This window comes from Trachurus trachurus, assembly GCF_905171665.1.
Source record: "Trachurus trachurus genome assembly, chromosome: 13".
In the NCBI taxonomy this organism is placed as follows: Eukaryota; Metazoa; Chordata; class Actinopteri; order Carangiformes; family Carangidae; genus Trachurus; species Trachurus trachurus.
The window spans coordinates 34253434-34396222 of record NC_139892.1 but is presented as its reverse complement, the minus strand read 5'-3'; the positions used below and the strand labels follow the sequence as shown (position 1 = coordinate 34396222).

General features: G+C 40.9%; 6 protein-coding genes and 1 long non-coding RNA gene across 8 annotated transcripts; 3 read left to right on the top strand and 4 right to left on the bottom strand.

Annotated features, from left to right (window-relative positions):
* Window positions 1-20516: 20516 nt before the first annotated feature.
* Window positions 20517-27952, bottom strand: ankk1 (ankyrin repeat and kinase domain containing 1; the record flags this gene model as incomplete). The annotated part of the gene is made up of 9 exons (XM_083985757.1): window positions 27750-27952; window positions 26856-27138; window positions 26582-26733; window positions 26222-26271; window positions 25523-25678; window positions 24512-24612; window positions 23342-23375; window positions 22595-22835; window positions 20517-21564 (listed from the first exon to the last, which is right to left on the bottom strand). Exons 1-9 carry the CDS (start codon window positions 27932-27934, stop codon window positions 20517-20519), a joined length of 2250 nt encoding a protein of 749 aa, XP_083841883.1. The 5' UTR covers window positions 27935-27952.
* Window positions 27953-50054: 22102 nt separating this feature from the next.
* ttc12 (tetratricopeptide repeat domain 12) lies at window positions 50055-70426 on the bottom strand (the record flags this gene model as incomplete). Its single annotated transcript, XM_083985756.1, has 21 exons — window positions 70293-70426; window positions 69791-69945; window positions 69542-69563; window positions 68008-68085; window positions 67774-67895; window positions 67051-67110; window positions 66421-66492; window positions 66022-66082; window positions 65553-65741; window positions 61621-61690; window positions 60193-60281; window positions 59239-59407; window positions 58732-58827; window positions 57634-57697; window positions 57421-57555; window positions 57097-57189; window positions 56500-56568; window positions 54529-54630; window positions 52593-52692; window positions 52155-52383; window positions 50055-50124 (listed from the first exon to the last, which is right to left on the bottom strand). The coding sequence occupies exons 1-21, from the start codon at window positions 70342-70344 to the stop codon at window positions 50055-50057; spliced, it is 2097 nt and encodes a 698-aa protein (XP_083841882.1). The 5' UTR covers window positions 70345-70426.
* Window positions 70427-82437: 12011 nt separating this feature from the next.
* Window positions 82438-83260, top strand: LOC310995395. The gene is made up of 2 exons (XR_014595828.1): window positions 82438-82647; window positions 82807-83260. It is a non-coding gene; the product is annotated as an uncharacterized lncRNA (long non-coding RNA).
* A 209-nt stretch (window positions 83261-83469) lies between these two features.
* On the bottom strand, window positions 83470-120157 carry LOC310996130 (uncharacterized protein). 2 transcript variants are annotated; one of them, XM_083985468.1, is made up of 32 exons: window positions 120042-120157; window positions 119298-119477; window positions 118207-118324; window positions 118007-118102; window positions 117677-117890; window positions 117419-117581; window positions 115796-115984; window positions 115189-115363; window positions 114198-114337; window positions 113008-113184; window positions 112155-112285; window positions 111898-112055; window positions 110826-111053; window positions 110061-110399; window positions 109823-109971; window positions 108612-108870; window positions 107045-107215; window positions 106754-106911; window positions 106014-106154; window positions 105545-105689; window positions 105199-105350; window positions 103023-103148; window positions 101527-101704; window positions 99471-99542; window positions 98688-98795; window positions 98069-98140; window positions 97858-97974; window positions 97241-97392; window positions 96932-97018; window positions 84245-84391; window positions 83961-84131; window positions 83470-83759 (listed from the first exon to the last, which is right to left on the bottom strand). In XM_083985468.1, the coding sequence occupies exons 1-32, from the start codon at window positions 120144-120146 to the stop codon at window positions 83649-83651; spliced, it is 4929 nt and encodes a 1642-aa protein (XP_083841594.1). In that variant the 5' UTR covers window positions 120147-120157; the 3' UTR covers window positions 83470-83648. The 2 variants fall into 2 exon arrangements, with proteins under 2 accessions (XP_083841594.1, XP_083841595.1); XM_083985469.1 differs by having other exon boundaries at window positions 119938-120129.
* A 4013-nt stretch (window positions 120158-124170) lies between these two features.
* On the top strand, window positions 124171-125682 carry LOC310995633 (uncharacterized protein). The gene is made up of 3 exons (XM_083984737.1): window positions 124171-124238; window positions 124324-124417; window positions 124539-125682. Exons 1-3 carry the CDS (start codon window positions 124190-124192, stop codon window positions 125392-125394), a joined length of 999 nt encoding a protein of 332 aa, XP_083840863.1. The 5' UTR covers window positions 124171-124189; the 3' UTR covers window positions 125395-125682.
* Window positions 125683-125800: 118 nt separating this feature from the next.
* Window positions 125801-129085, bottom strand: LOC310995294 (zona pellucida-like domain-containing protein 1; the record flags this gene model as incomplete). Its single annotated transcript, XM_083984307.1, has 10 exons — window positions 125801-126209; window positions 126315-126338; window positions 126436-126550; window positions 126989-127160; window positions 127261-127344; window positions 127471-127568; window positions 127658-127730; window positions 127875-128065; window positions 128230-128456; window positions 128992-129085. 10 exons carry the CDS (start codon window positions 129083-129085, stop codon window positions 126052-126054), a joined length of 1236 nt encoding a protein of 411 aa, XP_083840433.1. The 3' UTR covers window positions 125801-126051.
* Window positions 129086-134907: 5822 nt separating this feature from the next.
* laynb (layilin b) lies at window positions 134908-141523 on the top strand. The gene is made up of 7 exons (XM_083985477.1): window positions 134908-135128; window positions 136353-136659; window positions 138283-138437; window positions 138945-138989; window positions 139524-139601; window positions 139733-139850; window positions 140173-141523. Exons 1-7 carry the CDS (start codon window positions 135056-135058, stop codon window positions 140483-140485), a joined length of 1089 nt encoding a protein of 362 aa, XP_083841603.1. The 5' UTR covers window positions 134908-135055; the 3' UTR covers window positions 140486-141523.
* The last annotated feature ends 1266 nt before the right edge of the window (window positions 141524-142789 follow it).

Below are 142789 nucleotides of genomic sequence, written 5' to 3'. Positions count from 1 at the left end.
CAAACTGCTTTTTATTGTGTGTGTACGTTATGTTTTGATGATGGAAAATTCTTCTGCAGATCTTATAGATACAGTATCAAGCCAGTGTTCATTGCAGTGTTAAAACTGATACGTGAGCTCTTAATCTTAAAACCTATCATTGATTGGAATGTGCATTGACAACAAGAGACAATTTATTTCCTGTATAATGTGGCAATGCCAATATCCACATGTTTGCAATTTTATAAATTGATAAATCATATATTATTATTCTCTCTATTATTATTGTTATCATTATTTGCTGTACATAGTTTTTACATTAACTGTGATTATATGCCTGCAATGGAAATGTGATGCATGCTACACTGCTCCTTTACTTGACTTCTCATGAAATATATGTTTGACAAAAAAATTACAAAAGACGTCCAATAAATGAAATTATGAGACACTGTCACTTGCCATATGAATATCAGTGTTTACAGTGTGCATACAGATACCCACACACACCCGTAAATGACTTGCCATTATTCAGCTGTCCCTCTCTCTTATTCACAGGATTGGTCTGCAAGTTGAATAATGTTGTTTACTTGGAGTAACTGTGAGGAAGGCTGCAGTGGATTTCTTCTGTGGCAAACTAATGACCGGTATGTAGACCCTGCAGCTTCCAGGTATATAATCATATGGATGTGTGCAATCCCTCCAAGAGACTCCCGACGGGGGTGGGGGGGGATTGCTAAGTCAAAACGAGGCAAACTTGGCAAAAGTGAAATATCAGTTCCACCAGTATCAGTATTGTTTTGGGGCGACAAAGCTTGAATGATTTTCAGTTCAACAATAAAGACGGAAATTAATAAAGGTGTGTCATTGTTTTGATGGTTATCGGCCACAATGGACTGTAGCTCAAGGAAAGTCACAAAACAGTTAACATCATCAGCATATTTAAATTTTGACAAGGAAGAAGTTGGAAATTGTCATGTGGAATATTTTTGGTGCAAAAGACGTAGGCTACACATCCCTCTGCTTCCCTATCACTTCATCCCAAACTAATACAGAACTAGAGACCCAAAGTGTTAAAAAAAATTGCATGTTAATTTGCATAATACCACTTTTAGTCTGGCTTTAAAGGGACAACGAGGAGTTTTGGAAAAGCGGAAAAGTGTTTTCACACTACATTTATGAGCCTCCACGCGCACCGTGAATTTCTTTGACCGGCGCAAGACAGACTCATGTTTTCATTCATCAAGAATTAAAGTCAGAGGTTCAAAGACGATCACATACCATCGTATAGTTCCGACCATAAACGGCGATTCGGCGGCGTTATTCTCATGACTCGCCGCAAAACCAAAAGTAAGGAAACGCTGGTCGGCTCGCCCAGCGTTTCCGCCACCACTAATAATAACAAAATAACGATAGAGATAAAACAATATATTTATCTAAAATGGGCCCATTAACAAGTGGTTCATCCACATTAATATGAGACTTTTTTATTGTCGCTGGAGAAATTCCTCGTTGTCCCTTTATGAGCTGCTCCTGTGAGACCTGTGCCAGTCAAATGTGTTTTAAGGGATCCCTGCACAGTGTTGAGTCTTTGGAAGACAGAATATTTGTGGGAACTTTGGGCGTTCCTGTTTGACTGGTCTAAATCAGACAGCCCGAAGGTGGCAGAATTAACTGTTTCACAGTAATTCATCACTTAAACTCTGGAAATGCAGTTTTGCTTCTTTTTTTGGGAGTGGAGTTGTTTTTGAGTCAAAAAGAAAAACAAGCTTAGTTGTAGGTTAGATGGATGTGAGAAAACAGTTTTCCCCTCTGTCACATCAACAGTGAGAGGAAAACTCTTAAATAAAACAGGTTAAACAGGTAGACAAATAGGTTGTACCCAAAGTAAGAGGAGAAGGTAAATTCCACTCTGCAAACTTGTACCTGTATGAAAACTGGAGTCAGTAGACGTAAGCAGGAGAAACAGATAGCCTGGCTCTATCCTAATTTGGAAAAAAGAAAACCAAAAATTGCACCTCTCAGCACCCTGTGTTAAACACATTTTATCTCATTTACTTAAGCTGTATTAAACCCAAGTGCAGCAGTATCATGGGGGTAATGAGCTGTGCTATTTAATGGCCAAGAAACAGGATATAGCATGTTAATTACAGAGCTGTAGATGTTGGCAGCAGGTGAGCAGGATTCTGTTCCTGTTGGGACAGAGCCAGGCCTCCTACCCCCATGTTTCCAGTCCCACCGTGAGGTGAAGCTAACCATCACCTGGCACCAGCCTTGCACTGAAATAATAACAGTAATAATAATTATTTTATTTGTACAGCACCTATCAAAACAGACTTACAAGGTGCTTAACATTAAGTTGTAACAGTTGGTGCAAATAAGACACAGAAATACAGAATAAAATACTAAAAGAATCACAAGAATAAGAATACAGAATCAGTTAAGAAAAGGTCAAATGATAAAAGTGAGTTTTAAGAAAAGACTAAAAAGAAGATACTGAGCTTTCCTGTCTGAGATCTCTAGGCAGTGCATTCCAGGGCTTCAGTCAGGCTCATTAGGAGTTGGCATGTTGCAGGTGCAGGAACCTGACCTGACCATTCAAGGCTTTAAAAACAAGCAGTAAAATCTTAAAATCAATTCTAAAAAGGATTGGTGTGATGTGGTCACTTCTCATAGCACCTGTTAAAAACCTGGCAGCAGCCTTTTGAATCACCTGTAGTCTTTGGATATTACACTTAAATGGATAGTTCACCCAAAATTGAAATTTCACTCATTATCTACTCCCCCTCATGTGGACTAAGGGCTGGGAGAAGTTTCAGAGTCCTCCGTGGTTTCTCTGAGTTACAGGGGGTCTCGGCGTAGCAGTGCATGTCTGTCCATATAACGGTTGCAAATGGATACCAACTGTCTTCGTAACAAAAAGACACACCAAAAAACATCCAAATACCTCCATGCTGCTCGTATGTAATGTCCGTCTTGTATCGAAGACCCGAAATGCGAAATTGTCCCGAAAAAAATTAAATAGGCCTAAGTATATATTTCAAGCTTGTTTGTAGCGGAAGCTCCTCTTCCCGGTTCGTCAAATTTGACGAACCGGGAAGAGGAGCTTCGAGAAGCTTCCGCTACAAAACAAGCTTGAAATATAGAAATTTCGCATTTCGGGCCTTCAATACAAGACGGACATTACATACGAGCAGCATGGAGGTATTTGGATGTTTTTTGGTGTGTCTTTTTGTTACGAAGACAGTTGGTATCCATTTGCAACCGTTATATGGACATGCACTGCTACGCCGAGACCCTCTGTGACTCAGAGAAGCCACGGAGGACTCTGAAACTTCTCCCAGCCCTTAGTCGACATGAGGGTGAGTAGATAATGAGTGAAATTTCAATTTTGGGTGAACTATCCCTTTAACTGATACCAGAATAAAGTGCATTCCAGTAGTCTAGTCCGGAAGTAATGAAGGCGTGGATGACCTTGTCTAAACCAGCAGGAGAGAGGAAGGAATTCATTTCTCAATTGAGAAAAGCAGGACTGCAGCACCTTGGTACCCTGAGCGTTTAAAGAGAGTTCAGAATCAAAAATGACACCCAGGTTATGGGCCTCTTTGTGGACATAAGGACAGCCAGACTAGAGGAGAAATTATTTATGCTGCTTGTGCTGGAGCCAGCTGGGGTGATAATAAGCAGTCTTCACTTTGAGTCATTTAGTTGCAGAACATTATCTGACATCCATTGTTTGATGACAAGACATGAAACATCAGTGGACCCAGGTTTTAAAAGCCGTGTTTCTACTACGTGGTACCGGCTCGACTCGACTCAGCTCTGGTACCAGGTAGTATTCTAGCAGAGCGTGTCCATTACAGGATAGTACTACCGCCTTTTGAGTAGCCGGCGGTCGTCATAGTGACAGCGCTTAATAAAGTAAAGTGAAATTTAATATAGACTTAATCTGTTCATTTTAAAACATTTATTTATTGAAATGTGGTGACATCTGCACATACAGAGGCAGCGCTGCTCTTCTGTCCTAAAGCTTCACTTTACAAACTAATGTGGCTGATACAGTTGTAGAAAACTAACATTTATCTGCCAGAAGGAATTACTGTATATCAGCCAGTGGTAAATCTCCAGACAGCTGCAGGTAACTTCATCAGATCACCTTCTCCCTTTTTTTTTTTTCCTTTTTTTTAAATTTTTTTTTATTTTACGTGCAGTAAACAAGACAAGACAAGACAGTGACAGTGATAGACAAACAAGATGACAAGAGACTCATTGCGTGTGTGTGTGTGTGTGTATATGGGTGGGTGCGTGAGTGTGTATGCGTGTGTATGCACGTGTCTATGCATGACATAAGATAGCATAACATGACATAACATAACATAACATGGCATGACTTAATAAAGCATAGAATAGCATAATATAAGGCAAAGATGATCATTCTAATTCAAGTTCTGTATAATTTGGTTAAATTCAGAAGATCACCTTCTCCCTGATCATCTCAGGAGACCGGCTGTTTAAAAAAAACAAAAAACAAAACAGGAGACTGCTGCCTCTGAGATGGCCCGCAGCCGCTGGTGACGACTCTCTGACCAATCAGCGGTCTGCAAGTGTTTACTAAAAAAATAGTACCGGGTAACACATTCCAGGTACTTTTACATAATTCAAATGCAAAAAGGTCGAGTCGAGTTGAGCCAGTACCACATAGTGGAAACGCGGCTATAGTTCATCGTTCGCGTATCATCCGCATAACAATGAAAAATGACGCCATACTTGTGGATGATTTTCCCGAGAGGAAGGAGATAGATTGTAAATAAAAGGAGTCCCAGAATGGAACCCATGTGGGACCCCGCAAATGAGAGGAGCACTGGAGGAGGAAGAGACACCAATCATTGCGTACTTATACTTCTCTGTAAGCCAATCAAGAGCCACATCAGTTATGCCAACAAAATTCTTCAGGCAGCTGATCATGATACCATGATGCACGGTTGGTATCGAAAGCTGAGCTGAGGTCAAGGGGAATTAAAATCGACTACTTGCCAGAGTCGGCTTTGAACAATAGGTCATTAGGGACCTTGACCAAAGCTGTCTTGCTGCTTTGTAAAGAGCAGAAGCCAGATTGGACGTTTTCAAAGAGCTGATTGTTGTTCATAAAAGAAATTAGTTGTGTAAATTTTTTTTTTCCTAAAATCTTAGATAAGAATGGAAGCTTTAAAATGGGTCTAAAATTACTCAAAACAGAAGGATCAAGGGCCAGCTTCTTTAAAAGTGAGTGGGCACTGGGCATACAGGAAGTGAGAGAATTAATATTAGCTAAAATGTCTGTAGTACCAAGCGCCTAAAATACAGATTTTAAAAACCAAGTGGGAAAGCAATCTGAGGAGCACGTGGAGAATTTAGAAAGTGAAACAGTGTGTTCCAGGGTTGGTGTCCAAGAGTCATCAAGAATCTCTCCGCACATTAGTATTGGACTGCTGCCGAATTACAGAACTTATTACAGAAGTAGTTAAGAAATTCTTCACATCTCTCTGGAGAAGGATCAACTGGCTGGTTAGGAGATATGTAGGCTAAGTGCTATTGATCTTCCCCTCAGACAAACCATTTTACATGAACTACACACACAGATTTGATTCATAATGGAGTTGCGATGAAGATTGTTTTTAGTCTGAAAGTCTGACCCTCAGGATTTACTCAGGCCTAGTCCACACGAGCCCGGGTATTTTTGAAACCGGAGTTTTGCTCCGCGTCCATACGAGTGGTGTAATAAAAACCCTCCGTACACATGCAACCGTGGAATCTGCTACCAAGTGACGCAATGCACGTGTGGAAGGCTGTTTTAACCAATCAAAATACAGTGGAAACCGCTTATGGATGAAAAGGCTTGGGACGGAATCATTTCTGCTGTTTAAATAATTCGTTATCAAGAAATCCGCTTATAGTGTTCATTTTTGGTCATTTTATGGATGAAAACATGCGCAAAAACAATTTAAAAACTACGTGTAGCCTATTTATTTTATTTTCGGCGGTGTCCCTTTGACGTGCACTGCTGCAGCAGCCTGCACATGCTGCTGCGCTGTGTCTTGACTCTTGTGCTGTGTGTTGTTGTGTGCTGTGTTGTTGTGCTGTGTGCATCACCTGGCTGCTGAGCCACATGACTGTCGGTGCGGCGCAACTCTTTATCACTGGCTGTTGTGTCAAAACATGGATGAATGAAACATATCCACTTTATATCGACCGAGGACGTCACGTAGGCTATACATTTTCGGCTTTTGGCTCGTTCCGTTCATCTCCGCATAGCCCCCCCCCGAAAAACTCTCAATCAAACAAGGTGGGGAATAAGAAACTGCGGCGCTACTGTAGTAGTTCTGTAATTTAAAAACACACCGGCAGCGGCCCAGCTGATCTGCTGATCTGTAGCGTCACTTGTTAGGCTACTGTAAATGATGCTGTGTGGAAAAGCAGCTGTGGTCTGTGATTGAGGGTGAGTTTGGAGCTGACAAGAGGATCGCCCTGACGACCGTGTCGTTATATTTTTCTCATCGAAAAACTATACAAATAGCATTTAGATGATGTAAAAAAAATAAAAGTGAAATAATAAAAATCCACTTGTCACCTCCATTTTTGCGAGCTCACGTCAACTTCTGCAAACCGCTGCAAACAACCTCTGCGGGCTGGCAGTGTTTACATCAGCACGTGTGCAGCTATGACGTAAACGAGAAAAACAATCACGGTTGCAGTGTCCACACGCACCCGGTGAAACCAACCCCGGCCGAAAACCCCACCCTGGACTCCGGTTTCAAAAAACCACGGTTTCAGGTTTCCAAAAGCACGGTTGCGTGTGGACAGGACATACAACCGGGAACATATGTTCACGGTTTCAAAAAACCCGGGCTCGTGTGGACTAGGCCTCAGTTGCATCTTTTTCTCCTCTGTACAATACAAGGAGCACACACGGTTATAAATTGCATCTCATAAGTTTCTAATCGCTCCTAATTTCCTCATTTCTTTGGGGTAAAACAACAGAATGATTCGGCAGGGTGTTTTCTCAGATTCACTGTGTCCCTTCAGGCCATGTCTGACTGATGAGAAGTACCTGATGACAAAGCATAATGAACTTGAGTTCTAGGACATTTGGATTGTACTCGCCCCCTGGCAAACACGATCAGAGAGAAGATGTAGAAGAAGACCCAAAGCAAACGAAAACGATCATTTCTGTTAATACAGCCAATTAAATCTTGTGCCTCATATTACAGTGTGAGGCATGTGTTTCTACTGTGAAGCGAGGAGGTAAGAAACTTAAATATTAATGTGTAAAGTGTAAGTAATGTGTAGTCTTTTCACAGGCGTATGGGCCTGTTTTACTGGCATAGATCCATATATGATCCGTGTGTGTATTTTCCCAGCTATATATGGATCTTCCATTGTCCTGTATGACACATGTATGTATGGTATTCCCATAATAAAATCCCTTGGGGGAATTTCCCCACGCCAACGTCTTGAACTAGCACCAATCATATCTGACATACTCCCTGTGTTGGCACTGTTCCTGCCTCCCTAATAGCTACTGAATCATTTTAATTAGCAGCTGTACACATTAACACGTGGTGAGTACTATTTATGAATTTTTCTAATTTTCTGGCTTATCAATCAATAAATTATGGTTTTGACAGGTCTTGCTATTTCTATCTGTTTTTAAATTCTTGATGTCTTGTTGTTGACTGTGTGAATTATTAATGCATAACTGTCACTGACGTGTATCTGAATTTAGTACCAGTGATGTATTTCACTGGAGATTTAACACCAGAATTGCATTTGAAACCATTAATAATTAAGAGCTTGATAGTGTAACACAGCGAATGCAAGAGTCATTATACACATTGTAAGTCACACTGACACACACAGGGATACAAGCATAGACTCTGCCAAGCATTTCAGTATATGTAGCTACTGTTACTGTATGTTCAGTGATTATTCTTTCAACACAGAAGAGCTTGAATTGTAATGCCGTCTTTTTGCCCTCATACTTTTTGTCAGTCTATAAACAGCTCTGGTTCTGATCCCTCTTTTCTTATAGTTGCTGCAGGGCATCACCATGTATCTGATTTAATTTCTGATTACATCAGGGGAAATATCTGAACGCTGGCCAGCCTGTCCCTGGTGTCACCCTCTCCGCAGCCCCCTGGGGCTCCAATTCAAGCAGCACTGATACACTCAAGCTTCATTTCACATTGGTGTCACCCACATCACAGCAGGTAGGCTACATATTCTAGACCAACATAGACCAACATGTCCATACATCCTGTCTAGTCTCTCCCGCCTGTCTCTGATTGCCACATCTGAAATGACACATGACAGACATGTTGATCTGTGATTTATGATGTTACACTATAATTGATTCTGTTGCAAAAAACAACAACATCACAGGCGATGTCAGCAACAAAGTAGGTAACTTTGGCTGTCAGTTGTGCATGGAGGGAGATACTGCAGCATGAAAGACAGTCTCTGAGGTCTCTGAGTCTGTCTTCTCCTCTTCCTCCTTCAGTCTGCAGTTGGTGTTTTCCTTCCTCATCTTCATACAGTCTCAGACTGGGCTGAGCTCAGTGACAGGCATGTCCAAAAATAGTCCTAGAGCTTGGCGAAGGAGTGTTTAGACAAAGGCTGGGGTTGTGTGTACTGCATGTTCAAGCAAGAAGAAGACTCTTAATTTACTGAATCATGATAGCTTTCCTGAATTATTAAAATCTTATTACAGCAAGACACTGAGTCCTTGAGTGTGATTACTGCTGGACCATCAGCCAGCAACATTTATTCTGTGCTCATGGCCCTCTGTGCTCCTATAGTGACAAAGTGGCAGAGTATAGCAATAAATTGCTAGTTATCCAAGTCAAAAAGCTGCCATGAATGCCCTGCCTCGGCATGAGACAAATGTAAATGAGGCTTCTTTATGTGTTACCCTTCAGGTTTCCTTCATCACATCAAGGTAAATTGTGCTTAAATTCTGGCAATTATTTTTGTTACTTTAAATTCCCCAATTTTCAAAATGTCATTCAGTGCAAATGTTTTGGAAAAACAGCACTAAGTGCTTACTCGCTTCATTGGTCGCAGTAAAATGTCATTCCAAATATTTAATAGGTTAGGTTTCCTTAGTTGAATTTAGACGGCTTTTTGGGGGCACATATTGTAGGCCTATTGAATTCTATTTTAATTAATAATAAATAAATAAATGCAGCTATGAAGTACTAAAAATATATATTTAAATATTAATGCATTTTGTTGGACATTTAGGGAGTAGGCGAAAAGTCTCCCAGATCGTGAATAAAAATCCAGCAAACTGTTTCCAGTCCCTCAGTTAGTCTGCAATTAATATGAAGGTCCACTGTTGCCAAAGCAAAGCGTGTCCATTCAGTAGTTAACCTTAGCTATAAGCCTACATATTACTGTAACAATAACAGACCAAATATCAACAATAAAGGCAACTTATTTAACCAGGGTCCCATCATGCAACATCTTACAACCCCTCAGGTCGTGCATGCAAAATGCTGATAGAGAACTGTGCTTTTATTTTGAAAGAGCGAATGTGGCGTGTTGTTGTCGTGTCCACTCCACACCGTACAGATGGTCCACATTCCGGAGCAGAAGGGGGCGGTAATCCACCTGTTGCTGAAAAACATGAAGAAGAAGAAGAAGAAGAAGAAGAAGAAGAAGAAGAAGAAGAAGAAGTTCACAGGTGATTAACGATTTCTGAAAATGGCGGCATAATTCAAGTCGGCTCTCTTGGTGACCAGTGGAAAGATTGTCTCAATTGTCTACTGAAACAAATCTACCTCCATTTAATATATTTATTCATTAATTTATGTGTTTTTAGTAGGCCTATTTACTGGTTCCACGTGTTTCAGTTGTACCAGCCTGGCCCAGTGGATAAATCCAAGACTAGCCTGGCGTCACCAAGATGGAGAACCAAAGACTCCAGAGAAGATCCATCTGGACTCGGGAGCAACAGGCTTTCCTTCTGAATGAGTGAGTAATTTGAAGGAAACATAACGTTACATGCATGGACTGGACATGTGTTGACCAAATGTTCTAGCAGTGTTTCACTGGCTGGCTACTTGACAGTTTTTTCCTGCAGTAGTATGGTACTGTAATGCCTATGGTTGTGGCTGGATTGTTTTGTTTTGTTTGGTTGGTTGTTGTGCAGCCTACACATAATCTGTCATGCTTGTAAACTGCAGTTTTCACAACACCTTGCTAACTTGTGGGCGGATTGTAAGAACACTTTGTTGTGGTCTGAGATGTTGAATAAAAGAGAAAGCAGTTATTTTTCAACTAGAGCACCTGTGAGCTTCTGACATTGAGTATGAGGTAAAGGCAGCCTCATTTATTAGCACCAGTAAAACACATCATCAGAAGTGGTTATTAGTGTTGGCGTGGAAACCTTTATGGATAATGGGATAAAATTACATTTTGTAGCATCTGTTGCCTTTATTAATGTGGCTCAGTATTAGCACTGTAACAGTATGAATTATTTAACACCACACTGTGTTGCCATTAGTGGCTCCCTCAGTTGTTCCTGCCCACACTGCTAAGGAGCTGAGATGGCATTAGAAGAAGGTCCCTTTGAAGCACAACCACCCCAGCTCTTATCATCACTCAGGCTCCGATGAGACACTCACAACACTCTGAGCAGCTCTTATCTTTATCGTGACCTTTTTCCAAATATGTATTTGTTGCAGTAGCTATTCAGCAGCTGAAGCACCCCTCCAGGATATCAACGTTTATTAAATCATGGCATTCATATGGATGTTGAATGAAATGTCTTTTGAAAGGATGAATATTCTGACCCTTATCGCAGCTCTTGACTGAGGGGCAATTACAACATTGCATTGCACAATCGTCCCACACATCTGCTTTCTCAACAATGTCCGTCAACTAATATAATTGCTGTCTGTCTCTTTTTTAAATAGTTAAAGCAGAAGTAAGTGATATATTTGTGTTAATATAAGTCTTAAATAGTTATATCTTCCGACAGCAATCACTTACATAGAGTGTTTGGACTGAAACACGGGTCTCTCAGTCCCTCTGCTCTGCTCTGAGCCGAAGAGAAAACATTTATCGTATCCTACAGTTTTTATCCAATGAGGAGAGAGAACGGCATGCAGGGCTGTGTGTGCAGCCAAGGGACGCCGTGAATGTGGCGACGTAGGGACGAGGACTGTTATGGTGCGTTCAAGGAAACTCGTATTTTTCCGACCGTGAAGTCGTACCAGTTTGATCTGGTACGAGTTCACCGGTCGGAAGTTACGAGTGGCCGTTATAGTGACTTTCACCGGTAAAACAGGTCGGAAAAACACGAGTGGGTTGCCTGGAACGCTACAAAGTCGTAAGTTGTGACTTGAAGCTGTAATTTACGATTTCAAAAGCCTGCCTGGAACGCAGCATTAGCGAAAACGACCGGACCACTTACTTCTGCTTTAAGGCTTACTTCAGCGAATCTCTAGTAAAAGTGTCAAACATGAGATACGAACAGATCTGATGAATAAATGCAAGAGGAAAATGCAATATTAATTAAAAGTCACGTGGTCCACATTTATTGCAACATTTAAATGAAGCTTGCTGCCCCAGTTAAGAAATATTTCTTCATGAATTTATACCTGCTGCACCGAGCATATTCCTGTTGTAAGGCGTACGATCCAAATGATTCATATTGTATCTGAAGCTGTTTGTCAAGACGAAGGGTAATTATGATGTACCTGTTGATCTAAGATAGACGGTTAATCTTCAGCAGAGGGGAATCAGTGCCAGTCATCATATAAAGTCGTCAGGGAGGAAGCGCTCCCTCTTCCCGCAGTAGTAGTAACAGGAAATCAGTTGCATGGTGAAAGCTCTTGTTTAATCTCTTGGTGTGCTTGGAGGCAGGAGACTGGATTAATTGGATGTGCTCCATGTCTTGTTTCTTCACCGATTCAGCAAACTGCACTTGAATCGCACACGACGTTGAGAGCAAATGACAGAAGTTCACTTCACTTCACAGTTCAGTGCAGTGCAGTGCGCTGGGCTTTTCAAGTCAACCGTTTCCACCTGGCTCTTCTCTGCTTTAGTGAAGGTCTGTGAAGATGGAGCCCGAGTCATTTGTAATCATTTACACCCCCCCAGGCAGAGTATCAATCTAAATCTTAACACAATCTATCAAATCAGAAGTGCGGCGTTGGTATTGGAGCAGTGGGAGATGTTGTTAATTGTGCTGGGAGTGAAAGTGAGAGATTGGAGAGCACTCTTGGTGCGGCTATCACATCCTCGATGAGATGATTCCTTCCTCTCTCTCCGTCTCCACTTTAGCTCTGTTTAATGTTATCCACTATCTGCTTCTGCACACCGCTCCCTCCAGTGCTTTCCTCTCTTCACTTCCCTCTACAATCACGGTCAGGAGAGGAAATAAGAGTGCTGCTGCACCTGACCCACACAAATAGAAAGACATCAGATTTTTTTTTTTTTGTCAGTTGGTTGCTTTAGGGTTCCGTGGTGTATTTACTCCGCACTATTATTATTATTTTTTTTTTATTATTAACCTTTACAGGTAAAATCTAATTGAGACCCAAGGTGTCATTTACAAGAGAGACCTATTAGATTAGGTAGACATTAACTACGGCTCCCGAGGTGCATTTTGGAAACAGACATGTAAAGGGCAGATTCAAATTTTGACCTCATGGTGGCGCCAGAATTAAAAAAGCAAGGGATCACAGATATAAGTATTTGTTCATAATCACAAAGTTGGATTAGTAAAACAAATACAGATGAATCAAAGAGAGTGTTTAAAGCGAAATATTTTGTCAGCAGAGTTTCAGAAAGCTAACTAATTTCCAAAAAGAAACAACAATAATCATTTTTTCGGGAGAAGAACATCCATTTCAATCAATCAATCAATCAAAATGTATTTGTATAGCGCTTTACAACAGCCAGACGGTACCCAAAGTGCTTCACATCAAAGCAGTAAAATAATACAAAAAAGCATTTGACTGCTCAATTAAGGTGAGTAAATGAAGGAGAAAAATAGAAAGATGAATTGCCAATATGTGATTGATCCTACTGTATATGAGTCTTTTTCAAAAGAGAAAAGCTACATAGTTACACCGAAGCCTAAGGCCTGTATCACATTATTTATTAATTATTAATACATTTTATTTCTACACAGTGCATAGAGTGGGTAATTAAAAGTTCCAGGCTTTTTCCAATAGCCCCGAAATACCAGTCTCACCTTAATCTACACATGAAAGTACTGATTAATTTTCTTGGCTAGATCCAGGCTTTAAAGCAGGTATGGAGGAGTGGGGCAGGGTTATTACCGATAACCTATTTTCAATTCATATTCTCTCCTCTGCTGCGTATATCAGGAGGATTTCAGTGATGCTTTTGAAAAGGATTTGGGCCAGTTTTATTGGAAAAAAAAATACACTCTAACATTTGGCTGTTAGGGGTCATAGATGAAAGATATGGTAAGGTAAAAGAGGAGGCTAGACTGTGTTCATTGATAAAATAACATGTCGTGTGCCATGATGAGGTGAGTGTTATTAAAAGTGAAGGTAACCAGTTTTATTCCTCATTCCTGAATAACTTAAAAACCATAAACGAGGCTTCATGTTCCTTCATGTTCGTCAAGACTTCCCACCTTACTGATGACTGCCAGCTGCTGACATTTTTACCTGAGAAACTAATGCCCCATGCTAAGTCAGCTCAGATCTGCTAACAGCATGTACTGTAGCCTAATGAGAGCAAACACATGCTGCAGCAGTCGGTGTTTCTATAAACCATAATTTAGGGGGAACCTTAATGGCTCACCCAGTCACCTGCGTACCATATAAAAAGGTTTAGTCCTGCCCACAGGGGCCTGGGTTCTCTCTCCATCCATCTAAATGCAGCCATAGGCATTAAAAGCCTGAAAAAGAGCAAAAAATTATCTTTGTTGCTAACATCAATGGATTTACAATGCACTTTCTGCTGTAAGTCGCTTCTAGTCTATTTCAATAAACATCAGATCATACAGAAAGTTATGATTAACATGTTTTTTATGTTTGCTTATTGCCCTGTGATGCTTTACGTTTGCTGTCTTCCCTGAAAACACGTTCAACCTGTATCATTATTACTGTAAACCTCTGCTTAAGCTTACTGTTGAGTCATGCTGTGCAATCACGTTTCTTTTAAATGCCGTTTCATCTCCTGCCGTGGTGCGAGTGTGCGCACGCTGTTTGACATGCCTGCATGCTAGTAGCCTACAGTATGCATGGAATTACGGTGAATAATTAAGTGAGGAGCCCATTGACAGTAACAGGGAGTGAAAAGCAGCAGCAGACTTTATACCAACGAGATGAGATGCACAGTTTTTTTAGGGAGGAAGTAACTCGTGATGAAAACAATTCTCATTCACCTGCAGTGTGTGGGTGAAATCTTTACTGAAGCCTGAAGGATAAGAGGTGAAGGCAGGAGGAAATGAAATAGATACATATCGGAGCAGCATTAAATCCATTGTCGTTTGCTCCTGCCGGCAGCTTGTCCAAGCAGCGAAGAGCTCGGACGCGGCAGCCGATGGACCCGCTCCACAGTGGCAATACATCTTTTTGTCATTAATCTTTGTAAACTACAGTAAAACTTTTTAAGGTTACCGGCCCAAAAGGTTGCTGAAATGTCGCACATGACTTTGTTTCTTTGTTTTTTTTTATTTGCTTGGTACAGTTGGTGCACAAAGCAATTTAGAGACAGACAATACAACTATATTAAATCAAGGCACGTGCCAAAGGGCTGCACAGCTCACACCAGCAAATCACAAACACACACCCTTTAAGGGTCGATTTTTAAAAGAAAATCTCATTCCAATGTGCTACTCCTGAGTTGAGGTACAGTAGCACATGTTGTAAATCTTGCATAATTAAATGGTTTCCGTGACTGTCTAACCTTTGACTTGGGGAAATTTTTAATTTTGACGTCTAATTGCTGTGACTATTATTATATAATTAATCTTCATTGAACCTTAGTCGTAATTGCCTCTAATGGAGCAACATACTATTCAACAAGTAGGGAAAAAGTGGCTTTACTGTTAATTACTGTAAGTGAATTATCTTTTGGTGCATTGCCTCATTACTGGAGGTAAAGAGCTATAGCACATGCATTTCAATAAGTTGTAGAGATGATATGTGTGTAATAGGAAACTGAATAACTCCTTTTTTTAAATTAATTTTCAGTGATATTTATTTTTCTTTTTTCCGGGGCGACGATTCAGAGTTCCCAAGACGAATAGAGACATTTTTAAGAAATCTTTTATTCCACAGGCCATACAAGCTCTGAATATGGCATGATTGTTAGGAATGCACGTACCTGTCGCTATGTTGTCTATGCCTATTTTGCACATCATTCTGGTTGTTCTTGATGTGTATGTTGTGGAGTGTCTTGATCTGTTTTTGTGCTTGTTGTCTTGGAGAGGCCGAAGGCAAATTTCCAATAAAGTCCTTAAAAAAAAAAAAAAAAATTACCCCCATCTAGCGGTGCGGTTGCATATCGGAACGTATTTTTGATGTTGCATTCACGTTAAATCGGGCAGAGGTAAGACAGACAACAGATGCTGCATGTAACAGGATAAACAAGTGTCTATGTAAAGAAGTGGTCCGCCTGCACTAGGCAAAACAATACAAGCGTGACAATATGTTGTCATGGTGATGTCGTATTGTTTACCTGACCCACGTTTTACCGTCTTTCTCGTCTAATATAATGACATCTGGTTGGTTTGCCAACGGCATCATTCAGGTGCAGCTAGACTGAACCATCAGTGCCTCCGTCCTTCCTCACACTACACAGTGGTGACAGTTTTAACAGGCGCTACCTCGAAAACTTTCTCCCCGAAATGAAAGCAATATTTGATTTTTGCTAATAAAAAGCCAAATAGGTTACATACTGGAGCTTTTTTGCCTTTTAACGGATAGCACACTTGAGAGAGAGAGAGACAGGAAATGGGGAGGGGGGGGATGACATGCAGGAAATGGCCGCTTGATGCAGGATTCAAACCTGCTGCTGCCTGCAGTGAGGACTCTAGCCTCAATACATGGGGCTTCTGCTCTACCAACTGAACTATACACCGCCCCTTCAGTGATATTTCTAATCTATTCATTCACTTTGCCTTGGAGTCAGAACACACATAACTAATGCATTATGTGAAAATGTGCAGGGGTGGTGCACAGGCCTCAACAAAGGCACTCTATTGGATATCCAAAAAACAGACATGATTACGTATCTGTGTTTTTTTTTGTTTTTTTTTTCCAAAAACAATTAAGACCACTCAGCATTATGACTGCATTTCTAGCCAAATAGTGATATTATTAGTGTGGAACAGGGATTCAATATTCATCATGCATTGCTTACAATTACAAAAGGCCAAAATAAGTGAATTAAGTGAAAGATAAAATGTACAGAAACAAAGGATGCATGAAATTAGCACATCAACCTTGTTTATATTACAAACCACAGCACATATGGCATGCACAGTCCTTCTCAGTGTGAGATACTGTGCATACTGTTACTGTGCCATATAGAGTATTCAAATATTATAAGGATGGGTATTGGGAGGGGTTTTGTTCTGTGCTGGGTAGATAGCAACGAGATCCACCATTAATCATTTCACAAGAATATGACAACACCAAGGAAATGGAGCTGAAAGGATAATAAGAATACACAAGGGAAAACAAGGCCATTCACTAACTTGGTGTAGTTGAATGGCTCTGCAAAGACATTCTGCGGTATAGGCGAGAATAGGTTATTATTTTGAAATTCTATAAAGTCAAAAACAGAAAATCATCTCTTTGTGTGATGTTTTTTTAAATTCTTGTTCCAAGCGTTTAGACTATAGGGTGGAATTTAACACTGTGCCTTCTCTCTGCCACCTGAACGATGGACTGTCAAGGTGACACAGACCAGTCACTTGCTCATCTGCAGGCAACAACCTTGGGGATGCAGAGAGACCAACGCGAGGTGTTTTTCCACTGTCGCACAGTGAGAGGTCACAGAGAGAGATGACATAATGTTTTCCATATCATCACTTCAGAAAGAACCATTCCCCAGGAGGATATGACGGATCACTCACTCAATCACTCGTATACCGTGGCAAGGACCAGAGATGCCGGCCTTTAGGATGCCTGCTTGGCACAGCTGAGGCGGCACACCTGGGTCAAAAGACACAGATGCATCAGTCACGATTGCAGCGGCTTAGCACCGCAGGGCACAGCTCAATGGTGAGTTTAACCCTGCCAGTTAAGAGGGGCTCTGCAGAGAGCGTGTAATGGCTCTCCACTGAGAAGCTAAATATACAGATAAGTAGCCAGATTACATCCTCATCATTAAGATGAAAGCTGTGAATGTCAGACAGACCTTCTCAACAGTGTTTCGGTGGCCTCGGAGGAGTAAAATAACATTTCAAATTCTTTATGCAAATCTGCCTGTAATCTTAAACTTTGGTAAACTGCTTAAAAAGTGTATAGGGGTTTAGGTAGTACTGTAAAGTGAGATGAGATTAAACAGCTCATCCAAAGCGGGCCCAAATGAGAATTGTGTAAGTAGTAGAAAATTATTATGTATGCAAATTGCTACTGATGAGTTTTACAACAAAGCCTTTAGAGCCTTTGAATGCAGCAACGCATTTTTAATTTTGTGTAGGTGGGAACGCACCGTGGTGGGCTGTATCCTATTGTCGTTTCGTACCAGCTCAGTCAAAGCAATTAGCAAAGTTTCTGTTCAATTCAGTTTAAAACAATGACACAAGTTGGTATTATTGCACAGCACAAAACATAAGCAAGAGCATAAGGTTGCGTGGCAACATAAAGAGTTTGATTAAGTTATTGTTCTACCTCTATGCTGCTTGAATGAATAAGTGCAGTTTGTATCAGGCAACAAAAAAACACATCAGTGCTTTATTTCCTCAGTTTGTGTGGTGTTTAAGGTTCCAGCAACATATATGACATTAACCTTTTCCTGCTTCTCTTCCTGTTAGGAAATAAAATTAGTTTAGGCGCCCGCAAACCCAATTACCAGCCAACAGACGGTGTTCAATGAGAATGTGTGAAATTGCTGGGGCAGCGTCATTGATTAAGGTAGGCCTGATTAGATGCTGTTGTAAGAGTAGGCTGTGTTAGAGTGTTAGAAGGACAAAAATGCCATTTAACTGGTCGCACAATGACACAGCTGTCTGGATTCCATAGATGTGTGTCATTCCCATCTGTTAAATTGTCATCGCAGTGTTTACTGCAAATAACAATCACACAAATGCTTCCAAATTTTAAGACGCAGAGTGCTTCATGAATTTCAAATTGATTCAATAACAAGAACATTTCCAACTTTAAATTATTCCACGTAACCTGAATCACACAGACCTCTCTAGAGAGCCTCTTTTCAAAATGTGAAGGGCTGAGTTTCGAAACTCTAGTGGATAGATTACAGTCGATGCAAGGTCAGCAGACACTTTGTCAGACTCCCTGATATAAACCATATGATATTATAAATCAGGACTTTGCTTATCTAAATCAACGACAGCCCAAGTGAGCGCAGCTTCCTGATCGCTGTCTGAAAATGATTCAAAAATAAATTACACAGAATCACAAAGGTATCACAGGAGAGAAATGCAGCCGAACTCTAAAACCAGACAGAATAAAAAAGTTGTTATCAGTCTGTTGGAATAAATAAAAAACTTCCTGTGGCTGCTTTTAATGGCTTCTTGGTGGCTTTTATTATGAAGTAGCTACACCATAGACAATATGAGTCATATGTCACACAGGTTAAAACGAGTAAGTCAGGTTTAAGATGAAGTTACAAGTTAATTATGTGGTGTGATCATTTCTTTCCCCTGAACATTAAGTTCCAACAAAGACAATAAGCAATGGCTAAAACACAAACAATGTTAACACAGAGAGACACATCTAAGAAGCTTAGAAAAAAAACAAACCCAGCAGTAAATATACTCAAGGTCAGTGGGGCAGCAGCTGTAATCATGTAAGCACTGTACATATTATTTTCTTTTCTTGAAAACAAAAATCTGAGAAAAACATCCATCATAACGTTGGAATTGATGCAGAGGCCTTCCGGCAATGTTTGGAGGTCACAGACAAACACAAAATGAGCTTCAAATAGGTAAAAATACAATTTCATACTGTGGCTTTTTGATGTATTGCAGCAGTTTGGGTTGGTCTTGCTGCATATTGTTAACTTATCCTGATCCTCCGTAGTCGGTGCTCCGCTCATGTTAATGATCAAGAAAACCTGTGATTTAATGCAGACTCTGTATAATAACAATATCATACTGTATTCAGGATTGTTGGTTGGAAAAACATGTGTTATAGGCTAATCAGATTTTGTGTGCATGTTTGGAAGATCGAAAGGCAGTATACAGGTGGTTCTCTATGAAATATAATACTGCTGGTCAGTAATAAAGGCAAAAAGCTCTGCCTCAGTCCAGCTTAACCCTGCTCGCTCATTGACAGTACTTTGATTCGGCTCAGCTCCCGCACCTTCCATCAAAACCGTTCTCTTATGGTTTCAGTCAACAATATTGTAGGTTAATACAGATCCTGAATCTGTACATTTGTTTCCAGTTTAATAAGGTGGCACTTCATGGTAAATGAGTGTGGCCCAAGCTGGATGGTGCCTCCCTGACTGATGATTAGCGTTACCTTGCTTTGCTGTAAAACATACACATGTTTATTGTAAAGAAAAGTTCAGTAGATGCTGATGAATGCTGATGATGCAGGAACAGTGATGTACGTACTTGCGCTGTTGTCAGTTTTTTAAAACATCATACCTTGATAAAGTTTGACAGGTTCATTCAAATGAATCGTAATGTGAGTTCTTATTAATACAACAGCAGGTCTTTTATATTTTCATTTCCATTGATGCAGCAGTGTTAATACCATTCACCATGAAAGCACAGGGGAGAATCTGTTTTGTCATTATAGTCTACTTCACCTGATTCTGACCCTCATGTGCTGACTCATGCATCCTCTGGGACTTTCCAGACTGCTGGCTATTATTTTCAGTATTACTGCCTGATGTGGCATCGGCTGCAGCTTGTATGGTACGTCTATTATAACTTTCGGCAAAGTAATCACCAGCAAAATCAGACTAAGGAGTTCACTTTTAAAAACGAAAATAACAATAGTCAATTCATAGTCAAATTTTAATCATACAATGATTTGACAAAAACCACAGCTAAGGGTTTTTTGCGAAGCAGTGTGGTCCAAAAATTTTCCGAGTGCTTTCAGGTTTTTGGAAGGTGGGGAGAGAAAATGTTTTCTAGACCGATGGAGTGGAACAAATACTCTTTTATGTGTTTGAATTGTATAGTATATAGTATACAGATCTATTTCTAAAAAGAAAAAAAAAGGTATTAAAAAGTCACAGTTCAAAATCTTGCCTAAAGCTGCTTAGTAAAAGCCCCACTCAGAAGGAGGATAATATTCCAGCTGTGTCATTGATGTTTTCATTGTGCCATAATCCTTCCATTCAAATTGCTAAGGCCGGAGTGACAGTCATGGTTGAGATTCCTTCTCCAGTAGTTGCACTATTTGCCATTTATCACACCTCTGAGCCACATTCAGAGCCGTGGATCCAGAGCAGTCCGACCGTGTCCTGTCTGCTCCATTCAGCAGCAGGGCCTTTACAATCGGCACACAGCCGTGGTGGGCGGCCAGGTGTAAAGGCGTCGCCTCCCCTGAGTTAACTGCATTGACATCTGCATGATGGGATATCAGTTGAAGGACACTTGGGAAGCACACGCTGTTGCAGGCCAGATGCAATGGAGTCCACCCTTCGCTGGCCTCTGTCACGTTTGGGTCGGCGTTAGCTGCCAGGAGCTTGGCCACCACCTCGTGCTCGCTCTGCTTGCAGGCCAGGTGGAGCGGGGTCCATCCATTCTCACCCGTAGCATTCACGCAAGCACCCAGACCGTGCAGCTGGACCACCGTGGTTTCGTGACCCCTCAGGGCGGCCAGGTGCATGGGAGTCCAGCCTTGGATGGTCTTGGAGTTTGGGTTGGCGCCTTTCGACAGAAGCTGCCTACATATGCCCGTGTGGCCCTTCAGAGCGGCCAGGTGAAGGGGAGTGTATCCTCTGCTGTCCGCGCCGTCGGTGCTCGCCCCACTCTTCACCAGCTGTCTCACGACTCTGTTGTGGCCTTCCTCGGATGATAAATGAAGAGCGGTGGAGAGAGAGCGGTCCGCGGCGTTGGGATCTGCTCCCTGGGAGAGGAGGAGCTTGGCGATGTTCAGATGTCCGTAGGCAGAGGCTAGGTGGAGCGCCGTCCTCCCTTGGGCCTCCTCGCATTCCCCGATTGCTTCCTCTGACAGCCGTGAAAGCAGCAGGCGCACGACCGTTTCGTGGCCGTTCTGGCAGGCCAGATGGAGGGGCATCCAGCCGGCTTTTTCCCGGGCATCCGCCACGGCTCCTTTGTCCAAAAGGAGACGAAGAGTTCTGTCATCTCCGTTCTGAGCGGCGAAATGTAACGCCGTCCACCGGTCCTCGTCCTCCTGGGTGGCAGCTGCACCGTGTTCCAGCAACAGAGAGACGATTTCATGAAACCTGAAGAAAAGATGTTTCATCCTTTATGTATCTTTGTTACTTTTAAAGGAATAGTTTGACATCTGGGGATAACATTAGTTAGCGTAGCTCTGCCTTTGCTCAATCTGCCTTTTCTTTTAAATCTGTCAAATCATGGAACAATCTTCCAACTAATCTGAAACTTTGTACAGACTTCAATGTTTTCTCCCGGGAAGCCAAACAATGGATCCTAAGATATCAGTCATGTCAGCATTAATCATGAGCCTAAATTATTTTTAACCTTGGCAAAGTGTGAAGTATTTTAATAACTGTATGTTTCTTTCTGATATGAAATAGGCCTATGTCCTGAGTGTTTGTGATGTGTGAGAGGGTGTATATGCATATGTGTATGGATGTTTAGAATGCTATGTAAATTGATAATTCTTACCTTTCTATTGTTTTTAATTACCTGCCCAGGGACTACGGATGGAAAGTGGCTAGTAAGCTAAATCCGGTACAAGGCATCTCTTCTCATCTCGAGACTAATGTTATTTTGTACATTGTCCCTGATACAAATAAACGTATTAAACTAAAACTAAACTAGATGATGGGGAAAATAATTAATGATACATAAATATAAAACTTGAGCTAAGTTGTTTTAGCTAGGAGTAGAGATAAACAGTGAATCTGGCTCTGACAAAAGATAATAAAATCTACATTCCCAGCTCCTTCAGAGGTCACTGATTTGTGGCTTTACTGGGCTTTCTACAATGTGATCAGTATTTTTTTGTAAAAGCAAAGACTCCAGTTTGTATTCAAAGCGAAGCTCACAATGTTCTGGGTTCAGCCTTGCAAACAAACTTGTTATCGTTCTTCTCATCTAACTCACTGCAAGAAGGCAAATAAGTGTTTTCCCAAGTCCCTATTTAATGACCTAAAAGATCTAATAACCTACTTAAACTTTAAAATAACTTCAGAGCTGGAGATATTATCAGAATAGCCAGACACTAACACAAATTGCTTTTCCCTGCGTCACTCTTAATACAGTTTTAACACAGTTGCCCATACAAACCTGTGCAGAACGGCAATGATAAGAGGCGTGTAACCTCTGGCGGTCGCACAGTTGACATCTGCACCCAGGCTCAGAACCTGCTCGACGCTCTCTGCGTCCCCACTGGCCACCGTGTAGTGAAGAAGGCTCTTTTCCCCAGAAAACTGTGTGTACACATGCTCTCTTTTCACAGACCGCTTGAAACTACCAAAGTCCTTTTTGTGCAGCAAAGAGAGAATGTCATTGGAGCCATGGGGGTTATCTGTGAGATCAAAGCAGAGGGGGGAAAAAACCCAAGAATGATTATGTTGTGTCCCAGGAACTTTTATTTTTATGATTTCTTTTGTTAAAGCTGAGTCTCCTTATTGTGCCTGAGCCTTGTGCCTGTGTAGCTACATAATGGTGATTTTCTAGAGCCTCTTGTACTCAGTCAATACCTGCTGTGGCTGTGAAATATTTACCTTGTGCAGTGGAGTTTGAAGTGTACATCTATTCTATTTTCAATGGGGCTTAGATATGAAAGGATCAATAAAATGAGGCATGACTCATCTTTTTGATAATGCAGTCAGCATTTAAGAGGAAAAAAGCATTGGAATGGCTGTATGAATGTTTCTTTTATTCTTTTCTGCAATGGAGCTTGACTGTGCTTTTCAATACTAAAGGTAATATTATAAATGTGACGGCACTGTAAATAGCACTTTTTAAATGTCAGCCCTCTAGGCTTCGCATTGAACATGATTCCCCATCCTGGTCTACCCATGTGTTTACCTGAGGGAAGGTCAGGCATCGCGGGCAAAGCAATCTAAAATGGAAAAGAAAGACAGAATATAGTTCAACAGTGGTTAGCTTTGGCATCAATCATCACAAGTGGCTAATAAGCACACTTACCACTCAATACTGGGAGCATAGGTGTTCAAGGGTACGAGCAAGTCAATAGTGAAATGCAGAATAATGCTAAGTCATTTATGTACTGTTATTTTATTAATCCACATTAAGATCTATTAACACCATAGAAAGGGCAACATACACTGACACTGGTGAACCTCCTGAATTTCTCTAGTCTCACCATTCATAGTGAAATGTTTCAACAATTACTGAATGGATTACCTCTGAGATGTGGTACAGATATCTCAAAAATATATAGTATTTCTGTCAATCTCAACTGTACTTTGTGTTTATGCTAGGAGAGCTGTTACCCAGCATTTTACCATTGCCAATGTGGGCATGTTGTTAATGTTAGCAGCAGTGTTAACAGACTGGATTGACAAATAGTAGCCACTACCCGAGACCGGGTCAAAACCAAAACCAAGAGGGGGGCTAGACAAGGTCCAAGACCAAGACCAAACCAATGCAAGACCATTTTCAAGACCATCCCTGTATTCAGTACCAGTAGTGATAATAATCATGTGGCCTGATATTTACATTATTCCTCAGCTAAAAACAAAAGATAATTTTATATAAAATCTATACCAAAGGCTATCATTGAAACAAAATTTGGACTGAACAGAAGAAAAAAGCACAGAACCTGCTGAAGTCTCCTCCCACTTTTGACACTGGTGCAACAAAGTTTTTCAGATAGTAGTTACACATATATTTTTGTTGAACAATATTAATTATCTTAAAGTGATTGAATTACATTAGATGAAGTGAGCAGCTGTGAAACTGCAGCTGTGGTCTTGAGAAAAAATCCAGAGTCCAGCTCAACCAAGACCGAGACAAGAATGAGTAAAAATGTAGTTGATTCCAAGACAAGAAATGTGGTCTCAAGACCGGTCTCAAGTGCCACAACACTAGTAGCCACATCAGAGCACGAGGTGTCCAAGATTTGCTACTAATGTCAGCTAGTGTTAACCCTCTGCTGCCCATCATGACAAAGGTGGAAGTACAGATGTTTTGTAGTAGATATCAAGCAGGACTAACTTTATGTAATGGAAGCACCTGAGTAGAATCCTTCGATCCCCCATCGTCGTCTTTGCAAGAGCTGATAGGTCCAGCGACATTCAGCACTTCACTCAGAGTCTCTGTTTTCATCAGGATATCTGCAAACAGAGCAACAGCAGAGGACTCGTCTCAATTTGCCTAATCAAACAAATCTAGTCTCAGACTTGCGACTCCAAATCCCATTGGAGTCTTTGTATAATACAGAGAATGTACTGTCATGCATGAGTTACAGGTAACATCATTTACAGATACAGAAATAATAGCAATATGTTTTTTGGAACATATTGAATAGGAAGAGTCGGAGTTTATGAATAAAAATAACACTCATTTATATGCATTAATAATTCTCCAGCAATAGCTGCGACTAAACAAAGGTGGTTTGTATGCTTTACACTCAACTTGATAATGGCATACAAAGCCACAGAGGACAACATGCTTGTTTTGTTGAGGAGAGCTGCTGCCTGCAACACGCCTGCTTCAAGAGAGAAATTGTGACATTCTCACTTAGGGAGTATGAATATACAGGTATTTTAAAGATATTTTGCATGCGATGATCCTTTCTCACTTGCACCACTTAGTCATAATGTATTAAAGCTGGGGACTGGTTTTAATGATGTGATTGATCTGTGTATTGTTTTTTTTAATTGAGTCAAGCCATGAAGCATAGGGATATAATTGAAATACAAATTAAGTTTAAAAATCAAATTACAAATAACTTCAAAGTCTATGCACTAATCAGCCACAACAGTGAAGCCATTTGCCAATTTCAGTTCATGGCTGGTTGGTGTATAGTGTCTTACACCCTAACAGTCCAGGATTTAAATTTATATTAAATTATTATGCAAACAGCACCATGCTCATCATGTATAATGGATAATATTGTTGTGTTGTCATCTAAATACATTTGGGCAATTATATTTTTTTTACTGTCAAAGCAGCTTTGGTTTCCCATAAGAGCTTCAAATCTAAATAAGAAAGTTAGCAGACAATTATGTTTTGCTTTTGCACCTGAGAACCGAGGCCTCTTCCACTGATCCTGGTCCCAGCACTGCTTCATGATTCTGATCATCTGCTCACACTCGGGGGGCCTCCGGTCCGGCAGCATCTCCACACAGGGTCTCTTACCATGTGATACCTCCAAGAGCACTTTGGGCACGCTACACCCTGGATCCACAAAAGCAGATGTCAGACACAAGGTTCAGCTGAGGTCAGCACAAATGGAGAGCAAGCACGGCAAAGCAGGTTTACTTGTTTCAACACAGCAGTGCTGAGAGTTGTGTTAATCTCTCTGCAAGAAAAAAGAATAAACCCTCTCCTAAAATGTTAAACTCTTAATATATTAAGCCTGTGTTATGCCTTGGGTTTAAATAACTGTTGATTGATGAGTATTTATGACAGTGGATAGCCTAGATTTTTGATCATGATTTAAGAGAAAATGAACCAGTATATTTTCAAAATGTAATTTCCATCAAGTACTGTTTGTATATACTGAATGTAGACACTTTGTGCTTTTCTACAACAGTTAAGGCTGTTTGTTTAGTCATTACATTCAACTTTGATGTTCAATTTTGGAAACAGATGAAAACTCCCTCACCTTTTATTCTCTTTAAGAGATAATATTGAGTGTTACACGACTCTTCACTGAAGTTACACCATAAATCTATTTGATGTGGAGATGTAATACATTTCAAATGAATTAAATCCTACCTGCATGTGGTTTCTGCTGTGTCAGAATCTCCCACATCACAATCCCAAAGCTGTAGATCAAAGCAGAAAGAGGCACTTAGGTCCCAATTTTCTCGCTTTTGCAACCTTGAGCTAATCCCTTTTATATATAAGGCACTGAAAAACGAAGATGTTGTATTTTTGTTCCAGAGAGAGAGAAATAATGCTTTAAGATTTCAAAAAAGGGGAGTGTAAGACCTGAGGTGAATATAAAATGTCCCTCTAAAATATACAGCGAAAAGAGTGGTTACACTGTGTGAATTGTGGGATGTCCACTGAATCAGAAAAAAAACAGTGACTTTCTGATGGTGCAATTTCAAAAAAATGCCCTTGGCAAGTCACCTGTAAACATCAAAGGTAGTTCCTGGAGTATCGGGGCACTGTGTGAAAGTCTCTGGAGGAATATAACTGATGTTCCCTCTTGCTATTAGATGCTCCATGAATGACTTCTTGCTCATGCCCTCTTCCCAGTGAATCAAACCGAAATCTGAAATCTGAGTAAGAGAAAAAAAAACAGGAGTGGTGCAAAGTTATTGTACGTTGCCCTGCAGAGCTCAGAAACGCCGATAAATCTCCGTAAGCATTTAGAAGCACATTTTCCCTGAGCTTCACCGACCTTGACGTGGAGGTGATCGTCCAGCAGGATGTTGGATGTCTTGAGGTTAAGATGGAGTAGTGGAGGTTCCATACTGTGGAGGAAATTCATGCCCATGGAGGCCTCATGAATCATCTGGAACTTCTTTCGCCACATCAACGTGTGACTGACCAGAAGACTGTTCAGCGATCCATTACCCATGTACTCCATCACCACAGCACTCGCTTCAGCACACAGTCCGTAGATGGACATGATGTACTTGAATTTCACTTTGGTTATTTTGGACGCCTCATCTGTTATTCTCCTGTGATGGTAAACGCAATCGTCAGCAAAAGTGATTCGGAAATCAAATAACTATTTTGAACTTTGACCACTAAATTCATTTATCCATCAAACATAGTGAAAGGGGCCAAGAGCAGCCTTTTGTTTAAAGGGACAACGAGGAGTTTCTCCATCGGCAGAACGAAAAATTCTGCGACAATAAAAAAGTCTCATATTAATGTGGATGAATCTACGTTACCCACACTTGTTAATGGGCCCATTTTCGATAAATATATCGTTTTGTCTCTATCGTTATTTTGTTATTATTAGTGGTGGTGGAAATGCTGGGCGAGCCGACCAGCGTTTCTTTACTTTCGGTTTCGTGGCGAGTCATGAGAACAACGCCGCCAAATCGCTGTTTATGGTCGGAACTACGACGGTATGTGATTGTCTTCGAACCTCTGACTTTAATTCTTGATGAATGAAAACATGAGTCTGTCTTGCGCCGGTCAAAGAATTTCACGGTGCGCGCGGAGGCTCATAAATGTAGTGCGAAAACACTTCGCTTTTCCAAAACTCCTCGTTGTCCCTTTAATTCAAAGTGCACGGCTACACTAAAATGCACAAAAAAAAATGTGTGTTGGTGAGCCTTACCTGTAAAAGTTGTCCGCACACAAGCTGTCGTAGCTCTTCAGGGCACATTTTTCCCGCCAGAGTTTGAGTTTGACCTGGTACACTTGGCCAAATCTGCATTCTGCCACCTTAATCCAGTTCGCTTCAAAGTCGTCCTTCCGGAAGTTCCTGATCTGCCCGGGAGATCTGTCCACGCTGGTATCCATGAGTACAGAGGTCCTCTCTGACAACCAGCTCCGGCGACACGCTTCTCCTCTAATCCTACACGCCAACAGGGTTTATCCTCCAGATCAACATCGATCAGTGGCACCGCTGGAACTCGCGTGACACGCCGGGAAAAATAAATTTGTGGAACATGGATGCAGACGGTATTAAAATCAGCGGCAGGCGGCCGAGGGAAAGGCATGTGGAGTCAAATACAGACAAGACTGCACTGTTGATCCGTGGGAGGAGCTGGTGTTTAGAACTTGTTTGCTCTGAAATGTTGCAAAGCCAGTTTTCAGCTGTCAAAGCCGCTGACCTAGCTTTCAGTCATCCAGTCGGTGTGTGATTTCTAATCTTTTACCTCCAATCCAAAAAATTGTGTCACAAGCAATTCCTCATGAAGGGGGTAGGTTCTGCACCAGCACAGTATCTGTATCTGATCGCTGATATGATAGATGTGACAGCTGTAATTTGGGGGTGTATACAGGAAATGAACTGCTCAATGAACCATCCACTGCTATCAAATTGCACTTAAACAAGACGCTTAACCCCCAGCTGATCCAGTGCAACGCCTCAGTAGTCGGCTGTTGGAGGTTGAGAAAATGCAGTTCTCTGGAGCTACTCTGTGTGTGTGTGAGTGTGTTTGTGTGTGTGTGTGCAACCCACATTCCACTGCACAGCCGCTCTAAATACTCACATAACTTGATCTATGGATAAGGAAACAAAACAACAATAGACAAGTTCCAGAGAAATGCTCGCAACATATATTTTCATGGTTTTGACTCTCACACACCAAGCGCATACTGTAGTTCAGTGTTTTGACAGATGTTTATTCACTAAGGGCAACGTTAATGAGCAAATGAGTGAAGCTTATGTTAGATGGATCTCCAGCTCTGCTCACATGTCCTTGAGCAGAATGTTGAACCTGGATGATCAGGCTCAACCACAGTGCAGCATTTTGGCATCTTGGCTTTTGAATTTTTCCAGTTAAACAAATAAGATATAACACATTGATAATAGAGCTTCAGACGTGTTGATCAGAATCATTCACAGGCTGTGTATTGTCTATCTCCCGAAACGTTTGTCCTATACATGTAATGGCATTTATTGTGGTTTGTGCTGTGATTTGTATGTCTGCTTCAAGCTTCAGTGCTGCTGAAAATGTTGTGCAAACACAGTAAGGATTACTTTATCACGTAATGTCAGGGACAGCACAATAAGCTATTTCTTTTTGTCTTTTGCACCCCCCCCCCCCCCCCCCCCCCCCCCCAAAAAAAAAAAAAAAAAAAAATAGAGTAAAATGAATGTAGAAGATAGAAATAAGGCTGCATTAACCTCAAACCAAGCAAAAACAGTAATTTAACATTTTGTATTTCCTAAAAAGAAAAAAAAAACTTAACTGGTTTGTTAATTGCCTTAAATTGTCCAGAAAATGTACTTAAATTCTTTGCTGGAGCAGCTCAAGCTGTCATTTTGTGTACATGAGTGTCGGCTGTGACAGTAGCCACAGCTGAGCCTAATTCCTCCCATTCTAATCACTTACAGTCAGCTTGGCTGGTTTCCACTTCCGTATGTAAGACACAGAGACACAAAGAAAACAAAATGGGATTAAAAGCTTTTGACCATGATTTGTCTGCAGAGGCATATTGTTTCATTACAGACAACAAGAAGGAAATTATTTCATTTGCATTATACTCACTGCCTCTTTGGGAAAAGTGCTTCTTGTTCAAATTACACTGCCTCGTTCTCTACTGGAGCTGCTCATGCAACTCATCCAGCACAGTGTAAACTGATCTGTAATTATTTGCGATGAATTGTATACTTAGTTGCTGCGAGCCGACTCTGACTGTCTCTGAGGGCTAATGTATGATGTGCAGCTGTGCACCCATTTCAGTTCCTTACTGCCTGCTGCCTTTAACTTCTTCTTTTGACCCCATAATTGCGGATTTGATCTTTCTGCGTCACTAAAGTGGGGTGTTCTTGTAGAGATAACATTTAACCTGGCTGTTTTATGTAAAAGGATTAGAGATTATAGAAATAAGAAACTCACTTTGGAAGATGGGGGAAAAAAGATGCCCTCTGCCGCCTTCCTTTTCACCACCCCCCCGCTGTTCTGTTTTATAGGCTGGTCACTTATATTTCACCACCACTCAACCCTCTTTACAGCTGAATTTATATGGGTAAATGAGGGGTTTTATTATGAAAGAGATGACCTCAGTCATGTACATTTATAGACACATACATATAAATTGGCCCTGTGGGTCACTAAGGGCTCCCTTTGGCTTCTTTATTCCTTGCACCAAGCACATTTAGAGTCAATCTGGCTCCTGCTGCGAGCGTGACGCAAATCTCAGAACTGTGAGAAACGCCAAGCATGCAGCAGCCGTCCATCTCCCATCGCCCCTCTGTGGCTTTGATGAACTGCCAGTGCAGGGGTTTCACTCATCTCGTCAGAGAGCTTCTGCGGGTCAGGGTTCTGCAGCCATTTCTGCTCTTCTATGCTCTAATGTGGCTCGATGCTCTCTTATTCCCAGGACACAGTTAAGAAATATTTATTAATGATTTGACTTTATAGGATTCCTTCCCATGCTAGTTCAGGCTGTGGTGGTCACTTGACACCCAAAAACGGGGGGAAAAAGGCTATGAACGCGTTATTGTCAAGCTTCATATGATTACAGATTCATTATTTTGTAACATACTAATACAGTATACATCATTATGATGGGCTGTCAGATCTTTTGGACACGATAACCAACCATACAAACCCAAAAGAGCATCATCATTACAGTAAATGCAGAGTCATCTTGGATTTGGAGCCATATTCGTCTCCATATGAGCCGTCTTCACAGCTACATTAACACTTATCCGTGTATTCATACAGTGTATCTGCACCATCTATGTACTTTATTGCAATAAGTTTTTTGTTATTTTTTTCTATTTAGTTGTCAAATACAATGATCTCCCCACACTTCAGCTCTCTCTCTCTCTTTATGTATGCGGGGGTGGTAATAGATGAGTTTAGCATTCACTGGCAGCCATAGTTTCATGCCTCACTAACTCGCACTATTATTTCGGACAGACTCATGGATTGATGTTCCAATGAAAACCGGCCCGTCGTGATCAGATTCCCGATGGGCTACCTGGGGGGAGAAGTCTGTCTTCACCGATGTACCCGACATCTCGCAGCTCGGCCAATCACATTAGCAGGCTCCCCCACATTTGGCCAGCTGATTGGCTGGAGCCAAAGGTTTTTCTATTGCCCCTCATGTCCTCTAATGACTAACAAAGCTTAACTCCCCATCTCTGATCCATATTTCATGAGCGTGGATGGTGCAAACAAAACTGGGCAAAATGAAACTTGAGGGGCTGCAGTGAACGTGCTATCTAATCAGCTGTGGTAAATGCTGGAGTATGTACGCTGTGTGTTTGAGACTAGAGCATTAATTGGTTCCTGTTTATCTCTCAAGAGCACTGGAAGTTTTTTTAGTCAAAGTCTTATCTTATGCAAATGTATTACCATGTGCATTTCTGCAGAATTATAAACATGCGAGGTACGTGATGGAGAGCAGTAACACAGTGAATCATGAGGGACAGGATGTCGAGGATATATTCATGAGCAGGAAAAAATGCAATATGATAATGTATTCCTCTTTTGTGTGCTGGCTCCATTCTGTGTATATCGTTCAATTTAGAGGCTTTTTTATATTTTTTAAACCTGACTTTATTTAACTGTGTCTGTCTTGGTTTGCCTCCATAACTTATACTTTGGGTAAACTTTGCCTGCTGTGCGGACTTCCATTCTGGCCACGGGGTAAATTCACAACAACATTTGCTTTGAGTAGCAACTTTTAGCCTTAAATTGTCAGAGCTGTGTCTTGTGAAATACATGCAGAACAGAAACACTTCTTTGATATGCTCCCACACGTCATTATTCCGCTATGTATCTTTTGGTACTCTCGCTACAGCTGTCTTGTTAACTCAAGTTTTCTGTGAATAGTTTACTGCTAACAAAGCTAGCCATTGTGTTGCTAATGCAATATCATAACCTTACATAAAAACCACATGAACTTCACATGTGATTCAAATGTGAAAAATTTTGCACATGGGAATCATGTTATTTGCACATGGGAAACATGTGGTTTTGGCCCAATTTTATGTGAATCACATGTGAACCCATTTTCCACATGTGTTACCATGTAGAGCATTGATTCACATGACATGATTCACATGTGAATCCCATGTGAAGTTCATGTGGTTTTTCTGTAAGGGACCATTATTTATAAAAATATTCCTGGGCTAGCAGTTTAGCAGGTGTGCATTTTACTGTTTTTACTCCTGTCAAATATATTCCTGTCTAATGCTTTCTGTGCAGAACGCTGATCTTTCACTGGTTATACATACAGTCGGCCCTGTCCCATTTCTCCTCCCTCAACATTGGTTTTGAGTGGCCTCAAAATGAAGATACCCCTTATGGATGAAGTGAGAAGTGAAGTAGAGTGTGAAGTGTGAAGTAGAGATCTTACTCTATGAAATGGGCCACCACTTAGCATAGCTTAAAGCAGAAGTAAGCGATCCGGTCGTTTTGGCTAATGCTGCGTTCCAGGCAGGCTTTTGAAACGGTAAATTACAGCTTCAAGTCACAACTTACGACTTTGTAGCGTTTCAGGCAACCCACTCGTGTTTTTCCGACCTGTTTTACCTGTGAAAGTCACTATAACGGCCACTCGTAACTTCCGACCCGTGAACTCGTACCAGATTGAACTGGTACGAGTTCACAGGTCGGAAAAACACGAGTTACTAGTTTCCTTGAACACACCATAACAGTCCTCGTCCCTACGTCACCACATTCACGGCGTTCCTTGGCTGCACACACAGCCCTGCATGCCATTCTCTCTCCTCATTGGATAAAAACTGTAGGATACGATAAATGTTTTCTCTTCGGCTCAGAGCAGAGCAGAGTGACTGACAGACCCGTGTTTCAGACCAAACACTCTATAGAAGTGATTGCTGTCGGAAGATATAACTATTTAAGACTTATATTAACACAAATATATCACTTACTTCTGCTTTAAGTGTTCACCTACGTCACCCGCAGTAATGACGTAGGAGCCAGAACCTGTATTGCAGTGTTTTTCAACCTCTGGAATTCAAATGGGGTCGCCTGAAATGCCTATTGATTAAGAAAAAATGACAGATTTTCTTTTTTTAACTAATTATTATAATATATTTTTTTAATTATGATTAAAAACACCACAGACAATCTTAAACAACTGTATTCTATTCCTCCCCTTTTTCTGAATTTAAATCAAGTTCAAATCAGATGTAGCATATAAAAATATCTGAGCTGGTACAGTAGGCTACATCTTGATTGACGGGGGTTGCCAGAAATTTGTGATATCAAAATGGGGTCACGAGCAAAGAAGGGTTGGGAACCACTGCTCAAGTGGGTTGTCATTCAGGTTTGAAAATGTCAGCTCCAGCGGTTGTGTGGGCTTTGATGATCTTTCTTCGTTTGATGAACTAACAAAGAAGAAATGCAGAAAACAGAAGACGCCTTCGCCACTTTTCATCTTGCAGTACGTTTGAAGTCTGCACCTGGCCTCTCTCCAATTTAAGAGGTGGTTTCAGGGTTTTAAAGCACTTCCTCTTGCTCTTTAAAGCAATTTTTGAGGATTAGGGCCACCCAGTTTTGTTTCACATTTGACCTTATTCCTCCTCTGTACAAGTCAATTAAGAAATTCAGCCCTCAAGAATTTGGATGGGTATTTTCAGATTGTTTGCCTTGATAGAAAAAAAAAACTGAAAGGCCAGGGCAGAAAAGTCAGTAATATTGTTTCAGATGTATCATGTGTGATACTGTATGTAGCATATTATCTATTGTTAATGTGACTATGTATTGTATGCTCCAATTGTTTAGCTCCAGAAGTTGAGAGAGCCTGAAGGTCCCACCACATCTGCTTCCCACGTCTATCTGCAAGAGAGGAGGAAAAGTCTGCAGACCCCCCGCTGAGGAGTCCCACAGGTCATAAATCAACATGCAGCCTGTAAGTTTTGCTTTGCATTATCTCCTTCAGAAGGGATGTGTGTGTGTGCTGTATGTGTGTGTTCACTGCGATGATGAAGATCATTTCGGGCCAGGATGTGTGTAAGCAATGAGCTGAATATTAATATATATTTACTTGTCTGAAGGGAATGTAGACTCGAACCCATAACATTTTAAACTGTGAATGTAAAACAGGCCTGTAGATAAAAAAAACCAAACAGTAATGACACATGGAAAAGAATATATATATAAAAGGTAACAAAACGTCTTTGTTTCTCATTTAGATGCAGCTCTTATCTTACAATTAAAACCTGTTTTGCACCCCTCCCTCTTTATTTACATTTAGGTTTAATTTTCTCATTTGCCAGTTTAGTAGGCAACTATCTGATTTTGGAGCTGTTATTTGAGACTGCATTGATGCTCTTAAACACAAGAGCATGACTGAGGTTACTGATGGCTAAACTGGCCTGGTGCTTTATCTGCAGCTTGTAATTAGCACCAGCTCCTGTGTAATCAGGAATATGAGCCGCCAAACAATGAAGTGTATTCACTAAACACTGTGCCTGTAAGGTCTGCTGTGTGCAGAATGGCTCTGTGGGTCTCTGTGTGTTTTAATGTGATATCGTCATGACAGTATTATTAGAAAAAGACCAGTTACTAATCCAAACCACTATATCAGAAATTACTTTTATCTATATATTTTGATGTTTTTGCTCAGTAGTTTTTGGTGAAATGTCAAACCTTCTTTTATTTATTTTTTATTCTTTTTTATTTTTATTTTTTTTACAATTTTCATTTGCATTTCAATAATGCTTCTCCTTGAAAACTTAATGGCAGTTGTGTAATATGTTGAGCATTTAAAAAAATGTAGAGAACAGTTGACCTGGTCCAGTTCACATATTTTGTTCTTTGTAGATGAGCGTAAGTGTTTTTTCAGGCCATTCCACTGAAACAGACTCTTTGCAGGCTGTAGATATTTGTTTTAAGATGTTTTACATCAATTACACCACATTTCAGGCTGTTATATGTTATGTATGCATTTATATTCATACATAATAAGTTGTTTAGGCAGAGAAATTGTACATTTAGGCAGAGAAATTGTACATTTAATAAGTGCTATGTGATAATAAGAAATAATAATGATTTTTATAGTTACCATTTAAGGCAATTAGACGGGAAATAACCCTGCATAAGGGTAATGTAACCAAGCAATGGTGTTAAGTGCACTCTTAAAAATACCTGCTGGATATTCAATAAATTGTTTCACATTAGACAATTGACAATTAAGTAATGTACACTTTACAGTACTTCCTTTGCCATATATTATGCCATCATAATGCAACATGGTGGGTCATTTTTATCAGGTGGTCATATTTATTAAGGAAACAAACATTGCAGAGGGTTGTAGTATGTTCTATTGCAGTAACAAATGAGCTTGAATTTCCTTAATCCAATGAGACACACTTTCCATAAACACTCAGTCACAGGAATTTAATAAAACTGTCAAGCCACAAATGCATTATTTTAAACCAGTATTAAGGAGGCATCAATCCCAAACTAGGATACAAAGCGTATTGACTTTTTGCCACTGAGGGCAAATAAAGAGATGAAACAGCTTTTCTATTTGTGGATGGTGTTTATTTTCTGTGACTAATAGACTGCTCTTGGTTAAGTGTGAAATTTGACTGCAACAGCTGTGTCACCTATATGAGGAGGAGAAGTGTGAATTGGATTGCACCTCATTGTCTAGTCTGGCCTATACCGACCGATATGACCGACCGCCTCTGTTCTACGGCTAATATGATTGACTTGCTCCTCTGTCTGTTGACTAATGTAATTGTCTGCAGCTATTTTGGGGGGGTAACACAATGAGTATAATTGGCCGTGGTCCCTCCTTGGTCACGGTAGGATCAAGTCACCTCCTTGGCGCAGGCAGCCGCAGCAGGGTCGGGGCGGAGCCGCCGAGTGGAGGGGCCAGATTGCCCGGCGACGGTAGGCCAGCCACACCAGCAGCAGGGTCACGGCGACCAGAGAGGGGCCGGCCACGAGGCTGACGATGACCAGAACCAGGTCCAGCTCTGATGGATCTGAAAACCAGACAGAGAGGCAGTTCATTATTAGTCTGTCCAGGAAAGAAAGAAAAAAAAAACTCCTCCCCCTGCCTTCACTGGATTATAAATATCTTTCTTTGCATGGGTCTATCTTTCCAAGATAAATGCACGAAAAACTGTATACAGTTCTACACAGAGAGCCACTTTTAACAATATGGCTCTTATCTGCATATGCTATAGATAAAAGGTCATGGTCGTCTCTCATTTCCTGTCCAGCTGTATCTCTCCTTGCATGTTATCTCAGATGGATCGTTTTTGTTTTAAAGCACAGCCAGTAATTACCTATCTCCTCCGGGAAGGTGGAGTTCTTCACTTCTTTCAACATAGGACCAAAGGATATGCGATTCCTGAGATTTGTGACAATAGCCTCCAAGGGAAATGCTCTCCTCTGCTGAAGGCACTGCTATAGAAAGACAAGGAAAATATATCGCTTATCAGTATGAAAAATGAAGAGTATCTGACAGGTAATTAGGTTTTTTGAAGAAGTCATCAAAGCTAGTGGGAATAATGGTAATAATACAGGTGCAACGCTGATATGTGTCGTCATTTTCTTTAGCATATTTTGTATTGTTATTTAGATGTTTAAAAAGCAAAAGCAGAAACAGAATTTCAGCTTCAAAGCAGCATTCTCCTTTTAATCTACACGTCTCACACTGAGTTGGAGCGGTTCAAACGAGGCAGCTGAGATGTAATGTGTAGCTCTTATGTTAATGAGATGGTTGAGGGAAAGCTATACATTGACAACAAATGCCAAGAAAGAAACAGCACTTCAAGGACAGGAGAGTGGGGAAAAATAGATGAACAGATAGCACAAAGAAAGTTGCAGATTGCATGGAAAACTGAGCGTGTACGCAATGCATTTTAAACATCAACAAACAAGTGCAAACACCATGCAATGCATTTAAACCGACCATTACCTGCAGCAGAAGGGGAAGTGCTGACACACAATTTTGCAATCCTAGAAAACAGAGGTTCCACTAGAGAAACAGTCAATGAGAGACATGTGGAAGTGCTTTTTTTTTAAGAGGCAGCCATCCAAATGAATTCCCTGAGCTTATCCTCTGCTTCACCTCTGCCCTGCAATACGCACTTGTCAGATGATTCAGTTTTTCCCATTCAATCAAAGGCCTCATTCCCACAACAGCAGGAGGCGGCACTTGGTACCAGATTACCAGCATCCTTTGTTACTGTGGAAGTGGGTGTCTGACTGTAACTTTGCCAAGACCTTATATCACCCTGAGAGTCCATAATGACATGATAGATGTTTCAGGCTGAGCGTCTGGCTGTCAGACTTGGCCTTCAGTCACTTAGCATCACTTTTCTCACGTTTAGAGAACGGATTCAATGATTTATCCTTTTCATATTTGGCAATATATTCTTAAACCTCTTCTCCGGTCGCTCACTCATCCAGGTCTCCCCAGCTCCTTTACTGTACATCAGCCCATTTGCGCCTCGTCTCTTCTGCCTCCCTGTATTCACACTGTCAAACCCCCTTGTCACTCTCCAGTCCTCACGCATTCATTACGCCGTGCACCCGCTGCTGTCTCTCACCCTTTCGCAGTCAGAGCGGTTCCTCAGGCAGACACTGAGATCACAGTGTAGGTACACCACAGAGTAATTAATCATTTGGAAGAGACTGATGGTGAAGCTGGCGCTGGTTGACAGAGCACTGGGCAGCAGCGTGATCCCTGGCGGCTCCGCTGCTAACCTGAGGCACAAACACAAACGCAGTGTGTTGTTAGTGGAGTCATTCCCCCATGTGAAGTAGTAGTGAAAAGTTTAAGGAAAATGGTAAAATGGGGAATATCATGCAGGTGAAGTCTGTGCACAGCTTCCAAAAGCAATTGAAGCTCTGTTGATCGGGCAACATGAAAGCATAGTCCAGCTTGCAATCAATATTTTATATTGAATCAACCTGAATTGAACTGGGATAAAATAATATGAGGTAAAGGTCAGCTTTAACTCTATGATGCTGGCACATAAGCATCATTACGCACAGTGTATGGTTAAGGAGCTATGTATTTAAATCCCATATTATCCTCTTGAATGGGGCTATTTAATTAAAATTCAATGAGGTCCAGTTACTAAACTTTCATCCAAGTAAAAGGTCTGAACCTCATAAAGTCCAAATCGTGTCTTATAGCCTACCCCTGTCAATTAAATGAAATTGACAGCTTACATTTTCATATTTAATGTCAATTTTCAATGCAGAAAACTTTTACATAGCGTAGCCTACTTGTATGGCACTCGTATAGTGAACAATTTCACCATAAATAAAGGAAGTCCCTAGCCTGGCTCTCGCCAGACCCTTGTAGTTCCGCAAAGCTCCACCAGAGGCGCTACGCTCAGCTTCACACAAGGGTCTGGACTCGAGGCCAATGCAAACTTCTTCCCCGGAGCAAAAAATAATGAACCAATCAGGATCGCTGGGCGGGACTTTCTGAGGTGTGACGTAGCGCTGAAGCGACTGTTTGAGTCAAACAACAATGGCGGCTCGCAGTGAGGAGTCGTGCGTTGGCATTGATTCTGCTATTTCAACTGTTTTGTCGAATCTATCGAATATTAATTCTTTGAAAGATGAACAGAGAACGGTTTTGAAGGCATTTATTGGTGGCAAGGATGTTTTCAAGATAACGGACAAGTGGTTTATCCAATCACATACAAGATTTTTTTTACAAGGCCCCGCCTTCTGAAATGAATCGCCTATGGAGCAGTCCCAGACCCTTGTGTGGAGCTCAGCGTAGCTTTGCGGAACTACAAGGGTCTGGCGAGAGTCAGGCTAGGTAGTCCCATGGATGTAAGGCATTTCAATTTAGAAAAAACAAGACAGAAACCTCAGAATAATAACATAAGAACAATAAAACAACCTTATAGATTTGGGCATGTAACTGCCAGCAGTTTGAATCTTGATCAGTGCTATTCATCTTTAAACAAATGATCTGATTGGCTCAATTGATTGAAGCTATTGTCGTATTAACTATTAACAATTAGCATCAATAGCTAATCTATAGCCCCGGAGACTTTATTCGCCATTCTTGGCTGGTTTATTCAGCAATCAAGAGATTGTTATGATTTTTAGAGTGATGTTCCCAGATATGCTCATCTTTTCCAAGTGTTGTGTTCCTGTCAACGGCCAGTCTTCTCACCTTCTGACATACTGTAAAGTGTACTCATTTATACTGCTGCCTGGGAGTGAATGGGAGCACACTGCATTATTATCTGTCTGTGAGCGATGCCGAGCAGCTCAGAGAGAGAACATCATCAACCTGCAGCAGTCCTCTGTTTACTGAGCAGAAAATATCCAGCTCATATGAAGGTAACTGCAACTCCTTGGAGTGATATGCATCATGGTAACACTGTGTGTCTCTTGTCAACATGTCTGTAAGCAACAACAGGAATTTGCAGTATTCAGGGATGTATTTTTTCCTCTATAAAACCAAGACAATGGTTTATAGCGTTTATTTAGAAAACCATGGTCCCTTTCTTACACAGATTGGCAGATTATGAATTTAGAAAGCACAATGAAAGACTGGGAGCTTGGTTTTCTTTTCATGAAATGCAGTCCAGATGGCTGAACATGGATCATTCACTGTAGAGTAAACCTCCCACTGTGTTCCTGTATTTGCTGACTCTGCTCATCCCTATTTAGTTTTAAGCAACGTGAAAAGTGTTTTTCTCTATGCTATTTGTCCTCATCTTATTTTTTTTCCCCAGAATTGAGCCTCTTTCTTTATCTTGGAAAAAAAACCACACACACAGCAAAACCTTCCCCACGTGAAACGACACCCTCTCACCTGTCGCCTTATTTCAGAGTGTGTACCTGGAGAAAAGGCAGCAGGTGGAGTTGGTGAGGTCAGGCTGGGTGGTCGGGGACAGGCAGCAGGAGGTGACCTCGAGGTTTATCTGACTGTTGTTTGTCTTCAGGTTTATAACCACTCTGAGGTTCCCAAGGGCGGGAACAGCATCACCAGGCTCCACACCTCTCCCCAGGTTCAGACTCATCTCAGCTGTGTAGTTTCCACTGCCACACAGGTCATCGGAAACCTCTGTTACGCTGCCAATTGAATTGACGTAATTGCAGTTAAAGGGAAACAATGACATGTCATGTTTGTCAGTTTATCTAAACAGTAATAAGAGCAGTTATTGTATTTGTTTAAGATAGAGCTGCAACAATTAATTGATTAATCACACAATAATCAATCATTAAATTAATCGTCAACTATTTTGATAATTGAATAATTGGTTTGAATAGTTTTTTTTTTAAGAAAAAAAAATGGTATTCTCTGATTTCAGCTTCTTAAATGTGAATACTTCTGGTTTCTTTGTTCCTTTATGACAATAAACTGAGTATCTCTTTGGTTTGTGGACAAAACAAGACATTTGAGGACGTCATCTTGTGGTTTGGGAAACACTGATTGACATTTTTCAAAATGTTTTAACATTTTATTGACCAAACAACTAATCGATTAAATAATCAATAATGAAAATAATCATTAGTTGCAGCTCTAGTTTAAGACGATTATCAGACCATAAGTGAGTTAACAGGTGACTACAGGAAACAATAAAGCAGTTGACGATGTCTACTTGATTACCTCTTGTCAAAATGATCAGTGTGGTTGCATATTTTGTTAATGCATGATCCAGAAAAAGTAGAGTAATAGAAATACAGAGTGGGATTACCCAGAGAGATACAGATGAGGTGAGCTCCTCCTGCGGTTCAGACTCAGCAGCTCAGACTCAGACTCCGGCTGCAACAGCCTGCGCCCAGACTCTTGAACCGCTGACTCTCCTGTAGCCACAGCACGCGCTGACCTGGTGGCATTTGGTGCTTCAAATGTCTCAGTTTTTGCTGCTCCACTGTTTAATTGTGTCTTTGATTTTTTTTCACCGAGCAGTGTCTGCTCAGTTTCAGATTTAACAGCGGCCTCTGTCGCATCCGCTTCTAGTTCAGAGAAAGTGACCTTTGTTGCGATGGCCTCCTGAACCTCAGAGGTCTCTTTGTGAGATTGACTGTGTGTTGTTTTGTCGGCAAACTGAGCCTGCTCAGGTGTCCCGCCTCTCTCCAAATGACCAGATTCAACAAGAGCTTCCTGTGTTTTTGTTGAAGTTTCATCTGTCACACCCCTGGCATGTTTTCTCACAGTCTCATCGGCGCGAGCGCGGCCATGATCAGATTTACTGGTGGCTGCTGAAAGCGCCACATGGTCGGGGTTAGTGGCCTGTGGGGCGGCCTCTCCAGGTAGGGGACAGCCAGTGCTACATTTATCATTATCTGTTTTTGTAGCAGCAGAGTGGGATGCATTGAAATTGTCTCTTCTAATGTTTCCAGCCTGCATTTTATACAATTTCTCTGCAGCAGTGTGATCAATCTCTCCGGGTCCAATTGTTGTTCTAGTTGTCTCGCCTGGCTTACCGCAGCCAATTGTGCCACAGCTGGTTTTAATAAAAATCTCTGCAGGCGAGTTCCTCGTTGATGGGAGGGAATCGGTCACAGGTCCAAGTAGCCCTTGACTTATTGAGGTCTTTGTGGGCAATGTGTTCTTCTTATGTTGGACTTCTCTGTGCTCTGTATGTACTACAGTAGTCCTTTCCAGCAGGGGGTCGACTTTAAATGCACTCTTTGTTGTCAGAGCTGTTTTGATGTCTTTCAATGGTGAATATTCAACTTGTTTGGTCATTGTGGGCGTTCTGTCATGTGCCAGTTCAGCTCTGTGGGATGCCTTTAACGGGCCCGCTCGGGTGCGCTGCATAGGTTGAGCGAACTGTGCCTTTGTGGTCACATCAGGCTGGCTCTGTTTGATAGGCTGTGCAGGCATTTCACGCTCAGGCTGCTCCACTCTCAGTGTTTCTGTTGTTTCTTTCCCTCGCACAGCAGGGGTGAGTCTGACAGTAGCTGGAGTTGCGGGGGGCTCTCTCAGTGACAAAGGATCGGCATGACTGTTGGACTGTACCGCGCGCTCAGCGTGCGTAGCCTGAAACGACTTCTCGGTAACAAACTGCACGCTCTCGCCAGTGGTCAGCACTGATTCATGAGCCTCTGTGGACACTGCAGGGCCTCTTGTCCTGGCAGATTTCAGCAGAGATGCAATATCATTGGTGTTAGTAGTGATCATCTGAAATACAGAAGTGACATTCATTATCTGGTCAGAAATTGGCTGTGTGGATAGAGCGGGGACCTTAAGGTCACTTCTGTAATTGTGTGGAACAGGAATGACGTTGTCACCCACAATGCCTTGTGGTGTGAAGGGCCTGTGTTGCTTTTCAGCCGTTGCGATTGCATGATGCGGCGTATCAGAAATAACCTTGTTAGTCACATCATTAGGCCGTATTTTGGTTGGATCGGTTGTGTCGAGGGCAGGCACAGCTACATCATTCATAACAGGCACAAAATCCTCACTTACTTCCTGTTCAGTCCTGTGGGCGGTGTGCATTGTAAACACAGTGGATGTTGTGCTTGTGTCGTTATAACCTTCTATCTGGGACAGATGATTGTCCTCAAAGGTCGTTTTCACTGTGTGTTTAGCGCCATTGTCATTGTCCTTACTATCAGTTGGGTTTTTCACTGCTAGCTTCTCCACCTGTATCATAGACAAAGAGTTGAATTGATCAGTGTTATTAGCATGGTGTTTGCTCCTGCCAACTGTTAACTGCGCGATAAAAGCCGAACTGTTCCTTTCATCTCTGATCACCGCCGTTTGCTTTGTGACTGCGGCCAAACGCTTCGCCGCAGAGGTCGCGATTGTCCGCGCGCCGTCATTCTCTTCAGTTCGATTCGTCTCATCGGCTGTCCCTAACAAAGACACAGCGTGGACACTTCCACTATTTGCATACCCTGCTTCAGAGTCGTCCCCCGATGTTCCTTTTTCTGGGGCTGATCTTGTTAGCCCTGTCAGGCTGGAGATGCCAGGTAAACTGTCACCTTCGAACAGCATGAGATTAAGCAGCGGTGACGTGCTGCTGAGAGGAAATTGATCGCTTTTTGCTTCGGGGCTCATTGATGCCATTAGTGTCTGTACAGATCCCCGCTTGTTATCATCAACAGGAGCATGCAAAGCATCTGAATGGGCTGTCTGCTCTGACGGTTTAAATGAGCACGGCTGGCCTGAAGTCATGTCAGAGGAGGAGGAGGACTGACTTATCTGGGGGGCGGACTGCCCTTGGTTAGGCTGCAACCGGCCTGTGGAGACGCGGGCCTCAGATGGCAAGGCTGCGGCTGTGGGTGGCCCGGTAGATGAGTCATCATACATCTGCTGCAGCGGAGGGAGATTCACTGTAGTAGATGTATCTACTTTGTCAATTATATTTGAGGTTAAAGGGTCCTCCACGCTGGATTCAAACACATGTGCTGGCATGATATGTTGTACTTGCACATTCTCCTTTGTGGCCTGTAAAAGTGAATTCCCCTCCAAAGCTGAATGCCTCTGAGCTGATGTGCTGGGTGTTAAACCACGTGCGGTAAAGTGGGGCTGAGCTCTCAGCTGCCCAGCTGTGATTGCCAATCTTGCGGCGGTGAACAACAACATATTAGTGATATTGTTTAGCAAAGGATGAGCTGATTTAGCTGCAGCGCTGAGCGGGGAAAACGTCGGCTTCAGCGTATCGCTGAATCTTGAAGTGTCAACACCAAATAAGTGAGTGAGTTTTGGGACTATTTGGGGTTCAGCAGTTGCAGAAAGTGTCGACTCAGCAACTTTGTCCCGAGCACTTTCCGTGGCAGACGAAGACATCTCTCCGTGCCGGGCAGACGTATGAGTTTTAATCTGTGTGCGTGACTTTTGGGGAAGTGATTTTGTCGTGGATAGTTTTGGCCTCTGAGAACTCAGAGTTGAGTGAAGTAGCGCGTGATTGATTGTGACTTGGTAGGAAAAAGGTGCATTTTTCATCTCGAGACTTTGAGTATTATTTTCACCCAGATGAAAGCCCTCGGGCTCAGTGGGCCCCGACTGTTTAATCAGACCGTGGCAGCAAAACAAGTTTGTAACCCTGTGCGCTTTGTCTCTGTTATCTACTTCAGAATTAGGAGTAGGTCTAAGGGGAACATTTGTCATATCTCCATCAGGTTTAATATCTTCTTTCCTCGATGTTTCCTCTCTTCTACTTTCTGCTCCTTCGTTTCGCAAAGACTCTCTCTGCTTCTCAGATAAATCACTAGTGGAATCCTCTGTATTTATTTTAATCTCACCTTTACTCCCACCACCACCTTCTTCTTCGCCTCTCTTTGTGTTGGCCTGGTGTTCCTCCATATTTCCCTCCTCCCTGTCTTTATTTTGAATTATCTCTGCTCCCGTATTAATTATTTCTTCCTGTGTCCTATTCTCTGTCTTATCTGATCTGAATAATTCTCTGTTTCTCTCCAACTTTTCAATTTCCCCACTCACCTCTTCCTCCTCCAACTTTATTATCTCCTCCGTGTCTTTAATTTGCTTGCTGTCCGTCTTAATCTCTTTGTCGCCACCTTCTGCGACTACAGTCAACACGTGCTCATCTTTATCTCCCACCTTCAGATTGTGGGCTATTACTGAGTCCCTGTTATGTTTTGCAAAAGACTGGTGTATCGGGGTCACATGGTAAGAACTGCTAACATCGAAAGTCTTAGCGGGGGTTATTTTTGATGGAGTCTCTAAAAGAAGGCTCAGCATCAGTCTCTCAGAGGATGACTTCTCTGACAGTGTTGTTAATGTCAACACGGTCATGTCATCATCAAAGCCCTGTCTCGATTCTGAAGGAAACAACTTCGCACGCGCAACTGCATCTCTAGTCGTAAAGATCAGCGTTTGCAGCTCTTTCGCAACTGCTTTATTCACTGATGCCGAAGCGTCAACAACGGGCTGTTTAAAAACGGTGTTTACAGTCGTAAATACATGTGAATCTTCCTGATCTGTCAGGTGTCTCTTTGTAGTTACAGACTCAATGGTGAAATCCTCGGGTAAAAATGTTGATATGGGTTCTTTGGTCTTATAGCTGGGATTAGCTGCTGCTTGGCTCTTCAGCACAGAGATTGAAGAAGTGGTCGGCCCACTAAGGCCGAGGAGTGAGCTATGAGATTCATTTAACCTCATTCTCGCAGTTGGATGTGATTCAGCACTGTGATCACTACTACCCTCTGGAAAAACTCCTCTTTCTCTGCTCCGGGGAGCTTCAGCACTGACAGCCACGTTGCTTACTGAACCACCGCTGAGGTCCAAAGGTTGGGTTTGGAGAAATACATTTTTGAAGTTTGTCGAGAGACTTTGGAAAGTATTTGTGTTATTCTCACCGACATGCATCAGTTTTGACTGTGGGTCCCCGATGCTCACCTTTTTTCCAAACGTGTGTTGTTCTCCATTTTTTACTGGTTTCCTTCCAGTATAAAGTGACTTTGACAAGCTGTAAAACACTGGGGATGTTGAGCTCAGTCTCTCAGTGACAAAAGATTCTCTAGGAGAGGTGTGTGTCAGTTGTTTCTTCTCTGCTTGTGGTATTGATGACATCTCTACAAAAGACTGTGTGTCAGATGCAAGGGTTCCTGTATCTGGGGAAGTATTTAAAATGCTTTGACTGTGATGCACGGTTTTCTGAGTGAAACTAGAAGAATTGATGTTTTGGTCAGTTTTTCTTTTTATTTCTTCAGGTTCTCCAGCTGACTGTTGATGTAAACTGGGTAATGAGGCTGCAGATTGATTTGGATCTGAAGCGAGGCCCTCTGTACGAGGGGAATCTGAGGAGGCATCAGGTGACGGTTCAGTTAGAGCCACAGATTTCTCAGTGGAGACTCTTTGATCTTTCAGGCAGGTCAAACATAAGTTTTTCACTGCATTTCCTCTCTCCAAATCATCTGCTGTATCATTTCGGAAGATGGATTGTGTCGTTCTCGAGGGATACTCATTTCTTCCCGGGTTTGAAATCCCCTTTTCCTCCTCGCCTTCAGATCGTTTGTCATCATTGTCATTACGCGGCGCTGCCAGGTTATCAATTACACGAGGATGGGATGCAGATAGATTTGGAACTGGCGGCCCGGCATCAGCAGATGTGAGTGCAGCAGAGTCAGTGTTTGTCTGATTCCTGTTGTCAAGCAGAGTATGAAGCCGTGGATGGGGTTTCACCACTTCTGTGGACAGATGGACCACTGGCTCAGAGCTGCCATTCAACATTGATTCAAACGCCTGTGGAGGAGAGAAAACAGTCGTCTCATAATTAGAGATCAGCAGGTCTTCTGGGCCGGTGTGAAGTCTCACAGCTGATGGACCGTCTTTCGTTGGTGTGGCAGAGCTTCGTCCATTCCTGGAAACGAAACGCTCTCCGCTCGACGAAGCAAATACAGCTGATGCTTTCGTGATTTGTGTTCTCTCATAAGGCGGCGCTGGTCTGGTGTCAAATAAGACCACCCCTGGAAACTTGGCAGACTCCGCCGCTGCAGTGTGTTGATGCATATTCTCCGTAGTTGTTGCCTCTGTGCCATGACCCGCTGTGTTCTCCTCCTTTTTCAAAAGCAGATCTTTCTTGACAGTCGTGCCTTTTGTTTTCTCTGTGTGGTGACCTTGGAAATTTTCTTCTGCTCTGACTGCAAAGAAACAAAACATGTCACTCAGATTCCTACCACAAAGGTCGACCCTCCCTCAAAACTGTAATTTGGAAAAATACTTAATTGAGAATAATTGCTATCATCAATGCTATGATTACATCTGAGTAGTTCATTAAATGTAAGTTGGGATACTCCTACTGTAGAACTGATTCTGATGAGATGTGGATATCTAACACTGCTGTCTTGATTGAAGGGAGCACTCTGGCCCCCACTTAATTTGTGCGTGTCTCCCACTGTGATTGTGGACACTTGGGGAGAGTGTTAAGAGACAAATTTGGATGATTACTAATCAAGCAGTATTTTTAGATGCCTGCATTTGCATCTAGAATTACAGCTGCAGCTCAATAAGCACACTCCACTGGAGGCCATGCAGAGGATGTACAGTATAATCAAAAATGGTACCAAGTAATAATCAATATGGTCTATCGAATATCTGTAAGACCTACAGTCTCTGCACTGTTGGCCCACTGATTATCATGATAAAGGCGCGCGTGTGTGTATTAACATAATGGCCCAAAAATGGGTAGATTTAAGATGCATTTATGTTTCTCTGCCTTTGTGTTTACCGGATCCCTTAGCAGCTACCTGCAGCAGAGGAAGTGAATTATTGTTCAGCCTTGGATTTCACCTGCTGAGTGTAGGTATCACCACCACAACAGTTAAAACACAATCAAAGCGACACAGAGCAATAATGTTAACAGTCTGACATAAACACTAATGTACTAATGACATAATGATACTTTCTGCTCAAAGATTGACAGTTTACCACTGTAACCTGAAGTAACTCACGTAAAAAAACACTCAGATCACTGGATTCTCCAAAAAGTAGTTACAAAATCTTAAGCACCTTCACTGTCAGTAAAGGAAATTAATGACAAAGCTGATTTCCTCTGTGAAATCATATAAACATTAACAAACAATCATGTTTTTTTTTTGTGTGGGTGCAAATTTAAGAAACGATTTGCAAAGAAATTTGTCAGTTAGTTTGTTGAACGATAAACTGATCCTTTACATGCAAAACTCCACTGGGTAGCCTGTGATTGATGATAATTTGAGCCCTGTTGTGATACAAAACAGTGATGATGGCGGTGACGAACTTTGGTGTGTGACTAATGCCTGAGATACAGAGCTGGATGTTTTCACCTTTATTTATTGCATTACCAGCAGTTTTCTAATTAAATGGATTAGTGTAGCTCAACCCAGGTTTCATCCAGTCTGTTACCAATGTAGATGTTGAAATAGGAGGAATCCTGGGTGAAGGTGTTGTAACATCACTGTTTATATATGGTGAAAATAATGATCATTCTTCACAGTGTATGCTGATAGTACAAAGTACTGCTCTGTAATAACTTTAATCTTACAAAATAAAAAATATATTTATGAAGGCTGTGCCTCTGTTTGTCAAGAACTGTTAAAGTACTCCAAAAATGAGTTAATCTATCTATTCAGTTAAAAAAAAACACAATGGAAACAACACATTTACTGTGAAGTAGAAATAAACAAGAAATCAGCACATACCTGTCAGCAGGAAAAATCCTAGAGTGAAACAGTGAAGCCTCCTCATTTCTTTTCAGTCCTGCTCGAATTAAGTCTGTGTTCTTATTATTGTCTAATCCAGCTGAGCAGAAGGTATCAGTCGTTTGCACGCATACACAGATGGTGTCATCCCTTACAGGGAGCTTTTGTCCTCTGCAGTTCATTTATTCATGGATTAGATTTCAGTTCCTTTTTAGAGTGACTGCAGATACTAGGTACTCAACAGTACTAAAGATGTCAAAGATTGTTAAAAAAAAAAAAAGAAAGAAAGAAAAGAAAGGAAGAGAAAATGGAAACTGCCTCATTTAGTTTACCATTTGAGTTCATAACACATGAACAGATGCTAAGTCACAGCTGTAATCACTTGTATGTGTTATTTACTACCATTAGTTTACAAAGTGTGTTCTCTAAAATACCACTTGAACAAGAATTACTGAACCTTGGTGGAAAAATACTGGTGGAAAAATGTTTTTTTAACTTTATAAAATAAACAAGATAACTGGAACTCCAAAATCACCATTCAAATAGGAATGAAACATATGGCCTTAGTGTATTCAATAGTTGCCACAGCCTTGATTGTACTAGTGTAGTTTATTTTTTTATCATCTACTAGCACCTACTTATAAAAGAGATAATGCAGTGGCCTTAATTATACCTTCTTCATTCTATTCTATTTACTTTTTAAATTTTATTAAAGTTTCAGATGTCAGGTTTCCACAAGACTCTCAGTGCAGTGTGGTATAACTCATGACAAGTCATCATGGTGTTTGTTTTTCATGTTAGCCTCATCATTATAATTCTGGCCCTTCTCACAGCAGCTGGGTTCAACACCAGAGTAATATGAGCAGGTATGTAGTGTGGTGTTTAGAGCTGTTTTTTTAATAAGAACCACATTAAATTCTGGGGCCCAGCCCTTTCTGTGTGTTTACAAGGAATCCTTACATTTCAAAGACCTGCAGATCTGGCGGACTCCAGACTCCTTGTGAACGGGTCTTTACAATTCAAAATTGTTCATTTTGAGATGATTTGTTGTTCCACTGCTGCCATCCCAATATTTCTTTTATATCAGCTACGGCTCAACTGCACCTTTCTGGAAATAAAATGAAAAACAAACAAACAAACAAACAAAAAAACAAGCTAAAAACACATCTAAAGAACCAAAGACAGAGGGGATATTAAAGGCTGGCAGAACATGAAATGACCCTTTACTGTAGGACACACCAGAGCTCTGTATCTGTGTGCCTCCAGTAATACTAGCTGTTACGCAAGCTGCACACGGCATCATTTGCATTTAACACACTTACTCAAGGTAAATTAGAAAAAAGACCTTCATCAACATATTGTGCTGGATCAGTGCTGGTTGGTTATTTGTTTAAGAACAGTATTCTCATTTTTACTATTTAGGGATACAAGACAAACATCTGGATCAGTCTTTTAAAGTATTAGTCATATTTTAATCAGAGAACAGACACATAAAGATGGTAAAACTGACTTGCTTCTTTTTCAGTGGGTGGATTTGTGGTAATTACCCATGTAAATTCACATGGGCATGAAAAACAAGGACAACTGAGAACATTGCTAATGTGTGTGACCTTGTTTATGTAGATTTAAGCAATTAGAAGCAGGATTTTATTCAAATGAAATAAATCTTTGACTATTCTCCAGAGAGGCAAAGCTTTCTTCAAATAAGAAACTCTTACTATTGAGCTGTATTTTGAAAATGAATTCAAATGAAAATGCATTTAACAATAAGAGTTTTAAAGAAGAAAATTATATGATCACAAGGAATGTTTTGGGGTTTTTTTTCGTGGGTAGGTGTCAAAGCCTAAAACTGAAGACAATGAGGTTGATGACAACCGTGATTACTGAATTCATGTGATGAGCTTCATACAGGAGTGCAGGATCTCGAAGCCGTGTAGTTCTCGAAGTTTGTTTAAATGTCTGCAAATGAAGGACAAAAGAAAAACACAGTGTTTCTGAGCTTTGGAACGAAAGGTCAGCACATCCTCACAAAAAACACAGACTGTGTTTCTGCTGTCTTATAGGAGACTTTAGGATACTAAAATACAACAAGGAAGTAAGGAAGCAGCGAAACAACATTGTTCAGTTAGCATGTGATCACATTTAACATTTCACCCTGCCATTTAAAAAAAAAACCTCCAATTAACAAACAAAGAAAAATTATGTATTTAACGTTCAGGAAGATTTTGGTTTTCTGTTACTTATTCTGTTGTTCTGGTATTGTATTACTATTATGAAATACTGAGAAAATTAGATTTTAATTGGCAGATTAGTGGATATTGAAAAAAAAATAGTTGTCTAAAAATATATCTAAAAGGGAAACAGTGCTGACAGACTAAATTAATTGGTTTCATAAGACAAATCAAAACCTGAGACCAATTTTCTCTAAGTTAATATAATCGCAGTGTCACTCCTCCCCCTGCTGTTTATCTGTCTGTCAGGATAAAATCTCCTCTCGGCCATTTGTTTTCAACAAAGCCGACGAGAAAGCAATTATATCATATACGACGGGGCTGTTTGTGTGTCGTGTGCGGTGCCGCCGAGACGAGAGCTGGGACACCGGGTCGGAGGTTCTGATCTTGCAAGGTTGGTTTTCAGCCAACAGATGCTAGGTGGAAGGCAGAGAGCCTCCATTCTCCCTCGTAACAAGTTACAAGTCATTTACTTAACCATTACAATTACTCACAAGCTGTTTAATTAAGGTAAAAATGTAGCATACAGGTAAAAATCCTGCATAGTTAACTCTTGAAGCAGTAAACAACATACAGTATATTAGAGTGGTAAGGTTTTAACTAACATCTATTAGCATAGTTCGCCAATAATCACATTTACAGAATGACTTTGGTGGACCTCAGTTCATTCAAATGTTGGATGCCACACATTTGTTTTAATACTTAATAAACTGCCATTCTACTCTACTATTTCTTTTTAACTGGTCGCTGTGTAACATGCGACCCGGGATGTCACCAGACCAACTCAACCAGCAGTTCCCCTTTGTTCCCTCCCCTCCTGGCTCTTTCACCCAGCTGTGGGAGCAGCACAGCTCTCACCAGCAGGTTATCACTGCTGATACCTGGAACCTCTTCTCTGCCGGTCTCACAGCAGATGCTCGCTCTCTTCCTCTTAAGACTAGTGCCTGCTTAAGGCTATTCTGAAGGAACAAGTTTGATTTGGTGCCAGTGGACATGAGATAAAATCTGCCAATTGATTTTTACAAACGTCAGGAGCCAAAAAGCAAAAAAAATCTGCATCGAGCAGCTAACTTTGCAAGGAGCGTCCAGGGTCTTCCTCTGAGACACAGAGTCCAACAGGAAGTTGTACAAACAAAGGCACACAGTCACAGTCATGGCGGACATCTTTGAGTCCACCATCTATTTTTAGTTCATGTAATTTAGCCTACATTTTCGTCCGTGTAGGAAAACCCAAGTTAGCAGTCAATGTTTGTCTGTTGGTACCACACCATTGTACAGTGGATACCACAGCGTTGAACTTATATGAAATTAGGTTGCGATTCTGACATCGATGTGTTCATGAAATTTGAGTTATTTGGCATAATCACACCGGTGAGTAGGGATGGAAACCGATACTCAGTACCATAATGGAACCGGTGTTGACGTGCTGTTATAACGAGATAACAAAAAAAAGTATTAATGCGAAATCAGACTTTGCTATATCAAGATAATGAAATAATAAGTAGTTATCATAGGAAAACAGCAAAAAATAAATAAATAAATACATGGCTTCTGTAGGGGTAATAGTAACGAAAAAATAATAAATCTTTCAGGCCAGCCCTGGCTAAAAAAAAAGAAAAATAACTTCTGTAAGCAGCAGAGCTGTAACATCACATTAGCTCACTGTCAGTGTGGCATTTCATCAGGTCTATGAATGCTCCCTCGGGCTAGTTTGTAGACTGTGATCAACAGTATATAGTTGGTGGAGCGGGAAGGTACCTGGGCTCGGATTGACACAGCTTCCCCAGAGCGATCGATGCATTTTGCTGTACAGCTGTCATCTTTGCGTCGCCTGCAGCACGGCGCAGCAGCAGCAGCACAATATCCGTGCCCAGCAGGTCGCTGGCAGTTCCCTCCAACTCGAGGCAGTGGGCCAGGCAAAGGGCTGCGTTTCCCGACACCATTTCATCACAGCTGGAGCCCAGCAAACGACGTAAAATATGCAGTTCTGTGTTGAGCAGTAAATAAATATCAGTGTTAAATGCATTAAATACGCATGCGGTAACATCACTCACTGGGAACTGTACTCACACACACACACAGGGATGTAGACAGACACGCACAGTTGATTTGCATATTAGGTCAACCCTCAAATATTATTCAAAGACTAATGAAAGAGGTTGTTAAAGTGCTGCTAACGTGTCAATCATTTCTCACTTTTATCAGACTTCACCAGCTCCTCCCGAGCCAAGTCACTGGCAGCGGTGCACACTGTCAGGGTCTTAATGGCGTACTTGGTGGCAGTCTGCCCGGTCTTCTGCATAGACGGACACAAACGAAGGACATCAAAAAAAGTACAAAGTATGTTAATAAAATCTTACTTTACACTTAGGGGGTCACACAAAGGCCTTTACTAGATTTGTTACATATTGGAGGTATAAATGCACAGCTACTTAAAGGGACAACGAGGAGTTTCTATTTGGTTATAAAAAGTCTCACATTAATGTGGATGAATCTCCGCTACCCACACTTGTTAATGGGCCCATTTTCGATAAATATATCGTTTTGTCTCTATCGTTATTTTGTTATTATTAGTGGTGGTGGAAATGCTGGTTGAGCCGACCAGCGTTTCTTTACTTTCGGTTTCGTGGCGAGTCATGAGAATAACGCCGCCGAATCGCCGCGTATGGTCGGAACTACGACGGTATGTGATCGTCTTCGAACCTCTGACTTTAATTATTGATGAATGAAAACATGAGTCCGTCTTGCGCCGGTCAAAGAATTTCACGGTGCGCGCGGAGGCTCATAAATGTAGTGTGAAAACGCTTTGCTTTTCCAAAACTCCTCGTTGTCCCTTTAAAGGAGACATATTATGCCCCTTTTCCACAAATTAAAATAGTTCCCAGGTGTCTTAAAGACATATCTGTGACATGCTTTGGTCAAAATACCCCAAGGATAAAAAATCACAGCTCTTTTCATCCTCTCAAAACAGCCCCGTTCAGAACGGCTGGTTTCAGTGCCTGTCCCTTTAAATGCAAATGAACCACAGCTTGCTCCGCTCCACCTCTTCTACGGGTCCCAGGTAGGGGTGGGGTTATGCAAATTCGAAACCTAGTTAGACAATTTAGGGAACAGCTCGTAAAACCACATGGATTTCAATCGAGGGAGCCTGCAAATTACAGATTTTGTCAATTCTCACATTTTGGGGTCCGGAAGGCAAGACAAACACCCAGATATATGTTAAAGAGCCTTCAAAAAGTGATATTTCCATAATATGTTCCCTTTAAACTATGATCACATTCAGGAACATTAATGCATATACAGATAAAAGTGAAAGAAAGAAAATGCTGATCTGTCCTCATTATTATAACACAACCAGTATTTTATCACTATCTCTCTCAACAAGCAAAACCATAAAGTAACAGTGTTTCCTACTTAGCAATGAAATAATTCATACTGCTTTAGAGCTGTATAAATTATATATTAGATAATTTCATACAATAGATAATAAAACATATGTCTTCTGTCAGGAATGAAGACAATAAATAAATAAAGCTGTGCTTGCGTGTATGGTTGTTGTTTGGATATTGCTCTATTTAGTGTCGGTCTAGTTTCGACTGGATTAGTGATACAAGTTGCTGTGTCATTCCCAAAGTTTCAACTACTTAGTTTGTGTCACAGCAGGCTGACGGCACAGAGAGAACAGGCAGATGGACACAACACAGCAGCTACTTGTTAAAGTGCAAATATGTCTTTTACAAAGTCAGGCAAAATGTTCAGCCATGGAAAAACAACCTATTTAGAGTTTAAGAGGATCTTTGTGTCAGTTTATCTCCCATCATCTGCCCTCTCAGCTGTTACATTTCTGCTCCAAAGTCATTGTCGTGCACATATGCGCAAGTAAGGAGCTGGTGAGCTGAACCGTGGTTAATTATATGCATGACCAAGAAATCAGCGTTCTCCAGGAGAAATCTGGCTGGGGAAATCAGGTGCCTCTAATCTCCATCTGCAATTACAGAAACCAGGTTTCCAACATAATGTGTGAGAAATCAGAATAATGAATCCATTTAGAGATCACTGGGAAAAAAAAGAGTGTCATTCCTCACTCACGCACAATGCAAGTAAATTGATGTATTTCACAGAGGCTGCATACCTTCAGCAACCGGCACATGGTCCGAACCACATCCCGCTGGATGGCATGCTGAACAGCCTCAGAGGACTGAGGAAGGACAGTGCTCAGTACACCTGTTCCTCTCTGGAGGACAAAGAGTAATGTTGCTATTAGAAAAGGAGCCAAAGTGGAAAGAAAGTGGAGGAAGAAACCTAAATGAGAAAACAGCAGAGAAATACATAGAATTGCACAAGATCAAGAGACGGCAGCTGTGGCATAAAGAAAGCTATCAGGACAAAAGACAAAGAGAATCAGAGAGTATGGTAGGAGAAGGGTTGAGAATAGAAAGATAGAAAACTGAGCGAGTCTGTGGCAGGTACAGAAAGTGCATTGTGAAGATGGTACGAGAAATGTGCGAATACGTGCTTGAGTGCATATAGTGACCCTTTCAAGGGCAGGGTGATAAAAAATAACAGATGAAAAGCACAAGCTTTATAAAAGAAGCATAACAATAGAAGCATGAGAGGAAGAGAAAGGTCATGAACAGGTGTTTGCTTTGTCATGAATGTCATGAATCTCATATTATCATTACAGACAGTAATTTGAGGGCATTTAGTCATCTGAGGGCACAAAGCAAATTGCCTGTATGAATTACCATCAAGAGGGAGTGAAATGAGTATACTGAAATTGGTAATTTGAGATAATTATTTGTAAGTGATGACACAAATTACAAACTTGAGTGAATAATTTATCAACAAAAAAATGTGTGCCTACAAGATGGTAAACTCCCACTTCAACCAATACAGCAGTAACACTGCTCTCATCAGTCATGTTCATAGCAGCAGCAGCAGCAGGCAGCCATTTTCACAAAATAGGCTCCGGTTAACCCCTCTGCATGCTGCCCACTCAGACTCACAATGTAAGTGACTAGCTAAGAATAAGGTGGAACATCTAGCAGCTAAAGACACAGATAATAAATAGATAATTAAGACTTTCATTTGTCAGGCAGCCAGACAACGTACTGTATTGCTCCATCCCAGCAACATTAAAGTGAAATGGTTTATTTAAAATGTTCCTCATAACAATTTAAAAACAATAATACTGCCAGGGTCATTAGGGCTGTCAACTTGTAGACCTCCTCTGCCCCCTTATTGCTCATACTGATTAATGCAGCTTTAAATTTTTTAATTCAGCTCTAAATGTTTTATCAAATTGACTTTTACCAGATTGACATTTTATCTTGGCGCGAGGGTGAAAGTGGAAGCAACTGGCATAGCAAACATGTTCTCTGAACTCACACTGAGCAATGTGAGGAATGTGGCTTCTTTAGGACTTTGTTGTTACTTTTATGATCCGCAAAGGAAAGTAAACAAAGTCAAGACAGGACAAGATGAGAAGAAATAAAAGGGGAAAAAGTTGGCATCAGATGACAAGAGAAGAGGCCGTGTCAGCTAGACAATGAGTGAGCAGTAAAATAGAGAAAACAGACAGATGGGTGGGTATGTGGGACTTTGAGGGCATTGCATCGGCAGTGTGAAAGTGCTACAGCAGCCATTAGCGCTGACAACAGCACCTGGAGCTGGGGCTTTAATCAACTGTAATGGCACATATACAAGATCCTCTGAACATCGTGGATTGCTGTTGCCTCCTTTTGGGGCACATTGCCAGAGAGCTGACAAGCCCGAGAAGAGACCCATTACTCAAGACAAATGTCTTTTATTATCATCTAGTTAGCCAAACAAAAGCCTTTTTCTTTATAGGATGCACACACGTTTGTGAAAAGGATCAGAAAAAGTTCAGCAAGCAACTTAAACAACTGTAAAAAACAAACAAACAAACAAAAAAACCCTAAGGAATAGTTTTTACACTTTATTTGGTCCAACACAGCCAAACAATGAAACCTAATGGGCAGAATAAACCAACTAAACATGTAATAAGGTTTCAATATACTACATGATTTTTTTCTAATCCTCCTGAGGTCTGTAGTGTAGTGCTAAAGTTAGGTCCACTCACAGTTATGACTCCTCCATCACTATCCCCCAGCAAGTCCAGACAGCACTCACAGAGTGCAACAGCATGCTCCTACAAAGAGACATGGACAGAAAAGTGGCCAAGCCAATTTTCACATTGTTTTCCCCTCTGAATAGGTGACATCACACCTCATGTTTCACACCAATGCTCCCTCTGCTCCCCTTGTTCATTTGCTTTTATTAGCTTTTTACAATATGTAATCATCTATTTTTAATCATGTTTCTTCACTAGTGAGGGGCACTCAATTCTTCATATAATTATTGTGTGTGTGTGTGTGTGTGTGTGTGTGTGTGTGTGTGTGTGTGTGTGTGTGTGTGTGTGTGTGTGTGTGTGTGTGTGTGTGTGTGTGTGTGTGTGTGTGTGTGTGTGTGTGTGTGTGTGTGTGTGTGTGTGTGTGCATAGTTATTTATTAACTAATATTTAGTTTTACAAGACCACTTACTTACAGTCCTAATTGTTTATATCATATATATTTTATATTGTATAGTCGTCATTCATATGTGTGTGTATTTATGTATATATACATATGAATGACAACTTACTTTAATTATATACCCTAGCAGCTGTCACCCAACTTACCTGGATGGCTGGAGAAGTCACAGTTGAAATGTTGATGATCAACCCAAGCATGGGGTAAAGGATGTTTTTGTATTCAGATGTGCTGCACTGACTCTGCAAAGAAAGCCAACAAATTCTGAGGTGAATAAAATACACACAGTGTAAACAACACCCAAAAATATTCATACTATCCTGAATAGAGATCTACAGTATCTATGCCTGAGTTGTGATATCAACACATTACTGAGGAACTTTTAGCCTGAAGATGTTTTGTGAATGCAGGCCCTGAACTCCAATGACCGACCCAAACAATAAGTTTTGATCAGAGTCTCTAATCTTACTAACAATGGCAACAAGAAAGGCCTTCCAACACTCTGCATCATGAGCTAGTGTGTGACGGATGACGGTGTCCCGAGCCAGACAGCCAATGACAGTTAGCAGTGATGGAAGGATATGATGATTGGACTTGCTGATATTTCTCTGAAAAATAAGAAACAGATGTGCTAATTAGACACATGCACACACACACGCACACATGCAAATATGTATATATCTTACCAGCATTGTTATAAATGGCACAAGGACAGAGTCTTTCAACACATTCCTCAACTGAAGGCAAAACCTGTTAAGAATAGATGAAAAGATTTGATCATACATGATGGACAAATAAACAGTACAGATGGTGTACAGTATGCAAATGTTCATGAAGGTTAAAGGTCTTAAAAAATCCATCATGAAGCAGAAGAAGTGGCACATACAACACTGTGCACACTTCTACGTTACAAAGAGAGTGAGGTGATGCAATGGAGCAGTTCTTCAATGCTCAGCATCACACAATAAAGCAAATCAAAAACACTGATTATTGTGTTTGAAGTGTGTAATTTCTTAACATCACAGGCAAAAAAGTGAATTACCTGTGATGGATTTGAGGATTTACTGTGTTATACGTATATTTCTACATACCTCAGTTCAGCTGCCACTGATATAAGAAAGGAACAATAGTAAAATTAACTCTTTGCCATGTATACACAGTGATACTGTAGATACATAATTACAAAGGTTCATTTATGTATGAGTGAAGGACATTTTACAAGAGGATTTGAAAGAACTGGAACATGTGCCAGTCGTGTATTTATTTTCACCCCGAGAGCCAAATATACATGAAAATGCCGTGTTGCTGACCATCTACAATGAGGAGAAAGCCTCTATAGGATATAACACATTTGTGTTGAGTAACTCTCTTTGAGCTATAGACAGAGAAAATTGATCTTCCCATTTCACTGCTTGACACCTCGACTTATTTCCTGCTGTGTTTGAGAGCCTGGGTTGTCCTTTCATGTCTATTTTCATGAGGCGCCACAAAGGGAAGCGGGTTTAGAACGGCCTTTTGCCCTCTAATGATGTGAACACGTAGGAAGCCACATACTGATTTATTAAACACGCCACATTTCCCATTTCTGAAGCAACCTCAGTGCTTTTAATATATATGGATATGATATTAAGTATGTGAGACTAATAGATTGTCTTGGGGATCATATTCTGAATTTTGCATCTGAGAATCTGAAGATATGTATACTCTCATTCAGAAATGCGACCGATCTTATTTTCACAGCATGTGGAGAGAATTAACGTTTTTTGGCTGTCTATCAGTAATACTTCTCTTCTGATGCAAAGTTCTCCAGAGTGTCGACCGCTGTCTTCCCCTGCTGCTGTTCAGGCTGTGAGATGCACTCCATGAGGTTCCTCACTAACCTTTATATCCAGATTAAGAGTAGGAAAAAGTCAGAGAGGGGGTAATAAAAAAGACAAAGAGATAAACAGAAAGAAAAAGTGAATGAGTCAATCTGAAAAATGATGTGTTCTTAATGAATACAATCAAAATCTCAATTAATATTTCATAGCCATATAATGATGGTGTCCAGTTTTGGATTAATGATTGAGATTAATGATGCCAAAAGAGAGCAACAATAGTCCTCATTCATAAAAACCTAATCAGATATTATGAAACATAAAGATAGGAAATTGCTCGATAAATGACTGAGGCTGACCTAGAACAGGGTTAGGCTTTGTGCATGAATTCCTTCCCTGCACTGTTCCAGTGTTCCTAGTCCAGTGATGGCTCTTTTATGTTGCATTGGATGACTACATAAAGAAATGTCTTACATTTTCACATTCAGGCTGTCCGTCGCCAAATGCCTGCTGCGTGGCGTCTGTGAGTACATCCATAGTAATGCCAGGCATTCTTTCCGTACTGCGACATCCTCTGATGTTACCAAGTCAATAGCAGCCTGTCTGGCCACTGGGCATGTCATCAACATCTTTTGGTTTTCATCTGAAAGCAAAAAGAGACAATCAGGATATTTAGATTGCACAGTGATGTGCCTGCAGAACAACAACCTGCGCTCTGTACAAAATAACATGCCCATTAAGTTGCGTTTTGTGTTAACATACACACATTGTGAAAAGCTGTGGAACCATTGCAGCTGGCACAAACAGCTGATTGGTTGAAGCCAGAATAGCTTGTGTGATGCAAAGACAAAAGCATAACAAAAGGGAAGGCTTAAAATTTCAGACTGAGAAGCTGTGCAGTAATGACACAATGCCATCGATGCTGTCATGAAGAGGATTATTATTTCCACTGTGGAGGTAATATCTGTAATCCTACTAACTAATCTTTCTAATAATTGTATGTTTTCATATTTTTTCTGTCAGTTTATTTGTTTGTAAGACAGATTACACTACAAGTTGAGGCCAGGAAAGATTCATTTTGATACAAATCCAGTAACACGGGCTGGTGTTCTTTTTTAATTACTTTCCCAATAATTGGGAGACAGAGCATTTTCAGCGCCTTCGGCAATTTGTTAGAAGATTATTATAAAAAATAAATAAATACATAAATAAAAGTGTAAATGAAGTTACAAATTTATATAACGAGTTTGTATAACTTGGTGCAGATCCAGATAATAATCTGACAGACAGGAGATTGTAGTGTAGCTGCGGTAGGTACGGTACTCTACTGGGAGATTCTAGTATTTCAATTATTTAATCATTTTTATGCTCAAGAGCCAACAGTTATACAGAGACAGAGCATGACGTGTGACTCAATTATCTACGTACCATTTCCACAACAAATAACCCTCCATAATTTCAGAACAGACGCACATAACTCCTGGCTGTCTGCATCCTTCGGTTTCTGCAACAGGCAGCTGTGGAGGAAATAAAGATGATGAACGAAGCACTTCATTCTCCTCTGACTGATATCAACATTGACATCATGACAACATGATATTACTGTCACATAATGAAGATGCTATTTCATAAAAGTTGGCATATTAACATGTATGGCAATGCAAGGGAAGTTTATTTGTATAGCCCACTTTAAAAACAGTTTGTCTCTAAGGGCTTTACACAGCATCATTACAACATCCTCTGCCCTTAGACCCTCACATCGACTGAGGAAAAACTCCCAAGAAAACCCTGAACAGGGAAAAAAAACGGGAGCAACCGAGGACAGTACAAGGCTGTGTTGCACTGACTATATAACAACAAACAAACTCTGATAACATGTACTTTATCATGATACCAGATAGCGAGTATTTTAACACAATGCAAAGGAACACTTCATATAAGTTCTTCTTGATGTTTTGTAATCTTGCTGCAGAAGACACTTTATCTTAGCTCATCTGTGAAGGTGCAACATCATGTACAATAAAATGCTTGTAGCTGCACTGGCACAGATACCACAGCTACAGCTGCACATTGTGAAGCACTTTGCCGTTTAGCGTGCGTATAACTTGTGTGATATTGCCACCTGAGATGCCACACTATGTTTTCCCACTATGGTGTTTTATGATGTCACTGTTCACTTCCATTCTGCTGTAACAAAGCTGCTACATGTTGGCAGAAGATCATACCATGGCCTCTTTTCTTTTCCTTTTTTTTTTCTAGACATGTACTACAGGTTCAATAGGAAGGAGCACTATGGATTTACTCCAAACCTTTTTCCACTTTTTTCTTGAACTCTTTTAAAAGACTTTCTATAGCAGTCACAGGAGCACGTGTACTCAGAGTGCCCCTTTTAGATTGTGATCAGGACAGGCGACAACTGCACTGTCCCCTGCTACAGGGCTCTCACAGATTCTACTTGGTTTATCTGGCTCGCAGTCCTTGCCTGGACACACTGTTGTAACTTGAATAATGAGTGTGCTAACAATGGACAACGTGGAAAGTACGTGACAAGTTAATAATAACCTTACTGATCTGACATGAGGGAGTCATAATTTGCATCTTGTATAAAACACCCCCTTCTTTCTGGGACAAAACACAGGGCCTTTGATCATTTCAACCCTCATTTCAGTCTCCAGTGTGATCATCTTTTCCTCTTTGGGCCATCGCACAAACAACCAGAGAGAGAGAGAGGGAGAGAGGGTGAAGAATGATCTCTCTAGTTTAGGCCATCATTGTTTCTGTATGCCCCTGTCTCTGGGTCCATCTGTCAGAGCTCCTCTGTGAGCTGACAGGTACCTCTCCCTCTGGTGTCCTTACCTCCTCACCGTGTCATTGCTGCTGATGATACTAAAGCCATTGTTCAGTCTGAAAAGGGTCCGGCCTGTACCTGTTTGGAGAGAGCAGGAGATAGCATAAGAGGACAGAAAACTATACTATTATACATCATCACCAGGTTTAGAGAAACACAGCACCACCTTTCTCTGTCAGTTTAACTTTACTTGTTCACAGGTTTGAAGTCAAAGGCACAGGAGAAAGAATAAATAAAATATGTTGAGAGTCTAAGGCTTAGTGAGGAATGGTCTCTTTTCCACCAATAATGAGTTGGGAGTATAGAGAAAGTAGAGCACAGCAGTGAGCGGGGACTTTTAGGGGCAAAAGCTTGTAATGTCAGCCCTGCCGAAATCCTTTCAGTTGTGAGTTATGTAATTTTTGCCCTTTTCAGTTGAATGGCACTGTGGGACAGGCATTATATCATTTGACAGTATACTTTTGTTCATCTAAATGAAGAAAAAGAGCAGTTGGATAAGAAATGTTTGCCATTGTGCAGAGGATAGCCAGAGCAGAGAATACGCTATTATAAATGGTGACACAAGTGGAAACAAAAATAGAGTTTGCATCACACTATATAAGGTTTGTGTTTATGCTTTGCTCAACAGCTTCACGGTTGACTCCATCGTTTCCAGCTGTGTGGTTAAAGTACCTGTACGTACTTACCGGTACATTGCCTGTATAAGGGCAGCAGTGGGATGTGGAATGTAAAAACTACTTCTTTCTAAGTTGAACTATAACAAAATAATTACCCCAGAGAGGGGCACTGATCTTGATAAACTGTACTGTTGTACGAAAAACAGCTGTTGTACAAAGAGCGTCAACCTCATGGCAGCAGCTAAAAAAAAAGTTGTTGTTTTTCTTTAACCGCGTGGAGTTTCAAAGTCAATTGCTGGGTCAAAAACATTCAGAAAAATATGAGCAGCTGACAGCGGAGGGGTCAACAACCTGGTGAAGAGCAACTGCAGCCGGTCTTACAATGGCCTCTTTTTTTATACAGTGGAGGGCTTTGTAAACAAATATCAGTGCCTTTCAGTCACGTTATCAGATGGATTCCTGTGGTGAAACATCCAATGCCCTAACAAATGCCCTACTTTGACAGCACAAGATCGCACTTCTATTTCCCCTGTGCCGAGAAAGAGATTCAGGAGCTCTAAGGGCATGTTCCTGCTTAGTCTGCTTGGTTCGATTCATCTGAAACCTTGAGCAACGAGCACTGTGCCAGAACCAAGCTAATGCAATTACATCCGATAATGTCCTCTGCAAAAGTTTCCCCCAGTATGGCGCAGTATGGGATTTACTGTAGTGCTTTGATGCAAAGTACAGCTATAAAGTGAATGGGTGCTCTTATTCAAAAAGAAAAAGAAAGGTTTTATAAGATCTTTATTCTTGTTTGAAACCACATGTCTTGTGACAACAGTGAATTCCTTCCTCTGTAGATACTATATAGTACATATCTTCACTGCTGGACTGAGAGACACAGAAGATCCTTTGTACCTACAGCCATAAGGCTTTTAAATTCTTCTGCAAATGGTAAATGAGTTGGCAGACTCAGCCATCTACTGAACCAGCTGAGGACAGATTCCACAGTTGACTAGCTACCTGATCTGACAGGGTTGAGTGCATGCGTGCTAGCGAGGTTATGGAATGGACACCAGCTTTCACAGATGTTTCATTTAATAGCACCCAAGACAGCCCCAGAAGACTTAATACTGTCTTCTGTCATCCTACAATAACCCTTCCCTCGACTTGACTCTAAATGGAAGTAACGAATACTTACACAACCCTGTGCCTGCACGCTAAAAGATAAACCAGTACCTTAGCATGAGTCATTTTATTTTTAGATATTTATTTTTCATAACAATATTACTTAGCTGATGGAACAGCTGTCAGGGGTACCCACTCAGCAGTTCAGCAGCCAAATTACATCAGTAATGGGAATGTCTAATTCTGCTGATTGAGATGGTCAGAATCACTAATTAAATCATACTAGCCCGCCATAGAGGCATCTGTTTACATCACATGTTATAGTGTCGAGCCCACTGTCGCGCTACGGGTCTGTAGCGGCCTCAAATGGAATGTCGCGTCACAAATCAAAGCTGCTTTTGGTGTGAACACAGCTTAAGGGTCCCATATTATACTGTTTTTCAATAATTTCACATAGGTCTAAAGGGCCTTTCACACCGAGCGCGGTATGCGCTGCGCCCACCGCGGGGTACAGCGCAGACAGGCGCAGAGCAGGGCGGCAGCGCGCACACTTATGGCGCGAGTTGCTCAGCGACCGAACAAACAAGACAGGGTTTGGGGGGGGTATATGTTCGCCAGGAGCTACAAAACGACCGCTTCCAGGTGAACTTTAGCGTCAGGCTGAGCAGGGAGCAGTTTAACAGCCTGTTAGGGAGAGTTGGTCTGATCCTCAGGAGGATGACAACTCACTTCATGCATCCGTCACTTTAACTGAACGTCTGGCCGTTTGTTTTCACTCTGCAAGCGGCTGATTTTGTTTCAGACTCCACTACACCCTCTCCTATTGGACGCGCCGAGATGTCGTCACAGCGCGCTGCGCCCAGATTAAACCTTTTTTAATTTGGGCGCAGCGCGCCGCCGCAAGCGGCCACCTTGCGTGCCGCTCAGCTCGGCGCAGAGCCGTTCTCCCGTGCGCCGCGGTAGCACATACACAATGAATGGGTTTGCTGCCGCCTTCCGCCGCTTGTCGCGTTCGGTGTGAAAGGCCCTTAAGTCAGTGGTTCCCAACCTTTTTTGGCTCGTGACCCCATTTTGACATCACAAATTTCTGTCAATCCCCACGATCACGTGATCATCGCAGCCACCAATCAAGATACGTCAGCTCAAATGCTGCATTTTATTTGACCTCGATTTATATTTGAGAAAGTGAAAATATAGAATACAGTTGTTTAAAGCAGAAGTGAGTGGTCCGGTCGTTTTCGCTAATGCTGCATTCCAGGCAGGCTTTTGAAATCGTAAATTACAGCTTCAAGTCACAACTTACGACTTTGTAGCGTTTCAGGCAACCCACTCGTGTTTTTCCGACCTGTTTTACCGGTGAAAGTCACTATAACGGCCACTTGTAACTTCCGACCGGTGAACTCGTACCAGATCGAACTGGTACAACTTCACAGGTCGGAAAAATACGAGTTTCCTTGAACGCACCATAACAGTCCTCGTCGCTACGTCACCACATTCACGGCGTTCCTTGGCTGCACACACAGCCCTGCATGCCGTTCTCTCTCCTCATTGGATAAAAACTGTAGGATACGATAAATGTTTTCTCTTCGGCTCAGAGCAGAGCAGAGTGACTGACAGACCCGTGTTTCGGTCCAAACACTCTATGTAAGTGATTGCTGTCGGAAGATATAACTATTTAAGACTTATATTAACACAAATATATCACTTACTTCTGCTTTAAGGGAGCGGACAGACTTTTTTCACCTCCAGGCGTCATAGAAAGGCCATGGGAACACATATAACCGCTACAAAACCAGTTTAAAGTGGATTTTGCATTGGGCCCATTAACAAAATACAGACATCTATCCTTTAGTGGCAGCAACAGGCAGCACTCAGGTTTAGTTCTTTTCATGTGGCTTCATATTCTATAGGGGAAATTTGACAAGCAAATTGAGCATGAGGAGAAACCGGTGATGAACAGTGTTCGGTCTACCCGCTCTTTTTGTCATAGAGCAACTGATGTTCACTGTGAATACTGACTGGAATTAAATCACTTTTTCCTCCTTAAAGTCTTCTTAACCACCCTGCCCCGAGGGCTGATCTCTGGCAATTACTTTAGCCATAAAACTGGGAAAGGGTGGACCAGTGAAGCAGGTTATTGGGGAAAGAGTGGGCACAAAGAGATTAGAGAGGGAAGATAATTGTGCAAAGCTTCTCCCTTGAAGAGCCCTCACCGTCAGTAACTGCTTGTAAGAGAATCTCCAATCCGCCACAGTAGAAGAGGGGCATCTGGCCAGGCCTTGACAGCTTCTCCAGTAGCTGAGGCACAGTCCTGGCTTTCACCTCTCCCTTGTCAAACTCTTGTCTTGCATTCGACTCCTGATTTTCTCTCTCCTCTTCCAAATCTACCTGGATCAGGTATTCTGCACAAAGAAAAATAAAGAGGTGATCATAGAAGCAAGAAGAAAAAGCTAACTGATCTGACAGAAAGTTTTTTAATAATGGCAACTGCGCTTGTACTGTAATCTGGGGCATATTTTTTAAAACCATGTGCTCCAATATACTACATACAGTAAATGTTTCATGGAATAATGATGAAACTGAATGTCCTGGAACACCGTGACATGATGCATAACAAACGGGATAATTCTCAAAAGTCATCAAAGTTATCCCAACCTAATCTTTGAAAAACTTTTTCTTTACCTTTTACCATCTTCTCCCTCCCAGGTTCAATTTCCATTATCTTTTCAAAGCAGTGCTTGGACTGAAAAAGAAAATTTGAGTTTGGTTACATGATGTGCATCAATGCTCAGTTTTAGATCTGTGGACTTTAAAATTACCCTCAAGGCAAGAATCCACAACTAAAGCCTATGGTATCCCAGCAAAAGTTTGATATATAAAAATAATGATGCATTTACTTCAGAATTCTTTTAACTTATTGTTTATATAAACTGCCATTATCAACATTCAAAATGTAACCATGTCCCTGCTGTAGTTGTTAGAATTACCAAGGATAATTATCTATATGCTGGGAGTAATGAGTTTAAAAATAGAAAAAAAAGAAAACATGTGTGATTGCTAGGAGATAAAAATACTTCATACCTCATTATATTTCTTCAGTTCCATGTATGCTTTGCCCATGTGTACATAGGCCTTTATGCACCTCTCATTACACTGAAAGATAGAAAATGATTATGAGGGAGTATTAGTTAAAGCACTTTAGTAGCACATCTGCATAATGGTCATTTAATGTTTCTGCATTGATAACAATAGCATAGCAAATGTGTCACAAATGCACTCTGCAAACATGAACCTTGTGTTGTAGAGAAGTGATTAAAGTAAATCTTTTGAATTGTTGTTTTATAGTGCATATACAGTATATACTGTATATCTACCATCCCAAACTTTTGTGTATATTGCATTGTAAATCTGCAGTTACCCTGGGAAGACAACATACTGTCACTTATTTCCCATGTGGTTGAATCTTCTCTTCACAACACTATGTTCAAAATCTTCTCCTGAGAGAATATGTTTGCTCTGCTGATACTCCGTGTCCTTCACATATTGCTGCTTGTCTGAGTGCAGCACAGCTCAAAACATTGGCAACTTTGAACCCGTCCATTCTCAGCACACATGAGCTTCCAGATTCACAAAGAACAGTGCCTAAGATAATACAATTTTAAATGCGGCAGTGACAGATTGACCCGAGTTATCAGCCTGGCCTTACTGTACCTTCAGGGCCCATTCACAGTCACTGATGGCTTCCTTGTATTTTCCCAGCTTGATGTAGGCCTAGATAGATTTAAGTTTCGACAGTAACTGGTTAATATGCTTCAAAACTGACAAAAAAAAATCTGGCTTCACAAACTAAAAACACAATTTGCTTAAAGCAGAAGTAAGTGATATATTTGTGTTAATATAAGTCTTAAATAGTTATATCTTCCAACAGCAATCACTTACATAGAGTGTTTGGACCGAAACACGGGTCTGTCAGTCACTCTGCTCTGAGCCGAAGAGAAAACTTTTGTCGTATCCTACAGTTTTTATCCAATGAGGAGAGAGAACGGCATGCAGGGCTGTGTGTGCAGCCAAGGGACGCCGTGAATGTGGTGACGTAGGGACGAGGACTGTTATGGTGCGTTCAAGGAAACTCGTAACTCGTGTTTTTCCGACCTGTGAAGTCATACCAGTTCGATCTTGTACGAGTTCACGGGTCGGAAGTTACGAGTGGCCGTTATAGTGACTTTCACCGGTAAAACAGGTCGGAAAAACACGAGTGGGTTGCCTGGAACGCTACAAAGTCGTAAGTTGTGACTTGAAGCTGTAATTTACGGTTTCAAAAGCCTACCTGGAACGCAGCATTAGCCAAAACGACCGGATCGCTTACTTCTGCTTTAAGTTAAAAATCCACAGATGGCACCATTATTTGTAACAACATAGGCTGAAGATATTCACTTGTGCTCGGTTGGTGTACAGTGGCTGCATGTCGCGTAGTTCGTTCAAGCCATCGCTGTAATACTTCACAGCAGTTTCATAGTCTTCTCGAGTATACGCCTCATTCCCCTTGTCTTTGAGGGCTGCAGTGACACACACAGTACAACACTTAAAAAAAGATGTGTTGCCAAGCAGAGCACAAATTATAACACATGATTCCCTTCCAGCACCTTTAAGGAGCAGAGAATCACTTACCAGTTGCCCTTTTCTCCCTAGCAATCCGCTTTATCCTCCTGTCCTCAGCATCTCTCTCCATGATCTTCATGAACATCTCTGGTAAAGAAAAAATAAGGCAATATATCAGGCAATACTTCACTGAGTGTGAATTTAATCAAATCTAATCTAATGAAATGTAAGGTTATTAATGCAGTTTTTGAACAAGGTTTAAAGGCATTATTGATGACTTTTGAGATCCAGAGGGTGCTTGTGTACTGTGATTGTTTATCTAAAATGTTATGCCAAAGACAGATATTGCCCCAAGTCTGATATAATAAATATCAGTTGGATGTTAATTAAAAACTGTTTCACTGTGTCTCTTCAGCCTCAAGCAGAATTTATTTTTCTTTCACACTTTAAGTAAATGTCCATATTTTAATTCCACTGTTTTTAGTTACATACACAGATTTGTGAAGGCTTTATGCATCTGTATTGATGAGTTCAACTTCCAAATGAATTGAAAACAAGTGTTGATTTGATGAGAGGTCATTTTACATCAAATATATACACATACATATAGCCAAGAAAAAAAAGTGACATTTTAATTACACCATAAACCTACACAATAAATATCCTGCACACTCGCTTTGAGCTGGTTTCTGCGTGCATGGTTTCTGCCACACTGTCCAATATTTGAGAGTACAAGCCTTTCAATGACACTGAACCTTGGTTAATGCTACAAGTCTCCAATCCATTAAGCATTGTAAGAGGCCCCTTGACAATCCAACATGTCAATCATATCCAGCGGTTCATATCCTGTAATACAGGCAGTGCACAAGCAGTGCACTCCTCCACCATGACATGCTGGCAGTTTGATAAGGGAGTGAAGACTTGACTTCACACTCTTATCAAACCTCTGCCAAGAAAACTGACAGAAATAGCACAAAATAAGAGGACATCTGAACAAGCCTGGATAGGCAAGCAGCAGATTGCACAAAACACAATCAGGTCACTTTAATGTCAAGGAAACACCTTGTACCTCATCTCTGTTTCTACACAGTGAATCACCCACCTGACAAACATTTGATTAAAGAAACCTCAATGTCACGTGTTCAGTAAATGTCAATGCAGAGACATGCTAATCCCGAATTGAACAGGAGTGGCTGGCATAAAATATATCTTTTTGCCCTTTATAGAATCTGCTTCAAGTTATACTCATGGATTGCCCAAAAGCACTGACTCACTAAGCCAGTACAGGGTACTACATTGGCAAGGCTGCTGATGTTCACACCAGCTGCTGAGATCCCAAGTGAAACGGACTGCATCTATCACAACTGTTTGTTAAGCCAGTCCACAGTCTGAGAAAATAGACAGGCCAGTGTGGTACGACACATCAATAATACTGTACCTTGCCTTGTTTTCCTCATTTATCTTTAAAAATGTGATATAATAGCTACATTTTTTGTGTTTTTGTTTAGCTAATTAGAACCTTTTCCTACAATGTGCACTGATGACCTTGACGTCTGCTTAAACAATGACAACCACACAGGTATTTATTTTCATAGTTGCTTACCTGGACTTTCATTCTGGGGACTCTGTAAAACAGGAAAAACAAGAGAGAGAGAAAAAAGTCCAGTTCTTGTCAACACTTAATGTATGTCCTTGTCCTTTGGACAGGACAAGAAATAGACAACACTACAAGAAGTTGTTGATGTCTGTGTGTGAGGAACAGAAACAGTGAAAAGAGCCTGATAGACAGTGCAGATGGAGTTAGAAAGACAGAGCAGACATGCTGTGAATGACTTTGTGTACATGCCTTTACATAGGAAGGCTGCAGTGGTTGGTTTGTGCTGATTGTAGTCTTGTTGACTTTTGTCCTGCAGGGGTCATCCAAGGCTGCAATGTGGCAATCAGCTTTCTCCATTGCTTTTTGCTGGACTGTGATATCAGAAGAGTTGAGATCCTTCACTAGTTCACCTGCAAAAGAGTTGTAGCCTATTATATGTGTGAACGCATGTAAATTATGTGTAACGTTATATGTTGCCTGAAATTACCTAGGCGATTAATGGACTATTTAAACAATCCCCATAATTCCCTGCAGATCGACCTATCAGTGGACTATCTTAGTCACAGAAATGCGTTCTGGTAACGGTGTTTACAAGGTGAAACAAGTTTTCTTCTCTGACCCCGTGCCATTTACGTTAATTAGCCGTAACCATAGACTGTAAGTTATATAAAAGAGGCCGTAACTTATGTTTAACTTAGCCTTAACACGGACTCCTCTGGCTGTTCAGACAACGCAACATTGCGTCTGTTTTACTCACTTATTTTGTCCACATTCTTCAGAAAACTCTCGAGGTCTTCAAGTTTCTCCATCGCGCTTTCGGTATTTTCTTTTTAATTACTATTATTTATGAAAGCTAGGTGGGTCTGTTGTGTTAGCTAGAGTGCTGACTGAGCTAGCGCCGTAGTTATGATAGATCCATCACGAGTTTCACCAGTTTCCTCCTGAAAAGTTTGCCGTAACCATAGCGATATAGTGACGTAGTGACCATAGTGATGCATTCACGGCCGCTCGTAAATCCCCCTTCCATAGCCAGAGTGGTGCCCAATGCCCATAGACTGGTGCCCCAGCTTTGCAAAGAAGGGTTTGTTTTTTTTAAATCTAAAGTTGAGAAACAGTGGGGTAAAAAAAATCAGAAATAAATTCATATCAGCTAAGGGCCCCTAGTGATTTTCACCTTTATCCACCTCTTGTCATTTATTTTTTTTTAAACAACAACTTGTTTCATGGTAGGCCTATCACACATTGCCGTGAAATAATAATTAGGCTACTGTTGTATGTATCATGTTGTAACTGCATTGGGTAACACTTTATTTTAAGGGGTCCTTGTTCCTGTGTATCTACCTAATTAATTACAGTGTAATTACCCTAACCGTATGTAATAACATGTACTTACATTGTAAATACATAGTGTATTTTCGTGTACTTACAGGTCCTTGTTACACTTGTAATAAGAAATGCTTGTGCAAAGAGAGAGGCCACTTTGGCATTTCTTATTACAAGTGTAACAAGGACCTGTAAGTACACCAAAATACACTATGTATTTACAATGTAAGTACATGTTATTACATACGGTTACATAGGTAATTACACTGTAATTAATTAGGTAGATACACAGGAACAAGGACCCCTTAAAATAAAGTGTTACCCTGCATTGTGCCCCTCTGCTCACCCTGGATTTGGAAGGGCATTTTGCTACAATCTGAAACAGCAAAACTGACTGATTATTATTAGGCTATTATGTTGATGATGATTGTGGTTAATCAATCGTTTATGGCTTTATCATGTTAATTGTGGCTAGTAATACTGTGAATTTGTATTTTCCCCTTGAACCCTACAGCATAAAGTGCTTCAGGGACCTCCTATCCCTGCACATCTAATCTTGGCATCCCTTTTGTTTTTTTGAGTTTGGGTTGAAGCAGGGGCCAAAGATCTTGCATTGTAGCCTATATCTCCTCAGCAGTTCAATTAACGTGCTCTCAGCATGTCTCTTTTAAAATGAGAGCAACCTAAACCTTTGAACTCATGCCTTACCTTCTTCTAAGCAATGGAGCAATACTGCCTCCCTGTGGTCAGCCACAAAATGAATAGAGGAAGAAGGAAACACCAGCTTTGATAAGCTGAATCAGTTCAGCAATGCGTGTATTTTATTTTGTAGAGATATTAAAGTCTTAACTTTTTAAAATCCTGTCTACAGTTAAAAGTCAGCTGCATTAGTATAACTAAGGAAAAGTCTGCTTGACACATCGTTTTTTAGTGAGTAGATAGTTGCACAATATGAGCAGGAACTAACAAGCACAATAAGGATCAGACATTATTTATGTTACAGAGGTAGCAATCAGCAGAGCTAAGACCATACCTGAGTAAGATAATTTGTTATGGGCAGGTCATAGTTTCACCCTTCCTTCATGACATTCAGTGATTGCTGGTGCACCGCTGTTGAGAGGCCTGAAACAAACTTCCCACACCCGCATATAGTAGCCTAGCTACATTGTGGATTATTGTTCCCGGTTAAATGTCAACCACATTTAAAAGGTTCCCATGGGTATGCCAAACATGACTTTCAGCTGTTTGCACTTGTCTTCCAACTATACCATGAGATCTTCTCCCTGAACATGGCACAACACAAAGTGATGATTGGCCTTTGTGTCAACATTTTATGCCAGCTACTATGTCAGGACATAGCCTAATGTTAATTTTCTATTAATGTTGATAATATGAGGCAGTAAGATTAACACTTTGCCCTTGCCAACGTTTTCTTGCGGTATCTAGGACTTCAACTTCACTCAGATGTTGCCGTGTGTTCAGCTGCTGTGTGAGGACAGACATCATATCATGTTATTTTTGCTTTGAAAAATGCAATCTCCAACAACCACACAGGCAGGAAAAGATAAAATGGCTGCTTCATAACATATTCCAGTAAAAAATGAGAGCGTGACCCTCGTCCTTCCAGAGCCCCAGCTTCCTGTCAAACAGTCAAACACCCCCAGACAGTGGGGCTGTTTGTCATGACTTGTACAAAGCAGATAAAAGAATAAAAACATTCCAGCGACACACAGAGCTTCCCCACTTGGTATTCACTTTGGTGTTGTTTAACTATTGAGCGGGGATGCTACCTATAGCACCGTCGTGCTTATATCTGACACATTCCACAGTGACAGGCTTTCAAAGTCTTAAAATAGAAGCATGGAAACTTTCCCAGAATTAAGATCTCAAAGGCTAAGAGGGATCACAACTTAACAGATAAGGAAGGTCCCAAAACTGTCACAGAGCATGAGGGACTCCCGACCATACAGTAAAGTACAGCACATGCAGGAAAAATGCAGCTTGTTGTTATAGTGTAGACACAAATGTAATGTCATTCACAATAAAGCTAGCTTGTATAATTGAATGTCCAGCTGCTATAGTATATGCCCCGCGTTTCAGAATAATTACCAGACCTTTTTGTTCATGACAGCTGCTGAGAAATAATGAACTTTGCTCCACTGCAGCGTGGAGTTTGACTCAGTCCAGGAGTTATTTCAGTGACAGCTTTCTATGAGGGGATTTTCTGTGACCACACTACACTCAACTGCTGTTGATGCCAGTGTCTGGTTCACGAGAATCACAACACTGCCATTGATTAAATGCTCTGTCTCTGCCTTTTTTTATCTTCTGTTGCACAATAAATCTGTGCATGGCTGCAGTGTGTCATCTACTACACAGTTTTTTTTGTTGTTGTTTTGTTTTTTAAGTCTCCAGTTAGGTTTTCCTGTGTTCAAAACATTTTATACCAGTACAGTCAATATGACATTTGAACTGATTGGTGACTGTCTGGAACACTAAAACTAAGTTTAGTCCAGGAAACTTGTTGTGAACTTGTTGATCCAGCTGTTTCATCTCATGTCTCTCATTTTAAATGTCTTGCAGAGCAAAACACTAAATAGAATAGAATAGAATAGAATAGAATAGAATAGAATAGAATAGAACACACTTATTTGCCATTGCACAGAGTAGTACGACGGACTTTAAAAAGTGCTCCCGTGAAGATGTCAGTGCACACATTCATTCACACTCTCAAAGAAAAACTAGTCAATAAATGTATAACAACTATAAAAATGCAGTAGGCTAATAAGAAAGATCATATGCAGATAATGGCCTACATCGTTGATGAAAGTGGAACATTTTCGGGGGTGGAGAATATGTTTTAAAACAGAAAACAAATGCACACTAATGCATTTTGACACAAGATAAATGTATCAATAGAACAATAAATTATCAGTAATGAAAATAGTATTGAATATATTCAGATATTTCACATCTGATCTACTAACACAACAACTCAGACATCATGAAAGTGGTAATCAAGGCTCCTCAGCCATTAACCAGTCCTAGCAGTTGCACACACTGTTGTCTGTGCTCCCTCAGAAGCAAGCAGCTGTAGAGTCTGTATCAAATCATTGTACACATTTGTGAATCTTCTGAGTCTGTGTTGTTGTCAGTGAAAAGGCTGAGCTTAATTAACCCTGATTATGGTGTTGTATTGTGGTGCAGAGTAATTACTAGCGTTGGAGAATATCAAATATGATTAGAATCTTCTCAGTGCTGGTTAGTAAAACAGTTTTTAATTCAATTGTAAGTTACCACCGATCAAAATTGAGATCGAGAGATGTAAAATTGCAAAAATGTTTTGCACATACGGTTGTCATGAGAACCTATACTTCAGTATGAGGTCGATGCCAACATGCAAAAAATAGGCTGGGTTGATATCTGCTTTTTTTCGGTACCGTCACCGTGAATAGAATATCTACAACTTTGCCCTCGGCAGGCCATGTCGCTTCCTGTCGAATTGCTTATTAGGCCTATACGCATAAAGGCCTGTATATAAAACCCTCCACAAAAACAGGGAAATTTGTTCTCTCTTCAGGCCTGCAAGAAAGAATTACGTCATTCTTTTCTTGCAGCCCTGTTTTCAGAGTTTCTTGTGAAGTATGAAATGTCCTGGCCAGAACTAACTTTGTTCTTGTTCTTGCCACCTTTAGAAAAGGAACAAATGCCTCTGTTCTTGTGGAGTATGTACAGGCCTTAGGTCTAAAGGAGTGGTCTCGGTGTGGCTACAGTCGAACTCTGGTGCGGTCCGTTTGAGTTAACACAGTCAGACCTCGATCCGCTCCAGCTGCCTGCACGCCACAACTTAACGTAATGTAAACATGACGTATCACGTGTCTTTTTCCCGTCATGGAAACATGACACTCTGCCAGTGGTGGACCAGAGTGAAAACAAACGTGTGTGAACAAGAACCGTAGGGGAGAGTGGGGTAAGTTGAGCCACTTTTTGTATTCAGGATCACTACATCAAGACAATTATAGTTTTGTTCCTAACTAACACATCTGCATATCTTTCAGGATGTTTTGCATCCCTACAAATTAACAGAATGAGTGTAAATATAACTGTTTTTAAAATATAGCATGTTCAAAAAAAGTGGTCTGGAGTGGGGTAAATTGATCAACCCCCCCTTCTTTCCTTCCATCCATCTCCTACCTCCCCCTTTACTTAATATTTCACCTGTCCAGGCTACAGGTGAACACAAACTTCCTGCTGAGCCACCAGCTCACTGAGATTTGGGGAGTTTTGCAATTACATCGCATCTTGGGAAGAATCTCAGATATTTTTCTTTGAAAGTAAATGTGACAGTGGTGGTCCTGTCACTAAGCCTCCAATTGATGATGTGCCCTGGCTACTTGGCCAGGGGGATGTCCCTTTGGGTGACTGGCAAGCGCGCATGACTCTTACCCGGGAGGTGTGGGTTCAATCCCCACCTGGGCCCTCTTCACCTTGCCACATAAAGTTTGGCACACTATAAACAACTTGTCCTGTTTATAGGAACATACTTACTGTAATCACAAACATACAGAATCTTGATTTAATCATTTGGACATATACAGCCAAAATACATTCACTAAGTGTATAGGATAGGTGGCTCAACTTACCCCTGGCCAAATGGATCAACTTACCCCACAGCTACCTTAGCTTGGGTTTATTGCTCTCACAGCTAACATTTTGCACTTTCATGCTAGGTTTACTACCTCATGTTGTAGCTCATAGATACCACAACCCATGTATAAAACAAATTTACAATAATCTCTTTTAGTCTAAACACGATTCGCATAAAACTTATGATCGACAAAATTCACTTGCGAGAGTGAAAAATGATTTTTGGGTCATAAATATTAAACCAATTTACTCACATGGTTCTAACCTTCACAGATTCCATGAAATGATGCCTGCCTCCCTAATATTTGGTCACATGCTAATTTTTTCCTATAGTTTCCTAGAAACAAGGGGTGGGTCAACTTACTGGCTCATCTTACCCCACTCTCCCCTACTGAAAAATGAAATAATGTATCATTTTCACCCTTGATCCACACCAGTAGCCTATGTGTGAAAACAGCCTAGTGAATTAATGAGAACAACTGTTCTCTTGTTGAACTGATTGAATGACATAAGTAAAGACTACATTAGCTATACTCTCTGTTTTGGTTGATCCATATACACTGTTCTTAACTTTATGTTGCCACTTTCAATTCTTTGAGAAGTTGTGAAAGTACAGTGGGTTAAAATACTTGAACATTTGATGTGAAAGAGTTTTTTAATAAAATAGCCTAGTATAGTGAATTTAGAAGTATATGGGTTCTGTTTTTATATATGGGTCATTCTTCAACTACGGGCAAATTTGGTCTTGAAAATTTTAGAAAATCTAATGTATATTTTGAGAATTTTTTTCAGATATTTTACTTTTCAGTTATGTATAGAAACACATTCTGATAGCTGTTGTGATAAAATTATTTAGATAATATATTATTTTTGACATTTTAGTCTAACATTAAGTGGAAAGCGTCATTTCCATCACACGACAAAAAAGTTGTTTTTCCAAACAAAATTATGAAAATAACCAATTTTTCAGAGCATTTATTGAAATTTCAGCTGCATAATTTCCAAAACTGCAAAATATTATTAGTTTGACTGTTAATTCTTATGAATTTTATGTGAAAATGTGTAATGTGATGGAAATGACAATGTGTGGTGGAAAGGACTTCACGTGTTGGAAATGACAATCGACATACAAATTACTGAGTCACCTCCAAAAAAGTGATGGAAATGACTGTTGTGGAAATGACATTCTGTCACATTTTTAAAAAAATTTCATGCTATATTGGCATGATGACCTCAGCTTTAAAGCTATCAATAAATGCACACAAAATACACAATATCAAATATTATTTTTTACATTATTTGTACATTCAAAGGAAATATGAGCTGTTTGGAAATGACGACCAATAAACAGTGATGGGAAGAACGGCGTTAAAATAAACGGCGTTACTAACGGCGTTATCTTTTTCAGTAACGAGTAATCTAACTAATTACTATTTCCACCGTTACAACGCCGTTACCGTTACCGACAATTAAATGAGGCGCGTTACAAACTACTCAGTGAAGCCGTTGTCCTCCGACTTGGCTCATCTCATCTCAGACACAGAAGCTGCTAAACTGTTGTTGTTTTTTCCTCCTCTCCTTTGGTGAGGGGAGGGGGGAGGAGGGAGGGACGAGACAACCGCATAAGTGATGATGATTGGTTGAGGCAGAGTAAGGTTTCATGCTAAGCCAATCAGAGGCAGTGTTCAGTTTGTACACAAACCACACACGCACGCAGTTTAGCCTCACACACACAGACTAGCAGAGGGAAGCTGCCGAGATCGGAGGGAAAGTGGAAACAGACACTACTTTAATCTCCCTGAGGTAAAAGACAAGAACATGTGAGGTGTAGCTACATTATGTCCCGGAGCGAAGTGTTTGTCCTGAGCTTCTGCTCACCTGACTCTGTGCAGCTTCTTCATTAAATCCAAACAGTCCGACACAGCGACGCACTGCTCATCTTTGACTCTAAAGTCTCTGTAGCTCATCAGCTGGAACTCTTCCAGAGCAGCTACAGCAGCGTTGTGACCTCAACCATGGTTGGTGAGAGCAGAAATGTTGTTGTTGTAGTGAAAATGGGCGGGCTCGTGAAGACGCGAATTTACACAAAGTCAAAACGAGCGATAAATCGCATTTCTCGCGTATCTCGCGTTTGGTCGCGCGTATAAACTCGAGCGAAAAAAAAGCGTTCGATGAAAAGGACGAAGACGCGAAGGTCCCGTCGCCATAAAAGAATCGGGTGTAGCGTCGCAAAAAAAAAAAAAGTCGCGTATACCGCGTCTCGCGCCTAATCGCGTCTTTGCGTCACGGCCTTTTACACCGCGGACGTAACGAATAAACGGTGACGGTGTGAACGAACTACATAGAACAGGACCAGACGTGGCGTTGTTTCCTCTTTTCACCGACAGCTCTACTCTCCCTTACTTACACTAACTACTGTTATTGTTGAGGCCAGAGAATTGTGGGATTTGTAGTTTTTGACCAATCGTGTGCTCTTTCTTTTTGTGATTTTTCCGGTTCACACATGTTTGTTTTTTTTAGGGGCAAATGCGAGTGAAATGCTCGCCCATGGTGGGCATAAGAAAATGTAAGACCTGTCTAAAATTATTTAAGACTTGAACACAATAATTCAACAAATTTAAGACATTTTAAGACCTAAAATTTAGATTTTCACATTTTAGACTTTTTAAGACCCCGCGCGCATACCCTGTTATTTCATATAAAAGTTTAAGTGCATACATATTTTATGATGCTGTGTATTATATATTTAAGACCATCTTAGAATTTTCTAATAAATTTAATACTTTTTAAGGCCTTAAAGCAGATATCAGCTTCACGGCCGTTTCGGCTAATGCTGCGTTCAAGGCAGGCTTTTGAAACCGTAAGTTACAGCTTCAAGTCACAACTACGACTTGGTAGCGTTCCAGGTAACCCGTAGCTCGTGTTTTTACCATCCTGTTGTCTGTGAAAGTTCCCTATAACGGCCACTCGTAACTTCCGACCCGTGAACTCGTACCAGATCGAACTGGTATGACTTCACAGGAAGGAAAAACACAAAGTACGAGTTTCTTTGAACGCACCATGAGTTAGCAGCCCCCGCCCTTGTCAGGCATCAATTGGTCCTCGTGCTACGTCACCACATTCACGCGCATCCCTTGGCTGCACACACAGCCCTTCATGCCGTTCTCTCTCCTCATTGGATAACACTTGTATCCCACAAGGAAAATTTTCTCCTCGGGTTACAGCAGAGCAGAGTGACGGAGAGACTCGTGTTTAGGCTGAAATACTTCATGTAAGTGATTGCTGACAGAAAATAGGACTATTTAGGACTTATATTAACAAAAACATTCCACTGATATCTGCTTTAATTTTAGATACATGAATTTAAGACTTTTTAAGGATCCGAATCAGATGGATAATCGGTAAAGTTAATAATTTCACTTAATGTGGCCATGAATAAATTAATTTCGATGTTTCGCCTGTTATTAAACGCAAATCTTGAATAGGTCTCCGCTGTTTTCACATTTAAAAAGGTCTTTGTTGTCTTTGTACAGAGACAATATGAGATTTGCTTGTAGCCACAGCACTTAAAAAACCCACTGTAACCTATTTTCATAGGCACACCAGCCTCGCTTTCAATAAAACACACACTCGCATTCCATAATTGCGATCAGTGAAATATATGAAAACAATAAAATACAATTTAAAAATGAGAGAAAAAAAATCCAAATTCTTCGACATATTTAAACTTAAAAAAAAGAAAGAAAAAGCAACGGAATAGTTACTTTCCCTGGTAACTAGTTACTATTATAGTGAAGTAGTGGAGTTACTAACTCAGTTACTTTTTGGGAGAAGTAATTAGTAACTATAACTAATTACTTTTTAAAAGTAACGTTCCCAACACTGCCAATAAACATACTCTTTGTTTTGACAACATTAAACCTTGATTTTCTCTACTTTCAGTTCCTTCCAGGGAGCCAACTCTGCTCTCCAGCCATGTGCTCTCCTAACAAAGACTGTTGGAGTAATTAGAACTATACTTGACCTTTAAAAAACATCCCTAAAGTTACATTTTGTGGCGTGTGGTGGAAATGACTGAGACCCCAAGGGACAGGTGTTCTTTTTATCAAAAAATACATAAAACACTAATATATCTTACAACACATGATACATTTCATTAAAATAGGGATTTATGTACCACTTGTCTATAAAGTTACTCTTAGATCACAATTTAATTCAACATTAAGAGGGATTGAATGTCACAAATCTGAGCCAGGGACAATGGGAATATAGTTAAAACAATACATATAAACCTATGATTTATATAGTAAAATTAATAAGTTATCTATAATTATTTTTTTCAAAGTTCCTCTTGATGTCATGTTAGTGTGCCAAAAATAAAAAACAGGAAATGTGTTTCAGTTTTTGTTATATCTGCCAGGGACACAGATTTGCCCGTAGTTGAAGAATGACCCATATATAGCTATATACTGTAGGCCTATATTGAATGAGTATCGAGCATCGTGGAAATCCACTGGTATTGGTATTGACTACTGAAATTCTGGTATCGTGACAAGCCTACTTGCATGTGTAACAGAGGTGCACTCACTCATCCATAAAGGACATGCTAACCAGACTGCCAAGCGCTCATTGAGCTCTTGGCAAAACGGTTTGCATCGTCGTCAGGAGACCAGGATACGAACCCCACCTGGGACAGTCCGTACAGAGAAACACAACACAGAGGGCCAGATTGACATCGGCTATACAAGTGAAATGACTGCTACAGTAACATTATGACATTATGACATCATAATCATTACACATTTTTATTTGTATCTGATATACAGGAGCAATGACTTCATCACCTACTTAGAATTAAACCTGCACTGCCATAACTATGCATGATTCACAGAGCATGAAAATCAACATAATCATCAGAGGCCAGCTGGCTCAGGGAACTGGACAGTTCACTTTACTGCATGTCATCCCCCCTCTCTCTCAACTGTACCGTCAAATAATGGCCAAAAAATATATACTTGAAAAAAAAACCTTGCCCTGCCCTCACCACCTGCAGTACAGAAGCACCACCTAGAGCACTTGAACATTTACATGTACAAATAATACATCAAATTTATCAACAAAACTCATCCTACATAATAAAAATATTCTATAACTGAAACAAACTAACTTAAAAGCGGCTCCTACACCATGTGTTACAGGAAATGTAACAGACAGGAAAAACAGTCTTTAACCGGGAATTAGGCTCTCTGAGTCATTGGAGAGGTTTTTATGGAAGCCTAAGAGGTACTATATTCATGTTGCAAATGTAGTTCAACAGTGTGAGTGTTATGAGTAAATATGTTAGTCTGAAATGATCATACAATGTGTGTATTTGTGTGGTCTTATCTGTCATAAACGAGACTACGGTTTATGGGGTGCGTTTGTATTGCGGACTTGCAGTGCCACCGAGACGAGAGCTTTGACACCGGGTCAGAGGATCTGATAATGCAGGTTTGGTTTCAGCCACAGAAAGCGGGACATTTCTCATTGGTTATAAGTGGAGTCAAGCAGCAAAAGAAAATGAGAAGGAGTTGCTGTTCTAACTGCACAAACCGGCAAAAGGATGGATGGAAATTGTATAATATCCTGATTGCTAAGTATGTCTGCTGCTGGAATAATTCTTCTGTTGTTGCAATTCCTATCTTGATCAATAGATGGTGGTATTCTGCTCATTATCCATAGTCAACCTTAAGACTTTGAAGTTTTTGTAGAGCAGCCCCATGCTGAAAATGCACTAGATAGGCCTACTGGGGATGCACCCGAACCTGAATATGTTATTCCGAAGGACACAAATAATGCTTTGATCCAGAATAGTTTTTCTGTCCAAAGTTTCTCATTATTTGGGAGCTGTTTTCTAAAGAAAAAGAAACATCTGGATATGTGTTTTGAGCATGATTTTGAGCCAACTATAAGAGATTAAAACAGCGCTGCGTTTAGCTCATTTGGTAGAGCTACCGCCCCATGTTGAGGCTACAGTCCTGACTGCAGGCGGCCCCGGTTTGAATCCCGCAGCAGAAAGCCCTTTCCTGCATGTCATTCAGCCTCTCTGCCTCCCCATTTCCTGTCTATCTCTCGACTGTGCTATCGTTAAAAAAAAGGCAATTTAAAAAAAAAAAGAGAGATTAAAACAAAAGTCAACAAAAAAACATCCATGTACGAGACACTGCCACAGTTTGGTTTTGGTGAAGAGAGCCCCCAGGCTCATGGCTGAAGTACACTTGTGATGTGAAGCGTGTGTCGTGCTGCCCGCAGCAGACCCGATGCATTAATTCTTGGTCTGAACCTGGTCAAAAAAAATAGAAGACACAAGTCATATTTTTGGACTGAAAGCGTCTCGAACTGACGCGCCCGGCCGGTGGGACCGCAGCAGCTCGCGCCCACCGGCCATGTGAGCGGTGAATACATTTTTTTGAGTGTTGATCCATTCAGTCCAATTACGTTTGGAAAGTCTAGAAGAGCTACATGATTAAATTATTTTATTCCTGTTTTATTCCTGCAAGCTAGCTCGGCGGAAGTCTCACTTCTGGTTTCTTTCCGAATACAAATAACAAATCCAAACTTATTTTTTAAAAGCCTGTATCCGAACTCGAATACAAATAGTGCACTCACTGGCTGTGCACCCCTACTAGATACTATATTAGATAGATATTAGATACACATGTGGTGAATTGTAATGCTGTTGTGGAACTGCATAACCATTTAAATATAGTTCCCTATTGGCCTCCATAGGTTTTGGCTCCATTTTGGAATTCTTCCAAATGCACCTCCCCCATCCATCACAGCCCAGCTCACAAGCAACGCCCCAAAAGAGAAAGACTCTTTTTCTCCCCCCACTAGTTTCTCACATAGTTGTCTTATACAACACCTTAAACCACACCCACATTTGCCCGGGATAAAAGTGTTCGCCACAACCCCCAACAACCATTGGACCCAGACACTGTGCCACAAAACATAATTCATTCACTTATTTGGAGTAAAACAGAGCCACTATGGAAGGAGGTCAAGTCCATTCTGCTGTACCATCCTATCTTGGATGGTCCATCTTCAACACTTTGTGTTGCTGTTTGCCTCTTGGAATTGCTGCCATTGTCTTCTCTACCAAGGTGAGTAACTTTCCCTGAACATAAAACGTTTTTTTAAATGTCATTTTTCTTATAATCAAAATGATAGAAAACATGTCTAGTTTTTCAAAAGAGTTTAACAGTTGATCTGTATTTGAAAACTAATTTTGATCTTTTTTGAATTCATTTATTTCTTTTAAGGCACAAAGTGCAAATTCCATGGGAGATTCTGCCAGAGCTGTGGAAGCATCAAAGACAGCTAAGACATTAAATGTCGTTGGGCTTGTCATTGGAATAATTTTGATCATCATTTTCATTGCTGTCAAAGCCACCTTGGGGTAGTGAACAGCAGGAATGAAGGGCTCCAGTTTTTTTCCATCAGAAGCAAGAGCATCTCTGCAAAACTTTGTTGCCAAGGGCCGCCCCTCCATCACACGTAAGAAGAAACAGATGTCCCAATGTGTGCATACAGACGGACACACAGATTGTGCACATACATTGGACTGTGTACTTTCAATCAGCCCCCCACAGGAAGACCCTTGGACTGCCATCTTAATCTCTTGGAGTATAAACATTTAAAACATTTTGTATGAAGAAAAACCTAAGTGATTGTTTCCTTGCAAAAAATAAATAAATAAAAGTATTTGTAACAACACCATTTGCTTTTGTGATCAGTAATTACAAAGTCTCTCTCTCTCTCTCTCTCTCTCTCTCTCTATCTATCTCTCTCTCTATATATATATAGTATTTTGTTCTCACAAATACATTTACTTATTATTTTATGTAAATAATAGGAATCACCTAAATGTTGAGCAGAGCTAAACACTTAATATGGTGATAAATGAGTTTAGGGGTAAACGCTTTCCTTGTAATGTTGAAATCATGTAATCATTTACTTGGAGGGTCAGGGTTTGATACAATACATTTCTATACTTTCTCCTTTTTATTGCTTTTCCTCCATTTGCATGGCTCCCTCTGAACTCCTTGATTATTAAGAAAAGGGCAGGATTTTGTCCAAGATGGCAGAGCGTCTGTATGCATGTTTATCCAATCTGGTCTCCGCCTTTCTCTGTAGAGTTCTTCTCTCTCAAAAGTCTTTCAAGATGTGAGAAAATAGATGTTTCCTTATGCTTCATCTGGAGTTCTTCAACTTCCTGCGCCACAATCAAAAACAGATGCACAACAAGGAACACGCAATGAATCTCTGGTTGCACCGTGCACCATAGTTATGTTGCAACGCATAAAATAATGAACAAAAAGGCTTTTATCAGAACAACCTGGAAGAAAAAGTTAGAGCAGACATTGATGTGAAGCACATTAAATGACCATAATTAGTGGAAATATTGTGTTCTTACATCTACAGACAGAAATCCTCTGCTTGGTTTGTGAAGTCTGTAAAGCAAGGACATGGCACAAGAGTCTGACAGTGTCTCATGTGAGTCTCCTGCAGACAAATTGGTTTCCTGTTCAGATGGAGGCATACTGAGCCTAGTCTGAAACAGCTCCCCGAGGCATGCCTGCAGTACCTGAAATATAAAATCAGGTAAAAGTCAATTAATCAAACCCATGTTTAGCCATATTTGATGCACAAGAAGTTCATAATTATTTACTTTTGATTATTTTGACTGCCAGTCTGTACCTTGAAGAAAAGTCTCTGGAAGGCAGGGCTGGAGTCAGTGCTCATGTCTTTGATTTTGACATGGGACAGACAGTGGAGCAGCAGCAGAGAGAAGCCTCCAACCGAGTGCAGCCTCTGGCGACGGACAAAGAGCATCTCCTCAGCCTCCTGTCAACAGAGCGGTCATTCACATACTGGGGAGTTATTGTGAGTAACAAACTGAAGTCCATTGATAAAAAAAAAAAAAAGTGTCTGTAGCGACACATTGTATTACATGTGCAATGCAGTGATGTTAGGTCTTGCTATTTGTAAAAGGTTTAGGCATAAAATCTAGATTTAGGATTGATTGGAACATGCAAAAGAAGAACTGTTACAAATGGCTGCTATCTGGGCAATAAAAAAAAGTGGCCAGTGGAAGCAGAAGTTGTAAATTCTGTAAATGAATAGTAAAATGAGTATAAATGTATATTAATCAACATATGAACAAGGAACCAGTTGCATTTCAGTTTAACTGATTTCTACTGGCTTCACAAATGTGGATTCACTCTAAACTCTGGAGGAAACTAGAAGTGCAAAATCCTATCCCAGAAACAAGCTTTGTATCTCTGAGATTATGCAGGAAATCTCAAGGCTATGGAAAGGCTTGCTATCTACCACTGTGAGGGGTCTGTAAGTCTGAATGTTCTACCCCGAGGGGAGTGAGTAGGAGGAATCTTCCGTGTCAACAGGGCTGAAAAGGATGTTCAATAAAGCCTTTCATTGTCGAGGCTGGCCACTAAATTGCCCCATGAGTGTTAACGAGGGCTCCAAAAGGAAATAAACAGCAAATAGTATCCGTTTTCTATTATAATTATCAATATTCTTGTGATTTGTTTCATTATTTCCTGCTTTACCTTTGTGCTTTTTATTTTTCATCATCTTCCATATACCATGTCAGTAATTAGTAACAATAGCAGTGAATCAAATTAAGAATAAGATACACAATGAAAATGTTTCTGTAAAAAAACAAAAACCTATACAGCAAAATAGAGCTACAGTGTATTTTAAGTTCTGTTGGGTAATTAACTTTGTAATCAGGGGCGCCGCTAGGGATTTTGGGCCCCATGAAAATAATCTTTACAGGGCCCCCAACACAGCGGCAACATTTTTTGATGCTATTTTACATACAATCATGCATTTTAATGGTATTTTTGACTATCATTATCATATTTGTGAAAGAAGAACAACATGACAGTTGACATGTATAGAATTCATTTTGATTAATTTATTTGCTGCAACACTGATTCTTAAATAGGAAATAAACAATGATCAGTAAAATCTGCTGGCCAGAAACCAGGGTCACCAGCAGTCAGATTATCTTCTTCCCTTTCAAATACCTCAACATCAGCTTGTTTTTCTTCCTGCCTCTCTGTTTTTCTTCCTGCCTCTCTGTTGTCTTCCTGACTCTTTCTGTACACTAATTCAGTCCATCCTCCTCTGAATTACTTTCAACATCTTCGTCCTCACTCTCTGTCGCCTGTGTTTCTGCGCTCTCACTTTGATCTGTACCCTCTTCCATCTCTTCCTCCACATTCCTCCCTGACAAACCAGAAGAGGGTCCTGGACCTGGCTCTGTAGAGTGTACATGACATACATTACATACAATTATATAGTATTTCCTATAATATAACTAATAGCATAGTCACCAACATGTGAACTTCTCAGATTGGACTGAGAGCAGTCACCCCAGTCTGCTGCACACACCACAGATTTTCTCCTCTGTTCTTACATGCACGTGTTCTATTTAATTTTTTAGAAGGGCTTATGCTTTTTGAACCATTAAAATTGTTCAAAATGATTTTTATTTCATTCATTTTAATTAATCTTTCCCATAACAGATTCAGCTTTGTATTGTTTAGAGACTGTAGTAAAATGTATTATTATTATTATTATTATTATTATTATTATTATTATTATTATTATTATTATTATTATTATTATTATTTCAACACACACAGCTGCTAACCTCCTTTCTCATGTGGGGGCACTGGGGCTGGTTCTGGGGCAGGGGAAGTTGTGGGCTGACAGACAGCGCTGCACTTGACTGTTCAGAATGAGGCATCATTTTGACAGAGGGGAGGTCAACTAATTGAATAAGAACAGCTTGATAAATGTTTGACTGGATTGATTATTTAACTAAAATAACAGTGAAATGTAAAAATCCAGAGTTTTCTTGAGCTAACATGCTCAGCACACAACAACTAACAAACCCACCTTTTTTTTGGGAATACTGGGTGACATATTGTCGACCCTTCAACTCCTTCTCTCTTAATTTCTTTTCTTTTCGTTTTTGGCTGCCTGATTTTTGAGGCATAGGCCTACTGCCGTCTCTGCCTCCTTGCAGCTGTGGCGCTGTGACAAAGCGCCGGTACGCTACCTGCAGCTGATCCAGGCGGACTGAACCATTTTACAGAAATAGAGGGGGGAAAGGGGGGGCCCTGCAGGCGTTGATGTTTCCAAAACAAATAAAGTTATTGTTACCAGGACATTGAAAATAAAATATTTGTGATTATATGTTAGTTAATAACTTAGCGTCATATTATTTTTTATGTATTAACATTTCATCACCATTATACCTCCATCATGGGCCCCTAGAATCCGTCTCCTTTACCCCCCTTTTCGGCGCCCCTGTTTGTAATGTATGTATTTTATAAGATGATACAGCTTTTACCGTACGCAAAACCTACTAATTTGTTAAGTAACTTAAAAAAAACAAAAAAAGACTGCACAGTAAAACAGTAGTGCACATAATAGACACTACACAAATAATCAGAAATTGTTTAGGGCAGTACAGTGAGACTGTGGTTAGCACTGCTTTCTGTCAGTAAGAAAGTTCTGGGTTTGAATCCCAGGCCCAGGGCCTTACATGGAGTTTTCTTGTTCTCGCTGTTTCTGTCTGGGTTTTCTCATGATTCTCAAGCTTCCTCTCACAGTTCATAGACATGCACAATAGGTGGATTACAGACTCTAAAATTGCCCATATAGGCGTGAATGTGAGTGTGTGTTGTTTGTAGGGCCCTAGTTTCGTGGCGTTTTCGTGGAGGTGCAGCACTACCGTAACTTTCTCAAGTGCCATTATTGACATTTCATTCAACTATGAACAGTCAAAGTTATTCTGTACCTTTACCATTGTTATTATGTATGTGTACCTCTCTGTGTGAGCCAGAATACAAAAGGGATGAAACTCCTCATAGTACAGTACCTACACGGTCACAAAGGCAGTAGGGATATCTTGGGTGATCAGACGTCCCAAACAATGTAGGGATGGTCCCAAAATCCTGTCCCAATTGTGCCCAAAAATTACACTAGAGCAGAGTCTGGAGTAGTTATTGCATGATAAAACAAATCAAATGATTGTCATTCATTGTTGACATGGAGGCTGATGTTCTGGGACATGTGTGTGTTTCACCCATTCTCATCTTGTCTCCACGGCTCTGTCCTTAGATATCCCTATCTTAAAGATAGAGCCGGGCAGACCTCAGTGTGGGAGTGACAAGTCCCAGGATGACAACCTTAATAGTCCAGTGACAATGCCCCCCAAAAATTGAGAAAACCTAACAATGTTTTTCCTCATCTCCAAGGTCTCCCATATATGAAATGGATTCTTAGGTTAAAATATTTTACCGCAAACATTGTTAAATTGATACATATTGTCATACACCCCAAACTTAAAAAAGAACAAAAATACAGCCTGGCCGTATGGGAGTTAAGACATATAAACTCATGTAGATTAATAACACAAGCTCTGACAGCTTTGAAACTTGACATAATTGTGGCCAGGAAATTCCTTTACCTATTAGAAAAAACTGGATGTGAATATCTTGATGTGTGTAACATATAGAGACCTATAAACACTTGCCTTAAATAAGCGGACATACAAAAAAAGAATATCTATGCAGAATATTCTCATTTACTTTGTAGTTGCTCGGCCAGGGATTGTCATAGAAACACATATGATGGCTTGTTTGAAAGATGTTGTGCTGAATCCAGTGATACCAAATATGTGGATATAGCATGCATAGTCAGCATAATACATCACCAAATGTATGAGGCGTCCCAAATGAAAGAAAGTGAAACATTAACATAATCAAGTCTCCACAGCCCATTAACAGTGGTGACAAGAATGTTGACCAGTTCAATCTTACTGCAACCTAAGCAAGTAACTTTGGGTAAGTGCTACTCTTTTTTTATAATACATTAAAGCAGAAGTAAGCAATATATTTGTGTTAATATAAGTCTTAAATAGTTATATCTTCCGACAGCAATCACTTACATAGAGTGTTTGGACCGAAACACGGGTCTGTCAGTCACTCTGCTCTGCTCTGAGCCGAGGAGAAAACTTTTCTCGTATCCTACAGTTTTTATTCAATGAGGAGAGAGAACGGCATGCAGGGCTGTGTGTGCAGCCAAGGGATGCGCGTGAATGTGGTGACGTAGCGACGAGGACTGTTATGGTGCGTTCAAGGCAGCCCGTAACTCGTGTTTTTCCGACCTGTGAAGTCGTACCAGTTCGATCTGGTACGAGTTCACGGGTCGGAAGTTACGAGTGGCCGTTATAGTGACTTTCACAGGTAAAACAGGTCGGAAAAACACGAGTGGGTTGCCTGGAACGCTACAAAGTCGTAAGTTGTGACTTGAAGCTGTAATTTACGGTTTCAAAAGCCTGCCTGGAACGCAGCATTAGCCAAAACGACCGGATCGCTTACTTCTGCTGTAAATAATAGCATATTTCATGATGACACCTTATATAGTTCATATGGAAACAAATATCCAGTAGAATCAGTTTAAATTGAAATAGAACACCTCAAAAATAGGCCCACTTGAATTTATTTTTAGTCAAGTCATTACTGCATAATGGAAAATAATTCTGATGTTGACCCTAAGTTTTGTAAGAGCCACCCATTGCCATTTGCCATGAAGTCAAGAGTGGATGCTGAATTAGATCGACTCGAGAAGGCTGGTACGGTGAGTGGGCTGCGCCAGTGGTGCCTGTAGTGAAAAGAGACAACATAATTTGGCTGTGCCGATTATAAATTAACAGTAAATCAGGCTGCTACCACAGAGACCTATCCCTTGCCCCGAATTGAGGAGCTGATGGCGGGACTGTGTTTTCAAAGATCGATCTTGCCTCACCATATAAGGTAAAGGTAAAGGTACTTTATTGGTCACATATACAGCTAGTACAGTGAAATTCTTTCTCTGCATTTAACCCATCCCTGAGGAGCAGCGCCCGGGGACCAACTCCAGATTATGAGCCAGTGCCTTTGGTCAGGGGCGCTGACTGGAGGATTAACCTAGCCGACATGTTTTTAGTGTTCGGGGAAACCGGAGCACCCGGAGGAAACCCATGCAGACACGGGGAGAACATGCAAACTCCACACAGAAAGGACCTGGGCGGCCGGGGATTCGAACCCAGGACCTTCTTGCTGTGAGGCAACAGTGCTAACCACTGTGCCACCGTGCCGCCCAGTAGGTTCTTCTAGAGGATGAGACAAAGAAAGCACTGACCATCAATACACATAGAGGGTTATTTGTGTACAATAGACTGGCTTTTGGTGTTGGTTCAGCACCTTCCATTTTCCAAAGGATTATGGAAAATCTAATGAAAGATCTGGATGTTGTTGTCTATTGGGATGATTTGTTAGTTACAGGAAAAACTGAACAAGATCATCTGGAAAAGCTGCAAAAGGTGCTACAGAGACTCCAAGAGAGAGGCTTGAGAGTCAAGAAAACCAAATACGAGTTTGGTCAATGCAGATTGAATACTTAGGACATGTTTTGAACAGCCAGAGCATTCATCCATCTTCAGACAAGATAAAAGCAATCAAGGACGCACCAGCACCATCCTGTGTGAAAGAACTGAGAGCATTTTTGGGGTTTAGTGAATTAATATGACGATTTATGAATAACCAAAGCACTGTACTAGCTCCACTCCATAGGCTGTTAAAGTATGACGGGGCATGGGTGTGGAAGAAACCAGAGCAGGCTTTTGAGGAGTGCAAGAAGTTGCTAACAAGTGACAAGATTTTCCTGCACTATGATTCTAACCTACCCCTCACTCTGGCTTGTGACTCCTCAGCTTATGGTATAGGAGCGGTCAATCAGCATGAGATGCCAACAGGAGAAGCCCGTCCCATTGCTTATGCGTCACGGACGCTATCCCCTGCTGAGAACAAATATTCTCAGATTGAAATAGAAGGACTGGCATTGATTTTTGGAGTCAAAAAGTTCCATCAATATTTATGGGGAAGGAAATTCAAGCTTGTCACAGATATGCTTCTGCTGACTCTTTTGAAAAGTTGTGTTGAAAGAGTTGCATTCTGGTCATCAAGGAGTTGTGAAAAGCTCTGGTACGCAAATATGTATGGTGGCCTAAGATTGACAGGGATGTAGAGCAGGTCTGCAAAGCCTGTGAATCTTGCCAGATGGAACAACGGATGCCCCGGCAGGTGCCTTTACATCCTTGGGAGTTTCCAGGCCAGAGCTGGAAAATATTACACATGGACTTTGCAGGCCCCTTCTTACTGTAGGTCACACCTTCATGATTGTTGTAGATGCCTACTCCAAGTGGCTAGAAGTATTCAGAATGCCCAGCACCTCATCACAAGACTAAGGAGACTGTTTGCAGCATACGGTCATCCGGAGCATGTTGTAACTGACAACGGAACGCAGTTCACGTCTGCAGAGTTCAAGAACTTCATGCATCAGAATGGAATTCTGCACTCTACAAGCGCCCCAGGCCATCCTGCTTCTAATGGTCTCACAGAGCGATATGTGCAGACATTTAAGAGTGGAATCAAGAAGCTTTCTCACACTACACTCGACATTGAGGACAAGATCTCTGCGTTTCCGATGCAGTATTGCTGTACCCCAAACTGCACCACTGGTCAGTCGCCTGCAGACTTGTTCCTAAACAGACATATGCAAACTCGCCTAGACGTGATGCATTCTGACACTGTAGTCACAGTTCGCAGAAAGAAGTACGCAGAAGTTCTATCATGACCAGCGGGCAGTGAGCAGATCTTTCTCTTTGGCCGACCCTGTCTATTTGCAAAATATGGCAGGGGGGAGAGAGAAGTGGATTCCTGGAGTGAAGTGGAGTCATGGTGTAACAAAAGTGTACTTTCATTTAAAAAGGGGGGTGATGTGATGTATCAGATTTTGAGTTTTGTATTCTGTGACCGTTGTGCCGTTGTTATCAGTGTACCAAGGAATGCTGGGATATGTATGTGAAGTTCCAGTTTTGCACGAGCTGAGTAAAGGTGCCATGTGCAGTACGAGTCACTGCGTCCTGTGCGTTATTTAGGGAAATACACAACACTAACACTATTATTTTCCATTATGCAGTAATGACTTGACCAAAAATAAATTCAAGTGGGTGTATATATTTAAGGTGTTCTATTTCAATTTAAACTGATTCTACTGGATATTTGTTTCCATATGAACTATATAAGGTGTCATCATGAAATATGCTATTATTTAATGTATTATAAAAAAAGAGTAGCACTTACCCAAAGTTACTTGCTTAGGTTGCAGTAAGATTGAACTGGTCAACATTCTTGTCACCACTGTTAATGGGCTGTGGAGACTTGATATGTTAATGTTTCACTTTCTTTCATTTGGGACACCTCATACATTTGGTGATGTATTATGCTGACTATGCATGCTATATTCACATATTAGGTATCACTGGATTCAGCACAACTCCATCTTTCAAACAAGCCATCATATGTGTTTCTATGACAATCCCTGGCCGAGCAACTACAAAGTAAATGAGAATATTCTGCATAGATATTCTTTTTTTGTATGTCCGCTTATTTAAGGCAAGTGTTTATAGGTCTCTATATGTTACACACATCAAGATATTCACATCCAGTTTTTTCTAATAGGTCAAGGAACTTCCTGGCCACAATTATGTCAAGTTTCAAAGCTGTCAGAGCTTGTGTTATTAATCTACATGAGTTTATATGTCTTAACTCCCATACGGCCAGCCTGTATTTTTGTTCTTTTTTAAGTTTGGGGTGTATGACAATATGTATCAATTTAACAATGTTTGCAGTAAAATATTTTAACCTAAGAATCCATTTCATATATGGGAGACCTTGGAGATGAGGAAAAACATTGTTAGGTTTTGTTCTACCTCCGGTAGGGGTATCTCAAAAACTAAAGCCCTTTTTGACAGTTTGTCACTAGCCTATAAGTGAACCAGCACTATTTCACAACCTTCAAAGAGCTGTTTCAAATTTGGACATATTCTTTGGGGAGCACTGTGTTTTATTACAACCATCTTGCCCTAGACACACACTCACAACAGCATTGTATTTTGATTAATGTAAATACCTATGTATCTGATCTATCTGACTGATAAAAAATTCACATCACAGATTTTGTTGTGGGTAATGTTGTTCTCTTGAAGCTGCCATGTATCTGACAGACAGCTGACATAGTTTACAACTAGTCTGATAGTCATCGTCACTGATACTGTGTTGAGCCAAGTGTTTACCCGGTGTTAGTACTGGCTTTTCAGTCTTCCAGATCGGTTCAGGATCCTGCTCTTACAGATGACGTCACACTATACGACAAGCATGATTGGTTGTAGTTTGAAAAAAAAGAAGGGTTTGTACAGATTAACAATGTTCAATAAAGTTTGAAAAAAAGGAGAGAAATGCATAAGAAACATAAGAAATGCCTGTCTGATCTGCTCGTGGTTGGAGAGCGTTTCACACATTTAGGGTATTGCATATTGCAGAGCCGGCCCAAGCCTCCATGGGGCCCTAAGCAAAATTAGATTTTGGGCCCCTCTATTTCCAAAAATATTGATTGTTGATCATTCACACACCTACTATAAACTCATTGCGGCTCTCTCTCTCTTCTCTGCTCTCTGGACTGGCTGCCTGGCTGTTCTTTTGGGCTCATAAGGTAGAACCACCACCACTGCATGTGTTGACAGAGACATGATGTTTTTATTTGTTTAATTTGTGGTTGAGACACATCCTGTTGAGAACTTACTGGTAGATGTTTCCATAGACAACGGTTTTCACAGGTTTGCTTCTATCATGCAGCTAAACCACATCCTCTTTAAGTAAAAGTGAAAAAGTTCACATCAAAGTGATACGTGACTTATACACAGCTCAATGTCTAAGCTACATGAACAATGACAATGTAGTCAACCACCAACCAACTAGAATTCACAACACAGCCGCTCTACTGAAATAGCCTACACCAATCTACAGATCTCTCAAATGTGACCACAGCCAACCCTATATGACCTTTTGTATCAAATTTGATACATGGGTTTTTGAGACCTCTATATCCTCACTGTGATTTTTTCCCCCTTGAAAAACCTAATGTATACAATCAGATACATGTAATGGTCAGATAATCCACCAGGGTGAAGTAATTAATACACCAGGGGGTCTTCACTTGGGACATCCAAAATGGCCACCGTCAATCAGTGACCCACATGTGTTTTATCGTGGATATTTTTGGCTATTTTGAAAACATTATGGTAAGAAAAACTTCTTTTTTTTTACTGAAACTTGAATAGGAACAGTTACTGCATTGATGTAATGTAAAATCATTTAATATTTAATAACTTATTTTATAGTAAAATCGTGTTGAAAATGTGTGTATCAAATTTGATACAGCAGGTTTAAAAGGTAATTTTTTTGGCAAATCTGTCAATAGTCATTTTATTGCATTTCATACATTATGCATTCCATAAAGCAACATACAGTCTTCTTATTATTTAAAGTTACTGTCCCAGGTGGCTATAGCCTATTTAAGATTTTTTCATCAAATTGCACAACTAAACACCCACCCCCTCTGTCCAAGACCATTGCTAAGTAAAACAAACCGTTGCTAGCCGCTCTGATAAGAGTAGCACACAGCTATGCATGATATTTACCTTATGTTTCATTTTTACCTTCATTAAACAGCTTGGGACTAATTGTAACTTGCCTTGCACACTGCTGCTGAGGGCCGGGCCTGCATGATCAGAGCCTCAGAGCCAGTGGTTCCGAGACTCTGATCATGCAGGCTTGGTTTTCAGCAGCAGTGTGCAAGGCAGAGAGCCTCCACTCTCCCTGTAACAAGTTACAAGTCACTTATCTTACATCACAATTATTCCCAAGCTATTATTATTATTATAAAATTATTTAGCAACGGTCTTGGACAGAGGGGTGGGTGTTTATCAGGTGTCCAATTCAGGAAAATCAGTCAATCAATGAATAAATGCAGCCTTGGATGGTAACTTTAAACTAATTTAAGGTTTAAATGACATGATTAGGTATATTTATAGTAGAAATGTATAACCTCAGAGGTCAAAGGTCAAAGGTCTCTTTATTGTCATACAACACATGTTAAAAACATGGGATGAAGAAATTGCGATGCCCTGGTCCCGTGTCAGCCCACTAAGATAAATAAAAATAAATAAGTACAATAAATAAAAACTGTAATTAAAAAAAAACAACCTATATTGTATTTTCAGTCTGCTGTATCATGATTGAATATTGGGTTAATGTTATAAATAAGTAAAAGCGTGATGAAAATTAATTTTGTACGTTTACTTAAAGCAGAATTAAGTGATATATTGTGTTAATATAAGTCTTAAATAGTTATATCTTCCGACAGCAATCACTTACATAGAGTGTTTGGTCTGAAACACGGGTCTGTCAGTCACTCTGCTCTGCTCTGAGCCGAGGAGAAAACATTTATCGTATCCTACAGTTTTTATCCAATGAGGAGAGAGAACGGCATGCAGGGCTGTGTGTGCAGCCAAGGAACGCCGTGAATGTGGTGACGTAGGGACGAGGACTGTTATGGTGCGTTCAAGGAAACTCGTATTTTTCCGACCGTGAAGTGGTACCAGTTCGATCTGGTACGAGTTCACCGGTCGGAAGTTACGAGTGGCCGTTATAGTGACTTTCACCGGTAAAACAGGTCGGAAAAACACGAGTGGGTTGCCTGGAACGCTACAAAGTCGTAAGTTGTGACTTGAAGCTGTAATTTACGATTTCAAAAGCCTGCCTGGAACGCAGCATTAGCGAAAACGACCGGACCACTTACTTCTGCTTTAACGCTTCCAAGGTTTCATTGGTGGATTTTTTATTGCTGCCTGAAGAAAAAGTTATTTTCTATGTTTAATGTTTTGAAGTTTAATGAATTACAACACATTAGTTGTATATGTTTTTATTTGTTCAAAAAAGAAAAAACGGACCATTAAGACCTGGTGTATCAAATATGATACAAATTAAAAATCATATATGAAAATTGATTTTTTTATTTTTTTATTTTTTTTTTGTCAGAAGGTCCAATAAAGACTCCATTTTCAAAGAATTAGAATTTTCTGGCAATTATTTCATGGTTCAGGCTTTACAGGGTTAAGACGGATTCAGACTACACAATGTTTTTGTCTTTCACGATGGTCTCTATGTCAGACTAAAGGATCACAGTGGCATAAATTCTTGCCGTGTCTTGGTCGGGAGACTGGCAACACTACAAGGATCACCCCGACTAATCATCGTTCACGACCGATCACGACCCTGTACGAGTTCATATAGGCCGTCGGGGAGGCATCACAACAAACTGTCAATCATGCATACTGTAGCTCTGTGTGTGATAGCTGTCTTCTGCTCAGACACGAAAATTAAAAGGAAGAAAAAATGATAGTGGAGCCGTTCCTGGGTCGAGCACAGTGTGACTGTCTGTCCTTCACAGAGAACGTGGGGGATATAATTGTCGTTTTTGTTCAATGATATATCTTTGATCATATTGAAATCATTACTCATACATGCAAAAAATATTTTATTTTATTCATTTTTTTTGTTGTCGTTACTGTAATTGCTCTGCGGGGCCCTAAGCAGGCGCTTAATTTGCTTATGCCTTGGGCCGGCTCTGATTTATGTGTATATACACACCTATATATACAGTATATAGTGCATGTGCATGTGTCTTTTTTTTCTTCCCAGTACAAACACTTTCATGTTTTATCAAACTTTCCAAGCTACAACCAATCAGGATTTGTCTTATGCGTGTCATCAGTACGTGCAGGTCCCCGAGCAAATCAGCCCAAGCACAAACAGTATTTACACCGGTCACAAAATGGGACGATGCTGCACTCAAGACAACTCAGAAATACCGAACAAACCTTGTCCTGCATTGACTTTGATGCACTATTTAATGCTCAAATACGGGATGACCCCATATTTGAAAGAACCGGTGGCAAAAAAGTGGGTGGATGGCGTATCCCTGTGCCCCCCGACCACTAGGCTACTAGCTACACCTCTGGTGTACAGGATGCACTGCTGCAGCAGGAAGGGTGGCTCTAGTGTAGGAAATGTTGCTGATTATAATTTTCTAATTATAAGTTCAACACTGAAACATTCCTCTTGACAGGCAGCCATCATGTCCTCCACTCACTGTCAGGTGACACCATACAATTATGTGAGTGACGACATCTATACTGTACTTAACTGTACCTGAGTGCAGCTTTGTCTGGTACGTGACCTAACGGTATTTTCATTCAGTGCATATCATCTGCTTTATTGCTTTTGTTTTAAGTTCACCACTTTTACACAAGTACTCTCTTGGTCTTGTTCATGCTACATAGCAAACAGCAATCGCACTGGTCAGGAAAAACATAAAATCCCAAATGATGCTCTGTATTACCTGATAAAAGAAGGAATTTCTGAAGGCATTGCTGAAGTAGTTGTTGTTTGGGAGACTCACAGCTATCTGAAGTGAAATGGCCGGAGTCTGTAGGAAAAGATAAGAAGAATCAGAAAGAATAGGCTTTTCTTTATTAAGATGATAAGGCTTGGCTTATATTAAAATTTTAATATTATTCTTATTCTTATTTAAAGAATAAGAAAAGAATAGCCTGGGTCCAGGTTCAAAGGCTCAAAATTACACTGCAAAAGTGACTTTTAACAAAAGGAAGAGGCAACAAGATTAGAAGAGAGAAGCTTTGGCACCAACCAGGTTCATATTATGTAACATGTGAATCAGGAATAGTCCATGCTGGTAGACCAGGAACTCTCTGGGATTAAGGACTGATGGGTCCAATGGGACCAGCTCCCCTTCACATTCCCACTGAGCATCGAGGACATCGATGAAACTCTTGCCTCCACCTGGACAAACACAGAGAACAATAGTTCTTGCCACAAAGTCAACACATTTTGAAGAAACCCACACTGTTTTGTTTAAAAAGAGGCTCAAAAGAATTTTAGCTTGTCCAAACCAGGCTAGCAAAAGCATCCAAACTTTTCAAGACATTTCTTGATGTATGTATATCATTCAGCAGATCTGATGAAAGTTAATTACACACTGAGTTGCAGTAGTCAAACAAACTAGAATGAAGTTCATAAACTTGAAGCTGAGCAAACATCTAACTCACACACGTCCTTACGCCCCGGGAGTGTTAGAGTATGATAGCAGTTGAAAGAAGATGCAGACAGTGGCAACATCACATGACGGGTCTTTCATTCATCAAGCTTTATTCAGATTGTCTGCGGGTAGGGTTGTGCGAAAATATCTCTGAGATGCATGCAAGGCTTTATTATCTATATACTGTAGGCTCAGTACATCTGACCTACCAGTGAGCTCTCCTCGAAGAAGCCCTGCCCCACAAGCCAAGCCCTTTATCTGTAGCTCCGCACTCCTCAGCAGCTGGAACAAAGGAGAGAGCTCCATCAGCTTGGTCCATCCCTCCTCTGGGGAATAAACAGAAAATGCCAGGATGAAATAACATGACACAATAGCCTATGCCACTTCCAAGATGATTTTGCACCATAGTCATAATGTTACCTGGTATTGTAGGCACAGAGATATGTGTAGGCTGAGCTGATTCTTTCATAGGTTGGGTCTCTGGGGGAATTTCTGTGAAATGAATCACAGGTTACTCATCGTCTTGCAAATACAATTGACAACATTCAAATCTGTCAGTTCAGTATGCAGTCACAGTTACAGCCAGTTTTCTTATCGTTGTGCAATGATCCCAGAGCTCAATTAATTAATTAAATGTATCCCCATTCATTGCCAAAAGCCAAAGGGCAAAAATGATGTGTTGTGGAGCTCCAGAGGTTCTTTTTTCTGTCTTTGTTAAAGCTAAACAGCTGGTGTCAGGAAATGGAATCTAGTACAAACAGGAATACAGTAGATGTATTCCTTTGGAGGTATGCTTCACATGCTACAGAGTATATTCTGTGGATGTGTGACCTATCTGTAGGAGTAACAGATGTCTGCACGTTAAAGGAAAATCATTATAAGGTGTCATAACAAAGTGTTAGGCTAAGCTCTCCCACAAATGTTCAATGTTTTCATATTCATCAGTGACCCCCCTGTGCTGGGGTTAGGCAAGGGGTCATAACTTCTGATTCTGTTCTTGATTTCTAACCCATCTGTACACTTCGCCGTTTTATCTCACCCTGGGAGTGAATGCCAGAAGACGCAGTGTCTCTTTGGGAGTTGTGTGTTGGAGTCTCCTGGCACTGGGCTAAACTGATGGGCTCCCTCAGGGACTGGGTGGAGTTTCCTTGAAAGACAAAAGTTGCAAGAATGCCTATAAACATTGCATGTGAAGGACGGCTGGGCTGTTGTGTGCACCGCCGCCATGAAAAGCACCAATAAAGTTTGGATTTAGCAGGAAGAGGGTGAGGGTGAGGGGTTGGGGTTAGGGGTTACAGTTTGAAAAATGCCAGATGGGCAGGGGGTATTTCTTACATTACAACATAGATAGACCCAATTCATTCGAAAAGAGTTACAATATCTACTCAGTGAGGTTTTGTTTTCTAAAGTTAGGTCTCTAAAAAACCCAAGATTTTTTTTTTTTTTTGCACTTTACCTCAAAGAGTGAGATTTACTATTTAGAACTATTTATATCCTTGCATTGTAAAACGTTTTCGTCCTCTATATACCTGCCTTTACATTATGAAAGAAACACGATTTTCAACACTTTCACACACAATATCATGCATCTATCCCCAATCTCCAGAGATGTTAAAAATACAGTACAGGTCTCAGAGACAGAACAATACACTTGGGCAGTTTGGACTTTCACCAGCACTTTGTTTCCGTTCAGTGCTCTATCCTGCTACATTTGGACAATAAATCAACGTCACAGTATTTCTTTGCATCCTGTGCACACGCAGTTTCCAGTAACATTACACCCATGTTATCTCAAGGCTACAAAAGTTTCAAGAGCACGTACCTTTCACTGTCATAGAGGCTGTCCAGACTCTTGAGGTCATCTCCAACCCATATGCCTGTTTTGTTGACAAACCTGAAACATGTTAGAAATAGAGTTTAAAGGAGCTATCTGTTGCTATTTTTTTTTACATAGATATCGTTAGCATGGACAACTGTTCACCTCCAAGTCTTTCCAAGTGCTTACAGGCATGCCACTGTTGTGTTTACAAGACAAGAGGTTATAATAACCCCTCTGAGCAGCACACACTGGTTCAGGACGGAAGTCGAGGGCCGGACTGGTTCTATGTTTATTGAGAACTTATTGAAATGACCTAATTGCACTTATTGACTAACTGCTAACAAAGCCTTTAAGTTATTGCATATAAAACAACATTAATCATTAAAGGTGTACAGAAAAGAAAATTGAATTTAAGCCCACTCTGGGTCATAAAATGAGTGTAATAACTCATCTATAGACGATGTCGGCCAAACTTTGTGCAAAATTCTATTTTTGAGTAAATCCAGGATGAAAGTGTGTATTTTTTTTCCCGCATTGGATAATGCAGGCGCACGGATTATACGTCAGCCTGCACACGATTCACCAGCCACTGATATTGGATCCATAATCCGTAATTCAAACGTCTGAGACACACACACACACACCGAGCTCGGTCTCGCCCCAAGCTTTGAATATCCCGCCCGCTCGATAACGACCAATCAAATTCGTTTTCCTTACTCGGGTAAACTCGTGTTGCAGCTCGTGACAACTCGGCGCGACAAACAGGACAAACGGCCATTTCTGTACACCTTTAAATAAATCATTTTCTTTATGGCTTTCTTATGGCTCTATCTGCAGCTTTACATTGTCATTTCTAATCAGGGATGTTCATGATTAAACATTAACTGATTACAAGAACTTTGACTGACTCTACTATTTTTTTATTAGTTCCTCATGTCGTCAGCTTATGGGAGCTTGCCCACACGTGCAGGCTTCCACATGCCTTCAGTCATAATTTGCAGCAAGAAGTTACACAGGAGGACTGACAGTATGTGCCACTTCTGCAGCAGTCCCGACAAACATCTGCGTGTGCATCACCTGTAACAATGGCACTGCTAAAAAAAAAAAAAAGCAGCAGGGTTTGTTGTCGTATGTGGATTAGACACTACAGTGGCACGGTACACAACAGTCTAACCAGGCCTGAGCAAGCTTTTTGAACTCACGTTTCCTCTTGACCATCAAGTCTTAATGGTAACGTTGACTATAAGATAAGATTAGACTTTATTGTCCTTGTGCAGTAGCCTACAAAATTTGCCAGCAGTTCAGTAAAGATCTATTAAACCATAAAGAGCTATTAAAGGCAAGAAAGGGCTATTAAAAAATCAATATATAGTGCTAATAATATATAAAAAAAAAAAAAGAAAAGAAAATCAGTAGAAAGACAGACTAAAATGGTAGGCCTCAGCAATATTTTGAATATTTTTGACTGTAAACAAATTTTATGAAAAGGCCAAAACCAAACAGAAATGGATCCTGTTAACAGATGCTGTCTGTTTCTCCAAAGCCTGACCCACAGTGGATATTTTGTCCGTGCCAAAGAGCTCCACTGTTTCTCAGAAACTATTGAACGCACATGAGAAAGCCTCAGTGTTGCCTGGGTGGAATGTTCATTTCACAATAAACACGAGCTATGTAGTTAATTTGGGTCAGTCATGCAAACACTCTCACGCTGCTGCACACTAAAGCACCAATACTGTCTTCATGCAGTATTTTGGAATATTTGTTTCAATGTATTTCAGAATTTTGAACACAAATTTGCAAGTAGTTTTTTTGAGAAAGCAACAAGGCTTGTTTTTTCTGGTCTTTTCATGGGATTTATTTGAAGAAGAAAAATAACAACAACCATATTGTCTAACCAAAAGGAACATGTTTGTATAGCTGCAAAATAATGCTCCATTATGAATTGCGCTTACTTACTAGAACAGTATTTTCTGTACTTCTAAATGTGTGAGTCCCATCACATACCATATTAGCACCCATATAATTGAATGGTCATCTTGCAGTATCCCCGATTCAGTACCTGACATGTGCTGATTGCCGGTGTTGGTGAGGAAGCCGGCTTTGTCCTCCAGGAGCTGGCTCAGTCTCTCCAACAGGGGCAGAACTTGATGTTGTAGCAGACCCATGACGTGGCCCCTCTGCTCTTGGCAAGGGGCCAAACCAAATTCTTTATACCAGAAGTTCCCACATAGCACTGCCTATATGGAGTAAGGAAGACGGATGGTGATATATCTGCATTGGTGTTGCAATGGAGTAATCTCCCTCCTCGACTTTAAAGCCACTGTCCTATAACAAAACCCCTCCACTCTCAAAATGCTACTTGTCTACTTGTGGCATTTGTGGTTTGTAATAATGGGAGGCATGCAGAGCCCTCAGCTATCTGGCCTATATCAGAAGCCCTCTTTGATAAGGCTTATAATTATGTTCAAGTGAGTGCATTCATTAGTGATCCTGATGGTTGCTGGGGATTCCTATGACACACTGAGCGCTCTAACTCTTTCTCCCTGTCTCTCTCTCTTTCTTTTTTCTGTTTCTCTGTCTCTCCCTTCCTATTGCACTATTACCTGAAACTAACTTTATTTTTTCTTATTTTCTTATTCATGTTTCTCCTTTCTGTCTTCATTCTGCATGTTTGGCTTCTCTGTTTTAGAGGATCCATATCTACCTCTACAATACGCATCATCATTACTATTATTATTATTGGTTGTAGTAGTAGTATTTAATATGATTATTTCCACTATAATAAATAACAATTAATAGGGGTGGGAGAAAAAATCGATTCACATAGATATCGCGATATCTTTTTTGACGATTTTTTAATCGATTTTTTTTTTCAAAAATCAAATTTTTTTTTTGAAATTATTATTATTATTTTTTTTTTTTTTAATATTGTGCAATATGTATTTGTTAGCCTCTTTTACATACAGAGAGTACAGGCTTTGAAAAGGGTTTAAGTTCACTTTATAATGGAGTATGTTAATTTATAGGCTCCTACAGTATTTGTGTGCAGATAAATGTTAAAAATGCAGACTAAAAATCGAGAGAATCGGCAATATCGTAGAATCGCAATTTAAATCGAATCGCCATCCAAAAAATCGTAGAAGAATCGAATCGGGAGAAAAGCATATCGTCCCAGCCCTAACAATTAACATCCCCTATAACCTCTCCTCTGGAACCCTATGCTGTTCGAGCCAAACGAGTCATTCCTCCCCTCTGTCGCTCAGTGTTTGCTCTATATCTCTATAATAAAGAAAGCTGTGAGATGCTTTGAGATAATATATATTATGATTCATACCAAAGTAGCTCAAAATAACACAGGAAACACCAGAGGTAACAAAACAAACCCTCGATGATGGTCAGGTAAGCATCGTTTGCTTTAACTGATTATCTTAAGTTTGACAGACTTGATTGCTACAAGAACATCTTTTGAAAAACAAAGTCTCCTGCGTTGTATATTCAGGTTTTTTTTTTTTAAATATGCAGTGTCGTGTAAAGAATGCGTCTCTGTGTTTTGACCTGAGCAGTGTCGCCACGGAGCTGAGACACATGTCTGACAAAGTGCAGGGCCCCGAGAGAAGACTCCAGTTCTGTCTGTCTGGAACAACACTGCTCCCACAAGTCTCTCTGTCTCAACTCTCTGTCCTGGAGGACACATAAACACACATTTGTGCAATAAAACAACATAATGTCTTGTTTATATTTAGACAGCAATGTTAAAGCAGAAGTAAGCGGAATATTTGTGTTAATATAAGTCTTAAATAGTTGTATGTTCCGACAGCAATCACTTATATAGAGTGTTTGGTCTGAAACACGGGTCTGTCAGTCACTCTGCTCTGCTGTAAGCCGAGGAGAAAACTTTCCTTGTATCCTACAACCTTTATCCAATGAGGAGAGAGAATGGCATAAAGGGGCGGTCCTCTCTGTGGCCCTCATTTATCAAACTTGCGCAGGATCTGGTGTAGATTCTGGTGTAAATATCAGTGTACACCAAGTGTCACGTGTGATTTACTAAAAGTGTGTACGCTGCTGATTTCGGCGTAGAACAAGTGTGGTGTTGATAAATCCGGCGGCTGAAAACGAGCGTCATTTAGGCTAAATGTCACGCCCCGATATATTCCTGCTTTAGAGGCGTCGCCCTGCCCCTTTTACGACATGGAGACACGGAAGACGGCCAAGAAGAGGGACTTTACTGGCGTTACCGCGTTGAACAGGGAGAGGGCGGCAACATTAAAGCTTCAGTTGGTAACAATTATTCAGTCATATTTGCTGGAACTGTCACTATATTCTGATAGTTGGACATTAAATGGGTAATTTAGGGCAAAATCCAACTCCTCTGGCTCCACCTACAGCCTGTAATCGTATTTGCCAGAATCCACCGCGACCGACGATTCTCCTCCAATCAGGTAGAGGGAGCAGGAGGAGCGGCCAATCGCAGCTCGTACACGTCGTAGTAAGCTGACGAAAGTGAAAGTAAAGTCCGCGATTTGGTCAGAAATTTCAAGACGATACACCTTCAGCTCCCTCTTTTCACCTCTGTCAACCCCCCTCCCCCTGTGTTGGGTGAGAGAGAGGCGAGATCGTTATGGAGTCTCCGGTTGCTATGGATACGGTACGTCTTCTGTGGGTGCGTTTATGGCTAATTTGCGGAGTTTACTTTCACTTTCGTCAACTTACCAACTGTAGCTTTAAATATCTGGACATTGATAGACTGATAGTTTTTGTGATTGATAAGCGTCATCCCGGTGGATGGAGGCTGCAGACGTGTGTCACCGACCACGTCAGGAAACCCAGCGATCTCGTGAAATGCTCCTGCAGTTTACTAAACACAAGCGATTGAGGAGAAATCATATAGGCATATTTGCGAACGCGACTTTATAACCATCAGCACCGCTGGCATGGTTCGGCTGATGGAGGGATGTGAAACACCGGCCCGATGTCCCGCTGACAGGTCCCGGTGACGGAAAAAAAAAAAAAAAGACTCAGATTGATAAATGCCAATCCTTGCGGTGAATTTGGTGTACACCCATTTTTTTGGTGTACGCAAGTTTGATAAATGAGGGCCAGTGTGTGCAGCCAAGGGATGCGTGTGAATGTGGTGACGTAGGGACGAGGGCGGGGACTGCTAACTCCATCTGCTGACAGGAAGTTAGCCAAAACGACCGGATCGCTTACTTCTGCTTTAACAGCGCGCATTTTCCATAGCTGTCCTGAGAAGGAACCAGGCACCCAAGACAGATAGCAAAATAAATCCAGCCCATACTTCGGCCATGTGTTTGTTTTCCCCTGTCCCAGTATCCATCCTGTTCAATGGGACACATCTGGCCCAGATACTGCATGATTCCACATCCGGACCAAATCTGGTGCGCACACCAATATCATCCTGCTACAGTATCAGTCACTACCGAGGATAAGAGTCGCACTCTGCCCAGATGTGGAAGTATATAGACCAGACTTGGGGGAGGATGTAGGCACCTGTAGGGCCAGAAGTTAGATTTTTCTACCTTCGGGACCTTAATGTCAATTAAAAATGAATCCACAGTTTGTTTTGTTGTTGTCTTTTCCCCCTTTTCTCTTGTCTGTCTTTGTCACATGTTTTTGTTGGTGTTTATCATTCAATGAAAATAATAATAATAATAATATATATATATATATCCACAGGGCCACTAACAACCCACAAAGGCATTCCTCTCACCAATGCATGCAGGGCTGTAGCCCAGTCTCCTCCCTGCGTTGTCCATTTTTCTTGGTCTTGTTGCAGCTGCTCCATACACACATCCACCTTATCAAGGCCTGACAAGAGCTCTGAGTGCCAAACACTCTGCTGCTCCCACTCCTCTTCATCTCCTTTACACACAGATGGAGTTACACAAAGACATGCTGCCAACCCAAATAAAATATTGAACACACAAAATTATGTTCATTACTGCAAAGCTGAAGGCTATATGATATCGTGGCAAGCAGCAATATGACCACAGTGCTGTCAATGACAGTAATTTCCTTCCATGCTTTTCATTCTCCCAGCTTGCCAACCGACTTACCCAGTGTGAGGATGTGTAAAATGTGCGAGGGGAGGATCAGAGCCAAGTGGGAGTGCTGAGCCGCTCTCCTCTGGGCCTCCGTGTGCGACGAATCCTGCAGCTCCCCCACTGCTTCTCTCAGCTGTCTCCCTGACCACTGGGCCTGCTGTGGGTTACACTCTCAAACGCTCAGTTAAAATAACAAAGGTATGGTAACACACAGAGATGCAGCAGCTTTTCAGCCGTGTGCAAAAACAAACAAATCAACCATCAGCGTTTTTTTTTTTTACTTGCCGTGCGGGGCAAGAAAACAATGTTGAACCTAAAGAAAAACCCTGCATTACTTCCCAGTGCTGTTTTTCCCCCGCACATTCACATATCCCCTTACACATTTCCAGATGTTCAAAAGCCTCAGCCCCCGCCTGCCACACCCAGAGCCCAGGCTCTATAGGGTATTTTACAACCAAAACAGCAAACTCCTCTTGCTGACCTGAGCAGAGTTGACTTCCGTGATCCTGAAAAAATACTGGGAAAGAGCCGAGTCCAGGTCAGAGAGGAAATCTTCCTCCCTCTGCCTCTGATGCTGCCAGTAAATATTTCGCACGCATGCCTCTCTCTGCAGTGCCTCCACCTGACGTACAATGACACCAACATAAGGAATTGCGTCAGATCAATTTATCAGGTTTACAAAATTCCCACCAATTCCTGCCACATGCCATCACATTATATAATAACAGCTGAAAAACTGAAGTTACAAATGAAGTTACAGACATTGCACATTTTCTTCTTGCACTAAAATCAACGCTGCCAATTTGTTGTTGTATATACTTTTGTACATCACATTTTATTTTATTTGCTATTGCTACTTTATTATGTATAGTTTGTTCTTTATATTTTACTATTTTATTATGTATAGTTTATATTCTTATTCTTTATATTCTTATACTATATGTTGTTATCGTCACTGTGTAATGCTGCTGCTGCACTGTAATTTCCCAGCTTGGGATCAATAAAGTCTATCTATCTATCTATCTATCTATCTATCTATCTATCTATCTATCTATCTATCTATCTATCTATCTATCTATCTATCTATCTATCTATCTATCTATCTATCTATCTATCTATCTAAGTGATTATACTACATAAGCCAAAAAAAAAAAATCAGGTTAGGGGTCGAATCACTTTCATTCTCTGGGCAACGATTGTTGTTTCAATTCCTGCCCTCACCTGCACACTATCAGTTTGTTCTGCCACTGTTAACCAGTACGAAGCTGTAACGGGCAGAACGTTTTTTCTGGAAACATCCAGCCTGGCTCCAACCACTGGGGCTAACACTCCTGTCACTGGGTCAACAGTCTGAGATCCATATCGGATTGCTACTAGGCCTGTGAAGTGTGACAGCATGGACACAGAAAAGGGTATACAACTGTTAGTCCGTCTTCTTTAGTAGAATTTAGTAGATGGATTAGATAAACTGTGTTAGATCAACACTGACATGTACGATCATTTTCACTGTACCTTTTCCATCAGGGTCCTCCATGGTCCCTGCCAAGGGTATTGTAATCCCAGAGATAAGGTCAGTCTGGCATCCCAGCACAGGTACACTAAGCCCAGAGCCCATGGGGTCAGGGTACTCCATCCCAAGCAGAGCTGGCACACACATATCAGAGCCCGAGAGAGGCATCTCTCCTGGTTTGGACGCCACAGAACAAGTCAGAATGTTAAGCAAAAATATATAAACATCAGAAAGTGCTTACATTTTTTGTAATTATCTAAGTATTCCTGGGCATTTTTGTGTCCAGAACATTTTCAGATGGGAAGGAGCAGAGTTACCGCAACAAAAGATTTAGTGAGAGAATAACTCAGCACAATTTTTTTTATCCTGTATGCTATTTTATGTTATACAATGTATCTTTGTTTTTATTTTTTAAAGCACACTGAGTTTACGCTTGCCATATGAAATGTGCTAAATAAATAAATTTGACTTTACTTTTTCATGGTGTCCCCTGACTAGCCTCTCAAACAACCTCTCAATAACAAGGAGATGCCATGGCAAAGATGCAAAACTAAGAAGCAGATTAGCAAACAATAATTAAAATATGAAAACGCGTCCCAAACATGCACGGTTTTGATTGCCAGCTATTTTTGTTTGTTTGTAGTGTAAACTCAGTGCAGTAGTACTACAAGAAGGTTCTGGTTTCAGGGCCAGTAGATAATATAGTGGAAGCAATGGAAGAAGTCGAAGGGGTTAATACATTGGAAAGTTGAATCCTACTTTTTTTTTGTTTTTAACTTCTTTTCATGGAATGATTGTGACGATGTGACACGTTACTATAAACTCCAATATGGTTGTTTATAAAACTGTGTAAACATTAGCTGGAAAATGGGCTAAAAATCTAGGCTGCACGGTCAAAGGAGTAAACGCAGCTACAAGCCAGGATTACTTCACATTTTTGTAGTGTATTGTATTGTATTGTATATCTCTGATCAGTTTATACAATGTTGAATGATGGTAAACTTATTTTTTGTTCAAAAGAAGTGCTGGAACATTTGACTAAAACTTCTTGACAGCAGCGGAGTTTCTGCATGTCCCAACAACATTAGGTTTTATTGGACAAACCGGTTCCGTGCTATATGTCTATGGAAGGTGATTAATTATAATAAGGGCAGTGGGCATGTGAGGACAAAACTGTGACATTAAGAAAGAGATCAAAAGGATTCCCCTATTTCCCTTTGTGCAGCGTTGGTAAAATATCAAAGCCTTCGCTTCCTAGATTTAATTCTTTTCACTCAAGCTGTAAAGAAGATACATGTAAGCAAAAATAAAGTAATAGACCTGTTTTTTATACAACAATGAGGAGATTTATGGCAGTGATGACAAGGAGATTTTTTAAAATGATCTGAAAAGATGAAACATCAAGTATTTTCTTCATTTAAGATCATTTTCTCTCTGACACACTCACTTTAATCAGATACTGAAGATGGATAAAAAAAGAGCATGAGGGGGAGGAGAGCAAAGAAAAAACAGAAGAGGAGGAAAGAGAGTTGCTGATAGCTGCTTATCTGCTCATTGGCATTTCCTCACCCATAGTTCCCCCATCCTGCTGGAGAGACACTGCCAAGCGCAACAGGAATCCCAGCCTGGTTTGCAACTGCAGCCTGCAGTGCAGGCTCCTTCCCCACGCCTGCTTGAGCTCCTTGCTCGCAGCAAGGAGGTGATCTCGTCGGCCACTTCCTCTCTCGCTGCTTGGATGGGACTGTGGATGTTGCAAATTTGGATCTGAACTCCACTCTTCAGTCTGAGGTTTCAATAGATCCAATACTTTGAACATCACTGCCAGAACCTGATTGAGGAAAACATTTTTGTTTTATCCACGTTTACTTTATCCAAACAGGTCTCTTTTTTTTTATTTTTCTTTTTTTTTATTTAAATTTGGCATTATACCAGAGACATCTGGTAAAAAAAAAGTTTTAGGGGTTAAGTAGGAAATCTTTCCTCACATACATTTTATACTGAAGGACCTATATATGTAAGAAATGCATTGCAAGTAATCCAATATGTCACCAGACAAAGGAATCATGTTAGTCTGAAATACTGACAACAATAGTACAGCCATTTAAAAAATGTATTTGCAGCACGTAAATCATGTTGATGTTTTGATTTTGTGCTTTGGCCTGTTGCCCCACCCACTGCTCTCTCCCAATCACCAGGCCAGGTTGCCAGTTACCACTGAGCTGCAGCTACAAGCATTGTGGATTATGTCTGACGTTACTATCATTAAAAGACCTCGCTATGACTCTTGACAAAAGCAGAAACAAAACCAGGATCTGCATAGGAGATGCGTTTGAAAGATGGAGACGGAATAGAGTGGAGAAGAATTTGAGGACAGATGCTGGAGTGACTCATTTTCTCTTGGACACCTAACTTTTTGCACAATAACCCGTTTTTTCAGTGCTTGTATGCAGCTTTATCTGGTTCATTTAGTTCTATTACTACATGGTGGCAGTTCCAGTGGCATAGAGACTGTGTAAGTGAGTCTTGGGGTACCATAGCCACAGAGCTGGAGCAGAGCAGAGGTTAGCGTGTGGCTGTTTGGCAACCTCAAGTCTGGGGGAGAGGGGGGAGGGGAAACAATGTGCTGCAGTCTTTTGAATTTAACTACAGCAACATTTTTCCCACAGTCTTACATACAGGCAGCGGTGGAATCAGCCTCAGGCTTTAGGTTAATTGTGATATGCATTCACACATCAAATGCCATTTGGATTGCTATGCAGTCGGTTCATGTTTCGTAATACCTTCCTTTCTAGTAAGGCTTGGTATCCTCCTGCATTAGGCACCACTTGTCCCACTCTGGTGCTGGCCCCTCCTACCCTCACCATCCGCCCACTCAAAGGTTCAATGAAGGACTCAGCTAACAGGACTCCACCTACTGGCTGCACAGCTCCTACACAGGCACATAGAGCAGAGTTAACTCACTGAAGTAGTAGTAGTAGTGTAGTAGTAACCCTCACACCGGCTGCACTGGGGTCTCACCTGTTGCTGGATCTAAACTGACCCCAACTGTGAGCACAACATTGCCCGTCCTGGGATCCAGCATGGGATAACCAATCTGTATGGGCTGAGGCAGACGGGTGATTGGGCAGACATGCACTCCTCCCAGCGGGTAGACTAGTCCAGTTTGGGGGTGGATCGTCACAGCCAGAATGGGCACTGGGACCCCCGTGTCTGGGTCTGCCATGGGAACTCCCAGCTGCAGTCTCTGGCCCGGTCTGAGGCCTCTCAGCCGTGTGCTTGGCAGAGGTTGGTCTGAATGGCGGGAAGTCGGGTAAGGAATGAAAGGAAGAAGGGGAGTGTCCCACTTTCCATTGTCGACTGGGGAAAAAATTGGCAGATTTTCTTGCATCACAGATTTCAACAATTGAATGAACAGTTCATGTACAGTTACTGAGAACAGATTCTTATAACAACCATGGGCTAGCGTTTAATCATCAGTACATCACTGTGATAAATTAAATCATACATTTCTGTCATATATTCTAAATCAAATCATCTAGTCTTGTGTTGTATGTTACAGTATATCTTGAATACAATGGCTTGTCATCTCTCTTTCTCTCTCTCTCTCTCTTTCTGTCACTTTGTTATTCTCTTATTTATTCTCTCAACTGCAGTCTGTGCAGAAACCTTGGGGGAGTTCTGGACAGAGAGCAAAGTCAGTGATCTGATCAGCTTTTGAATTGCATTGAGTGTATAGACATGTTTATTAGCACCCTCACAGCACACCGATACACTTCACGTTACCTGTACATGGGTCGGTCAGGAACGCTAAAGTAGAGCTTGCAGGATTATAGGCCACATTGCCAACAATGGGCATAACCCGGCAAGTCTGAGGGTTGAGGAAGAAGTCAGGCGGCACGGCCGTGGTGTGGCTGCTGCTCAGCAACATATGAGTGTGAGGGTTTGGCCTAATTAGGCCTGTGACTGAGTCATAATAAATCGCAGGACAGACACGTAGGGACCCATCCGGACCTGGAGTGATGCAGAAGGAGAGATCAACAGCAATCAGACCTTGAATGAGTTGAAAATTTGCATGGTAGGGCAGGCAACGTGTCATAGAGATCAGTTCATGTTTGTTATTGGGATGAAATTGGTCACTTTGAATGAAAGAAAAATAAATAAGCAGTAATAAGGCTCTACAATTACATTTTAATTTAATTTTCTGTTTTGTTTATGCTCATATTAGAACCAGCAGATATCATACAGTTTGGGACTTGACAGGTTACAGGAATTAACTTGAGAACTTTTATGGGATGTACAGGTGTATATGGTGATGTCAATATCAATATCAATATCAATATCAATCTATATCAATATCCTTCATTTAACCAGGTAAAAAAAACTCATTGAGATTTAAAACCTCTTTTCCAAGAGTGACCTGGCCAAGACGGCAGCACAGTTGCACATCACACAAGACTCAAATAAAATACAATCACACATTTCAGGAAAACATGATTAAACAATGCAATCACACAATCTGACTGAGCTCAATTCTCTGTCTATTATAATTGACCTGAATTCACCCAGAGTTACAAGATGTGTCAGTTTCAATTTGTTTCAGTTTGATGTAGACTCAAACGTCACTTATGGAGTGTTTGCAAGTGTTAAATAATCTCAGTATAACACTTCATATATCCTTAAGAAGGTTTTATTTTAACATGCACAACATTGGTGTATGTTTGTTTCTATCTTTTTTATATACACTCTATGCCTATGGCACTTATTGATGCAGTACAAACTTTGGGCAATAGATGGCACTGTTTCTCTAAGATTCAGTGTTTGGACTATCTAACTCAAGGAAGAAGGATGGACTCACCAAAGATGTGGTCCTTGGTCAGCACAGCTCCGGTGTCAGGGCAGAGCAGCTTGGCCCCCGTACCTTCACCCAACAACTCCCAGGCCCCCTGACGCTGACACTCCCCGGATACCAGCTCCCCCATCTCATCCAGCAGGGATGTTAGCCTCTGGGTCAAACTAAAGATGGGAAACAACAAGATGTGAGGTGATTTTCTCCACCCTGCTTGTTGTTGTTGTTGTTGTGACACCTTGAAAAAGGTTAAGTGGAAGCTGTACTTCTGTTGCTGAAGCTCCCAGGATGGCTGGTTGTTGTTGTAAACCTTGGACAGTAATCTGGTGCACTCCCTGAGATGAGCTGTGAACACACTGTGGACTCTCTGCTGCGCCTGTTGTTCTTGGCTCAGAATCTGGAGAAAAACAATTGTCACTGATACTGGCACTGGCACAGTTAATGGAAAGATTCAATGTTAAAAAGAAAAGAAAGAAAAGACAGTAACACTTCATAATAAGTACACACTGTTAAGCATTAGTTAAGCCTTAGTAAATACTGAATTCTTCATTTATAACGCATGAATACTCATTAGTATGTATATGAACACAGTTAGTGCTTATCAATGATGAGTAAAACATTTTTAACTGTGTTTATAAACTACATACTAATGAGTGTTATAAATGATTAATTCAATATTTAATGCTTAACTAATGCTGTGTACTTATTATAGTGTTACAGAAAAGACAAAAAACTAATCAATAACCAATGTGATTATTAAATGATATGATGATGTAGCTATGTCACTTGAAAAACATTCACCTCTTCTTGTTTCTAAATTGTAAAAAAATGTTTTTTCTTTGTCTCATAAAAAAGTAAACAGGATATCCTTGGGTGTTCATGGGCTTCAAAAAATCGTTTGTATCCTCCAGACCAAATAATGAATCAATTAAAATAATTAACAAATTAGGTGGCAATGAAGAGAGAGCTTATTGTCTCTTTAAAATCTATCTAGAACAGAACACAATATACCCTGTCTTTCTGTTTATCTTTCTCTGTCCGTGTTACAGGAAGGGATTTACTGTACTAGTTTTTAGAAAGGAATAGTAAGAGATGTTCAGATGGGAACATGATGTAAACCTGTAGCTGAGTGTCGAGCAGAGTCCTCAGCTGCGAGCTCAGAGTCTTTCTTCGCGCGACCTCCCTCTCCACCTCCCTCCTCATCCTCTCACAACCCTCCCCCATCCTCTCCTCAGTGATCAGACATGGGTGGAGTAGTTGCAGTTTCTCAAGCACTCCCTGGTACAGCTCTTTTACCTGGAGATTCACAGGACACGTAAAAAAAAACTAAATTTAGGTCACATATAAAAATAGACACGTGACATGTGTATGAAAACAAAAGGCTGCCACACAGACATCCCAAGATAGTCATAATCAGATCACGCCCACGTCCCACCCCCGCCCTGTGCAGGCGGCATGCACCCAACCAGCGCTCATGAGACATTCGTGTTTATGGGATAACACATTGGTGCAAGATGTACCATCTCCCTTTACATCTTTATCACCTCAGCTGTCCCGAGGGCTGTAACAGCAACCTCTGCCTCCTACACAGCAGCCAGCGATTTGACAGTACAAACAGGAAGGAGAGGGGTGCTATTAAAACAGTGGCTCTCCAACTGTGACATTTATCCATTTCAATAGACATGAACTTTAATGAATTTGATATGTATAAATACGGGACAATAGCAGGGGAGAGAAAAAAAAAGATGCTGCACAATTGAATTCTATTGGATTAAATGAAGCTATAACATGCAGTCTTGGAAAGCCCCCCTCCACTGTAAATGGACAGACAATGGCAATGACATTTGAGCAGATACAAGATCTACCTTCAAACAATGGCAACTAGGAGCTAGCTTGAGGCTAAGATGTTAAAAATAACACAAAGAAATACTCATCAAGAAAAATCAAGCCATCTGAAAAAAGAAAAACGTGTTTATGAGTGTTTTTTGTCATCCAATAGCCAATAGTAAACACTGCAACGCCTCCAAAGCATTGCAAAATTCAGACCAGGACACAGGTACATGGACTCAGATAAAAACACTGTGTGAGGGACATTTTCCTACTGGATGGTGCAAATGAAATATTTCAGCTTGTCTAAAAGGTCGCTTGTTATAGTAATATAATGTTTTGGACATGTGCAAAAGGGAAGATTTGCTGGTGTGTTTGGATGCAGAGACCTCAGAGAAATGGGCATGTGTGTACTGTATGTGTGTGCGTGTGTGTGAAGGTATGGAGGAGGTATGTGTCATTCCCTTCCCTTTCGCTCTGACCTCAGTGGTGAGCTGTCCCAGCCGTGTGGTGACAGACACGCTCTGTTTGAGCAGGAGGCTGTAGAAGGTGTTGCTGCTGAATGCCTCCAGATCCACCTGGTGTTCGTAATCCCAGAACTCCCCCAAGGTTTCTGCACAGACTGCAGTTGAGAGAATAAATAAGAAAAAGTGACAGAAAGAGAGAGAGAGAAAGAGAGATGACAAAAATATAACAAGAGGCCCCATACATCTGTGGCCTTTATCTTAAGGAGAACCTTTGAAGAGCAAACATAAGTTGCCATCTTAAGAAGTCTAATGAACTGGAAACACGTATTGTTAGGACAGCTCTGGGTTCAGTCTTGCTGAGAATTTGCACATTAGAAGCTCAGCTCGTTTTTCCATGTGCCTTTTTTTTTTCCATAAGGCGTTCTTTACGTCACTGGCAGAGGATGAAATTGTAGTAGAAGTGCATGCCTCCTTTGAACATTGTATACCAAGCAAAAATGTGAGTAACTCTTTGAAGCTATAGGTTAAATGCTTTTTATAGTGAGACAATTTCAGTCAGGAAATGCACCGCCTTGATGTTATTGCTCCGTGTGATTGCCCATGTTGTGTGACATTTGTAATCTTGTCTTTTTTTGTCGCAGCACGTGATATGACGTCTGTGACAGGAGCCTTTTCAATCGTAAATGCTAGGGGTGGGAGCAGCTCCCAAGGGTCACTGTCATTCTTACATAAGAAGCCGCAAGGGTGTTAAAAGACCAACAGAGTCTCGGTGTGTTTCTGTGCATATGTGTGTGTGTGTGTGTGTGTGTGTGTGTGTGTGTGTGTGTGTGTGTGTGTGTCTGTATGTGTGCACGGCACGCTGACTGCATGTGCATCAGTTGACCTGGTGCAGATTATGTTTGAATGTAACTTATGTAACTGTTGGCCTTCAGGTCTTTCAGTAGCTAACTGAGCAGAGTGGTCATGTTTGTGTGTGGTATCTGTGGTTACAGCTGCAGTATTGCACCTGCTTGCATGGAGCCTTGGGTCATTGTGCCTTGTTGGCCTCGGTGAGTCTTCCTAAGCGAGATCACCCTTGAACCTTTTGATGAGTAATCGCCCATGTGGTAGGCCAACTGCAGTGTGCGGTACTGCGCTCTGATTGGCTCCTTCTCTGGCCATCCGTATTCACGAAACAGGATCTACACATGGGGGGGAAAAAATTGTGAATGTGTTGGTTTTAATGTGCTAAACTCCAACTCCTTTTGTCAAGAGTCACTCCTAGGTTAAAAATAACCCATAATGAGTTATTTTTGACCCAACTCCGGGGTTAAAAAGGGACCAACTACTTTCTGGGTTATTTCAACTGAGAAACAAGCAACCCAGAAATTGAAGAAATAACAAAAGACTTTTTAATGTGTAACCCAGAAAATGGGTTACTGTTTGAAAAATAACCCAGAAATGGTATATAACCGAACAAGAATTGGGTTAAAATATTAGCTCTATAACAACCAGAAAATATGTTACTCTCTTAACAATAACCTATAATTTTAACCCAACACGAGTAACCCAGAAATTGGGTTAAAGAAATAACCCAGGAGTTTTTAGTGTGTGTTTTTTGTATCTGTACTAACCAGCACTGTAACACATAAACAGAGGACAACCACGGCTCCGAATAGCAGTCCTCCGGTCACCAACCAATCTGGCCGAAGCAACAGGTTGCGTCTGCGACTGATTCCCACCCTGGTCACATGATGGGGGATGGTGGGGAAGAAGGGCCCAGGTTCATAACACTGGCCCCCTCCAGGCATCACCCGCACATACTGAGTAAGAACAAAATGAAGGCTCAGTTTAACAGTGATTGAAATCACACTTCTCTGTGCACTTATTAGAATAGAATCAGAAAAAAAGTTGAAAAAGGCTTTAAAAATGGATCAGTAAAAATATGAAACAATATTGCAATATTGTCTCTGTAGCGTATAGCTCTGAGCAGCTCATGGCTCTGCTCCGCCATTCTAATAATAGCTTGCACCAACAATTAAAGGTAACAAACCTACTGCTAAAACTATAAGGATTATGGCAATGGGCCGATTTGCATGTCTTTAAAAGACCTGGGAACTATTTTAATTTGTGGAAAGGGGGCAGAATATGTGTCCTTTAAAACTAAATGTAAATATTTGAGTTGTCATGATGGCTACAGAGACTAAAACCATTCTTGTACCGGGCTTTATTTTAGCTATGGTCATTGAATCACTCTTGGAGCCAGCATCAAGTGATCATTTCAGATCCTGCAGTTTTTGGCACTTTGTTGTTTGTTTAGTATTTCAGCCCTGAAGATTAACCCTCGGTGGCATGTGTAAGGATATACTGAGAAATATTTGATCAGTATGGAAGAATTGTAAAGCAGTATTTTGATTCACGTGTGTTGTCTCTGCTGTTTGTATCAAGTTCTGTACCAAATTCAAAAGGACACCTGTATGCCAAGGGTTTGGTCATTTTTAGGGAGCAGGTTTATGATATGTGGGTTGTTGACATGACATGTACTTTTCACTGTCACAGGAGAAAAAAATGAATATAATTAGTATTCCCATCATTTCATCGTAGACATTTTCAAAGTTAAATGAAAAATATTTCGGTGTAAAATCTCTCAATTTCTCTGTTTCTGTCCTTTAGTGTGACAATGTCCTATGGTGTAACACACATAAAAGAACCAAAAATGTATTTGTATATCGAAAATATCCTAAAAAACGGTTGAGTATTGCATTAGGGCATATATTATCATCATTCACCTTGGATTATTTACATTTTTTCAACAGTTTTGAAAGGTTGGCATCAAAGTTTGACTCGCATTCATTGCATTTATTGAAAACGGTCAACAAGTCATGGGGAAAAAATCATGTTGTTCATAATTTCTCATTAAATAGGCTAGATAACACTGTATGAAAATAAGTGTCTCACAATTAAGATAAATCTGTCTCATGCTATTTATGTAGTATTGACGTTTTTTTTTTCTTAATTTCTTTTACGTCACACCATAGGACACATTTATGGTGCAGGTCAGAGAAGATGTTCAAAAAAACAGTGAAAAAGTTGAAAAAGTTAGTGATCACTTATATTTTCTCAAATATCAAATTTCGAACTACATGAATATATATTTTTTTCTTCAAAAAATGTGTTTTACAAGAAAAAAATGTTTTACTTCTTATTTGTCAACAACCCACGTATGTAGGCCTATAACATTTTAAAATTTGAATTACCATATGTTTGTGCTGATTGCTGCTCAGTGTGAAAACGTAGACGCCAGGCTGGTTAAAGACCACTGAAAAGAAGCTGGGAGGGGTCCAGGACAGAGTCAGCTCCTCTTTCAGCTGTCTGAACGCACCCCAGTCGAAGTCCCTGTTTGTGCTGTACAGGCTGTCACTGGAAGGAAGACACAGGCTTTTAGTGTTGAGGGTCAGTGCAAAGAAAAGTCAATACTTATCCATTGCAAAATGAATCCCCAGAATCTGACTTACAGGTCATACTGAGGATAGTGATGCGTGTCGACAGTGAACAGGATAACATCTCCCAAATGGAGACATGCTGTTGGGTTTAGAATTCCAGTGACACTTCTCGTTTCTTGCTTCACATCGCTCTTGTTTCCTCTCGTCCTGCTGGAATTCATCTCTCTTCTTCCATAACTGATGTTTTCAGCTTCGTTGACCTCCCACAGAAAGTCAGAGTCTTCCTCTAATAATCAATAGTACATTATTGACCTTCATTACTGCAGGAATTATTCATTAGTTTGCAGGTAAAGATGATGATGTAATGATGCTTAAAAGGTATTGTTTTGTGTCATGACACACCAGCTGAGCTTTGGGGGGGGTCTTGCCCTGAGGTGACGGGAAACAGCTGATGAAGCTCCCTGGGGAGGCCGCTCGAGAGGCCGAGGAAGCCCGCGTCTGCGTATCAGACAGCAGGGACGCAGAGAGAAAGAAAGAGAAAAAAGAAATCAAGGACGAGACAGAAAAGCTATTGTGTGTGTTTGTGTGTGTGTGTTTTCCACCTGATGTCAGAACAATGTAGACAGGACGTGGGGAGTTGGGATAGCTGCACTGCAGACTCCCCCGAGAGTCCCACTGTTTAAAGAGCGTCTCCAGCACGCGGCCTGAGATGCCTGACACCTGCACAATAACAATAACAATAACAGTGTTTACTACATATAGGTCACTGCAATGCCAGAGACACTTGTCTTATAGGTTTTCACTGCTGCTGCAATAGACAGCATTGTATGGGTGTCTTTTGCAGTATGGATGATGGTCAGGTATACACTCAGACAAAAAATATTGGTAACACTTTATAATAATAACACACTATTAAGCATTAGTATGTAGTTTATAAACATAGTTAAAAATGTTTTACTCGTCATTGATAAGCACTAACTGTATTTATAAACTACATAATAATAAGTATTTGTGCATTATAATGAATAATTCAGTATTTATTAATGCTAAACTAATGTTTAATAGTGTGTACTTGTTATAATGTGTTACCAGCCTATTATTATTATTATTATTATTATTATTATTATTATTATTATTATTATTATTATTATTAAATGATGCAGATACAAGACAAGTTGGAAGCAACAGAAACATACAAAGACAAAAAACAGCCTATTAGAGGGTTAGACAAGACAAATATACAAAGACAAAATGATGTATATCGGTGCAAACAGTGCTGTATATACATGAATATGAATTGATGTTGTGGTGGAGTCTATGCGTTTGGATGCGAGTATATGTACTGTATGTGTCTGTGAGCATGTGTATGTGTTGGTCTGTGCATGAGTATGAGCAAGGATGTGTACAGTATGTGTTGGAAATAGTGGGGATGAGCCGGAAAGATTGAAGCATGAAAGAGAGAAAGATTAAAAGCAAAGAAATAAACAAACAAGTAAAAAAGGTTACTAAAGTGTAGGAAAAAGGGACAACCTTCCCCTTTATATTTATTCCAATACATTTCCAGTAGGGAAATACTGTATATTTTAGTATTTCCCTACTGCAGTAAATATCATTTTATTGAATACCTTAGTGTATGTTTTCTCTTCACTATCTTATCCATATGTATGTGTATTTTACTACTGCCTTTGCTCACCCTACTGTCATAGCTCCACACCAGTTCCATACCACCACCGGCCCAGCACTGAAGGTGCAGCTCTGCAGATGGCCTGCTTCTGCACAGGCCTCCACATGCAGCTCTTCCAGGAGCTTCTCTGCAAACACACAGGCCCAGCTCTCCATCGTAGCCCCGGTAATCCTCTGCAGACAGACACACCTGCAGGAAAATACCCAGCGGTAAGCTAGTATCTGCAAAATGGCAATACTAGGCTGATAAATTCATTGGTCAACCAAGCTTACATTAATCATTCGGGTTTTTTTTTCATTATTATTATCATTTAGATGGCCGTATTATCCACTATTTGTCAGTTTGAGTGTGTAACTAGGTGAAAGGCCACTTTACCAAAGACTACTATGGAGACCAATGACAAATAAACACTGCAAGGGGGCAACAGTGAAGGCCTTGCTAACCGACTGTCACAGAGGCCAGATAGTGGTTAAACATTTAGCGGAACTAATACAACCCCAGGCTAGATAAACTACTGTCAAGTTCACATGGGGGAAAGGGCAAAGACATGTAGGTTGTAAACTATTGTCATTAGCCTTGTCTGTGCTGAGTAGGCTTCATCAGAGTCTTCTGTAAACAGATAAACGTGTATCTCTCAGCCATCACTCACACAGATCCTCAGCTTGACTTTCCTGCCAAGTCCATTTGTGGAAAAAATATGCCGGTTACCTTTGTCCCACTTCATCTGTGTGATTTGAATGCACAAAATCTAACCTGCTGCCTACAAAGAAGTGACCACTGGTGTTTGTCCAGGCAGTCTCCATACTGTGTACGTGTCTTTCCATCTCTGCAGACGTCGTATAGTTTGTGTTGACACATTTGTCCGTCGACGGCAGGTTGGTAGCCGATGGTACAGTGGCACCGCCCGTCGCTGTTCTGCAGAGAAGAGTGCAGCAGGGTTCAGACTCTCAGACACCGCGTTGTGTAATGATGTACACGGTTCATGTTGTGGGCACTTTGTTTGTTACCTAATATGTTAATTTGGTCATTCACTCACTGACAAAGTCTAGCACGTCTGTTTTCACCCTTCCTTCCTTCCTTCCTTCCTTCCTTCCTGCTTTTCTTCTTTCATTGATTCCTCCAATTTTTCCTTCCTACGTATGGTTTTTCCTCCCTCTTTTTTTTTGCTTCCTTTTCCTTGCCTCATTTATTTCTTCATCTATTTTTCTTACTTAATTTCTTCCACCCTACCTTCCTTCCTTTCTTTCTCACTCCTCACTCCTTTGTGAGTCTATTTTCCATATTTGCTTTGCTTCCTTTCTTGACCTTACATCCTTCCATCCTTACTTCACAGTTTGCATGATCATTTTCCTTCCTTCCTTCCTTCCTTCCTTCCTTCCTCTTCCTTCATTCATTCATTCATTCTAATACCAATCTTACTTGATTAATCTTTTTCCAGCCACCTTTCCTTCTTTAATTCTTCCCCCAACGCCCATGCAAGAGTCAGATAAAAATCTCATTCTCCTCATTACGAGCTGATGAGTGAAGGTCTCAACACTGCAGCAGACTAGGAAACAGGAGCCTGCTGCATGGGAACTTGATCTACAGCTCTTTCAGCTCAAAGTTACAGATTGTTCAGTCTAAAGTTACAGACAGATAGTGAGGAGGCTCTCGTGACTAAATTAGTTCATTCACTGTATCTCTGGAATGAAGAGTGACACAAAAAATCGCAGACTCGAAAATATTACTGTTCATATTTGAGTTTAGAAAATGAATGAGGAGTTCTTGAGTTATACAGTCACCTGAAAACTCTGTCCTTCCCCCGCGCAGATGCAGGTTTCTTGGCCAGAGAGAGGCTGCTGAGCGACAGGACCACACAGCAGGGGGGCAGTCAAGCCTGGTCTAGGACAATAGTGGTGAGGAGGACACTGAAGACAGCTGTCTATGGACACAGCACCAGCAGCTGACCCATAGGTTCCCCGAGGACAAGGTGCTGGAGTGAAGCTCCCCACTGGGCAGTAGAAACCTATAGCAGAAACAACAATCACTTCCTTTATACTGTATATTCTTTAATCTGGGTGCTCATTTCCAGTATAATCGTTTTGTTAATTTACACAATTCCAACCCCTGGGACACAACATATCAGTTGTCCTGCAAAAAAATCAAACTTTATTTACATAGCACTTTTCTTACAAATAAAACGTAGCACACAGTGCTGTACACCACAAAAGCAAGCAAAACAGAGCAGAAATAAAAGTCCATCAATTAGTCATCAAACATTTGAATAGCAAGTAACTCATGAACTAAACAACTTCATCTACTTAGTTCCACCTTAAGGGAAGTTTAAACGACATTATAATCAAACAGAGTCATATATATATATATTGTTTATATATAACAAGCAGAAAAAAATAATTTAAAGCTTTTCATATGGAACAAATATCAGTGACATTTTTGTCATAAGATATTTTTCAGGACGCCTACCTGGCTGGCAGCGTGGCCTCTCCTGGTCATGATGGCTGAAGTTGTTTCCATGTGCCACAGATAGCAGCACTGAGACAAACAGTGGCCACAAAGACTTGATGCTCTTGCATCTACACGTCCTATGCATTGTTACTTTGTGCATTTGCTGAAATTGTGGGCAGGTGAACCAGAACTCCAGCTCCAGTGTTGCAGACTTGGAGAGAGATTTTTTTTTTTTTTAATTCTTCATCCAGGATCTGTAAACAGCCTCTTGGTTGTCCGTTTTATTTCGGCCATAGCCAAGAAAGAAATGTTGTAGAGGCTGCACTTAACCCGCTGTCTTGATAAACCTCTCCTGACTGCTGTAGCTGTGCACACATAACCTGATCTGTCCCTTGTTAGACTAAGCTGCAAGGTAAGTGGCAGGCTAGTTAGTCTGCATAACTTTCAGTGACTATCTGAATGATTAATGAGGTCCGTGAGGTAAAGTGACAGTGACAGGGACTGGGGCTGGTTGCTGGTGCAAAGCAGCAGGGAAAACAGAGTGTCACCTTACTGCATTTGTTCTTCTCAGTCCTACCATGAAATTGATTAATGATTTGGCTCCCAACGTACATCAAATCAGCTTTGCTTTATAGGACACAGCACTATACTCTGCTCAGATATCTTGAGCGCAAGCATGTGGAATAGAAGGCAAAATAAGGTCTGTGTGGCCCAAAACTGACATGTGGCATCAGGTGTTTTATCTGTAAAGCTGCTATGGCACAATACGATTCAGTTAATTCTCTTCATCATTCATGGTAACCTTTGACGTATGGTACAGGTGTTCTTGCGATGCCCTGAACATCTGTTCACAATAACCAAGATAAGATTATTATAGGATAGCTCTGAGATGCCCTTTGCTCCACTTTCAAATGAAACAGGAGACCTAGCTTTAGCTTACTATGATATGAAGTGTATTTAGCTGTCCTGCTAGCTGTTATATATTCTCTACAACCATAAAAATGTGCACAATGTGTGAAAACTGTTCAGCCCATCAATGCAAAAAGTAGTCAGCCAGGCTATTTTTTATGTACAGTACCCAATGCCTTCCTCACTCCACATTGTTTTTGTATTGAAATAAATGTTGGACTTTGGATGAGAGGAATAACCTACATATTTCATCACGGAAGCCATGGACTATGATCCTGCAATGACGACTTACCTAACTGAACAGGATTCAACTTTCACCCATATATCCATGTCACTGGGGGAAAACCCTCCATATTACAGATACACACAACATAATTAGATGATAAACAGGAAATCATAGTGGATATGAAGCCATTTTGTCACCAGATGTGGAATGAGCACCGCACATTGTCGATTCATGAGCATGCACTTGCACTCATGCACCTAAAGGTGTCCTGTAAATTGTTATTTCTTGTTTTGAAAATGTGAAAAGCACAGAGTTTACCATAATCAGTTATGTTTGTCCTTGGCTGTTTTGTACTGTTCATTCTAGCAGCACAAACACTGGTGTGTAAACTGTTGACTGTCAAGCATCCAAAACAAGCCATGATAATCAAGGCTCCATGAGGTCCAAACCTGGATACACTGAATTCTTGCACAACCTAAAACATTGTTTGTCATATTTTGCATAATGCTTAAAAAGCCAGAAAAACAAGTAACTATTAATCAAACAAGGAACCCCACATCAAATGTACATTATGATTCTGGCTTCTGGCAAACTGGGGCTTTGACGTAAAACACCTGAAATGCAGCCAAGCTTTTTAGCTGACTGTGACATACAAACTTGAACTTGTTGAACCTTTTTAGGTGGCTCCAATACATTTCTACCTCATTTCAGTGCAGAGTGCAAGTGAGTTGTGGACCTGGCTGCATAGCAATCTCATCTTCTTACATTATTGTATTATTTCTTTACAATATAACACCTACGGTTGTTTTAACACTCTTGTTCCATGCACTCTTATTCTATCATGCTTTTTTTATCTTGGTGTTTTCTCCCTTTGAGACTTAAGGTAGTGCATCATCAACACTTCTGTAATGCAATACTGCAAAAAAAAAAAAGAGGAAGTTTTATTACAGTAATGTTCAACAGTGGCGTGGCCTCACTCTTTGTGTGTGTGTGTGTGTGTGTGTGTAGTATGTTGTGCTCTGTCATCAATGTGACCCTCCACGTGTTGACTGTTGACACAGGCAGAGTTTGGGCAGTCGCTCTGATAACACGGACCTTTATAAGGCCGATGAGTGGAGTCGTCACTCTGTAGATCCCTGATCGTCAGGTAAAGGCCAGTCACTCTCTCATATTGACTTTCTTGTTCCAGTCTTGGACTGACAGGGAAATCCATGTGGAAGGAGTTTTATATTACTCATTGAGATGTTCAGTATTAAGTCATCTTTTCATTCTAGTGTGAAATTCTTATGTATTTCTCTTTTCCCTCCACAGAAAGATAAACATGCATCTCAAAGTCGTACTGTTCACCCTGTCATTTTTGACAACTTCAGGTATATATTTGTCCTCAAATGTTGTTTCATATCCTTTACTTTGAAGGTAGTGTTTTTTACTCACTTCTGATTTCTTTGTTTGTAGCATACCCACTTCATCGTTACACCAGGGAAACATCCTGGACTGATTCAAATGCCAACAAGGCTCATGACAAGATAAACCTCTCAAAGGATGTGGGGTGAGTTGACCAAGTCAAGGACTTCACCTGAAATTAATTTGCATCCATACACTCAAGTAAAGGTGAATCTTTGAATTTTAAAACATTTTCTAATAGAGTGCTTCTATCTGTCCTTACAAAGTATGACCTACAAGAGTCACATAGACAGCAGCAGTCTCTACAACCAAGAAGACGACGACAGCAATAACCCTATGGCACAGGAGATGCAGCGCAAACTCAACATGGAGTCAGAGCGTCTGCGTGTCCGCCTGCGCCAAGAGCTGGCCGAGCTGCAGGAGAAGCTGTCCCCATCTCCGGCCCACCTCAGCAGCACCCTGGCCAGCATGAGGGAGCGCCTGGCTCCCCTCACCCAGCAGCTCCAGAGCTCCCTCAGCAGCAACACCCAAGATCTGTGTGGCCAGTTGACCCTCTATCTACGAGGCCTGGAGAGAGCAGAGGCCCGGGCGGAGGCCGGTCCTGCTCGACACCAGGAGGCCTTCCACTGGATGACACAAACCCTCCAACACAGCAGCTCTAAGCTCACTGACATCATCAGCGACTTCCAAACTAAAACCGTCATGGCGGTCGAACGTCTCAGAGAGATCACCACGAGCGAGGAGGAGACGGACCAGTCGGAGCTCTGGCAGGTAATGAGCTCCAGGTTGGGACAGGAGGTGAGTTCGCTGAGGGTGGAGACACAGAACAGGGTGGAGGGTCTCAGAGCAGAGCTTACTGCCCTGCTAGAAACTGCGCAGCCACATCAAATGACGACCAGCATGGAGCGGTTCTGCCAAAATGCAGCCCTGCAGAGCCAAGTGTTTCAGGCCAAGATGGAAAAGGTGTTTCAGGAGCTGGAAGGGGAGCTGGAGGTCCAGAGAGCCTCCCGTCTGACGCCCTCGTCTTTCTCCTCGTCCTTACAACCCGGCGCTGCTTTACCAGGGGACTACTCTGTTAAACTGTCTGCTCTGATTCAGGACATTCTGCACTTAGTGCAGTGACAGAAACAACTGCACAACTTTTGAAAACATGAATTAACTGCCAGTAAGCTCCCAAAGTGATTCTTGTCCGTGTATATTTTTTTCTTTTAGTTTGCCACTGTACCAGCCAAGTAAGTAGCCTGTATTTATGAATGTATGCATTGGATTTGCTTGATGCATGAGTCTGTGTAATCGTCAGTATATGTTTACTGTGCCATGTATAAAGATGCTGCCTGTGGAGAGTAAAGTTACTGATGACACAAGTACCCTGTTGCTTTTTTTTTTTTAAATTACTGTACGTAATCACCACAGTGCAACAACAACTTGATTTTAAACTTTACTTTTAATATGTACAAAAAATACATTCCATGTTTGAATTTGAAACTCTCAGGCATAATCATAGCAAAGATATACTTTTACATGACATTATAATTGCTCTGTTTTTTAATCTTTAAGCTTCTAGTTGATGATTGATTTTTACACTAGTTCAGGTTTGACTGTTGATTACCAGTAAATGATTATTGAATGGAGATAAATATTTGTAAATATAGATAGCAAGAGTTATATGCTTGGTTTCCATGATCACCTGACATTTGGTTATTGATGAAGAATCAAGATGTTATCAGGATATTATGAGGAGTCAGGTGATGAGGCAAACACAGGTTGCTGGTATATGTGTCAGTGAAAGGCATGAGGTAATCCTCTCGCCCAGTAAAACTTCTTCACGACGAACCAGCCGCCCAGAACCAGCAGGACGGCAGCAGCCGAGCCAAACACCATTCCCACAGCCAGGCCCGTCATGTTCACGTCATCCCTGTCCGGTGGCGTGTCGTTACCTGATGCACGTACAGGAAGATTAATGGAGATTACTTTTAGGGTTGACCAAACTTCCCCAATTAAAATGTTTATTTTGATTCAGAAAGTGTTTAACGTGCACTTACTGTAGGAAGCTGCATAGGGCCTGTCTGTAGTGAGAGAAGATAAGAGAGTCACTGACAAAGTTTGTCATGGTGGTGTTTTTTGAAAATCACAGGAAAACATTTGAAAGTACGTAGGCCAAACCTTCTCGGGCGGTGTAAAGAGGTCCGACTGAAACAGTGGCCGATTCTCCGCTTTCCTCTCCAAAAGGTGTCGCAGATCTTTGAATTGATCTTTTTCTTCTGGAAGAAGAACAGCCCTGAAAACCAACGACAACGTCCAGTCAGGTTCAGCTTGAGCTATGTCATAATGTAACATTTTTCAATATACATACCTTAATACGTGATTTATTTTGCAGTAAAACTCAAAACCAGAAATCATCAACAGGTAAAGTGCCTCGATGTCTGAAGGGCTTTAAGTGTCAACAATAAACTACAACCTCCAGAGACTGAATGTGTCAATGTCATTTCTCACATTTCCTATCTAAAAATGGCCATAAAATACCCAAATGGTTTCTCCTACTCCATCATATATATATATTTGATCCTATTTCCATTGATTCCTGAGATTTAAGGTAATCTGCGTGGTGATAAATTGTATCATTTGAAGCTTAGGGAACCTTTCAACCAAACTTTCAGTTACATCCTCTGATGCCTTTAAAGCTAAAGAGTTATTTGTTCTTGACTTCTCAACTTACAGCAAGCAGCTCTTGACATTTGCTGGGCTCACACAGTCTCAGTATGCAGTGCAGGTAGATGCTGGACTTTGGCTGGTCGCGGTGCTGAACAAAGCGAAAGGCCTCAAAGTTGAAGCGCGCAGCTTTGGAAAGGCCGTTGGTCGTCACAGTCGTCCTTTGTTGCACTGAACAGCTAGTGGAGAGATCAGACATTGACATACTTTTTTAAAAATCCTGTCGAGGTCGTACTATTTTTCCTGTGTGAATGAAGCAATAGGTGTGTGTTTCCATACCCGGTGAAGAAGTTGTGCTGCTCACTATGTGATATGTTGTAAGGAGTCGGAGTACTAAAGCAGTGATCCAGCAGTATATGGAAACTGAAAATAGGACAGTGGGCAAATGAGTTACTGTTTGCCACAAGAATACACTGTGTTCTCTTTTACTTCAATGTTTGTTTTCTGATAAACACATTTACTACAAGCGGCCAAATGGGCTATACTCACTTTCCTGTAAGATTAAGTGCCTTGACCTCCACGAAGATCCTGGTTCGTAGCTCCAGGCCTGTTGAAGGCACCACTAAAGAATTACCATAATCAGAGTCCTGGAGAAAAAAGACATAGAGTTAAAATAAACGAAGAGGAATAACTTCAGATGTGTATCTAAATCAGATTAATGCCAGATTGTACTTACATTAAAAACAGCCATTTTTAACGTATCAATGAAGGTTCCATTACTATCGCTGGTCGCTACTGAGACCGAGGAGCTATAGAAAATCATGGAAAAGACGGACAAGAGGGGGAAAAAAACACAACTTTCAGATTTGCTGTGTGGTCCTGTCAGCTTCATGTGAGGCCAAACAGTTTGCTTAATCAATCACATGAAGTTAATGATCCTAATTATTACTCACGCCACGATCTGTGTGTTGTTTATCAGGTACTCCAGTGGGTAGCGGCAGGAGAAGTGATAGTAGAGGTCTGTGGAGTAGCTGATCACCCCCTCATCAGATCTGGGTGTGTCGATGAACCCAGTGATGATGACTGACTGGATACTTAGGAAGCTGCTGAAAGGACCTGTGGGATCTGGGGTCTCATCCACAATCTGATCAAGATGGTAAAGAAGATATATAATCAGCCCACAGACTACTTATACGGTGCCAAATACTTCTACACAAAGGATTGACCATGAATAATCTAAATATGTGCTGTTTTCTCATCTTCTCTCGATATAATTCAGCATCTTCTATGTAGGAGAAACCTTCTGACCTGCAGCGAATGGCGACAGGGGTTGTCCGCACTGTGGTTGACAGGAAGCTGATACCGGATGACGGGAGGGTCCACGCTGGTGTCGAGAGAGCCCTGGCACTCGGAAGTGTTGTGGTTCCCGTTCAGAGCCAGGTCTGTTGTGTTGAAGCCTGCCCACTGAGCTGTGCACAGGTTTACCTCCAGAGTAATCATACTGGTGCCACAGTCCACCGTCAAGTCCGAGTTGTCTGTGAAAGAGGATAGGCAAGGCGAGGCAAGGCGATTTTATTTGTATAGCCCATTTTTACAAACAGTTTGTCTCAAAGGGATTTACATGGCATCATAACAGCTCAACTGAGGAAAATACATTTCACACACACTGAAAACATAAGAAAAGTTTATAGACATAAGAAATAAGAAATAAGACTGTTTATTCATTCCACACATGGGGAATTTACAGTAGAAAATAAAAAATAAAAAAAGGAGAAAAATATGCAAATAGCCTATAAAATTATATAAAACAAACATATAAAAAAGAGAAAGAGATAAAGGCATTCTGTACAGTTATGTTCCAAATTATTTCAAATTATAATATATAATAGAATAATAGTTTATGTATATGATTGTCCAATCCAGTTGTTGCGTCAAGATAAAGAAAGATCCATAATAATAACTATGTGTGGTAAAAGTCCCCACAAATGGCATCTGCTCTTTTTTGTGCAGAATGCTCATTTACGTAAAACAAAATGATCTGTCTCAATGAAAGTTAAAAGTAAAGCCCACCTGGGGTCCGGTCATACTCAGAGGAGCACGTGTAGAGACAGAGAGCAGGCTGCAGGAGCACAACCAGCAGAGGGAGACAGAGGGAGAGAGCCATGTTGTCTGGAGGAGGCCGAGTCAGACTGACCAGTCCTGTAAAGAAAAATGTCTCAATCAAGAATAAATTATACACTAAAACACTGAAATAACTTTTACAGCTAAGTCAGAGCAGATGCACGGAAATTATAGTTAAAGACATGTACTGGAGAAAGTACACTTTAATATGTGCCAACATCTGCTGCTAATCCTGTTTTATGGAAAAAGTTGATATTCTCACAAATTAATAATCCCTGAAATATTTCAAGTAGAGACCTATGTGACAACCAGAGAAAGGGTCTTACCTTGCAGGTAGCTGAGCAGGTGTTTGTCACAGACGTTTTCATGCAGTGGGATTTTTATAGCGTTAGCCTGAAGACACCTAAAGGTGGGACTCTCAAGCCCTCCCCTCAGCTAATTATAAACACCTACACATGCACACACACACACACACACACACACACAATTACTCACGCTTTTCCATTCTCCCGTGACATCTTGAATAGACAGCAGCACCTTCTGGCGGGATTCGCTGTCAGATCTTCACCTGACAGATTAATGTGTCAGTGGGTTTTGACACAGATCCCTCAGGTTAACAGCTGTCTCACGTTTCCTTCTATCAAAAACAATTATAACAAAAAAAAATGGAGGTGACGTAATGTACATGTTAATTGGTAACAACAGGTTGTAGAGAATGTGTTTTATAAACTTTTGAAACACATGAACATGAAGTGATTTCCTCCAGGTTCATTGTACTGATGAAACGGCCATAATAAAACTAAAAGACGACTAAAAACATGCAGGATAAACGCATTTTGTTCTAATCTGATGATCACAACACCCCTTGAGATATTGTATTATGTTCAGAATTAATTACAAATCTCAAATGGAGACATGCCGTATCCAAGATGTAAAAAAATCATTGTACACGGACTCATTGCCTCGACACACCTTGACGATTTGAAAGGTGATCGTATTAGCCACAAGCCATGAAGCACTCCAACCCAACCAGGAGTAACCTTTGTTAATTTCCCTTGCATGTCAAACCTGTCCACCATTGTCTCCATAGAACTGCACTGGAGGTAGTGATGGTGAGTATAGCTATAGGCCACAACTGTTACCGCTCAACTGAGAAGCCTCCATTGTCCCTCAGAAATACAGGATGAAAAGGAGCATCAGTGTTTTAGCCAAAATGCCCATGGTGAGAGGAGACATTTGTTACACTATCCACAGATGCGTCACTTTTTTTTTTTCTTTTTCTTTTTTTACAATCTCTTCATTCCATGTCCGAGGATTTTACCTCCGATGACACTTGTTTGGAAACATGTTGTTGTCCATTCTTTTGTATTTCCCCCCATTCCATTTTTCCTATAATCCCCTTTAGCTGCAGGGTTAGAGATAATTATAGATTATGTAAGGCTGTCTGGACATGATGTTCATCCATCCATAGGTCATAGGTGCGCGTAAAATAATCCCTAACCATGTAAACTTCTGTAAATTACATAATGTAAAATTGTGTTGCTCCCCAATGGAAACCATTGAGTGACTTGAATAGATAAATGAAGGATTAAATGATCAGGTATGGGGCAGAACATTTTTGATAGAAGCTGAATAATCTATTTAGAAATTAAAAACAAAAGCACTGTCACGAGTGAAAAATATGATTTAAATATGATAACACATTATAGATACATTAATATATAATAAATAAATAAATAAAACACACAGAACAGGATAAAAAACAAAATCATAGAGCCACTATTTTTAATGGGGAGGCTAAGATCTAAAGTTAGATGGACCAAACTGCCAGAATTGTAATAACAGCGTGTTGTTGTAATGATTACTACACATCTTCACTGAATCCATTTACCAAGCACAACAGTGGTTAGTGATATACAACCACATTAGGAAACAATGAAAACAAGGCCCAGGGGAGGACGCAGATTTAGTATTGGAAGAAAGAGGATACGCTGGGAAGCTTGTGAGGAGACGCTACTGTACTCTGTGGGCATGTATGTACACCAAAGCAGATCATTAGTGTGGCTAATGACCCCTCAGGATGTGAATATCACATACACTCAGTCATAATGTTTCCTGTAACACTCCACAGTTGGAGAGGTTTTATGTCTGTTCTGCCTGAAAGAAAATGCCCACATTGTTTACAAAGCATAACTAAATACTCCTCTTATCTCCTCTTATGACGTAATGCTGTTATATGTACAATTATAAACCATATGAGATGTTATTCAGTGAGGTAGCATGCTATTGCTAAGACTATGTTTTGTTTTGTTTTGTTTTCAGTGGTGCAGACGCTTGACTGAGTTTTTAAAATGCATCTTTAGAAAACAGCTGTACATGAAATTGTATGTGAAAGTGCTTGTAGAGTGATCTATCCTATTTCTGAAACATAATTGATAGGGATGAATGTAAGTAATAGTGTTATTTCACTGTACCTGTAAAAGGTATACTGTAGGTACTGCAGTGGCAATTGGACAGTAACTGGTTAATTTCAAAGGCAAGTTGCTGCCCTGCCTTAGTTCATTAGCAGTTTGGTGTCATCTGCTGGTCAAAATTAGAAAGAGCACAAATGCCTTGTTGTTCTCTGGGTCTAACAGACTCATGAGTCACTAGTGCTGGAGAGTGTGAGCCAAGAGACACAGCTTCCCCCTCAGTGAACACACTGCAGCGTAGCGAGGGCCAGTGTTTACTTAGTTCCCAGAAAACCAACCGCCAATAGGCATCGATTCCAATTGACAAAAGATATACGTATATATGATTTGGTGTAAAACTAAGACACAACTAAAAAGTCGCCAAACCTGAACAGACAACCAAGTTTCCCCCTTCACCACAAGATGCTCTGATAAAGACGGGGCTACCAACCAGGTAAAATAGGGCTCCAGGGCCCCCAGGGCTCTGGATTTACTAAATGTTACCGATTTTAGAAGTAATTTACTTTACTTTTTTGCATGATTTTACCTCAAAAACAACTTTGTCTCGTAATGTTCCGTTATTATCTCCTAGCATGGTGAATGTGCAGGTCACAACTTGTCCACTAGAGCGTTTTGGAGTTGTTGGATTGTGAATTTGATGAGTTTGATGAAGGAAACCCAGAAATCCCATGAGCCTCCATAGCGTAGCTCTGAGCAGCTCACAGCTCTGCTCCGCCGTTCTAAAAATAGCTTGCACCGACAAATAAAGGTAACAAACCTATACTCCTAAAACTAAAGGGATTATGGCAATGGGCCAATCTGCCAAAATGTTGAACTATCCCTTTAAATTGAATGGTAAGTGATTCAATAGATTTGGGGCCACGACTGAAAAGGCTCTGTTGCCTTTACTTGTTAGTTTGTTTCTGGGGCAGGTCAGCAGTAGCAGGTTGCTTGACCTCAGTGCTCTGGCCGGTGTGTGAGGCTGGTCGCTCAGATAAATAAGGTGGAGCTAATCCATTCAGTTCCAATAAGGTTCAGTGTCAGAAACTTTATTGTTTTAGTTTTACGCAAACATAATAGACATTTATGAATTAAATTAGGAATGACCTCATAGCACAACTAGAGTCCAGGCAAATAAAAGCTGCAAAGAGTGTAGCTCATTTTTGCTGGGCCACCCAGCAGGTTAAATGTACGTGTGTGTCTTCCCTAATCCTGATGAAGATGTGTTTATCTACAAAGAGATGATATATATATTTTTTAAAAGTCAGCTCATACATCAACACAGATTTTCCGGTGCTTATGCAAGTGACATGATGAATTACCACACAACAGCTCCTATACACATCCCAGCATTAACGGCCTGCTGTGAAATCATCCTGTGGCTGGTTTCTATTTAGCATAAATAATCTTTGAGTCTTGTGCACCACAACAAACACACTGATGACGTGAGAAAAGCTCAACGGGGGCAGTGTTTGGGACACACACAGCCACAGCTCTTCATCACATGAGAGATGTTTTTTGCGTGCGTTGGACGGGAATCAAATTAATTTTAGAGGCTTTGAAAAATCAAAATAAAGGGGGGAAAAAAAATCCGTCCAGGTCGCATGAGAAAAGCGTCCAGAGGATGAGTGTGAGTCAGACACACTTGTGTGTTTTGTGTGTCTGCTAGCTAGGACACAGACAGAAGGATGGCCCGAAGCCAGGTGGTGGACAACAGGGCTACACACACACACACACACAGCTTGTGATTGTGCTTCCTCTCTCAACTCTCCAGAGAGGAGCTGCTGTTCATTACTGCGCAGCGCTCACAAGGTCATCTGTTGATGGCTGTTGTTAACAGGCTGTGGCGATCTGGAAGCTGACCTCATCTTCATCTTTTGATGTCTTGTACTGTAAAAATCCCTACAGATCTAAATCCCAAACCATCATTTTTTCTTTCTTTTTCTTTTTTGAACATTTCAAAGTTTCAAAACACATGAATGCTCTGAATGTGCATCAATCAGAAATTCCCACATACATTTTTTTGATAGATTCATTCTAATATTCAGCATCCTGTGTCCCTAATGCAGTGGCAGGCAAACAAGTTGACTTTCATGGTGTAAATAAAGTTTTTTTTTTCTTTTCTTTTTACTTTTACAAATCTATTGCAGTAGCCAAGCACGTTGAACTCAAACCCATTAAATCTGACACATGAATAACAAGAATATTACAGCTAACAAACAGTGGTTAAACTAGGACATGGTTGCGTTTGCCTGTTAAAGCAGAACAAATACAGGTCATGAATGCAAACAGCAGTTTGGAGCTGAGGACATTCTTTTCTATGGTGACAGCAAACAACAACAACAACAACAACAACAACAACAACAACAACAAACAGTACCGTCATTCAACCACAACCTCTATTTAACCCTTGCCACAGTCTTCTGCAGGGTTTCATTCTGATGCTATTGTTGGATTGGAGCAATGAAAAAAAAGAGAAAAAAAAAGTTATAGTTTTGTTGCGTAACTTTTACGACCGCTCCAGACTTTCACAATCATTCATATTCTGGAAACCAACCCAAAGCAATGAGCAGGAAGTGTACGTGGTTCTGGGAAAGAAAGAAAAAAAGAAAATCCTTTTCCCTTCCTCCCCTACATGCTTTCCTGCTCCATGGCGAATGTCCCTCACACAGTCTTTTCCTCTCCCTCTCTACCTATCTGACTTTGTGTTTCTCTTTGCAGGGTGTTTTCACAGTGCGGTCAGTTTCCTTTTTAATCTACGCCTGTTCTATTGGAGATTTGCAGTTGTTTGTGTGTGTGTGTGTGTGTGTGTGTGTGTGTGTGTGTGTGTGTGTGTGTGTGTGTGTGTGTGTGTGTGTGTGTGTGTGTGTGTGGGCATGTCATTTCTGTAGCTGTATCACATCACATGTTTACCAGACAAAGAAAAAGGAGGAAAAAAAACGGACTCGTGCTTTTAACAGAGACTAAAAGTTCTTGAAGTCAACCTTCTGCCTCTGCTTTCTCACTCATGGAGCTGTTTTCCCTCCAGACAGCACTGAGTGTGTGCATGTGAGTGCAGTCAGAATGAGAGATGCTCATTCTTTTACTTTATTACAGGGAGCATGATGCATGATGTTTTCACAAAGGGCTCTTTTGACTCTGTCTTAATGACATTACTATATGTGAAATGGGATTAAAGGGGACAGGGGCTTCACATTGACCGCACAAATGCACACATTCATACCTCTGCGGTTTGAGTTTGCATGTAGAAGGACAGGAAATACTCCAAATCTCTTTTTTTCAAAGTCAAAAACTTGGACTATCTCACTCCTGATGTTTTTATTTTTTTCTCTCTCTCCTCAGTAGACGCCATATGCACGCCTTCACTAGACGACCCACTTTTTTTTTTTTTTTTTTTTTTTTTTGGGACTGGACAGACTCTACCGCCTCTATCTGCAGCCCAGTCACTGTCTATCTCCCGGTTTTTATAAAACCGAAGAAGCTTATCTTCTGACAAAGCTACTGACTTTGTTAGTGTGTTTTTAACAGTAATCGTCCCGCAGACTTGTGGTGAACATGTAGAGATGGATTTCATGAAGCTGTTCGGCACCGTTATCGCCGTTTTGTTCCACCCTGGATCCGCTTCTAAATTAAATGGTAAGAAGTCACTTCGGAAGAGCGAGAGGGGAAAAACACGCTGATGACATTTGTGTGTTTATTGCATTTTTCATGGTAAAACTTGGGAGTTGTTTGTTTGTTTTTCCTGATTGGAGTGTGCGTGCAGCGTGGATTTGCGCATTCGTTGCGCGGCGGGTGTTGTTCTCCAGTTTCTTTTTCTTCTGGAGGTGCAATGGGGTTTGTTTGTTGCGAGGCTGGTCGTTAAGAAGCGCGTTGTGGTGATAAACTGTGCCCGCGGCCAGACTCGACACAGCAGCACGTGATGTGGTGGAAAGTGACGAACAACAACAACAACAACAACAACAACAACAACAGGAGGAGTGTTTGCGATTCAGATCACTGATATGAACACAATATGATCACATAGGCAAATGATTCACATTCAAGCTATAATGGCACTAATATTAGACTGGTGTGAAAGCAGATGTGCAGATGGTCTTAGTGATATGATATAACAACCGCATGCATGGTCCTATTCACCACATTTATGTAACAGGCGCCCATATTTCTAGCTTTGTTTTACAACCATCTGTAAGGAAAAGGGTCATGAGACAGGAAACACTGCACAGTTGTTCTTTATTTAATTAGGTGGTCGTGTCATGGTATAACCCAGGGGTTACTTAGACTGGGACATTACTCTAATAAGCATTTTTTTTCAAGTCATTACAGATTGGAAACAAGGCTCTGCAAAATTACTTCAAACTCTTCTATGCTCAAAACTTATGGATATGAAGAAGGCATGACTTTGTATTTAGGGGTCACTAGCAAAACAAAACAAAACAATGATGCAGTCGTTGTCTATATCTAATTAGTTTGTACATTCAAGACATGTGAAATAAACCTATTTGATGTATCAGTGTCTTCAGCATTAACTTGATGTGAAAATTCATTATAGTCAGTCAATAATTAACCTATTGCACTGTATTTCAATTCAGGCTCACATTTGCAGTGTGATCTGTCTCAATGCACCTCAAGATCAAGACTATTTTGAATGAACAAGACCAGTGCCAGAAATAAAAAGTCTAATTTGAGCTCATAAAAGCAGTGTTTAGGCTTCAGTTTCACTACTCTACCCACAATGCAGGAAGACTTTTGTAAAGCGATGCAACCCCAAAAAATGTCACAGAAACCTTGAGAAAACAAAACAAAACAAAAAACCTGAGCTCATCATTTTGTTATCTCCCTGACGTGGTGTGTGTCCAGGGCAAAGGATCTGCCGGCGTGGGACGGAGCGGCCTTGCTACAAGGTGTCCTACATCCAAGACAGCAGGCGGAGGCTGACCTTCGAGGACGCCAGGCAGGTCTGCAGGCTGGATGGAGGCGACTTGCTCAGCATCGAGACAGAGAGCGAGCAGAGACTGATCGAGAGGTTCATACAGCAGCTGCAGGCTGGAGATGGAGACTTCTGGATCGGGCTCCGCCGTAGCCCACAGCGCAGCCGGGCAGGGACCACAAGCCAGGGTTGCCCCTCACAGTATTATTGGCTAGATGGAAGCAAGGCCAAGTTCAGGTCTCTTTCTCTCTCTCTCTCTCTCTCTCTCTCTCTTGTTTTTAACATTACACTCTTAAAGCAGAAGTAAGCGGAATGTTTGTGTTAATATAAGTCTTAAATAGTTATATCTTCCGACAGCAATCACTTATATAGAGTGTTTGGTCTGAAACACTCTGCTCTGCTGTAAGCCGAGGAGAAAACTTCCTTGTATCCTACAACCTTTATCCAATGAGGAGAGAGAACGGCATAAAGGGGCGGTCCTCTCTGTGTGTGCAGCCAAGGGATGCGCGTGAATGTGGTGACGTAGGGACGAGGGCGGGGACTGCTAACTCCATCGGCTGACAAGAAGTTAGCCAAAACAACCGGATCGCTTACTTCTGCTTTAAAGGGATAGTTCAACATTTTTGAAAATTGGCCCATCGCCATGATCCCCCTAGTAATAGCAGTAGGTTCGTTACCTTTAATTGTTGGTCCAAGCTGCTTTTAGATCGGGGGAGAAGAATACCGAGCGGCGCAGCTACACTACGGAGGCTAATGGAATTTCTTGGTTTTGCTCATCAAACTCAGCAAATACACAACCAAAAAACTCAAAAACGCTGGGGTGGACAAGTTGTGACCTGCACATTTACCACGCTATGAGATAATAGCGGAAAGTTAAGAGAAGTGAAGCAAATACTCGGAACTACTTTCTTCAGTGAACCACTGGTCGGAGGGACACAGTGTGCGCACCTCAGCCAGTGCCGTAGTATACGGACGTATCTGCAGTAAACAGGCGCTTTTGAAATCACTCCGCCGAGCAGCCGTCTAGAGTGTAAAGTCCGACTTTGCCTCTAAAACAACTCCATCTCGCAACTTTCCGCTAATATCTCATAGCGTGGTGAATGTGCAGGTCACAACTTGTCCACCACAGCGTTTTGAGTTTTTTGGTTGTGTATTTGCTGAGTTTGATGAGCAAAACCAAGAAATTCCATTAGCCTCCGTAGTGTAGCTGCGCCGCTCGGTATTCTTCTCCCCCGATCTAAAAGCAGCTTGGACCAACAATTAAAGGTAACGAACCTACTGCTATTACTAGGGGGATCATGGCGATGGGCCAATTTTCAAAAATGTTGAACTATCCCTTTAATATAAGTCTTAAATAGTTATATCTTCCGACAGAAATCACTTATATAGAGTGTTTGGTCCGAAACACGGGTCTGTCAGTCACTCTGCTCTGCTGTAAGCCGAGGAGAAAACGTCTTGTATACTTCCTTGTATCCTACAAGCTTTATCCAATGAGGAGAGAGAACGGCATAAAGGGCTGTGTGTGTGCAGCCAAGGGATGCGCATGAATGTGGTGACGTAGGGACGAGGACCAATAGAACCAATGACGAGGGCGGGGACTGCTAACTCCATCGGCTGACAAGAAGTTAGCCAAAACGACCGGATCGCTTACTTCTGCTTTAAGTATGGACAAAAAGCAAATGTCAGTGGAAAAAAAGTTGAGTGTTGTGACTTAGAAAAAGATTATTGGATGAAATACAGCTTGTGTGGGAGTGATGGAATTTGCACAGTCCTTTTACAAGAAGTCAAACTGTACAGATGATAATGTCAGTCGTCCTCCTGGTGTTTGGTCTGTAAGCCTGTGCGTCTTATTTGCTGCAGGAACTGGCACTGGGATGAGCCGTCATGTGGCGGTGAAATGTGTGTGGTTCTGTACCACCAGCCGTCCGCGCCACCTGACGAAGGTCATTTCCTGTTCCATTGGAATGACAACAACTGCAACTCCAAGAACAACTTTGTCTGCAAATACCCAGAAGGTGAGCCAGTAGATCACAGACACTTGGCTGTTGTGCCAGAGCTATGTGCAGCACTGGGAATTATATGGCACTCTTGGTTTTATTTGGTTCTTGAATCCACAAAATCTGAATTCGACCACTATTAAATTGTGGATACTGCTGTTAACAGCTGGCACTAAACATGTAGTGTACTGTTTTAATACTTCTTGCCTTGATTCCTATAAAACTATACTATCTGGCAAACCAAAATGATACATCTGCCTCTGTTTAAGGTATACCTGAACCTGATACTATATTAACCAATAGCTTTTTATATGGTGGCATTTTATATCATCAAATATTTTTTTACAGCATTTTCTTTTAGCTCTTCCTGTTGTGTATCTATTTCTGATATTGAATGTTTTTGAGCATGCCTTTATGTATTTATGCTTTTCAGGGGTTGAATGACGCATAAATCACATGATATACTGTATATAAAAAAAATCTTGCCTGACTGAATGATGTAAACTTAAGCACTTTCTTTTGCAGAAAAAGCACCTGTATTTACTGATGAAGGGAACACTGCACATGCAGGTACAACATGCACTCTGCCCTACACATACTGTCCATGTATGCATGAAGATTTAGATAACAAGTGACAGCAGCTGTGTTTACACTTAGATCAAGTAAAAACAGATTAAACCACCATATCACTATGTTTTTTAAAAACTATATCTGGTATCTAGTTTCTCAGTTTCCCTTTGCGTAATAAATGAATCTCTGATGCTAATGTATGTTATATCTTCTGGTCACATGTAGCAATCTGTAGTGCAATTTATTTAGATTTAATTTACTGTAGATGTTGTTCAACAGAGTATAGTCAACATCTACAGTTGTACAAAGGTGAGTCAGCTATAGGCTGTTGTAGGTAAATATGCATGGAGATCCATAACAACAAGGCCATTTGAACAGGGAAATTAAAACGATCACACTAAGTTAAATTTAATTTGAATAAATCTATCATACTTTAAACATTGATTTAAATATTTAAAGTCATACTCCGATGTGCTTGTGCATTTTCATGTACATTTTCTGTGGTTATATTGAACTGTTTTCTGATTGCTCCAGTTCCATCTCTGCGGCCAGACTTGTTCTCAACTACAGAGAGTGAAGAGAGGATAAAAATAGTACTACCTGAATCATCAGGTAAGATAATTTAATATATATATATTTGATACTAGGGTTAATGAAGTAGAGAATTGCGATGTACCCAAAATATTCAAGGCTAAAGGTCATGTTAAAAGAAATTATGCTGAGTAATGTGCTTTTCTTTTCAGTATCTCTCTCAGACAACACCCTGTATCTGTCCTACATCCTTTATGCAACTATTCCTGCTCTCCTGCTGCTGCTGTTTGCAGTTGCTGGCTTCTTCTGCTACAAACAGCATGCTAAGAGGTAAAAACAAACCCGTCATGCTCTAAAACCCATGTTATGTACTTATCTGTGTCTCCGGTGGCAGATGAATAAAATACCTTACAAATAGTCACTAAAGCATTTATTAAAAAAGAAATATGTCAATTTTTCAGAGAAGGTAAACATTTCTGTGCATTTATGGAATGTTAATTGTATCCATATGGCACATTGATGCAATTCTCCAAGTAAGTGTCGACCAATTTGAGCAGATACTTCTTATTTGTGTATTGTATGTTACAATAGGCTATGTCCCCCTTTAAACCATGTTGTAATGGTCCCACCTTTGTCTTTAATGTCATTCCAGGAGGAAGACAGAAACAGAAAGCTATCCATGCAGATCGACACCGTGGACGTCATCTTCATCTTCGCCCTGCTCCGTACAAGGACCTTATGCCTTTAGCGACATTACCAAACTGCCTCACCCTGCTGTGGACAGCAGCGTGCCAGTAGATATCATGGCAAAGTACTTCGGCGCATCCTCCCAGGACCCCAACTGTGACTATGAGAATGTGTCGTGCACGGAGAGGGAGAGTGGTTTTGTGACCAATGACATCTATGAGACCTGCAGAGCTCAAAGCAGTCAGACTGGTTGGGTGGAAAACGAGATCTACGGATAACACTGTTGATACCTATCTGGTCTCTGCAAGTGTCCATCAACCCCCGTAGCAGCGAAAGAATAGGACTCAGCCGGACAGGGGAACACAATGTTCTCCAACCGTCTCTTCCCTTGCACCTTACTGGTTACCTGTGCGGTGCAGGATTACTAAACAGGTGGCCTGGTTATTTGAGCGTTAGATCTGTGTCCTGTGTGTATCCCCAGAGCTACTTCCAGAGCACAAAGCAATCATTCAACACTTCATCTCAGATTAATGCTTAATGCAGCTAGGCTTTCCCAAAGTTAGCTATGTTTAGGCCTCCAACTTTGCAGAATCCCACCAATACAAAGAGTTCTCAAATAGCCAAACAAATTGTGAATCCGGTCATGGCTTTGGATTCGAGAGCAAAAGATGGTGGTGTGAAAATAGTAATATATTTTTAATCTTTTCAGTGCATTTTCCTTTAAAAAAAAAAGACAAGTCTAACGTTATGCCAGCAGCTTGTTGAGGATGTTGGCACAGAGGTGTTTAAAGCTAAATGTGTCAACAAGCTAATGAAGGCCAATGACAACCTGCTGTTATTTAATTGGTATAATGTTTACCAGGTCCACCATCTTGGTTAAGTGTGTTTGCATGCTAACATTTGCTAATTAGCACTAAAAAACTAAGCACAGATTGGGCTAATGGGAATGCCGATAGTTTTGCAGTTATTTGCTCAACCACAACATTAAATAGAGATTAAGTTTGTTGTAATTATCCTGAGTGGGTTGTGAATACGTGTAGCTGACTTTGAGATGTGCCATGTCACTGAGATGAATTGTCCAGACACTATGAACTACAATTTCACACCAATTCATGTATAATTGTTGAGATATCACACAGGAGAAGTGAAAATTGGCACCTGCCAGAGCCAACTCAGGAAAAGTGAAAGGAATACCAACATCATTAGTATTCATCTTCTGTAAGTTTCTTTGATATGTGTACAGGTTTTCATGGCAATAGTAGATAGTTCATTCAAACTTGTGGACAGGCCAAAAATCTCTAATATATTTCAAGTCCAATAGAAAAAGACGGCCACCGCACACTGATAAGACTCTGCTGATATACTTTATTAATGAACAACGCGTTTCGCTTTCAGCGTCGTCAGGTTCGCCTCTGGCGTTGCTGGGTGTGTTCATATACCTTCGGTCACATGACCCAAACCATCAACAGATGGCAAAAAAGTTTTAAAAAAACACTTGTGGTTATCATATGATATGTACAATATAGCAACACTCAAATAAATCAAAAAGGGAAGCAATACACCCATCACATACAATACAATATAATAGAAAGCCAAGTTATGAGTAGCGCAACGTAATCACAATCACCCAGCGGGTACAATGTATCACACAACAACAATAAATGTAACAATCCAGTTCAAAGAAAACAGCTCAAGTCCTGAGAGTCATTCATACCATACGGCTCGACAGTGGAGAGTTCGTTTATCCAAAAAGCCTCTCTTCTCAGTAGTTGTTTTATAATGTTACCTCCATATTTCAAGTCCATTTGATATTTTATTATTTTTAAAAAACCCATCAAACAAATACCATTCAGTCAGAAATCTTCTGTTGGCAGTGTAAATAAGATATTGCATTTGAATAGTTATTTCTTATGCCCAGTTTTAACCATAATCTCCAACTAATTATATCACAGCAGTATAGAGGCAAAGAGGCATAGATGAAGTCAATTGAGCATTAATGTGCCAGGTCAGGTTGGTGGTGCAGTGGTGCTGCTATATTTAGCTTGGTGGATTACACATCTAACTCTGGGAATAAGTTCTGCAAGGTCACTCATCTGGAAAACAATAGAAAATCAAACTACTCAGCCATATTTCCAATTATGTCACCAGCCGTTTTGAGACACAAGGACAAAAAGACTCTGTTTTGCCATCGCTGGAGTTGGAGTTGTCCTGTTCAGGGACTATTCTGACCTTTTCTCTAAACCTGAAAAGCGGTGTCAGCCCTTTGCAACGCTTCCTGTTTGGACTCTGATGTCAGGGAACAGGACAGTACATGCGGAAACACTGATGACAGAACTCTGCTGACCCCGGTAAACCTCAAAGCTGTGTGCTTTCCTGACTCCATTGGACTGTGCGAGAAACTGATCTGACAATACAGACACTATTCAAGAATGATCAGTGATAGAAATTTGGATTCATTCATCAGTGTTTGCCTCGAGTAGCATATGCCTGTCTTATAAATGTGTAAAAAATATCAGGGTTATTTCAGAGTATATGTACCGAGTGGGCTGTTGGGTCTGTGTCTCGGAAAGATGTAGCAAGCC

What these genes read in the sequence shown, in the direction of transcription:
- LOC310996130 (XM_083985468.1), bottom strand. Translation starts at nt 120,146, where the DNA reads ATGTGTCAACACAAACTATACGACGTCTGCAGAGATGGAAAGACACGT. An exon ending in CTACATTGTTCTGACATCAG is followed by an intron (nt 118,103 to 118,206) that starts GTGGAAAACACA and finishes TCTGATACGCAG; the next exon opens with ACGCGGGCTTCCTCGGCCTC. An exon ending in TCCGTGGCGACACTGCTCAG is followed by an intron (nt 101,705 to 103,022) that starts GTCAAAACACAG and finishes TACTCCATATAG; the next exon opens with GCAGTGCTATGTGGGAACTT.
- LOC310995633 (XM_083984737.1), top strand. Translation starts at nt 124,190, where the DNA reads ATGCATCTCAAAGTCGTACTGTTCACCCTGTCATTTTTGACAACTTCA. An exon ending in GTCATTTTTGACAACTTCAG is followed by an intron (nt 124,239 to 124,323) that starts GTATATATTTGT and finishes CTTTGTTTGTAG; the next exon opens with CATACCCACTTCATCGTTAC. An exon ending in AACCTCTCAAAGGATGTGGG is followed by an intron (nt 124,418 to 124,538) that starts GTGAGTTGACCA and finishes GTCCTTACAAAG; the next exon opens with TATGACCTACAAGAGTCACA.
- laynb (XM_083985477.1), top strand. Translation starts at nt 135,056, where the DNA reads ATGGATTTCATGAAGCTGTTCGGCACCGTTATCGCCGTTTTGTTCCAC. An exon ending in GGAAGCAAGGCCAAGTTCAG is followed by an intron (nt 136,660 to 138,282) that starts GTCTCTTTCTCT and finishes TATTTGCTGCAG; the next exon opens with GAACTGGCACTGGGATGAGC. An exon ending in TACAAACAGCATGCTAAGAG is followed by an intron (nt 139,851 to 140,172) that starts GTAAAAACAAAC and finishes ATGTCATTCCAG; the next exon opens with GAGGAAGACAGAAACAGAAA.